General features: G+C 43.4%; 1 protein-coding gene across 1 annotated transcript; it reads left to right on the top strand.

Moving 5' to 3' along the window:
* Positions 1–30,304: 30,304 nt before the first annotated feature.
* LOC126455486 (uncharacterized) lies at positions 30,305–119,955 on the top strand. The gene is made up of 4 exons (XM_050091238.1): positions 30,305–30,434; positions 99,461–99,654; positions 109,051–109,276; positions 119,226–119,955. The coding sequence occupies exons 2-4, from the start codon at positions 99,485–99,487 to the stop codon at positions 119,367–119,369; spliced, it is 540 nt and encodes a 179-aa protein (XP_049947195.1). The 5' UTR covers positions 30,305–30,434; positions 99,461–99,484; the 3' UTR covers positions 119,370–119,955.
* Positions 119,956–144,179: the final 24,224 nt, after the last annotated feature.

The following is a 144,179-nucleotide window of genomic DNA, read 5'->3' as shown; positions in this document are numbered from 1 at the left end:
CGGCAAATGAAGGGGGGGAACGGCAAATGAAGGGGGGGAACGGCAAATGAAGGGGGGGAACGGCAAATGAAGGGGGGGAACGGCAAATGAAGGGGGGGAACGGCAAATGAAGGGGGGGAACGGCAAATGAAGGGGGGGGAACGGCAAATGAAGGGGGGAGAACGGCAAATGAAGGGGGGAGAACGGCAAATGAAGGGGGGGGGGAAACGGCAAATGTGGGGGGGGGAAACGGCAAATGTGGGGGGGAAAACGGCAAATGTGGGGGGGAAAACGGCAAATGTGGGGGGGAAAACGGCAAATGTGGGGGGGAAAACGGCAAAAGTGGGGGGGAAAACGGCAAAAGTGGGGGGGAAAACGGCAAAAGTGGGGGGGAAAACGGCAAAAGTGGGGGGGAAAACAGCAAAAGTGGGGGGGAAAACGGCAAATGTGGGGGGGAAAACGGCAAATGTGGGGGGGAAAACGGCAAATGTGGGGGGGAAAACGGCAAATGTGGGGGGGAAAACGGCAAATGTGGGGGGGAAAACGGCAAATGTGGGGGGGAAAACGGCAAATGTGGGGGGGAAAACGGCAAATGTGGGGGGGAAAACGGCAAATGTGGGGGGGAAAACGGCAAATGTGGGGGGGAAAACGGCAAATGTGGGAGGTAAAAACGGCAAATGTGGGAGGTAAAAACGGCAAATGTATTTACCTTAGTAGTGTTGAAAACACACAATATACATAGCAGTTCATGACATCCAGTCGTACAAATTTCAAAACTCCGCCATCTCTCCCCCCACATCCACCACTGCTGGCGGCTCACCTATAATTGCGCAACGCTACGTGCTGTTCACATCCAGCTGCCCAACACTACAATGGCAAACAACAAAGCAAACTAGCCACAGACTGCACACAGCACAGCCAGTGATTTTCATACAGAGTGCTCTGTAACGTTGCCACTAAATAAACATAAACAGCCTACTTACAATGCAAATATGGGAAAAAGGCAAATCTGGGAAAAAGGCAAATCTGGGAAAAAGGCAATTATGGGAAAAAGGCAATTATGGGAAAAAGGCAACTATGGGAAAAAGGCAACTATGGGAAAAGCGCAAATATGGGAAAAGCGCAAATATGGGAAAAGCGCAAATATGGGAAAAGCGCAAATATGGGAAAAGCGCAAATATGGGAAAAGCGCAAATATGGGAAAAGCGCAAATATGGGAAAAGCGCAAATATGGGAAAAGCGCAAATATGGGAAAAGCGCAAATATGGGAAAAGCGCAAATATGGGAAAAGCGCAAATATGGGGAGAAACGCAAATATGGGGAGAAACGCAAATATGGGGAGAAACGCAAATATGGGGAGAAACGCAAATATGGGGAGAAACGCAAATATGGGGAGAAACGCAAATATGGGGAGAAACGCAAATATGGGGAGAAACGCAATTATGGGACAAAAGCAAATATGGGAGAAACGCAAATATGGGAGAAACGCAAATATGACAGAAGAGAAACTTGTATCACAACTTGACAAGAGGAAAAAATCGGTTGGTAGGATATAGTCTGAACCATCAAGGGTTCGCGAAATACGGGGAAAGCGCACACACGGGGAAAGCGCACACGCGGGGAAAAGGCAAACGCGGGGAAAATGCAAACGTGGGAAATTCGCAAATACGAGAAACGCGCAAATACGGGAAACGCGCAAATATGGGGGAAAAAGCATATATGGGCAAACGCAAATATGACAGAATAGAAACTTGATCACAACTTGACAAGAGGAAAAAATCGGCTGGTAGGACATAGTCTGAACCATCAAGGGTTCGCGAAATATAGCACAAACGCAACAGTGGCAAAAAGAACGCAACAGTGGCAAAAAGAACGGCGGGGGAAAAACGCAACTGCGGGGGAAAAACGCAACTGCGGGGGAAACTCGCAACTGCGGGGGAAACTCGCAACTGCGGGGGAAACTCGCAACTGCGGGGGAAACTCGCAACTGCGGGGGAAACTCGCAACTGCGGGGGAAACCCGCAACTGCGGGGGAAACCCGCAACTGCGGGGGAAACCCGCAACTGCGGGGGAAACCCGCAACTGCGGGGGAAACCCGCAACTGCGGGGGAAACCCGCAACTGCGGGGGAAACCCGCAACTGCGGGGGAAACCCGCAACTGGGGGGAAACCCGCAACTGCGGGGGAAACCCGCAACTGTGGGGAAACCCGCAACTGTGGGAAACTCGCAACTGTGGGAAACTCGCAAATATGGGAAACTCGCAAATATGGGAAAAACGCAAATATGGGAAAAACGCAAATATGGGAAAAACGCAAATTTGGGAGAAGAGAAACTTGTAGCACAACCTGACAAGCTCAAAGAATCGGTTGGTAAGACGTAGTCTGAAGCATCAAGGGTTCATGAAATACGGGGAAGGGCACAAGCGTGGCGGCAACGGCTCAAACGTGGGGGCAACGGCGCAAACGTGGGGGGGCAACGGCGCAAACGTGGGGGGGCAATGGCGCAAACGTGGGGGGGCAACGGCGCAAACGTGGGGGGGCAACGGCGCAAACGTGGGGGGCAACGGCGCAAACGTGAGGGAAGGGCGCAAACGTGAGGGAAGGGCGCAAACGTGTGAAAAGGGCGCAAACGTGTGAAAAGGGCGCAAACGTGTGAAAAGGGCGCAAACGTGTGAAAAGGGCGCAAACGTGTGAAAAGGGCGCAAACGTGTGAAAAGGGCGCAAACGTGTGAAAAGGGCGCAAACGTGTGAAAAGGGCGCAAACGTGTGAAAAGGGCGCAAACGTGTGAAAAGGGCGCAAACGTGGGAAAAGCGCAAACGTGGGAAAAGCGCAAACGTGGGAAAAGCGCAAACGTGGGAAAAGCGCAAACGTGGGAAAAGCGCAAATGTGGGAAAAGCGCAAATGTGGGAAAAGCGCAAATGTGGGAAAAGCGCAAATGTGGGAAAAGCGCAAATGTGGGAAAAGCGCAAATGTGGGAAAAGCGCAAATGTGGGAAAAGCGCAAATGTGGGAAAAGCGCAAATGTGGGAAAAGCGCAAATGTGGGGAAAAGCGCAAATGTGGGAAAAGCGCAAATGTGGGAAAAGCGCAAATGTGGGAAAAGCGCAAATGTGGGAAAAGCGCAAATGTGGGAAAAGCGCAAATGTGGGAAAAACGCAAATGTGGGAAAGTGGCAAATGTTGGAGAAACCCAAATGCCAGTCTACCTGGACGTGGCTTTCTGCCTACCGGCACCAACTAATGTGTCTCCACAATGACACAGTGGAAATCGGCCGTCCAGAAATGTTTTCACCGATATTCTGTAGAAAATAACGCGCTTCCGTTGGTCCACCACTGCCTTGCTTTTACTGCAGTCTTTTAAACTGGCACCCTATACCTTTGAATGCAGGTAAGGCTTACCGTTATTACTTCCCTAGAGCACACAAGCAAGAGCATTAACTACTGCTCACCATTTCATCATGATGTATGAAGTCGAACTGCAATAAAGATCATATTTTCTAAGAACATGAAGTGGCATAACACCAAAGCAGAAGTGAGAGTGCTCTGCAATGGCTGCAAAGGCGCCGTGCCCCATCAGACTGCTGCCATTTTTCGTCTCTCTTTATTCTTTATTGTTATTTCATCTACCAGCGTCCAAGAAGAGCTTGGAAGGGGTTGGGGGGGGGGAGGATGAGCTGCCAGCGGTACAGGCAACCCACTCTTCAGCCAATGGACAGTTAAAATAGTAAAGTAGGTGATAAGAAAAAGATAAAGGAGATATATTCACTGAATTTAAAACTTTTTAAAATGGAAGTTTTTGAGATATACGATGGATGACGGTTTGCAGTGATACTTAAAAACAATAATAATAGAAGGTAAAATACTATAAGCGCACAGTTAAAACATTTAAAACACATTGCTGAAACACTTATGTAAAAAAATCACTTTCCTGTCACTAGAAACCGGAAAGATCTGCCACGGAGTAGGTCAGTTATTGGAGGGGAAAAGGTTGGCTGGTGAAGAGGGTAGGAATGTGCTGATATAAGGATGGAGGACTGTTGCATTGCAGCGATGGTGCAGGAGTGGCAGTTGGGATAGAAGAGGGGTGGAGTAGAGGGGGAACTGGTGACACTAATAGTAGTTGGGAAAAGGAGTGGGGGGGGGGGGGGTGAGGAAAGAAAGGCAGAAGGGAAATATAGTGGGTTAAGAAATGTGGGTAGGAGAAGGAGAAGAAGCTCTGATGATGTGGATTGGATGGGATGGACCTATAGCTGGTAGGATTGGTAAAAGTCCGGACAGAGTTCATGACCTGGAACGGGGAGATGGTTTAATTTTCTCTGGGAGAATATGTGAAAGCTATCTAAGTGGAGGGCTGGTGAAATGTGTTGGTAAAGGCGCGGCATCGTATGGGGACTGGAAAGTAGAGGGGGGGAAACGACAGGATTATTGGTGTCGAGGTTCTGGATGGTGTGGTTTGTTTGGAGGTATTCAGTCTGAGTGAGGAGAGGCGGGAATGTAATGAATTAGTAAAGCATCCTCGCGGGGAAAGGTAAACGGATGTGGAAATCGAGGCAGAGTACATGGCACTCGATGATCTGAAGGGACTTGTAGGACTTAGGATAGTTCATTTTTCGTCTGATAACACAGAACTTTTAGGAGTTTTGTCGTAAGTGCACGGCTGAGCACACAATAGTTTGTATACAACATCTGTATTATAAAGTGAACCATCCAAACAAATCACAGTACCTGCCTAACTTGTTGGTGATGGAAGCTGTAATATCACGAATGTATGACCTTACTCTTCTTTCCTCTTTGCCATAAGGCATGAGGGACATGACACTCCTTAAAGAATGTCACTTTTTTTCACTAAATGAAAGCACTCCTCCAGCTTTCTCAGTGACATTGCGTTCTTTATTCCTAGATTAAATATGGGTGCCGCACAATCTATACAGGATATGTTTATACAGGGTGATTCCTTCCACCGTGCACAAACTGTACCGATTGATCGACGAAAAGATACGGATTAAAAAAGCTCTTATGAATTTATGTCCGGTAATGCAAGGTTTCCAAGATGGAGACCATTTATTCAATCATACTTTGTTACAGAGACTGCAATCTAATAAGCGCTGTACTGTGCAGCTACAGTTACAGTATGTGTTGAAAACTGTTTCTATGTGCCTCAAGGCATGCATGTACGCGCCGTAGCATGTTCTGTCTCACACGTTTACATCGGCCACGTTGCGTCCGAACAGTGTCAAAGACAGCATGCATATTTTGCACGTTGTCAGTGGTCAGTGGCCAGTACTACGAATCTCTCCGCATCTATTTCACTAATAACTTAATTAGTTACGAAGAAAAATATTGTATCGCTTTCCTTACCTCACGAGAGCGCGTACTTTTATAGACTATTGTATTGGTGTTGTTACGATAAAGTTCATGACATTAATTCGTTATACATCAGTCCATCCATGAAAATCAATGCAAGACCACTGAACAACTCAACTTTTTTTTGTGACAAATGTCTTTACACGATGATATTCGGCAGGAAGTAAAGCCGTGCTAAGCAGGTGATGACTAGGAGGCTTATAGCCACTTCGTATTTTCTGAAATGCTTCCCGTCAATATTTTGAATTCAGTAGAGGTAGTGGAGCAGCCGAAGCATATGTAGCCCTATCAATGACTTCCCCAATGTCACCATCAGTTGCTTGATGGGTATCCTTCTGCACGGATGAAAAGGGTTCTGGCGAATATGGCATATGCTGTTCACTGAGAGAAGAACCAGAAGGCATTGATGCTAGCGTAGATGAATACGCCGTCCTTGTTATTTCAATATTCTGCAGCCCATTATTTATTGACATATTTGTGTTTTTCTTTCTTTTTACTTGCTATGCATCATTCGAAGGTACTAAGGGTGAAGATCGCTTCTGATAAGATGTTCTTTTATTCATGACGTAAGGGCGTTATGATTTTTAGTTTTGCAATATTTAAATGCTGCCTGTATCTTACCGTCAACTTGTCTTACGTCAAAGAGGTTCCACACCTTTAATCGAGGACGCATTCCACTAACTAAACTGTCCTGTTTGATTGCACAAGATAGCACAGCGTAACGCCAAATGATGCGTGTCAGCATTATCTGGCATTGTATAGATCTGTAAGCTGTAACCCTAGTTCTAGGCGTTTGCGGATACAAGCAGTTCATTACAGTATGATAGCCCCTGATGCATATGCAGTACATGCTGCTGTATGGTATAGCAGGTTGTGTGGCAACTGGGATGAAAATACTGTTCCTGTCATTCATACAGGGTTTCAGCGGTTTAAAACAATACGTTCTTCAATTCAAAGATATTAAACTGTATTTTTAAATATCTGCCCTGAATGCAGATGATGTAAGTTGTGTTGCTTAGCTTAATGCACATGAAACTTTTTCGAGGCTAGTTTTACTCGTACGTTGCCCACCCTGTGTAGATATGATTGTTTCTTCCTGTTGCACTCGCAGATGGGACGTGGATAGAACAACGGCTCATAGGCCTATGAGCAAGCTGTTCTAAGCTTAAATTTGTGTTCGCAGTATTTACGCGATAGATATGTAGCAGACTGGAAAATTTTCATGGTTTTTGCCATGCAATAAGGTTCTTGAAGTTTTCAGTCTACTTTCTCGCGAGGTGAACGTTATCTTTTGTTCATACCTTCGATATCCCGGGCTTTCAGTCATGCTCGATATGGGTCCTATACACTTGAGAATTATAAAAGCATCGGACGTACAAGTGTTTTGTGAAGTCTGTTTTGTGTTCTTCTTTCAGTTAGCCACAGGCTTCCATTTGCTTTACGTACAACTGTGAGCCTCTCATTTCGCAACGCTTTGTATTGTTTCTCCCACATATGTTTATGACATGACTGAATCTATTTGTGACTTGTTAATTCCATAGTCAGAAGATTTGTAGCACTGACATTCTGTGACGTGCATAGGTCGGCAAGTTACCAGTCCTTGCCCCTGGATGACATTTTACTGAGGTCTAACTGGATGTTACTGCAATTTTTACCGGAGAGAATTTCCACAGAGATAATTGAAACATATGCAAAGAGTCTGAGATCGCAGCTAATACTGTCTGCTCAGGCACTAATGTATGACGAACAGGAACAGTTCTTCACACTCCTCTGGAGCACGCCAGATAATACTTCAGTGTCCGTAGCTGATACTGAATCTAACTTGCTGTGTTCAGCTTGCCAGAAAATTTTTATTCCGGTTGTAAAGTTGAATAGGTATTTTTTTTTAGAAGGTGTCAATTTGATATTTAATCGAAAATATTTCGAAATGCCGAAATAATCTGGTTTTCTTTTTCAGGCGTACATAATGGTAAAAATTAAATACAAAAATAAATAGACGTTGAAGAATTCCATCGTCTCATCGTTGGAAATTCTAAAATAATAGCATAACCGATTATTGACCTAAAGTAGATTGCGACACCTACCTACAAACTGTTTGACCTCAACATAAAAGTATATCAAGTGAATTTCAATTTTTTCTTCTACATAAGACATATGTGATATCGGCACAACATTACTGTTTGTTTACTGCTTTCATTCATACTGTACAATCATTCCGAAATTGTATTTTAGGTCCCTGCAAGAAATCCATATTTGAGATACGGAAACCAGTTTAATACGTTACACCGTATTTTGCTATTACTATTTGCGGACCGTTATGAAATAAGAACGTAATACGATAATAAGTTTCATTGGGAACTAACTCATTTGGCTAATTTCAAAATTGTATCATATATTAACAAAGGAAACTGTTGTGTAATATCAGAATTCGATTAAAAGAATATTTTTAAAAGTAACATTCATCATTAGATGCTGGAGGACAAAAGATTATGTTTTACACACGCAACTGTAACCCAAACGCATCAGCTGAATTAAAACTACTAGAATTTAAATCTTAATATTAAATTCTCCACAACGCCAGAAATACTACAATCTCGCAAAATTTAAGACCAATGGTGGAATCAACACGAAAATTCCTCAAATATGAGACACTTTACACAGAAGTTCTCAGTCGTCTTAAATTTCGTAAAAATTTCAAGTACTTTATTTTGCTACAGTGACAAACTTGTGAAGAATAATGATGGACTCCAGTATGGCTGCAACTGCATTCATCTACTCTGAAACAAATGTTCGATCAGATTTAATAAGGAACATAAAAACTCCTTAGTTAATATTAACATAAATTAAAGAGCACCAGACTTCAGAGAACTTAGTTCTATTAATAAATAAATATTTATACTTCATTTTGTGAGATCACATCTCTTAAACTGGCGGGGAGAGGGATGTCTTTAAATATGTATTTGCTAGACGCCAAGCATCACTTCAGAATGAACTGATGTAATGTCAAGTCATACAGAACTACAACCCTCAATTTTTGTGTGTGTATGTTGGCAACAGTATATTCACATGTCCGATGTCAGTCGTGAACATCTTCTGTGAGTTCTTTACGAAGTAGATTCCGAGCTAAGAAGAGAGTTTTGATTTATCGATATTTACACTGCACATAGCCACAAAAACAAAACAGTGCAAGTGAACTTGAGGACCAGATACCTGGAATCCACTGGAGAAATTAAGTTCGTCACTTGACGTTGATGAAACACACAAGGTGGAATTGTGACATGACTGAAAGAGGGATCAGACTTCTTTTTATCGACCCCCGAGCGTAGGTAGAGTCGCGAGAGTTCGTTGGTTTCGCAGTGTCATTGGCAGTCGCGGCCGGGATAGACGGTCTCCTGGCGAGCGAGACAAATTATACGACGTACTTCTCTGAAGAATAACTGAGAAACGTTTACTGATGTATCTTTAGCTTTCTGTAGCTCTGAATTTGGAGAGTGTGATATAACTTCATAATCGACTGTTGATTAGCGAAGCAAGATCGATCATGGCACCTAACAACAAACTCTTCGACCTAACCAAAATTTATACACGGCCTCTCGCTAGTTCCCTTCAGCTTCCGCAGATAATCTGCACAAAGATGAAAACAGCTTACTGGTTCAAAGTTAGGCAAGTCAAGAGACAGACGAAAACAAATCACCACACGATCACATATAGGTCTTTTCCTACCAGCCACGTGAGAGCACTGTAAGCAGCGCACCTGCCCGCGAAAATTGGAAAACCTGCTAATCACTCCATGCCTTCTTGTGGGAAACGTACTTCCCTGTTCCTCCCTTACGGAAGTGATAATTTTTAGACCAGGGTAGATCACTAACCTCTGAACTCATAAATCACTAATGTTATCGGAACAGCGCAGTAGCTCAAGACAGACAAAAATTTCTACTCACTGCAGGGCTCCAACTCAGTTCTCGATTACTACAGTTACCATCAACCCTGGAAATGTGCAAAGTGCTGTTCCCTAGCAGGAATTCATCCAAGTTGATTTCCAACAAGTACCAGAAAAGACCTATTCTCGAAGACGAAGTCACTCGGCTTTAAAGCATCATTGTAGAATCTGAACACTTTAGAGGGATCGGGGGAAGACCAACTCACTAGCATTAGGCTGGGCAAAGTCCTCAGCAGCCAATAGCGCCTACAAAAGCTCATTCGACAAAATGTTAGTCAGCCTCTTAAAACCCACAACTGGCGATTAAAATTGCTACACAACGAAGATGACGTGCTACAGACGCGAAATTTAACCGACAGGAAGAAGATGCTGTGACATGCAAATGATTAGCTTTTCGCGGCATTCACACAAGGTTAGCACTGGTGGCGACACCTACAACGTGCTGACATGGGGAAAGTTTCCAACCGATTTCTCATACACAAACAGTAGTTGACCGGCGTTGCCTGGTGAAACGTTGTTGTGATGCCTCGTGTAAGGAGGAGAAATGCGTAACATCACGTTTCCGACTTTGATAAAGGTCGGATTGTAGCCTATCGCGATTGCGGTTTATCGTATCGCGACATTGCTGCTCGCGTTGGTCGAGATCCAATGACTGTTAGCAGAACATGGAATCGGTGGGTTCAGGAGGATAATACGGAACGCCGTGCTGGATCCCAATGGCCTTGTATCACTAGCAGTCGAGATGACAGGCATCTTATCCGCATGGCTGTAACGGATCGTGCAGCCACGTCTCTATCCCTGAATCAACAGAAGGGGACGTTTGCAAGAAAACAACCATCTGTGCGAAGTTAGAAGACGTTTGCAGCAGCACGGACTGTCAGCTCGGAGACCATGGCTGCAGTTACCCTTGACGCTGCATCACAGACAGGAGCGCCTACGATGGTGTAGTCAACGACGAACCTGGGTGCACGAATGGCAAAACGTCATTTTTTGGATGAATCCAGATTCTGTTTATAGCATCATGATGGTCACATCCGTGTTTGGCGACATCGCGGTGAACGCACATTGGAAGCGTGTATTCGTCATCGCCATACTGGCGTATCAGTCGGCGTGATGGTATGGGGTGCCGTTGGTTACACGTCTCGGTCACCTCTTGTTTGCAATGACGGCACTTTGAGCAGTGGACATTACATTTCAGATGTGTCACAACCCGTGGCTCTATCCTTTATTCGATCCCTGCGAAACCCTACATTTCAGCAGGATAATGCACGACAGCATGTTGCAGGTCCTGTACAGGGCTTTCTGGATACAGAAAATGCTCGACTGCTGCCCTGGCCAGCACATTCTCCAGATATGTCACCAACTGAAAACGTCTGTTCAATGGTGGCCGAGCAACTGGCTCGTCACAATACGCCGATCACTACTCTTGATGAAATGTGGTATCGTGTTGAAGCTGCATGGGGAGCTGTACTTGTACATGTCATCCAAGCTCTGTTTGACTCAATGCCCAGGTGTATCAAGGCCGTTATTACGGCCAAAGGTGGTTTTCCTCAGTACTGATTTCTCAGGATCTATGCACCCAAATTGCGTGAAAATGTAATCACAAGTCAGTTCTAGTTTAATATATTTGTCCAATGAATACCCGTTTATCATCTGCATTGCTTCTTGGCGTAGCAATTTTAATGGCCAGTAGTGTAGCTCACTAAATGCTTTTGAGAGCTGTAGACGGCATATAATTGGTACCAACCGCTCACGTAACCGCTCACTACTGACGTAAATCGTAACAGTCAAGTGGTTTGTGTGTATCAGTTGGTTGTATGTAATCATCGGCGTACGTAAGATGAGTTGACATCGAGACTTTAAAGAATGTAGGAAAGAGCTCCCGTGTTTGAAGGTAACCATGATCACACCGTGATTGAAGTCGCCTGATGTATTGGTCAGTCAGTGCGAACTGTTCAACGTGTCTAGAAGCAATGGTGCAACCATGTAATATGATGTAAGAGCAAAGTCGTAGGAAGTTCGTAACCGTCAGGGACCCATAGAAGATGTCAGGGAGTATTTCTTACAGCAGATGAAACGCAGCATTCAAAACCTTCACAATTTAGTGGCTCTACGGAATGTAATCCCCTATGACAGGATAACACGCCTGAAGAAACTTGTGGACTCTCTTCTTTGCCGAAATGAAGCCATTATGAAAGCGAGTCACGATTACTCGGTACGAACGTGATGTCTCTTGAGCATTACTTCCTTTTGTCCTGTGCACTTAGTAGGACAACTGCAAGCACAAAAAACGGCGGAAATCGTCTATACTAACAATAAAGCTGTAAAATCATCATGACTGTTTGTCTTTGAACACGTTAATCTCCAATACAACTTGACGGATTTCTGTGGATTTTTCACTGATAACTGCAGCTTAGCTTGGGTCAACGTACAGGCTATATTTCATCAAATCGTATCATGGAAAAACTTATCGTAAAAGTTTTACTAATATTTTCTTGTCTGTCTGTTTGAACACGATAATCTTCAAAACTACAAGACGAATTTTCGCGAGGTTTACGGAGGTAACTATAATATAGCTTTGGGCACCGTATTGCCTATATTTTGTCAGTATCGGGTGCGGAAAAAGAACGTTATTCATACATATTACGAAAATGGGTGTACTACATCGCCTCCGAAACCACTAGAACAGTTCCAACCAAATTTGGTACACATACCACTGTATGGAAAGAATCGCTGCGGGGGAGGGGGGAGGGGGAGAGGGGGTAAGAACCACCTATCTATTAAAAGGGGTGGGAGTGAAAGTTTGTTGGTTGGTTGTTTGAGGTTTAAGGGACCAAACAGCAAGGTCATTAGTCCCTTGTTTCAAATATACTCCATTCTGCTAATGGGACATCTCAGAAAAGTCAGACCAATAAAACGGAAAAAGGGAAAAACGTAAAAGGGCAGTCACGTTGTCATTGGTAAAAAAAAAAAAAAATGAGGGAAGTCGGCAAGAGAACGAACCCAACACTATGCTGAAGCAGCATAGGCAAGACCACCTGTGACTTAAAAGGTACAACTGCTATAAAGCAGAAAGTACGTATGGGAATAGAAAGACTAACCAAGCCTTAAAAAAAGGGGGTAAAAACAGAGTAAAAGGGGAAGGAAAGAGGATTCCGGTCAGGGAGGTGAATCGGGAATCTCTGAACACTGCCTACAGTGGGAGACACCCAAACACTCACCGCCCTGCCCCAACACCAGAGAGAGATTAAAAACCTTAAAACTGAGAATAAAAACCACTCTCCCGGAGGAAATCGAGAACCAGAGAGACCATCCGGGAATCGTCAGCCAACATCAAAGGTAAAGTGTGGGGGAGTCTGTACTTAGCAAGCAGAGCCAAAAGAAGGGGGCATTCAACCAAAATGTGGGCCACTGACTGGAAGGGTCCACAACCACATAGCCAGGGGTGGCTCATCACGCAAAAGAAAACCATGGGTCAGCCTGGTATGGCCAATGCGGAGACGACACAGTGTGGTCGAGTCCTTTCGGGAGAGGCGAAAGGAAGAACGCCATGGGCCTGGTGTCACCTTAATTGCACGAAGTTTATTAGGCAGGGGAGTAGCCTCTCAAGAATTGGCCCATGACTGTGCGAAGTGGGATTTGATGTAAAGCCGTAAATCCGCTGCAGGAGGGGTTACAGAAAACGGGGGGTAAGTAACTGCTCCCCCAGCCAAACGATCAGCGAGCTCATTACCCGGGATACCCACATGGCCAGGGACCCAAAGGAAGTCAATGGAACAAGCAGCACGGTGAATACCAGCGAGATGGTCATGGATGGCAGAGACCAAGGGATGGCGCGAAAAACACCGGTCAATAGCAAGAAGGCCACTCATTGAGTCCGTACATATCAAAACGCGGTTGTGTTGGGATTGTTTAATAAAGGTAAGGGCCTGGGAAATTGCCATCAATTCCGCAGTAAACACCCCACATGTAGGTGGCAGCAGATGACTTTCCGTTCCAACAGAGGACGTGAAGGCATACCCAACATGATCAGCAGATTTAGAGCCATGAGTGTAAAAAACAACAGATCCCGAAACTCCCATAAAATTTGGCGGAAAAAGGAACACCACCGGGGGGATGGAATCTTTCGGACCTCGGCGGAGATCCAACCGAATTCGAGGCCGAGGAACTAACCAAGGAGGGGTGGAGGGGAGGGAGCGAGGAATACAGGACAAAGAAGGAAGCTGAAAATCACGGCAAAGAGACGCAAGGCGCAGCCCAACTGATAAACCCGCCCGAGGGCGGGAGTCGGGTGGGCGACGTCCATGGTCTGGGAACAGGATAGAATAGGAAGGATGAGTGGGAGAGGAACGGATAGCGAGTGCATAAGACACCAGAAGCTGGGACCGCCGAACAGAAAGGGGGGGGGGGGGTATCCCACCTTCAACCAGGAGACTATCAACAGGGCTAGTAGGGAAGGCACCGGTGGCCAAACGGATACCACAATGGTGCACTGGATCCAGCACGTGCAGTGTGGAAGGAGCAGCTGAACCATAAACTTGACAACCCAAGCGAGGCAGAACTAGAGCACGATAAAGACAGAGGAGGAGGGAACGGTCCGCACCCCAAGAGGAGTGGGCAAGGAAGCGAAGGACATTGAGTTTACAGAAACATCCTACGTTCAGGAGTCTGATATGGGGCAGCCAAGTGAGCTTGTTGTCGAAAAGAAGACCCAGGAAACGAAACTGTGGAACCACAGGCAATCGTTGTGCAGCGAGATAGAGCTCTGGATCAGGGTGGATCGTAGTACGGCGACAGAAGCGGACCACCCGCGATTTTAAAGGAGAGAATTGAAACCCGAGTGAGAGGGTCCATGCAGAGGCACGCTGTATAGCCACCTGGAGCTGCCGTTCTGCAGATACCATCGAGGAGGAACTAACCCAAATGCAGAAATCATCCACATACAGGGCAGGGGCGACCAAGGGACCGACAGAGGCCACAAGTCCATCGATAGCAATGAGGAAAAGAAGGACACTCAAGACAGAACCCTGTGGGATGCCCGTCTCCTGGGTCCGTCGAGAAGTAAAAGCAGTACCAACTCGAGCTCGGAATGACCGATGGATCAGGAACTGGCGTATAAAAATCGGGAGTGGGCCCCGAAGACCCCACTGATGAAGGGTTAGTAAGATGTGATGGCGCCAGGCCGTGTCATAGGCCTTGCGAAGGTCAAAAAACACTGCAACCAAGTGGCGGCGCTGGGAAAAAGCCTGCCGAACTGCGGATTCCAAGCGAAGTAAATGATCGATTGGAGATCGTCCCTCTCGAAAGCCACACTGGTAAGGGGACAATAGATCCCGAGATTCGAGGACCCAATTTAGCCGACGGGCTACCATCCATTCAAGTAACTTACAAACAACATTGGTCAAACTAATTGGCCGATAGCTGTCAACAGATAGGGGGTTCTTACCAGGCTTAAGGACAGGAACCACAATGCTATCCCTCCACTGAGAAGGGAAGTCACCCTGGAGCCAGATACAGTTAAACACCCGAAGAAGATGTTGCCGTTGTGGAGCACTGAGATGTTGAAGCAGTTGGTTATGAATGGAATCTGGGCCAGGGGCCGTATCATGAGAAGAAGATAGAGCAGAAAGAAATTCCCATTCAGTAAAAGGTTCGTTGTAAGATTCTGACTCAAGTGGTGAAACATAAGGTGGGAGCTTCAGCCTGCTGTTTTTGATGAAGGAAAGCAGCTGGATAGGAGGCTGACGCTGATGCCACTGCAAAATGGGTGGCAAGATGTTCTGCAAGAACTAATGGGTCCGTACAAATGCCATCTGGGAGGTGAAGGCCTGGGAGGGTGGACTGCCGATGGCAACCTTGGAGAGAGCGAAGTGTAGCCCATACCCGTGACAGACGGACAGTGGAACCAAGGGAAGAAACGAATCGTTCCCAACATATCCGCTTGCTCTGTTTGATTAAATAACGGGCTTTAGCGTGAAGGTGTTTAAAGGTAGTACGGCTGGCTACGGATGGGTGCCTCTTAAAGTGTTGCAAAGCTCGACGGCGATCACGGATGGCAATGTCAATAGCCGTACTCCACCACGGGACTTGCCGGCGACGAAATGGTCCAGATGAGCGCGGGACAGCAAGGCTAGCAGCGCGAACAATCGCATCAGACACGTCACGGAGGACGTCATCAATACAACCCGACAAGGAGGGAGAAAACGCGACCTGTGCAGTGTATAGAGGCCAATCGGCGCGTTGGAAAGACCAACGAGGCAACCTGGCCACCGGGGAACGGGAAGGGAGCGTGATAATCAACGGGAAATGGTCACTATCACAAAGGTCGTCGTGTGGCGACCAGTGTAATGAAGGGAGGAGAGAGGGAGAAGAAAGAGAAAGATCAATGGCAGAAAAGGTACCATGACCGGCACTAAAATGAGTAGGGGAGCCATCAGTAAGAAGGCACAGGTCGTGGTCTGCAATAAATTGGTCTATAAGAAGACCTCGTCTAGATGGAAAGGCCCTGCCCCACAAAGTATGATGAGCATTAAAATCCCCAAGGAGGAGGAAGGGAGGAGGAAGTTGCTGAAGAAGGGCGGTTAAGGTAGCAGGTGTAAGAGTCCTGTCAGGAGGGAGATAAAGATTGCAAACTGTGATTGCAGAGTCGGACCCTAACAGCAACCGCCTCCAATGAAGTTTGAAGAGGAATCCACATGCTAGCAATGTCTGTACGGACCAATGTACAAACGCCACCAGAAGCCCGCAGGGGTCCGACCCGATTTCGACAGAAAACACGGAACCCACGGAGGGTCGGTGAGTGAGCATCAGTAAAATGAGATTCCTGGAGAACCACACACGAAAGAAGGGATTTCAATTCCGGAAGGTGACGATAGTATCCATTACAATTCCATTGGAGAACCACAGAACGATGGTTTGAATGGGGGCTGAACACTTTAAATCCAGTCATACCGCCGGGTCCCCACCCGTCACCGACAAGGAGGGGACGACATTCATGAACGACAGGTCAGAATCCGGTTGTGAAGTCGGGGAAGGGACCTCCGGTGACACCAGAGGCTCTTTGTCCCAAGACTTATGTTTCTTCTTCCGTTCAGGCTGAGATCGAGGAGGGCTGTGTGGCATGAAGGAGCCAGCTGCAGCAAGATCAGGAACAGAAAGAGACCGGGCGACCTGGGGGCCGAAAGACCGCGGCTCTCGCGGTCGTCGCGCGGCAGCAGACCTTTGGCCTGGAAGGTGCCAGGAAGGGGCATCCCGGGAGAGGCGCCCTTGACCGGCAGACGCCGAAGGAGTGGGACACTTCTCCGGCTGGGGAGGCGGAGCAGCGCCCATAAGAGAAGGTGTGGGAGCCACAGGGGAGGGGGGGAGGAGAGAGGTCCGGGATGGGGGTAAGGAAGGGGGAGGAAGGGGTGAAGATGTAACCAAGGCGTAACTAGATGTCATGGACATATTTCTTACGGGCCTCTGTGTAGGTTAAACGATCGAGGGACTTATACTCCTGTATCTTTTTTCCTTCTTACATACGGGCCAATCTGGTGAACTTGGAGAATGCCTACCATGACAATTTACACATACAGGAGGGGGAACACAGGGACTCCCCTCATGGAGTGGACGTCCACAGTCACCACAGAGAGGGGCCTGGGAACAGCGGGAAGACATGTGACCAAACCGCAAGCACTTAAAACACCTCATAGGAGGTGGGATGTACGGCCTCACATCACAGCGATAGACCATAATCTTAACTTTCTCAGGAAGGGTATCCCCTTCAAAGGCCAGGATAAAGGCACCAGTATCAATACGATTGTCTTTAGGACCCTTCTGAGCACGACGCCGAAGTTCCTCATCAGTTTGAAGGATGAGGTCCCTGTGAAAAATCACACCTTGTACCATATTTAGAGACTGGTGGGGGTAATGGACACAGGAATTGTGCCAAGATGGGTACAGGCACGAAGTGCCGCAGATTGTGCAGCTGAAGTAGTTTTTATCAGCAACGAACCCGACCGCATCTTGCTCAAGGAGTCCACTTCGCCAAACTTGTCTTCAATGTGTTCAACAAAGAATAAAGGTTTGACACTGGTGAAAGTATCTCCATCAGTCCTGGTGCAAACTAGATAACGGGGGAAAGGTTTTGCCCCTAGACGACGGGCCTAACCCTCTTCCCAGGGGGTAGCCATGGAAGGGAAGGCCGAAGGGGCAAGAGAAGCAGCACTTGAGGAATCAGTTCCACGCAGAGAGACGGCCGCAGAAGAACGGCCAGAGTTCTGGACCCGTATGCGTTTCATTTGCATAGCATCCGCCCTGATACCACCCACTCCGATCAGGGGCTCTTCTCACGGGCGCCACCCAGCCACAGCAAGGGCCGTCTGGCATGGCGGCCATTGCCGGGAGTTCCGGTGCTCCAGGATGACGAGCAACCACTCCAAGGCATGCATGAGGTGGTCACTGCTCAGGTATCAGAAGTGTGATCCCTGTGTGTTCAGGGGGCTCAACCAAAAGGGTACATAGCGACCCCACCACACGGGCTGGCTACCGTGCTGGCTATGCACCCTCGCATCAGACAACGACGTGAAAGAAAAGGTGGAATGTACTAGGAGGGCGCACGTTGGAGACACTAGGTAAGGTGCTCTTCCCCAAATGGCTCACACTACGGAGGAGAAATTTTGTAATGGAGGTCAAACCCCAGAGGGGGACCAAGGAATGCCAAAAGGAGGAGATGATTACGCAACAAAGCCGGAGTGTAAAACCAACAGAACCAAGAGGATAGTGGGGGCCAACATAAGCAAGGACACCAAGAGAGGGAGAGGAGAGGGCGACGGGAAAGGAGCAAGGAGGGGAAAGGAGGGGAAGGGGAAGGAAATGCAGCCCTGGAGAGGAAGAAGGCTGCAATAGCTCGGGGCCCCGTGCTCGCCACGCACGTATCCACAAAAGAGTTGTGGACCCCCCTGGGGGGGGTGGGAGTGAAAAATTAGTGTAGGCCACGATGCGCGAATGTCGAGGTTCTACTTATCTAGTACTTGAGAACGAGAGCAGGTGGTGACTTGCAACAAACTTTGCACCTAGTTTCAAAGCTTTACGAAACTTTTTCTCGCTGACATTCCACAAAATGATGAAAGGAGACATCTTTATCATTTACTACGTTTCAGCTGTTCATTTTCGCATCAGATATGACATTTTAGTTTGTTACTTCTTTGCTACTAATTGTTTCGTCACACATTTCGCAGAAACTTTTCACATATACCACTGAATGTACCTGCAAAATTATATGATTGCACGACACGTAGCACTGAATGTATGAGATCATGAACACTGACTTGTGTGAAGATACGTCACATCACGCATGACGTATATATTTAATATTACTAACCTGATGAAGAGATTCCGATGAAATTTTGGTAACGAGATCGCTTGAACCCTTAGGAAGAAGTAGTCTACTTTAGAAAGTGTATAGTTCAAGATACTTATTGATTTGAAGAATATTACGGGAATTAGGAGAAAATATTCACTCTTTGATAAAGCGATTTACTCTCTGAGTTTTGAACTTTATCACATTTGTGAAAATGACTTCATTGGACGATACGTGCTACGAGATACGATTCAAAGTAATGAGTGTAATCCTTACCAATCTTCAGTCTGTTTAATCCATACTTCCACAGTACTTGTTGTGTAATGTATACGTTGCATAATGTATAGGTAATATAAGTGCTGTCCAGCATTTCAGAACGAGAGCACTTAGTGACTTGCAACAAACGCATGATTTCAAATCTTTACGAAACTTTTTCAAACAGCCTCCACAAAATAATGAAAGGATAAAAGTTTATTGCTTACTACATTTCTGCTGTTCGTGCAATAAAACTGTCGCATCAGGCATGACGTTTAAATTTATTACTTCGTTGTTGTCAACTATATTCGCAACACATTTAGCAGACAGTATCCACATATGCCGCGAAATGTATCTACAAAAGTATATCAGTGTACGACACAGAGAAAGGGGGAAGACGAGATGAACAGAGAAGCGAAAGAAGATGAGGTGGACAGGGAGAGTGGGGAAGTGGAGATGGAGATAGAAAGAGCAGACGGACAGAAAGAGGGGGAGGAGGAGATGGATAAAGAGAGGAGGTAGTAGCACATGGAGAGAGAGAGAGAGAGAGAGAGAGAGAGAGAGAGAGAGACGGCGGGAGAAGATGGACAGAGAGAAGGGGACGGAAGTGGTGGGCAGAGAGAAGGGGTAGAGGAAGATGAACAGAGAGTGGGCAGAGGCGATAGACAGAGAGAGAGAGGGAAGGAAGAGATGGACAAGTAGAACTGAAATAAACACATAGCTGGGCAATTACGGGCACTCAGCTAGTTCTGAATAAGTTTAGCTCCCTCAACTGCATTGCTGTCTATACAAAATCAGTCTTTCATGCAGTATGCGTATCATAGAACAGACATCTTTTATTCTCCCTTGCCAGAATCTATAGTTCTCTTCCTGAGGTGAGTACCTAATAATTTCGATCATCCTGACTGTTAGAGGCAGTGTACTTGATTGCAATATAGAGCTGATAAATGGGATGTCAAATAACGAAAAGCAAAGGGGACAAGCAAGCAGTATGTGCCCTGAGGGTGATTACAGAAATGTGTCTCAGTGCTGGCAAGAACATATAGAACACATAGAAAATGTTGTGGGGAAGGCTAACCAAAGTCTGCGTTTTATTGGCAGGACACTTAGAAAATGTAACAGACCTACTAAGGAGACTGCCTACACTATGCTTGTCCGTCCGTCCTCTTTTAGAATACTGCTGCGCGGTGTGGGATCCTTACCAGATACGACTGACGAAGTACATCGAAAAAGTTCAAAGAAAGGCAGCACGTTTTGTATTGTCGCGAAATATGGGAGAGAGCGTCACAGAAATGACACAGGATTTGGGCTAGACATCGTTAAAAGAAAGGCGTTTTTCGTTGCGACGGAATCTTCTCACGAAATTACAATCACCAACTTTCTCCTCCGAATGCGAAAATATTTTGTTGACACCGACCTACATAGGGAGGAACGATCACCAAGATAAAATAAGGGAAATCAGAGCTCGTACGGAAAGGTATAGGTGTTCATTTTTTTCATTGGAATAATTGAGAATTGTGAAGGTGGTTCGATGAACCCTCTGCCACGCAATGTGATTTGCAGAGTATTCATGTAGATGTAGATAGCTTTTTTCCATCTGGGAATAGCTTCCGATGTTGAAGATTGACAGCAGCTTCTCAAGAAACTGAAAGAAACAGATGCTTGGTGTACTGATATAGTGGATGTTTGAGAGTTACATGGAGAAGTAAGCGCAGTCGTGAAACGTGAATAATACGCCTAATAGTTCAACATTAGAAGAGGATAGAGGCAGGGCTAGGGGTGCGAAGCATCACTCACAATATGTAACACTTTCATACATAAAGCGTTAGTTGAAAAAAGGGAAAAGTTTATAGCAACAATAGTCAAGATACAATGTCAAGCAACAAATACGTCACCCACAGTTTCTCAGATAATATGAGAGCGGATAATGCGCATACATTTGGAGACAACATTATCATGATGCATTGTAAGGTTAAAATCGAAATTAAGCCACTCGTAAGCAAAGTCAAGTCGCACGTCGCTCATTACACAGGATGTTAGAAAGTGACGCAGCCTTCTGGAAGAATGTTTCGTTTCTCTTGCAGGTACGATCATTGTTTAACTTAGGTAGAGAAGAATACGTATTACAAAAGAAAGTATTAATTGTGGCCTAATACATGAGATGTGTCGGTTGTGCCGAGACTTTTGAGGCTGCCAACACAGGAATGTGTAATAAGGGTGCAGCTGTAAGACAAGTCCCGGAGAGCAGGAGACGCAGCAGCCAAACCAAAACTCCGCTACTCTGGCCACAGGCAGGACAATCGGGACCGACCGACTGCCATGTCATCCTCAGCCAGTGGCGTCATTTGGATGCGGTGTGGACGGGCGTTGCCGGCTTTCTTGACAGTGGAGCCGCTACTTCCCAACCAAGCAGCTCCTCGATCCTCATCACGAGCCCGAGTGCAGCACGTTCCGGTCCTCCGACCACGGAGAGATCCATGGCAGAACCCGAAAGTTCACGACGTAGGTCTACCGCACGGCAGTCGCTGAGCGACAGTGGTGGACAGGAAATGTAGCACATGCAGCGAAAATTTCTGACAACGGAAGAGTTGACAGTCGTGCAGTCTGCATGTTCAGTGTTTCTCATTCAGGCGTAACGCTCGTATCACAACAATTCTCGCAACTATGACATCATTTTGACGGCACACACAATATCGACGGCCGCATGATCGGCTATCAACTTTCGTTAGCATTCGATACGGGCCTCTCATAAAATTTCAAGCGCTCATACCGACGATTTACAAAAACAAGTCATTCTTGGAATGATTTATTATAATTATTGCTATAACAAAATGTCACGTAGTGATTTATCGACGGTTAATGCCTTCACGTAAGAATGTTCTCATAGGAGTGAGTTATTATCGTCAACAATTTACAAATTAAGAATAAAACACACTTGTTTTATGATTTGCGGTATGTCGTTTCATTGTAATGCAGCACTGAAAATTTATAAGAAACATCTCAACTTTTCCATTAAATGTCACTTAATAACGCATCCACGATACAAGCCTTCAAGATAGAATATGACAACCAAGACCGGAGTTAAACATCGCATGAATAACGTCGTCTTTCTGGAATCTAAAGTTTTTTGTTAGCATCCCCTTACATAAAATTTTTTTCATGTTAACGTTGTTAAGAAATTTTGTTACTTTCTTATGAACGAAATACAAGTATGTTCTGCAATACTGGATGTTATTTTCATTCAGTCTGATCTGAGAACGAAGTATGAAATAAATATTTAGCGATTTCCTAGGATGAGGTTAGGCAGGAACCTAAGAGGTCACTTTAAGTTGCAGATAACGAAACGAGCAAGAATAAAATTCATATTCTTCCTTCATAAATGTATTTGGCTTTTTATTTCCGAATATGTGCTGCCTTTCGTGTGTATGGTTAGGCAGCAACGTAAGAGAAAAATTTGGAAGTTTGTGGTAAAGTCTTATGGGATCAAACTGCTGAGGTCATCGATCCCTAAGTCTACACACTACTTAATCTAACTTAAATTAACTTACGCTATGAACAACACACACATCCATGCAAGAGGGAGGACTCGAACCTCCGACGGGGAAAGTCCCACGAACCGTGAGAAGGCGCCTATGGGACTTAACTTCTGAGGTCATCAGTCCCCTACAACTTAGTACTTAAACCTAACTAACCTAAGGACATCACACACATCCATGCCCGAGGCACGATTCGAACCTGCCACCGTAACGGTCGCGTGGTTCCAGACTGTAGCGCCTAGAACCGCTCGGCCACTCCGGCCGGCGAACGTAATAGAACAGTTTAAATTGCTGCGAGTGAAACGAGGAGCATTAATTAACATTCATATTCTTGCCTGTCAAAAATCTTTCGCCGTTTATTTAAGAATCTGCGCCGGTTTCCGAGAGTGTCGTTAGACAAGAACCTAAGAGTACAGCTTTAATTACTGCGACTGAAACGAAGAGAAATTAAATTCACATTTCGCTCTTTATTTCCGAATATATGGCGATTTCCGAGGGGTTACACTGGAACCTACGAATACAGCTTTAAATACTGCGACTAAAACGATCTTAAATAAAATTTGTAATTTTTCTTCTCACAAATATTTGTCTCTTTATTTCCGAATATGTAGCAACTTTCGAGTGTGTGGTTAGGCAGGAACCTAAGTGGACAGCTGAAACTTCTGCAAGTGAATTGAGGAGCAATAATATTCATATTCTTCCTTGTCACAAAGTCGATAATCGATCAAGCGGTCGTCGATATTGCGCGTGACGTCTAAATGACACCATGTTCAAATGTGTGTGAAATCTTACGGAAGTTAACTGCTAAGGTCATCAGTCTCTAAGCATACACACTACTTAACCTAAATTATCCTAAGGACAAACACACACACCTATGCCCGAGGGAGGACTCTAACCTCCGCCGGGACCAGCCGCACAGTCCATGGCTGCAGTAAATGACGTCAGGTTTATGGGAATTGTGAAAGGAGCAGTACCCGTCGTTAACTGACTGCTACGCCTTATGTAGCCAGTCTGGCCTCTCTTGCTGGTGCCGACACGACATTGCACAGGTGTTAAAAGATGCACCCGTAGAGAATTCGTGATATTTAGCTGCTTGCTGAGAACAATGGAAAAAGTGTAGTTTTCTGTTGTGGTTCATGTCTGCTGTAATGCCTGATACGAAAGAACTCGATGATTGCTTTTGTCTGATGAGGCATTGTTCCACGTTGATGATTATGACTGACACATTTGGACTAAAAATGGTTCTGAGCACTATGGGACTTAACATCTGTGGTCATCAGTCCCCTAGAACTTAGAACTACTTAAACCTAACTAACCTAAGGACATCACACACATCCATGCCCGAGGCAGGATTCGAACCTGCGATCGTAGCAGTCGCGCGGTTCCGGACTGAAGCGCCTAGAACCACGGGACCACCGCGGCCGGCACATTTGGACTGCAGAAAACCCACATAAGCTGGACGAAGCCCTTGTGCATCAACAAAAAGTGGGTGTTTGGTGTGGAGTATATCGTAGGCGAATATTCATCACTTTTTTTCATGGCGCAGTGAACTGTGAGTGTTACGTACAAATGGTGCAAGAATTTGTAAACATATCCAAAGATCAGTTAGAGAACACGTGATTTCAGGACAGTGCTATGATTCATATAACCAACGACTCTGTGACTTTCTTGGATCAGTGTTTTCATGAACATGTGACTGCAAAGGACCTATGCCCCCCACCCCCGCCCTTGGTCTCATATTCAAAACGTATCCACACCTTACTTATGAAGTGCAAAAAGTAATTCGACAATGTGGTGCTGGAATTCCTCAACAGTAACTGCAACGACTGAATATTTTTGGTTAAGCTAGAACACGACCTTAATGAATACGCATTGAAAATACAAGTTACTGTGACAAGTCTGTAATGTTGGGAACAGTGTACACACCACCGCACACTGAAAGGCTTATCTCGTAATCGTCCGACTACATTCGCCGTACATACATGCACTTTTTTACTCCGTTAGCACAATGTTAGCTTAAAACGTGGTATTCAAAAGACTCACTAAGCATACTTATGAGTGGCAGAATTAAGGCATCAAGTCAGGAATAATGACGTTCTTAGCTGCTATGCAAACTCTGTTACAAATTCTTGACGATGAAGAGCTTCTGAACTGCGACCCATGTGCATCCCCCAGGGGATGGAGTACCTGGATGGAAGATGCGCGAAAGGTGGAGGCGACAAAATTATGGGCCGGGCAGCACGGAATATATAGATTCTGTCACCGAGCAAGAAGATGATCTTCCTAAAACTCTGTAAAATATCAATAATTCCAGACTGATGTTAATTCCTTTCTGCGCCAGGCCAGATTGACTGAACCGACCACTGCTTAATTTTCACTTACGGAATAGTCAGATATCACGAGGCACAGTAACTCTACATCTACACTCCTGGAAATTGAAATAAGAACACCGTGAATTCATTGTCCCAGGAAGGGGAAACTTTATTGACACATTCCTGGGGTCAGATACATCACATGATCACACTGACAGAACCACAGGCACATAGACACAGGCAACAGAGCATGCACAATGTCGGCACTAGTACAGTGTATATCCACCTTTCGCAGCAATGCAGGCTGCTATTCTCCCATGGAGACGATCGTAGAGATGCTGGATGTAGTCCTGTGGAACGGCTTGCCATGCCATTTCCACCTGGCGCCTCAGTTGGACCAGCGTTCGTGCTGGACGTGCAGACCGCGTGAGACGACGCTTCATCCAGTCCCAAACATGCTCAATGGGGGACAGATCCGGAGATCTTGCTGGCCAGGGTAGTTGACTTACACCTTCTAGAGCACGTTGGGTGGCACGGGATACATGCGGACGTGCATTGTCCTGTTGGAACAGCAAGTTCCCTTGCCGGTCTAGGAATGGTAGAGCGATGGGTTCGATGACGGTTTGGATGTACCGTGCACTATTCAGTGTCCCCTCGACGATCACCAGTGGTGTACGACCAGTGTAGGAGATCGCTCCCCACACCATGATGCCGGGTGTTGGCCCTGTGTGCCTCGGTCGTATGCAGTCCTGATTGTGGCGCTCACCTGCACGGCGCCAAACACGCATACGACCATCATTGGCACCAAGGCAGAAGCGACTCTCATCGCTGAAGACGACACGTCTCCATTCGTCCCTCCATTCACGCCTGTCGCGACACCACTGGAGGCGGGCTGCACGATGTTGGGGCGTGAGCGGAAGACAGCCTAACGGTGTGCGGGACCGTAGCCCAGCTTCATGGAGACGGTTGCGAATGGTCCTCGCCGATACCCAGGAGCAACAGTGTCCCTAATTTGCTGGGAAGTGGCGGTGCGGTCCCCTACGGCACTGCGTAGGATCCTACGGTCTTGGCGTGCATCCGTGCGTCGCTGCGGTCCGGTCCCAGGTCGACGGGCACGTGCACCTTCCGCCGACCACTGGCGACAACATCGATGTACTGTGGAGACCTCACGCCCCACGTGTTGAGCAATTCGGCGGTACGTCCACCCGGCCTCCCGCATGCCCACTATACGCCCTCGCTCAAAGTCCGTCAACTGCACATACGGTTCGCGTCCACGCTGTCACGGCATGCTACCAGTGTTAAAGACTGCGATGGAACTCCGTATGCCACGGCAAACTGGCTGACACTGACGGCGGCGGTGCACAAATGCTGCGCAGCTAGCGCCAATCGACGGCCAACACCGCGGTTCCTGGTGTGTCCGCTGTGCCGTGCGTGTGATCATTGCTTGTACAGCCCTCTCGCAGTGTCCGGAGCAAGTATGGTGGGTCTGACACACCGGTGTCAATGTGTTCTTTTTTCCATTTCCAGGAGTGTATTTTCGGATTAAGTGTGAAGTATTAGTTTCAGTAATTCATCATGTTTCTTTGTGAACTTTTATTTCCAGTAGAGTGAAGTGCAGGTTTTCCTTTTATTTAATGAATGTTACGTGAAGTCGGCAGGTACATTTATACCTTGGTTGCGCTGGTTTACTCTTTGTATTATTATACCCACGTGGTGACGGAACATTTGATCATAGGAATTAGGTCAGAATTCGCAGTCAGATGGAAAATCCAGAGCCCCAATAGGACTTTATGTACTGTATCGGTTGCTGTCATCGGAATTGTTTTGTTAGGCCCCTTATTGACAGTTCGCCCGAACCAATTTGCCGGAATCGACTTTCACTGTAAAGTTAGCGCTCAGAAACTAGAGGTTGTATCTGTTGAAATTAAACCCAGGCCTAAATAGAAGAGCCACCACAGTCTGATTACAACGTGAATTAAACGACATTTAAGGTCGTTCTCAGTTACGTGAATCGAGGCCACTTTCAACAACGTTATTAACTTGGAACGAAGCGGGTCTCCGTCTTTATCTTTCGAACAATTATAGTGCATAGTTAGAAGTAACGAATTCTACTCTAGTATGAAGGGCTTGTCAAGTGATTTCGAGGCGAGGTATAATTGAGGTGTCATGAGGAATCATGACGAAATGAACAATTATTTATCTTCCATTCACGCGCGTATCACAAATACAGCATTCTCTATTCAATGGAGGTATAGCACGGTATGTTCACTGCAGTTCTCACATGAATCTCCCAATAAACAACGTTTATTTTATCACATTTCCTTGTTATACCTCACCCCGAATGTACCACAATGAGTATCATTATTCTTTCTGTCCGCGGAAGCATGATTCGTTGTAGCGATGCAGATGTCTACCCTCACACACACACACACACACACACACACACACACACACACACACACACACACACACACACACTCTTAGAGAGTAGTTGCCTTTCCGTGGCTTTTACTAATTTTTCTAATCTTACTGAGGTCATTTTATTCACATCGTAAATATGATAGTTCCCTTCTGTTGATTAATAGTAAAATTCATGCTATTTAAAGTGCTGTGCCTGGATTCGATTACTGGTCACATGATCAGTTTAAACCCACACGCTGATCACTGGAATGGTGTCAGGTGAAAATAGTTGCTCCAAGCTGTGAGCCACATGAGATGTATTACTTTACGGTAAACATTATAATAAAACTTTTATTATTAGATACACACGGCGGATCACAGTTAATGCCGAAAATACTTCACGTGGAAGCAAAGCTTAACAATAAAAAATGCCCCAATAAACAATACTTTGCAAATTACATAACTGATACAACTGTAAATGTATGGTTACGAGCTGCTGCTAACTTCAGCATCAAATGTTATCCTAATTATTACACCGAGGGAGATGACGCACTGATTAGTACACTGGATTCACATTCGGGAGGACGACGGTTCAAATACTCGCACGGCCATCCCGATTTAGGATTTTCGTGATTTTCCTAAATCCCTTCAGGCAAGTGCCGGAACGGTTCCTTTGAAAGGCCACGGCCGACTTCCTTCCCCATCCTTTCCTAATCCTATGGGTCTGATGATGATGCTTGGTCCCCTCCCCAAATCAACCAACCAACTTATTAGTAAAAACGTAATAGGAATATAAACTTTTTATTAAGTCTCAGTCAAATTGGGCTCAAATTTACCCCCTGGTCCACCTTACCTTGCGCAACATTGGAGAATATGGCACATTTTGCTACTGACTGAAAACGGCAGCGAAAGCGCTAAGATGTAACAAAATGGATCGGCAGATCAAAGCCTGTGCCTTGACCACCAACGCCACCGGACGTTTGTCATGTTGTTATTTCTGTCTGCCATCACCTAAAAGATTGAGTGTCGAGCACTCCTGCTGATATGGTTGAAGTAGCGCAGCAGAGAATTGTACAGCCCTGTCAGTATTCACTGAATGATCCGGGGTGTTTAAAAGAAATAATACTCACTGCAGAGATGAGTGCGGTATTATCTCTAAATATGAGCAGACACGTATGCAACTGTACTGTGAATTGCACCATGTAACCAGCTTAAGAAGTGTTGTATTTCTTGTTAAGGTGCGCCTTGGGGAAATTTGAGTCAATTAGATGGTGACTTATTCGAAAAGTCTACTTTTAAAATTCATTTGTACTAATTCGGACAATATTTCATACTGTGTCAGTGTTGGTTCATAACCACAGTTATGTCGCGAATGGCTAATTTGTGGACCCATGAATACTGGAAAATTTTTGCTACTGACATCATATACTTTCGCACGTGTCACTTTTCGCTTTTGGCGCTCGTCTCAGCTAGGGGTACCGAAACTCTTGTGTCGCTTGTATCTTAACGGACCCTACTTTGGCGCAAATTCAGAGGAAAAATTTACGAAACTCGAACATAGTACGTTGAGCTAACGCCGTTGTTCAATGGGTGGCATTTTTAAATTGTATTCGACAGGTTGGTAAAACTTTGCAACTCCATTGATCGAGACTGTGTGACAAGGCAAATCTATTAGAGTAACTTTTGTTACATCCACGTATCAACGTCAAATGTGCGAAAGATCAGCAAAATCGACGACACACTGGATGTAAGCTCCCCTTGATAGTTATTTTTCCATAATCTTGCTTTACATTTTGAACACCCTGTAACATTTAAAGTGCACAGATTCACAGTAATGCTGTCTACTCAAAGGGATATGTCTACCCAGTCGAGGCTGCTGCGTTTCGTTTCCGGAAGATGAAGGCTATGGTTGTGCTATGTTGTGCATGTAGTACCACCCGTCTGACTTCAGAATACGCTATGGGATTTCGTGAAGATGAGGAATTGTGGTTGTGGTGCGTTTTCAGTGTGTAAGCTTATCCTTGTTGTTTTGCGCGCGCGCGTGTGTGTGTGTGTGTGTGTGTGTGTGTGTGTTATTGGTCCCTAAAGCGTGGCGTAAGGGTTACTTTTGGGCGTTTGTGAGAAGCTTCTGGTGGTTCTCGTCCTAAATTTTGAATAGAAAGTGGAGCGAAGTTTGTGTTGCTTCGTAAAATTTGGTGGATTTATCCTGAAAAAGTGTTTATATGGTGGGATGGCCTAAAAGTCTCTTATATGTGTTGGGGGACAGGTACACCAGCACCTGAGATGACACGGAAAACTTTGTTCTGGAGACGCTGCAGTCTTGTTAGTGGTATGTCTGACGTCATAGTTATCACTTGCAAACCATACAAGATGACCGAAAGTGCGAGCTGGCACCAGAGGAGGAGTTTGCACTGAACTGTTAGTCCGTCACCTTTCAGGAGGGGCTACAACCTACAGAAAAGTGCGAAAAAATGTTAAAATGTGTGTAAAATCTTATGGGACTTAACTGCTAAGGTCATCAGTCCCTAAGCTTACACACTACTTAACCTAAATTATCCTAAGGACAAAAAAACACACCCTCGCCCGAGGGAGGACTCGAACCTCCGCCGGGACCAGCCGCACAGTCCATGCTGCAGCGCCACAGACCGCTCGGCTAATCCCGCGCGGCAGAAAAGTCCGCAGCCTTTGTTTGCTGCACTGGTGAGATGCTTGTTCCACGTTAGGCGTCGATCAATCTCAAGGCCCAGGTATGCTACAGTACTCCACCAAATCAATTTCCTGCTGTCAATGGCGAGTTGACGATCAGGGAGCTTGATTTTGGGGGTAAAATACATCGCCTGGAACATTGTGGGGTTGTTCGTTATCTTCCATCGATTACACCACTGCGTAATCTTGTCCAGATGTTGCTGGAGGTTGCGATGTATTTGGAGGAGGCTGCTACTACTTACGTAAATGGCGGTTTTCGGAAGAGATGCAAGAAAGTGTAATCTTTTGCTCAGCTAATTGAAACGTCCGTCCTTGAAGTCGAAACTTATCAGTACCTGCTGCAGGATGAAGTGCCGTACAGCTGACGAGGGACCAATAGGTATTACGTCACACAACTACGTCGCGAGTCAGCGGGCGCCGCCGCCGCGAAGAGAGTGGATCCGCGCATGCGCAGAAGGCCCCTCCAACTTCGCTACAAGAGGCGGTCGCGCACGTGGGTTGTGCAGTCGCTGGTAACCCGGCACAGACAGGCGCCGCTCGACACGCATTGCATTCCACTGACCGCTGCAGCTCTGAGAAGCGTCGCGTTACTACGCTAGTTCCAGGTTAGACATCGTGACTCACGGTTAATACACATAGTCTTCAGATAATGTACTTTTCTTTTTACAGGAGTTCCATTTTATCTCTCCTAATGGCTTTTTTTTTATTTTTTTTATCTGCAATCTCTCTGCCTGTCTGACGGAACTGTGAGTTATACTGAAGAACAGCTTCATAACTCAGCCAGTTCTCAGTTCCAGAAACTGTCAACAGCATATCGTCCTTTTTAAGCTTTTCTGTATTTCCCTTTACCGATCACGAAAACTGACAACGGCCGGGAGAGCTGTGTGCTGACTTCATGCCCCTCCGTACCCACATCTGGTGACGCCTAAGTTCTGAGGACGACACGGCGGCTGGTCGGTACCGTTGGGCCTCCAAGATCTGTTCGGGAAGGTACGATTTCTCTTACATTAGATATTCCATCTGCAGCCATCCCGTCAGAACCAACATCTCAAAATGGTTATTGAACGGCGAGGTAATTTAATGCGCAAGCCCTCGTGACGGAACTTCAAACTTTAAGCAATACGTTTTTATGGCCAGCCAAGTAACTTTTATCGAATGCGGCACATCAAAGTGACACAGATACATGACACAGCTTTCAGCATAGTCATCAAGCCTGTGTAAAGCAAGACAGAAGCCGCTCCATGGTCGTGGAAGCGTTCGTACGCTGCTGTGTGAACGTCCATGTCGTAAGGAAAATTCTTCCTCCCCCCCCCCCCCCCTCTCTCCGCCCCGTCCCGCAGACAGGTTTTTTTTCCTCCATTGTCTGCGTATTGTAGTCTGTGGACGAAGTCTGTGTCCTTCCTTCCAGCTCAGCACCACCATCGACAGTGTGGCCTTGGTTGAATTTTTGTGGCCGGCCGGTGTGGCACAGCGGTTCTAGGCGCTTCAGTCTGGAGCCGAACGTCCGCTACTGTCGAAGTTTCGAATCCTGCCTCGGGCATGAATGTGTGTGGTGTCCTTAGGTTGTTAGGTTTAAGCAGTTCTAGTCCTAGGGGACTGATGACCTCAGAAGTTTGGTCCCATAGTGCTCAGAGCTATCTGAATTTTTGGCACTATTTCACATCGTCTGGATACTACATCGCATTTGGCCTATGCCGTCAAAATTTCACGGTGAATCTGTGTGAAATTTAAACGTTTTGCTCACAGCAAACATACCGTGTCGCGGACTTCGACTCTGTAGTAAATTTCCAGTTGTCAGTACCGCAGCAGAAATGTGTCTACGGGAAAGGCAGAAAACTTAATGTGTTCTGACAATGTGCCCCCCGTGTTGCGCAATGGTCTTAGCGTGTGACGACGTATGAACTTACATTCTGAAGCCCCTACGTATAGCATATAGTACGCTATCGAGAAAGCTGTGAATCAGGCTAGCATTCGAAGCTACAACTGTCGATAGCCACGAGATAGTTGGCCAGACTGCCATCAACAGCTGCGTAAGTAGTTTTACTGCTTCCGGGATCCTTAAAAATGCTATGATGAGTCGCTTCCTGATCTTATGCACCAACAATAGACTATAAAACGATAATTTTATGAGTGGGATTAACATGGAGAAAAGAAAAGATGGCATGATGCCGACTATTTGGCACCGAGTGCACATGAAACTTCCTTTTCTAAAACTGAATTTTTCAGTTATGTTCTAAAAAAAAATGAGTCACAACTTCAGAAAAACTGTAAGTCATTTAGATGCAAGTGCTGTATTATCATGTGGGACGCCTTCGACCAGCAGCAGCACTTACATTTTTAAAAATTTCTTGGTGCTACCTCCATTGAGTTAATTGCATTTTTCTAACGAATTCGCAATGTTTTTTTCTCTCATAAATTAAATTTATATGCGAGTCTGTTTAAAACCCCTTTGTAGCGTAGATGACTTCTTCATTCTACAAATATTTTTTCCCTCTGAACCGGTTTTCTGGTGTTGGGAAATAGAATAACGTGAACCTGGTATATATATATATATATATATATATATATATATATATATATATATATATATATATGCCCGTATCTTCTTACATCTTTTTCAACTCAACATCGAAGTGGCTCACAATATGCGCAGTAAGAGCCACACTCGTGGTCTGGAAAGATGGTGTTCATCACTTTTCGTGCCAATTAATAGTATCAAATTTGTTAACAGACTTCACCACCACCTACTAAAGGTTGTAACCGCGGTTTTGCGTCAAAAAAGTAAGGTGTATCCGTGTTTCGTGTGCAGTCACGTAACGTCGCTATAGCTTTCTTTGATTATTGTTGTTTTGGTCTTCAGTTCGAAGAGTGATTTGATGCAGCTCTAGACGCCAATCTGTTCTGTGCAACTCTCTTCATGTCAGCATAATTTTCTTTTCTCCTCAATTCGATTCAGTATCTACCCATGAGTTTTTAGATCTATCCATCAGATCTTCAGCATTCTTCACTACCACCACATTTCGAAAAGCTTGTGTTCTCTTCTTGTGTGACCTGCTTAACGACTGTTTTTCACTTCTGTACCACGCTACACTCCAGACAATTGCCTTCAGAAAATACTACCCAAACTTAAAATTTAGAGTCGATGTAAAAAAATTTCCCTTTTTCAAATTTGCTTTTCTTGATACTGTAAAACATAATTGCAAAATGTAAACTTTCACGCCCAGAAATGTCACAATTAATAAAATATTCGGGGCTGTTATGCCGTGGTCGGATGGATTTCAAATTAAAACCCGATGTTTCGCTTCCATCTGCGGAGGAGATTTTCGAGGTGCATCGTAGCTTCTTTGTCCATTTCACACACTGGCTCGCCTGATTTTGCCAGCCTGCATTTTATATCGTCTATAGTTCGGCCACTGTCAGTTACTTCGTAATCTAATTCCCTCAGCATCGCCTGATTAATTTGACTACATTCCATTACCCTCATTTTACTTATGGTGATGTTCATCTTATAACCTCTTTTCAAGACCCTTGCATTCGATTCAAGTTGTCTTCCAAGTCCGTTTTTATTGCCGCTAAAGATTTACAACGTCATCAGTAAATCTTAAAATTTTTGTTTTTTCCCCTGGACTTTAATTTCCATTCCAAATTTCTGCTTTGATTCTTTCACAGCTTTCTTTGTGTACAGACTTAATGACATTAGGGGCAGGCATCGACCCCGTCTCTCTCCCGCCTCAGCCACTGCTGCCCTTTTACATCCTTCGACTCATTGCCACTGCAGTCTGGCTTCTGTAGAAGTTGTAAATAACATTTCTCGAATGTATTTTATCCCTGCTGTCTTCAGAATTTCAAAGAGTGCATTCCATTCAGCATTGTCAAAAACTTTCTCTAACCACAACTGCTATGAAAGTAGTTTTGTCTTTGTTAATCTGTCTTCTAAGGTAGTTCCTAAGTTCAATATTGCCTCGCGTGTTCCTTCATTTTTCTGGAATCCAAACTGAAATTCCGAGATGTAAGGTTTTATCACTTTTTTTCATTCTTCTGTAAATATTCATGTCAGCATTTTGTAACCTCTGACTTATTAACCTGATGGTTCGGTAATGTTCACACGTGTCAGCTTCAGCCTTTCGTTGCAAATGGAATTACTTCGTTCTTCTTGGAGTCTAAAGGTACACTTCTGGCCATTAAAATTGCTACACCAATGAAGAAATGCAGATGATAAACAGGTATTCACTGGACAAATATATTATACTAGAACTGACATGTGATTACATTTTCACGCAATTTGGGTTCATAGATCCTGAGAAATCAGTACCCAGGAAAACAACCTCTGGCCGTAATAAGGGCCTTGATACACCTGGGCATTGAGTCAAACAGAGCTTGGATGGCGTGTACAGGTACAGCTGCCCATGCAGCTTCAACACGATACCACAGTTCATCAAGAGTAGTGACTGGCCTATTGTGACGAGCCAGTTGCTTGGCCACCATTGACCAGACGTTTTCATTTGGTGAGAGATCTGGAGAATGTGCTGACCAGTGCATCAGTCGAACATTTTCCGTATCCAGAAAGGCCCGTACAATACTTACAACATGCGATCGTGCATAATCCTGCTGAAATGTAGGGTTTCGCAGGGAACGAATGAAGGGTAGAGCCACGGGTCGTAACACATCTGAAATGTAACGTCCGCTGTTCAAAGTGCCGTCAATGCGAACAAGAAGTGACCGAGACGTGTAACATCACGCCGGGTCATACGCCAGTATGGTGCTGACGAATACACGCTTCCATTGTGCGTTCACCGCGATGTCGCCAAACACGGATGCGACCTTCATGATGCTGTAAACAGAACCTGGATTCATCCGAGAAAATGACGTTTTGCCATTCGTGCACCCAGGTTCGTCGTTGAGTACACCATCGCAGGCGCTCCTGTCTGTGATGCAGCGTCAAAGGCAACCGCAGCCATGGTCTCCTAGCTGATAGTCCATGCTGCTGCAAACGTCGTCGAACTGTTCGTACAGATTGTTGCTGTCTTGCAAACTTCCCCATCTGTTGACTCAGGGATCGAGACGTGGCTGCACGATCCGTCACAGCCATGCGGATAAGATGCCTGTCATCTCGACTGCTAGTGATACGAGGCCGTTGGGATCCAGCACGGCGTTCCGTATTACCCCCTGAACCCACCGATTCCATATTCTGCTAACAGTCATTGGATCTCGACCAACGAGAGCAGCAATGTCGCGATACGATAAACCGGAACCGCGATAGGCTGCAATCCGACCTTTATCAAAGCCGAAAACGTGATGGTACGCATTTCTCCTCCTTACAGCGTTTCACCAGGCAACGCCGGTCACCTGCTGTTTGTGTATGAGAAATCGGTTGGAAACTTTCCTCATTTCAGCACGTTGTAGGTTTCGCCACCGGCGCCAACCTTGTGTGAATGCTCTGAAAAGCTAATCATTTGCATGTCACAGCATCTTCTTTCTGTCGGTTAAAATTCGCGTCTGTAGCCCGTCATATTCGTGGTGTAGCAATTTTAATGGCCAGTAGTGTATTTAGTACTCATCCGGACGCCCTCAGAGTTTCCATTATTCAGGGTCAATTGTCACTTTTCACATTCGAAAAGTTTTATTGAAATTATTTTGTATAAGGGGCTACCAAAAAAGTTTTCGTCTAAGGGGGTTGCTGCAGTGTATGTGCAACGTAGCGCGACTTCGATGCGGGTACATGAGCACCGACGTGTAGGCAAGGGATCAGTGTGGTATTAGTGTCTTTCCGACGTGCGTGCAGTAAATGCGGAATCGTGGACTACGGTGATACTTCTAGAAAATGCGCCCAAGTAGGACCAACGTGCTTGGTAGCCGAAGGACAAACACCGGTAGATATCCATCAAAGAGTGAAAAATGTGTACGAGGCAGCATGTCTGCCGAAAACTGCAGTTGTGGAATGGTGCGCCAAGGGCTGCTGCTGCTTGGTGATAACGCACGTCCCCATATCGCAAGTCTCGTAACGCAGAAGTTACTCTGGCTCAAGCGGGAGACACTAACATCCGCCCTATAGTGCTGATCTCTCTCCATACAATTATCACGCCTTCGGCTCGTCAAAGAGGCTTTGAAGTGTCGACTGTTCTTGTCGGACGAGGATGTGCAGCAGGCAGTTATGGACTTCTTCACGCAGCAGGACACAACAGCGTTTTACCACATGGGCGTCCTCCACCAGGTGCATCGGTGGGCGGCTTGACTAATGGTCATGGAGATCTTTCCTAATTGGTTTGCCGATTCTGGAGTGTACAGCCTTCGAACGGAAACTTTTTAATCGCTTCTTGTAATTCATTTCGATGTACTGATGACTTAACTCAACTGCAAACTGTCTAACAAGGGGAGTCCACGACGTTTGGAACGCGGATTCATTGCAAACTTCGCACACTCGTAGCCCTCCACGAGGAGAACAAAATGTGTAAGCAGCAGCGCGTACTTCTCAAGCGTTATTGAAAAAATCGCAAGATAATTTCGGTCGTCAAATATATACTTGTGCGTGGCCATTTTTATCATGAGGCGGCGGCAGACGAGTGGTTAGCGATCAAGCTCCGTAATCGCTGGATCGATGAATCGAGTCCCGTTCGTCAGTTTTTTTAATTGCTAACACAGTAATTTTCTTTACTATTTATATTACAATTGATGTAATGGGAAAAATACGTGTAATCGCATGAATTTTTATTAAATTTACAATATTATTTGGCAGTCTACAAATTTTTACTATCGCAAATAATATAATATTCATATCTATCAACTAGTAAACGACCAAACGCATGAAGTGATACTGAAAATGTATGCTTGTTCGTGTCTTCAAAATTGTTCGTACTTAATCAAAAGAGAACGAGAAACTGCTTCCCGTGAAGACGCTATTAAAATACAGTCGATACTACATGACCAATTATCAGCGCCGATATTTAAGGAAATGCTGCGTTATGCATGGTTTGCTTCCAAATTATCGTATGAAAGAGAGGTTTTCGAAAATATTAGCGAGGTTTGTTTTTCCAAAGAAAACCTCAAAAGACCTTGCGTATGCGGAAACATAGCATTTATTCAGCTGGTGCCTTTAATTTTATGTTTTCAATGTTTTTACGAAAAATACCGTCCTGAAACTTGTATTCGTGATGTCGAAAGCGACGATTAATTCTACATCTTTCGGAAGCAGTCTGTGCCGGTCAAAACTTGAAGGTAACAAGTCGTTTAGGGCTCCTTCCAGGTATAAGGGATTTCTCAAATCACGGACAAGCGTACATTTTCAGTATCACTTTATGCGTTTGGTCGTTTACTAGTCGATAGTTATGAATATTATATTATTTGTGATAGTAAAAATTTGTAGACTGCCAAATAAAATTGTAAATTTAATAAAAGTTCATCTGATTACACGTATGTTTCCCATTACATCAATTTTAACATAAATAGTAAATAAAATTAATGTGTTAGAAATTTTAAAAAAACCGACGAACGGGACTCGATTCATCGATCCAGCGATTACGGGGCTTGATCGCTAACCACTCGTCTGCCGCCGCTTCATGGTAAAAATGGCCACGCACAGGTATATATTTGACGACTGAAATTATCTTGCGATTTTCTCACTAACGCTTGAGAAGTACGCGCTACTGCTCACACATTTTGTTCTCCTCATGGAGGACTACGAGTGGGCGAAGTTTGCAGTAAATTCGCGTTCCAAACGCCGTGGCCTCCCCTTGTAAAAGGGTTGCTCAGACTGTCTTCTAAATCGTTTGTATAAATTAAGAACAGCAGGGAGCACGTAACTCTACTTTGCGGTGACCCCAGGTATAGCTTCAGTTTCACTAGAGGACTTGTCTTCAGTTACTATGAATTCTTACTTTTGCGACAGGAAATCGAGTACCCAGTCGCTCAGCTGAGACGATTCTCCACAGGTATACAGTCTGATTAGGACTTTACCTCAACAGCTAATTACATACTATCCAAAACGACAGACCGAGCGGGGTGGCTCAGTGGTTAGTACACTGCGCTCGCATTCGGGAGGACGACGGTTCAAATCCGTCTCCGGCCATCCTGACTTAGGTTTTCCATGATTTCCCTAAATCGTTTCATGCAAATGCCAGGATGGTTCCATTGAAAGGGAACGGCCCATTTCCTTCCTCATTCTTCCCTAATCCGAGCTTGTGCTCCGTCTCTAATGACTTCGTTGTCGACGGGACGTTAAACACTAATCTCCTCCTCCTCCTCCTCTTCCCAAAACGACGAATACGTCTTCACAATACAACTGATGCTTCCTTAACCCATCTGCTTGGAAGTACGTCGCTGATTCACCGTATGTGGGTTGTAACTGCGTCGTTGCTGTCTCACCAATTTGTTCAAGCATTTACTGCCACTTAACTCCTATCTTACATAGAGGCATGGTAGAACGCAGCAGTCAACAACGACTTTCAGTTGCGTGCGCTAATAAGAAAAGTGAATTTATAAGAGGCGTCAACTTCTTCTCTGAGTCGCCGTTAGCCACACACTTTGCAAAGCTCTTGTTTTCTTGATGACTTCATACAGGCTTGAGATTTTACATTTACCAGTGATTCTTAAGTTTGTTCGGCAGAATCAATCCGGGTAACGGCTGTTATCGCTACAGCGTGGCACTATCAGTGCTAAGCATATCGCCGTGTCTGCTTACATCGTCGTCTCATTGTCAACGCCGCCGTGTTTTTGTGTAGCAATGTGCACCACTCATAATCTAAATCAAGGAATGTCATCGATAAGCCCTGAGATAGACGCTCTGTCCAAAGACTGAAGTCTGGGATGAACAGGCTCGGCCGGCCGCTGTGGAAGAGCGGTTCTAGGCGCTTCAGTCCGCAACCGCGCTGCTGCTACGGTCGCAGGTTCGAACCCTGCCTCGGGCATGGATGTGTGTGATGCCCTTAAGTTAGTTAGGTTTAAGCAGTTCTAAATCTAGGGGACTGAAGACCTCAGATGTTAAATCACATAGTGCTTAGAGCCATTTGAACCATTTTTGAACAGGCTCGTCTTGAGTCGTCTATACAGACAATCGGGATGATTCTGTTGCATCGTAAACGAGTGAGCAGTCATCCCATAAGAGTATCTCAGAAGGAAGTCGGAGACTGATAGACTGGTGTCTCAGGATTCAATAACTGATGAATGTTGTGGGATCCGACCGCCGCAAGATCCTAGAGCATACTCCAACCTCGGACAATTGGACACTCATTAAGACAAAAATATCCCTCAAAGAATCATCGCGGTTGCAGGAAAAACCGCTGTTGGGAAACGCTTTGCTTTACGCATACATAGTATCATGCAAACAGTAGATGCTTATGTATCGGTAGATTCTGTCTTCCTCTATTTTCGGAAGGCGAACGACAGTCTACCGATCTGTGAACTGGTAGTAAGCAAGGTACGACCGTACTGCGTACGTACAAAAATATGTGATTCTCTTGACGAATTTTTGAGAAGCAGAGAGTAGTGAGTTGTGCTGGGTGGCCCACATTCAACAGAAACGGGAAAGAGCGGTGTTTCGTAAGGAATCGTAGAGCGACCACTTACGTTTCCAATACGAGGGGTAGTCATAAAGCTTTGTGATCTCGAAAAGAAATTAAATTACGAAACAATTTTTTTGTTTGTTTAGATGGACATATAAGCGTTTCTGCTACGCACAGAAATCCCCGCGCCACAGTATCGGCAGGATCCAACCAAAATGGTGCAAAAAGGGGGAAAGGATATTTGCAACGAACAAACAATCTGACTTAATTTCGTTCATTGTTATGAGTGTTGCTGTCGTGACTATCACTTTGGAAAACAAACTGTTTTCAGTCATAAATCGTGATTTTTATCTCAGTGCCGGCCGAAGTGGCCGAGCGGTTCTAGGCGCTACAGTTTGGAACCGCGCGACCGCTACGGTCACAGATTCGAATCCTGCTCGGGCATGGATGTTTGTGATGTCCTTAGGTTAGTTAGGTTTAAGTAGTTCTAAGTTATAGGGGACTGATGACCTCAGAAGTTAAGTCCCATAGTGCTCAGAGCCATTTGAACCAATTTTATTTCAGTACACGATGCACTTCGAAATGGCTCTGAGCACTATGGGACTTGACTTATTTTTTATTTACACGTCAAGTTCCGTAGGACCAAATTGAGGAGCAAATCTCCAAGGTCATGGAACGTGTCAGTACATGAACTTACAACATAAAAGTAATAACAGATAAAAATAAATGTTCATGAACCTGCAAGGAAATCAGTCCATAAGTTTAAGCAAACGCTATCAGCTATACAATGAGAATCAGCTTAATTTTTCAAGGAACTCCTCGACAGAATAGAAGGAGTGACCCATGAGGAAACTCTTCAGTTTCAATTTGAAAGCGCGTGGATTACTGCTAAGATTTTTGAATTCGAGTGGCACCTTATTGAAAAATGGATGCAGCAGTATACTGCACACCTTTTTGCACAAGAGTTAAGGAAGTCCAATCCAAATGGAGGTTTGATTTCTGCCGAGTATTAACCGAGTGAAAACTGCTTTTTATTGGTAACAAGAAACGACAATAATGAATATACATATTGAGAGGCCAATGTCAAAATACCCAGACTCGTGAACAGAGGTCGACTAGAGGTTCGTGAACTCACACCACTTATTGCCCGAACCACCCGTTTCTGAGCCAAAAATATCCTTCAAGAATGGGAAGAGTTACCCCAAAACATAATACCATACGACATAAGTGAATGAAAATAAGCAAAGTAGACTAATTTACGTGTCGAAGTATCACTCACTTTCGATACCGTTCGAATAGTGAAAATGGCAGTATTAAGTCTTTGAACAAGATCCTGAACGTGAGCTTTCCACGACAGCTTACTATCTGAACACCTAGGGATTTGAACTGTTCAGTTTCACTAATCATATGCCCGTTCTGTGAGATTAAAACGTCAGGTTTTGTTGAATTGTGTGTTAGAAACTGTAAAAACTGAGTCTTACTGTGATTTAACGTTAGTTTATTTTCTACAAGCCATGAACTGAGGTCATGTACTGCACTACTTGAAACCGAGTCAATGTTGCACACAACATCCTTTACTACCAAGCTAGTGTCATCAGCAAACAGAAATATTTTAGAATTACCCATAATACTAGAGGGCATATCATTTATATAAATAAGGAACAGGAGCGGCCCCAACACTGATCCCTGGGGCACCCCCCACTTGACAGTACCCCAATCAGATCCCACATCACAGCCGTTATCAACATTGTGAATAATGACCTTTTGCTGCCTGTTGCTAAAGTAAGAGGTGAACCAATTGTGAGCTACTCCCCTTATTCCGTTATGATCCAACTTCTGGAGCAATACTGTGAGATCAACACAGTCAAATGCCTTTGTTAAATCAAAAAATACGCCAAGCGTTCGAAACTTTTTGTTTAGCCCATCCAGTACCTCACAGAGAAAAGAGAATATAGCATTTTCAGTTGTCAAACGACTTCTAAAGCCGAACTGTACATTTCATAGTAAATCGTGTGATATAAAATGATCAATTAACCTTACATACACAGCCTTTTCGATAACTTTTGCAAACACTGATGGCATAGAAATAGGTCTAAAATTATCTACATTATCCCTTTCTCCCTTTTTATAAAGTGGCTTTACTACTGAGTACTTAAATCGCTCAGGAAACAGACCATTCCTAAAGTAAAAATTACAAATATGGCTAAATACAGGACAAACATGTGCAGCACAGTACTTTAATGTTCTACTAGACACTCCATCATAACCATGAGAGTCCTTAGTCTTCAGTGATTTAATTATTGACTCAATCTCCCACTTGTCTGTATCACAGAGGAGTATTTCAGACGTCAATCTCTGAAAGGCATTTGCTAAGAAATTTATATGATTTCCTGTAGAAACTAAATTTTTATTTAATTCACCAGCAATGCTCAGAAAATGGTTGTTAAATACTGTACATATATCTGATTTATCAGTAACAGAGATGTTATTACTGCGAACTGACTTTATATCATCAACCTTGTGCTGCTGACCAGACTCTTCCTTCACAACTGACCATATGGCTTTAATTTTATCCTGTGAATTAGCTATTCTATTTGCATACCACATACTTTTTGCCTTGCTAATAACATTTTTAAGCACCTTACAATACTGTTTGTAATGGGCTACTGTAGCTTGATTGTGACTACTTCTAACATTTTGATATAATTCCCGCTTTGTTCTACATGATATCCTTATCCCACTAGTCAGCCAACCGGGCTGTCCATTACTGCTAGTACCCCGTTTAGAATGTTCTAATGGAAAGCAACTCTCAAAGAACATGAGAAATGTGTTATGGGAAGCATTGTATTAATCTATATTATCGGCGCTATAAACATCTTGCCACTCTTGTTCCTTGACAAGTTTTGAAAAACTCTCTATTGCTGTTGGATTAACTTTCCTACGTAGTTTGTAATTAAATACGACATTGGTTTGAGTACAAAAACCTTTTAGTGTTAAAATTTGTGCATCATGGTCTGAAAGGCCATTCACCCATTTACTAACAGAATGCCCATCTAGTAATGAAGAATGAAAAAAAAATATTGTCTATGACTGTGCTACTGTTCCCCTGCACCCTAGTTGGAAAAAACACGGTTTGCATCAGATCATTTAGGAGATCTACCAACATCACAATCATGTACAAAATTAATATTGAAGTCACCACATACAACTACTTTCTGGTACTTCCTACAAAGTGAATCAAGAACCCTCTCTAGCTTTAGCAAAAATGCTCTGAAGTCGGAGTTAGGGGACCTATAAACAACAACAATTATGAGTTTAGTTTCACTAAATTCAACGAATGCTGCACAACTTTCAAATATCTGTTCAGCGCAGTGTCGTGATACGTCTATGGACTCAATGAAATACTGTTTTTTTACGTACAGAGCCACTCCCCCACCCCGCAAGGAACTCGTCGAGAAACAGCCAGCTGATCTGTAGCCTGGTAAAGGAAGTCTCTGAATTATCAAATTATTTAAGTGGTGCTCTGATATACCAATAATTTCAGAGTTAACATCTATTAGCAGTTCACTAACTTTATCTCTAATACCTCTTATATTTTGATGAAATATGCTAATTCCTTCTCTACTTGGAACCATTACATCCTCTGGAGGTGAGCCCTTAGTTAAAGGCACTTCCTTTAATCAGGTATACCTATCAGCTGACTTCAGTCTAAAAAAGGTGCAGCTCTAACACCAACTACTACAGCAATTTTTCCATGAGTGATACCACCACCACCACCACCACCACCACCACCACCACCACCACCCAGTACACTGTCACCTATAAGCTTAGCCAGCCTCCCCTTCCCATACCTATTAAGGTGCAGGCCATGCCTAGTGAAACCCCATCTACTGATAGACCCAACTGGCACCACTGAGATGTGATCCATGCCCTCCGCCATCAGTGCCCTCCCCAGCCCCACATTAACGCACCTAACAGCCGCATTAAGGTGAGGCCGATCATGACGCTGAAACAGTTGCACGAAATGCATATTAGTGCCACCAGTTTGAGTAGCTATCTTTACAAGGTCACCACCTACATCATATTACCCGTCCCTATCGAGACTGTTCCCTGCTCCACCCACTATCACTACCTGATCCTCCTCCGTAAAATTCTTACATAACTCCCCTATGCTTTCAGTCACCTGAGCCAACCCTGCACTAGGCTTCATAATGCTGGTGACCTGGTACTCACTCCCAAGCACTTCCTGCAACTGTTGGCCCACACCTCTACCGTAGGAACTACCTAGCAGCAGAACCTTCTTTCTGCTAGACTTTGCAACTAACTTAGGTCTCCTAATTGCTGAGGACTGCTGCAAGTTACCTACATCTACGGCTACACGAGGCTCCTCTCCACTCAACTCTGACAGTTGGTCGTATCTATTGCATGTATGCAAAGTAAAACTATCTGAATACCTCCTCTTCCTAGCTACCTTCTTGCCAACTGCCAGTTCCCATTCCCCACCACCCTTCATCCTCCTCAACCTATCTAGTTCCTCCTTTGCGCATTGTAACTGCACCTGAAGGGCACAGATCTTACACTCCTGTTCCTCTATTAAGTTGTTTCTACTACAGATTCTACATTCCCAGGAGAGGATCTCCCTAAAATGACCACTGGCTTCCCCACTGCATTCCCCCCAATGAAAATACTTTGAACAAATCCCACACCGTAATCCACTACTCAAAAACCTACGACAGAGCCCACACTTTTCACTCATGATTAAATTTTACAGTTACTGAAAAAAAACTATACGTCTACGTTACCAAAGTTCAGTTACACCAGTAGAACTATTTAAGAACTAACAATAATTATCTCGATATTCTCTGCCTACGAAGAAAGCAGCTACTTGTATTAATACTACTACAACACAGCCGATACCAATACCAGAAAAACTTCACAAAATTATTAGTTGAAACCAAAAAATTAAAACGACCACTGTAATACTAAGCGAAGTTAAAACACTAAATGAAAATTTTACTGAAATATTTCACTAGAAAGAATAATAAATGTCAGTTGAAAACTAAAGCACGAAATTTACTAAACGACTTCAACACACTGAAAACTCTATAAAACACAGCGAGCGAACGATTACAAAAGTTTGTTAAGTCTTTATTTCGCCACAATCGGCACGCAACACCACTGAAATCTATTAAATTTAATAACTTTATTACAGAGGGCAAATGAGTTTGTCAGTACTTAGCTTATAACCACTACAGCTGCAGTGCACGCCGGAAAATGTAAACACACTACTGACGCGCGAGGCTTAGACGAACGACAAAAGCAGACTCACAAATAATAGACCACTCGAGTCAATAACACAGGAAGAAAGACTGAGATTAATGAAAATCCACTAATAAGTTACTTTTACGGCAAATATTAAAACAAAAAAACTTTAAAATAAGTAAATGCAGTCTAAAATTTATAAAATATTAACGAGCTATTTCAACAGCAGTGCAGCACACGTGACGTCACACCTAGTCAAGATATCTTAGATCATCAGTCCGCTAGAACGTAGAACTACTTAAACCTAACTAACCTAAGGACATCACGCACATCCATGCACGAGGCAGGATTCGAACCTGCGACCGTAGCGGTCACACGGTTCCAGACTGAAGCGCCTAGAACCGCACGGCCACACCGGCCGGCTGGAAATTATTCCTGCAGCTAACATAGCACCATATAATTTCGGCCATAAGGTAGTCCTAGAGACTTTGATGGGTTCCAGAGTGAAGCGCCTATAACCGCTCCGCCACTCCGGCCGGCCATGCACCTCGACTCGTGATGTTCAGGTGCTTGATCAGTCCACTTAATTTTTTTAATTAAATTTGCTACTGCTCCTATTAAGAATACACAGGTTTATTACGAGGTGGCACATTGTGACAACTGGTTTTAGAAAACTAAGACAAAACGAAAAACTGTTCCAGAAGTGGCTACATATTTTTTAAGCTTCTCTGACACCCTTACCTTCCCGAATGAGGTGGCACGATGCCTGAGGCACAGGATTCGTGATGCAGTGCTCAAGACAGTGGACGATCTATTGGGAGCAGAACGGATCAATTTCCTCAACCTGTATCAAGCTTTTTAAAGGTCTTCCATATCGTCTCAGGACCGCTGCTGATTACTTCCGACATCCTCATCCTGCTGAACCAATTCTGCGTCCGTAATTTCCTCGATGAATTCAGGACATTAAACCTTTACGTTATTTGCTTTCCCTTCCTGTTTATTGGCAGATCAGTAATTTAAAATATGTTTACCACTGAAAAAAGGTAGTATAAATAATTAGTATCAAGTATTTTTCTAACTGTTAATCGTTCCCAGGATCTGTGATTGACAAGTTGGAGGCACCCATTGATCTCCATCACACAGACGCCAGACCGTTCCCTCTACCTCAGACCACATGTCTCTGGCCGGTCTCTGGAGACAGCTGAGAAAGTTATCAGACCAAGTGGGCAGATGTCGCTTGTGCTGACGTCAGCGACGACCTGCAGCTGAGTTCAACCAGTTGTCTCCGCTTACGTATGACTGAGAACCCCACAGTTTCCGTCTTTCGGTTACCGGTCCTGCAAGAGCAAGAGAGACAAGGCCTTACGGGTGCATCTCATTCGGCCATTAGGCTGACACGACTTTCCTCGCGGAACTGCTCCAGACCTGGTCACGACCCGCTTGCCTCCAGCAGGTGGCCCCTCGGTGCCAGTCCGCCATCCTGGATCCTTGCCTCGCCTGGCCTGCAACACGAGACCACCCCTCATTCCACCACCGCCGAAATACACAGCGGCTGTTTCAAACAGGTCGACACCTCCCAACGCAGCCATCGGCGAACGGCAACCAACTGAGCCATCACGATCACCCAGCGGCCGCAACTTTTAGTCTTATCTACTCGTGTGCCCAGCGATTACAAACACAGTAAAAGGTAGGGGAATTAAGATAAAAACCACGCAGTGTTTGCCACAAAACAGAAACACTTGAAAAAGTAAACTACCAGAAATCGATGAACTTTAAGTTCTGGTTGCTGCATGTCTCACTGCTAATAACTAATGCTAATGTCTCGGAATCTACAGCACTACATTTTCGAACTGTGTCACATCACAGATGATAAAATTTTTTGTAACAAATTGTCTGTGCACTGCATCTTACGTTACTGTACCTACTCTGCAAGGTGTTCGATGCTCCTTGAAACGATAAGTAACAGAAATAACGGAAACTGTGTATGGGATGGAAAAATACTAGAAAAAAAGGAACAGCAAGGCGGCTTTCCAGACGTCTCAGAATTTTCTGCCAACCCTGTACACACAAATGGGCTTCCCTGCGCACAGTTTTGTCTCATTCAGAAGGAAGTACAACATTTATTGAGCGAACACTAGACGGAAAAGGGATTTGCACTGGATAACATTTGCTTAATAATTGTACAGAAAGGTGTGTCCTAGTCAATAGGTTTCATTTTCAGTAGACTCCTAGCGCAACTCAAAGAAAATGAAGTAATAAACGTCGATTATTCAAATCTAAGTTGAAGTCTTTTGTTGTAGGAAATTCGTATCCTGTATAGGACCTGTTCTTAGCAGGATGTACCTGTTTTCTGTAATACTTTACGTATTTGTCATGTCTCATAAACTTTTCGTGTTTTATTCATTCTTCAGTTTTTCGGTTCTCTAATCATCATTCTATAAACTATTGTGTTCAATTCTGATGTGTAAGTAAATACACTACTGGCCATTAAAATTACTACACCAAGAAGAAATGCAGACGCTAAACGGGTATTCATTGGACAAATATATTATACTAGAACTGACATGTGATTACATTTTCACGCAATTTGGGTGCATAGATCCTGAGAAATCAGTACCCAGAACAACCATCTCTGGCCGTAATAACGGCCTAGATACGCCCGAGCATTGAGTCAAACAGAGCTTGGATGGCGTGTACAGGTACAGCTGCCCATGCAGCTTCAACATGATACCACAGTTCATTAAGAGTAGTGACTGGCCTATTGTGACGAGCCAGTTGCTCGGCCACCATTGACCAGACGTTTTCAGTTGGTGAAAGATCTGGATAATGTGCTGGCTAGGGCAGCAGTAGAACATTTTCTGTATCCAGAAAGGCCCGTACGGGACCTGCAACATGCGGTCGTGCATTATCCTGCTAAAACGTAGGGTTTCGAAGGGATCGAATGAAGGGTAGAGCCACGGGTCGTAACACATCTGAGATGTAATGTCCACTGTTCAAAGTGCCGTCAATGCGAACAAGAGGTGACCGAGACGTGTAGCCAATGGCACCCTATACCGTCACGCCGGTTGATACGCCAGTATGGCGATGACGAATACACGCTTGCAATGTGCGTTCACCGCGATGTCGCCAAACACGGATGCCATCATCATGATGCTGTAAACAGAACCTGGATTCATCCGAAAAAATGACGTTTTGCCATTCGTGCACCCAGGTTCGTCGTTGAGTACACCAACGCAGACGCTCCTGTCTGTGATGCAGCGTCAAGGGTAACCGCAGCAATGGTCTCCGAGCTGATAGTCCATGCTGCTGCAAACGTCGTCGAACTGTTCGTGCAGATGGTTGTTGTCTTGAAAACGTTCCCATCTGATGACTCAGGTATCGAGACGTGACTGCACGATCCGTTACAGCCATGCAGATAAGATGCCTGTCATCTCGACTGCTAGTGATACGAGGCTGTTGGGATCCAGCACGGCGTTCCATATTACCCTCCTGAACCCACCGATACCATATTTTGCTGACAGTCATTGGATCTCGACCAACGCGAGCAGCAATGTCGCGATACGATAAACCGCATTCGCGATAGGCTACAATCCGACCTTAATCAAAGTCGGAAACGTGGTGGTACGCATTTCTCCTACTTACATGAGGCATCACAACAACGTTTCACCAGGCAACGTCGGTCAACTGCTGTTTGTGTATGAGAAATCGGTTGGAAACTTTCCTCATGTCAGCACGTTGTAGGTTTCGCCACCGGCGCCAGCCTTGTGTGAATGCTCTGAAAATCTAATCCTTTGCATATCCCAGCATCTTCTTCCTGTCGGTTGAATCTCGCGTCTGTAGAACGTCATCTTCGTGGTGTAGCAATTTTAATGGCCAGTAGTGTAAATAAAAAGTAACCTAACCCGAGAAACTCTGAAAGACACAATCACAAAAGCAAAATTTGTGTGTGAGATATTTCGATCTTTCGAAATGAAAACACGTGTTAGGCAAGACGATGGCTTATCTCCAATTTTTTTCGACTGCGTTATGGAGAAAACTGCAATAATTTGAAACGAAAAACTGAAAAATCCAAAATATGACCACCCGTGCTAGAGAGAGAGAGAACAAAGGCTTTGCAATAAATGGTCTAGCATATGCGAACGATTTTGCAATATTTTCTAAAAGCCTGAAAGAAGCAGCAGTGCAGACCAATCTTCTGCAAGAGACAGTCAACACCACAGGGCGCAAGAATCTGTGCAGAGAAAATGTAATTTACAACATATATAAAAAGTGATCCAAAATGTTTAATAACTGGTATTGGACAAATAAAAAAAAGTAAAATGATCAAATATTTGGGTGAGACTATTCAAGAAAACGGTTTACAGAAATCTCCTTTAGGGGAAAGGACAAACAAGAATTTTATCACAAGGTAGAAAGCAGTTCAGAAACGGTTACGAAGAGTATATTGCTATTTTTTGACATATTTCGAGAATGGGTGACTATACACTTGCTAAACACATCTTCAGATTTCTTGTTGATGTTGTTGTTGTTGGGGTCTTCAGTCCTGAGACTGGTTTGATGCAGCTCTCCATGCTACTCTATCCTGTGCAAGCTTCTTCATCTCCCAGTACTTACTGTAACCTACATCCTTCTGAATCTGCTTAGTCTCTTGGTCTCCCTCTACGATTTTTACCCTCCACGCTGCCCTCCAATGCTAAATTTGTGATCCTTTGATGCCTCAGAACATGTCCTACCAACCGGTCCCTTCTTCTTGTCAAGTTGTGCCACAAACTCCTCTTCTCCCCTATTCTATTCAATATCTCCTCATTAGTTATGTGATCTACCCGTCTAATCTTCAGCATTCTTCTGTAGCACCACATTTCGAAAGCTTCTATTCTATTCTTGTCCAAACTATTTATCGTCCATGTTTCACTTCCATACATGGCTACACTCCATACAAATACTTTCAGAAACGACTTCCTGACACTTAAATCTATACTCGATGTTAACAAATTTCTCTTCTTCAGAAACGCTTTCCTTGCCATTGCCAGTCTACATTTTATATCCTCTCTACTTCGACCATCATCAGTTATTTTGCTCCCCAAATAGCAAAACTCCTTTATTACTTTAAGTGCCTCATTTCCTAATCCAATTCCCTCAGCATCACCCGACTTAATACGACTACATTCCATTATCCTCGTTTTGCTTTTGTTGATGTTCATCTTATATCCTCCTTCCAAGACACTGTCCATTCCGTTCAACTGCTCTTCCAAGTCCTTTGCTGTCTCTGACGATATTACAATGTCATCGGCAAACCTCAAAGTTTTTATTTCTTCTCCATGGATTTTAATACCTACTCCGAATTTTTCTTTTGTTTCCTTTACTTCTTGCTCAATATACAGATTGATTAACATCGGGGATAGGCTACAACCCTGTCTCACCCCCTTCCCAACCACTCCTTCCCTTTCATGCCTCTCGACTCTTATAACTGCCATCTGGTTTCTGTGCAAATTGTAAATAGCCTTTCGCTCCCTGTATTTTACCCCTGCCACCTTCAGAATTTGAAAGAGAGTATTTCAGTCAACATTGTCAAAAGCTTTCTGTAAGTCTACAAATGCTTCAAACGGAGATTTGCCTTTCCTTAATCTTTCTTCTAAGATAAGACGTAAGGTCAGTATTGCCTCACGTGTTGCAACATTTCTACGGAATCCAAATTGATCTTCCCCGAGGTCGACTTCTACCTGTTTTTCCATTCGTCTGTAAAGAATTCGCGTTAGTATTTTGCAGCTGTGACTTATTAAACCGATAGTTCGGTAATTTTCACATCTGTCAACACCTGCTTTCTTTGGGATTGGAATTATTACATTCTTCCCGAAGCCTGAGGGTATTTCGCCTGTCTCATACATCTTTCTCACCAGATGGTAGAGTTTAGTCATGACTGGATCTCCCAAGGTCGTCAGTAGTTCTAATGGAATGTTGTCTACTCCCGGGGCCTTGTTTCGACTCAGGTCTTTCAGTGCTCTGTCAAACTCTTCACGCAGTATCGTATCTCCCATTTCATCTTCATCTACATCCCCTGCCATTTCCATAATATTGTCCTCAAGTACATCGCCCTTGTATAGACCCTCTATATACTCCTTCCACCTTTCTGATTTCCCTTCTTTGCTTAGAACTGGATTTCCATCTGAGCTCTTGATATTCGTACAAGTGGTTCTCTTTTCTCCAAAGGTCTCTTTAATTTTCCTGTAGGCAGTATCTATCTTACACCTAGTGAGATAAGCCTTTACATCCTTACATTTGTCCTCTAGCCATCCCTGCTTAGCAGTTTTGCACTTCCTGTCGATCTCATTTTTGAGACGTTTGTATTCTTTTTGCCTGCTTCATTTACTGCATTTTTATATTTTCTCCTTTCATCAATTAAATTCAATATTTCTTCTGTTATCTAAGGATTTCTACTAGCCCTTGTCTTTTTACCTACTTGATCGTCTGCTGCCTTCACTACTGCATCCCTCAAAGCTACCCATTCTTCTTCTACTGTATTTCTTTCCCCCATTCCTGTTAATTGTTCCCTTATGCTCTCCCTAAAACTCTCTACAACGTCTGGTTTAGTCAGGTCCCATCTCCTTAAATTCCCACCTTTTTGCAGTTTCTTCAGTTTTAATGTACAGTTCATAATCAACAGATTGTGGTCAGAGTCCACATCTGCCCCTAGAAATGTCTTACAATTTAAAACCTGGTTCCTAAATCTCTGTCTTAGCATTATATAATCTACCTGATACCTTTTAGTATCTCCAGGGTTCTTTCATTTATACAACCTTCTTTCATGATTCTTGAACCAAATACCTATCTAGCTCAAATTCAGACCCTAACCGAAATCTGGACCATCAAACCAGAATTCGCGCTCTCTGACGTCACAACGCAGTTCCTTGCATGCTAACAGTATAAAAATGCCTGTAACAAAATTTCGTCCCGTGCATATTTTCTGTAGGAAATGTACGTCAAAGAAACACAATTTGGTAGCACTGTACCTCCAAGTCCGATAAATACCTCGATTCAATAGGCTGCAACAGTGAGGGGTTGGTTGGTTGGTTGTTTGGGGAAGGAGACCAGACAGCGTGGTCATCGGTCTCATCGGTTTAGGGAAGGATGTGGAAGGAAGGCGGCCGTGCCCTTTCAGAGGAACCATCCCGGCATTTGCCTGGAGTGATTTAGGGAAATCACGGAAAACCTAAATCAGGATGGCCGGACGCGGGATTGAACCGTCGTCCTCCCGAATGCGAGTCCAGTGTGCTAGCCACTGCGCCACCTCGCTCGGTGAGGGGTAGTTAGTGCAGTGGATAGATCTTTGCGGTAGAATTCACGAGTTCGTGAAATGTATTCCGGGGATAGAAGTAAGTTTTTTTTATTTTCAAACTTGAATCAGCACAATAATGCTGCAGCATACACTGTGCCTTAAGCTTAAGTATCATACGACTACAGCGTTTTTACCGTTGAATGTAACAATTACTGGTCAGACCATGTCAGATATGTTCATGTAAACTAATAATCAGTTAAAAACAAAGTACATATTGTAGGACAAGTAACTACAAAACTTACCAACGTGGCGATGTTAAAATGCTTACTACATTCAGTAAGAGCGTCGAATTGTAATATTTCAATTTCACCATCAGTGACAGCATGTCGTTCACAACACATACACCGTCTTTAGAGCAAACGCTAAGACCATCCTAGCTGCATCTCCAAACATTAAGTGAGCCGCTGGATTATGCTTCTCTGAATACTTCCCAACATTTTAACTGCGTCCTGAGTTACAAGAGCAGCAGGGAAATGTGCTACCAATTCTTCCACATTCATCACCGGAACATGACAAATCTAACAGAATATAATAATTAGGTATCTGTGAAGCAGGTTACTAGACCTACTGGTGACACAATGTGCTAATGAAACTTTATGCACGTGAAAGTGGTAAGCATTATCATTGGTAGTACTCGACAGAAGCAGCAGTGGCATGAAGATGTGCTGAAAGCAGGATTCGAATGTATTTGATGAAGTAGTGCGAAACAATACACTTAGACAACGTGACTACAGGATTCGCATGGTTGCAGCAAAACTACCTAGAAATGTTAATTAAATCAAGACCCTAAGCTGCCGACAGGCGTTGATGTACATCAACGGAGACAGTTGAAAAAGTGTGTCCCGAACGGGACTCGAAACCGGGATCTCCTGCTTACATGGCAGACGCTCTATCCATCTGGGCCATCGAGGTCTTGATTTAATTGATCATTTCATTCTAGATAGCTGCACGGGCATGTCCTAAGGAACAGATACAATCTTCGTAAAACTACCTAGCGTAACAGAACAGGGGTAGACCAAACAGGAGAGGGATAGTCAGTTTCTCCCTTTATTTTTGCTTTGGCGGAAGGGGTATAACTGAACAAAACGGAACCAATGGGCCCGAAAGCAAGGAACACAGTAAAAGTATAAAGAAAAATTACGTTTTCAAAAGCAGAATTTAAAAAAAAAAAAGCTCGTGCTCTCGTTTCTGTATTGATATAAATGATTACATGTGGTTTGCGTAAGCTCTGATGTAACTTTAGTATTACGATTAAGAACCCAGAAGTCATATCACGCCCTCTAAAATTAAAATAAATAAATAAATGACTACGAAAAATAACACCTAGACCAAGAATCGAGCTCTCGAACTCGAGTATTCTAACGCACAACGCTATCCGTTGAACAAAGTAGGCGGCATAGTTGATAGCAGTGTCGGAAAACCGCCTCTCTTTGACGTCCGTTTTATACCGAAAATGTGCATGAGATGAAATTTTGTCAGACATTTTTGTATTGTTAGTAAGCAAGGAATCACGCTGCACCGTCAGAGTTCAAGCTGTATATTTCACATACAGTAAGCGGAAGGATGCATACTAGGATCATATAACAGTGTCACGGACAATTAATTTAACCTTTTTCGTCAATTATAAAGAAAGAAAAGGAAAGAGTAGCCTGTAGAAGAACTGACGGGACACGTTAAGAATTTCTTTGACGTAACCAGCTATGCTTGCCAAAAGGTCTGTTTGTCAGCGAACGTTTGTTATCGATTATTGGCTGAATCCCGTGAAGCGAATGATAAGATAGTGGACAGTCAAATTACTGTGTCAGTATCGCAAACTAACAACGTACCGCCCACAAAGTTACACAGACATGGAAGATACAGTGCAGCTGTAATTCGTACTTCGTTGCAGTAAAAAGTTCGGTTCGTAAAAATCGTTTCCCAGAAGCGAGTAAGGCACAGTTTTACCAAATTTGCTCCCCGCACACTGTGACGAAAGCTAGCTTCAAAATAAAAAAATCAGGAAATTAGGCGCTTATGGAAGACAACTGCGAGTGCTAATATTTCATACAGCAGATTAGTGCTCAGGGAATTATGATAAATCTCCTCGAACGTACTCAGCGCGATTAAATTATTAAATTTATTGTCATCATCGAGATTCTAGTTCATTTCCATTAGTATTGGAATGATCATAATGTCTGCGAAAGACTAATTCCTGTACTATAAGCTCACTGGTATTTTTTATAAACTTGGCGTTTTCCGGAGAAATTTCGCCATACTTTTAATAACTTTTGGAATCAATAGATCTTGCCTGAACGAAATATGTGAACATAAAATGGAGAGCTCGCAATAGTTGTCTCTGTGGAATCACATGTTTTCAGTTTTACTGCTATAGCAGTTGCAATAATGTAATTACCAGTAACCCCCCGCCCACCTCCGAATCCTTAAATAATCAGTCTCTCGTGACTAAAACAGCTTCAAAAGTCTGATTACTTTACAAAAGAGTCAGTGTGTTTAATATGTGACATTAAGGATGAAAAACTTGCATAGTTTTAGATACGTAACCCGAATTATGTTTTTTTTCTTAGTTTGATTACTTACTGGATGTATAATCTGGGTAATTTACGCTGCATTTTAAGAAAAGCTAACTACTCGTGTATCTCAATGCCTATGAAGTCATATCTCCTGAACTATGTGTCATACAATGGTATGTTTTTGCAGGTACATTCAGCTGTGTATTTGGATACTGTCTGCAAAATGTGTTGCGAACTGGATTGTTAGTAAATAAGTAACAAATTAAAATTTCAGGCTTGATTCCGAAGTTTTACTGCATGAAAATGCTCTAAGACATATTTTTTCCTTCATTATTTTGTGGGAGGTAGCAGCGAAACATTTTTGAAGTCATGTGTATAGTTTGTCAGAAGTCGGTAAGGACTTTCATTCTAAAATACTAGATGAATATAGTCATTGAAATTTACGCTTCATTAATTAAGCTAGCTCAAGACATATACACAGTTTCCAACATTAGCACTTGGCATATTCTGTTAAACCTTTAACGTAAGGTTATATAGTCTTTATGAATAGGTTATGACAACATTTAAAATTTTCAAATTTCGCCAGTAACTACATGAAATACTGAAAATCAAATGTTTGTTACCTGTGGTAAGCCCTTCGATAGGCGACCTGCAACAAGGATTGGTGAAGGGGTGACCGTTTCAGCCATATAATACTATAGGTTACAGACCTGTTCAGGGAGACGGGAAATGTTGCATGGAAGAGAAAAGGGGGGGGGGTGTTTATAGATACACAAACTCTTGGCTACAGTAAGTAGGTAAAAGTGGGTGAAGGTTTCAGCAGTTCGACAGAGACGAGGATAGATTAGCGTGGAGATGTGCATTAAGCCAGTCGACGTACTCAAGACCACAGCAGTATACTTCGAGTTAGAGTGAGGTAAATCTGTCAACACTCCAAAGATCGGTTTGAACATCAAAGTGGTGTATTAGGCATGGTCGTGTTGGAGCTTGTTTGCGTACCTTTCCTCCGTCCTTTAAACTAACTTGCCGAGCTAGTTAAACGGGGACCTACAGTTTAAGGTGTTCTGCGAACCATGGTGCAACTAGGCATTTTTCATGTGTACAAACATCGCCAGAGAAGATAGAAATGATGAATTACATATAAAAACTCTAGAACTGACTGGGAATCGACTACGACACTTTTTGATTCACAATGTGGCAGTTATCCACTGTGCCACCTTGCAATACAAGGAAGTTGTCTGCAACAGTCCTCGGATGCCGCAGGACGACCGCAGCACAGTGTATAGAGTGTGAAGATGACGCCGACGGACGAAGTGGCCATTGAGCTTGTTGGCGCGCTGCTGGGAGCAGATGCCGGAGGTCAAGGCCGAGTAACACACGTCTGCGGAGCGCCCCGAGAACCGGAGGCGTGCCGGCAGCGGCGCATTCCTCGGCTTCCCAGCAGGCGTAGTTGGCGACGCGTGGCCCGGGACAGGAAGGGCCGTCTCACCAGGTCCCGCAGCAGAGAACACTTGCTCCTTCTGGAATCCATTGCAGGCGTGCTGTTCCGAAACGAACTACAGAAGTAATCAAATTACTGTCAGTGTTGAGGGCTAAGGCAAAAGACAGGCAGCTCCGACGCTCGCGATAATAGATACAAGATTAATCATTCACCATCATTTCCTTAGGTCTTTGTCCCACTTCAACGCGGGGTCGGCCTTATTACTATGGCGATGTTAGTGTCAGAGGGTGACCAGATGCCCTTCCTGTCGCCATCCCATACCTCCTGGGACAGTATTAGAGTACCCCATCGGCCTGCGTCTAGTGTAAGCCATGAAATACACTCCTGAAAATTGAAATAAGAACATCGTGAATTCATTGTCCCAGGAAGGGGAAACTTTATTGACACATTCCTGGGGTCAGATACATCACATGATCACACTGACAGAACCACAGGCACATAGACACAGGCAACAGAGCATGCACAATGTCGGCACTAGTACAGTGTATATCCACCTTTCGCAGCAATGCAGGCTGCTATTCTCCCATGGAGACGATCGTAGAGATGCTGGATGTAGTCCTGTGGAACGGCTTGCCATGCCATTTCCACCTGGCGCCTCAGTTGGACCAGCGTTCGTGCTGGACGTGCAGACCGCGTGAGACGACGCTTCATCCAGTCCCAAACATGCTCAATGGGGGACAGATCCGGAGATCTTGCTGGCCAGGGTAGTTGACTTACACCTTCTAGAGCACGTTGGGTGGCACGGGATACATACGGACGTGCATTGTCCTGTTGGAACAGCAAGTTCCCTTGCCGGTCTACGAATGGTAGAACGATGGGTTCGATGACGGTTTGGATGTACCGTGCACTATTCAGTGTCCCCTCGACGATCACCAGTGGTGTACGGCCAGTGTAGGAGATCGCTCCCCACACCATGATGCCGGGTGTTGGCCCTGTGTGCCTCGGTCGTATGCAGTCCTGATTGTGGCGCTCACCTGCACGGCGCCAAACACGCATACGACCATCATTGGCACCAAGGCAGAAGCGACTCTCATCGCTGAAGACGACACGTCTCCATTCGTCCCTCCATTCACGCCTGTCGCGACACCACTGGAGGCGGGCTGCACGATGTTGGGGCGTGAGCGGAAGACGGCCTAACGGTGTGCGGGACCGTAGCCCAGCTTCATGGAGACGGTTGCGAATGGTCCTCGCCGATACCCCAGGAGCAACAGTGTCCCTAATTTGCTGGGAAGTGGCGGTGCGGTCCCCTACGGCACTGCGTAGGATCCTACGGTCTTGGCGTGCATCCGTGCGTCGCTGCGGTCCGGTCCCAGGTCGACGGGCACGTGCACCTTCCGCCGACCACTGGCGACAACATCGATGTACTGTGGAGACCTCACGCCCCACGTGTTGAGCAATTCGGGGGTACGTCCACCCGGCCTCCCGCATGCCCACTATACGCCCTCGCTCAAAGTCCGTCAACTGCACATACGGTTCACGTCCACGCTGTCGCGGCATGCTACCAGTGTTAAAGACTGCGATGGAGCTCCGTATGCCACGTCAAACTGGCTGACACTGACGGCGGCGGTGCACAAATGCTGCGCAGCTAGCGCCATTCGACGGCCAACACCGCGGTTCCTGGTGTGTCCGCTGTGCCGTGCGTGTGATCATTGCTTGTACAGCCCTCTCGCAGTGTCCGGAGCAAGTATGGTGGGTCTGACACACCGGTGTCAATGTTCTTTTTTCCATTTCCAGGAGTGTAGTACGAACGTACTCAAATGTCTGCAAGTCGAGTAACTGAGGCGGGACGTGGGGACCAGCCCGGTATTCACCTAGCGGGATGTGGAAAACCGCCTAAAAACCACATCCACGGTGGCCGGCACGATGACTCTTGTCGTCAATCCGCCCGACGGATTCGCGGCGCGCCTACCCGAGTCCAGGAAGCAGGGCATCAGCGCCCTCAGCTAACGTGGCGGGTAAGAGACTCAAGATTAATCATGACGCGTTAATGCGAATTGTTGACGTACTAAAAGTATTCAACAATGTGAAATGGGTCAAGAATTTGGAATTATCTGAAAAATAAGTGTAGGCTATAGGGAAAGTTTAGTAATGTGTAACATGTAACAGAACCAAGAAAGCAACAGTAAGAATGAGAGACCAGGAACAAAGCGTTCGGATAGGAAAAAGATGCAAGTCAGGAATGCAGTCTTTGGCCCGTAGTGTTGAAACTGTACATGGAACAATCAATGACGAAAATAAAAGATAGGATCAGGAATGGTATTAAAATTCATGGAAAAAGAATATCAGTGATAAGATTCGATGATGGCATTGCCATCCTCAGAGAAAGCGAGGAAGATCTGCCAAAGAAAAGAAGGTTAGGCTTTAACGTCCCATGGACATCCGTGTCATTAGAGACGGAGCACAAGATCGCATTGTTTCAAGGCTGGGGGAAGAAATTGGCCATATCCTTAATGAAGGAACCATCGCAGCATTTTCCTGGAGCGATTTAGGGAAACCACGGAATACCTAAATCTGAATGGCTGGATTCCTATTTGAACCGTTACCCTCCCGAAGTGTGCTAACCACTGCCCCACCTCGTTCGGAGGATAACAGTGAATATTAAATGGTAGGAACAGTGTACTGGGAAGAGAATATGTACTGAGAGTAAACCGAAGACACACGAAAGTGATGAGAAACAGCAGGAATGAGATCACGACACAGACTACGTCTAGCCATTCTGCTATCTCGGAAGCAAAATGAAGTACGATGGGCAAAGCTAGGCGATAAAAAGCAGACCAACATAGGCAAATAGGACACTCCTCACCTAAGCATTTCTGAGAGTAGAACATTCATGGAAGTGAGTCATGGACTGCGGGAACAGGAAGAAAAAGAATCTAAGCGTTTGAGATGTGGTGCTGCAGAAGGATGTTGACAATCATGGAAGTGAATTATGGACTGCGGGGAAATCGGAAATAAGAGACTCTAAGCATTTGAGATGTGGTGTTACAGAAGGATGTTGAAAATCAGGTGCACTGAATAGATGAGAATTACGCAGAGTCTTCGCAGAATTGGCGAGGAAAGAAATATGTGGAAAACACTGACTGGGAAGAAGAGAAGGATGATGTAACAAGGGATACGACATCAAGGAGTAACTTTCATGGTACTAGAAGGAGCTCTGGAGGGTAAAAATCGTACGGTAAGACAGCGATTGGGATACATTGGACAAATAATTGGGGACGTAGGGTGCAAGTGTTACTCTGAGATGAAGAGGTTGGCACAGGAGAAGATGTCTTGGCGGGCCGCGTCGACCTATTGAAAGAACTGATAACTGCAGTGTTCAGTGAGGTGACAGCATTCATCGGATACCTCCTTTTGCCCGGCGTAGTACAGCAACTGGTCGTAGCATGGACTCAACAATTTGTTGGATGTCCCCTGTAGAGATGTTAAGCCTCGCTGCCTTTATAGCCGTCCGTAATTGCGAAAATGTTGACTGTGGAGGATTTTGTGCACGAACTGACCTCTAGATTACATCCTATTTAGGGCGATCGGGGTGGCCGAATGATTCGCTCGAACTGTCCAAGATGCACTTCAATCGTGAACAATTGTGGCCCGGTGACATGGGGCATTGTCCTCCATAAAAATTTCATCGTTGTTTCGGGACATGAAGTCGATGAATAGCTGCAAATGGTGTCAGTTGTTTCAGTTGGACCAGAGGACCCAGTTCATTCCATGTACTCACAGCCACCATTATGGAGCCACCACCAGTTTGCACAGTGCCTTGTTGACAACTTGGGTCCATGGTATCGTGGGGTCTGCGCTACACTCTAACCCTACCATCAGCTGTTACCAACTGAAACCGGGACTCATCTGGCCATGAAACGGTTTTGCAGTCGTGTAGAGTCCAACTGATATCGTCAGGAGCCCAGGCGAGACGCTGCAGGCTATGTCGTTCTGTTAGCACAGGCACTCGCGTCGGTCGTCTGCTACCATAGCAGATGAACTACAGATTTCGCCACACTCTCCTAACGGATACGTCCGTCGTACGCCCCACATTGATTTTTGCTATTATTTAACGCAGTGTAGCTTGTCTGTTAGCATCGATAGCTCTACGCACACGCGCCGGCCGCGGTGGTCTCGCGGTTCTAGGCGCTCAGTCCGGAACCGCGCGACTGCTGCGGTCGCAGGTTCGAATCCTGCCTCGGGCATGGCTGTGTGTGGTGTCCTTAGGTTAGTTAGGTTTAAGTAGTTCTAAGTTCTAGGGGACTGATGACCACAGATGTTAAGTCCCATAGTGCTCAGAGCAATTTGGACCATTTGGATCTACGCACACGCCACTGCTCGCGGTCTTTTAAGTGAAAACCATCGGCCACTGCGTTGTCCATGGTTAGAGATAATGCCTCAAATTTGGTATTCTCGGCACACTCTTGACGCTAGGGATCTCGGAATACCGAATTCCCTAACGATTTCGGAAATCGTATGGCCCATGCGTCTAGCTCCAAGTCGCATTCCTCGTTCAATTCCTGTCGTGCGGCCATAATAACATCGCTAACCTTTTAATATAAATCACCTGAATAGAAATGACAGCTCCGCGAATGCACTGCCCTTTTATATCTTGTGTACGCACGTATGCATGGCGCTATCCCATGATTTTCTTCACCTCAGTGTAAGCTTATGTAGGCAACGACGTGTCCAACGAGAGGCAACAGAGGTGCTGTCCACCTTTCCCTTTCCCGCCTGTCGTCGCCGGATATCCGTTTTATTGCAGAATAGCTCCAACTCTAGCCTGGAAATGACACAGTTATGAAGTAGAACGCTTCATTTGCTTTAAAAGATTAAAGATTTGTCTGCCATCTCATTAAATAATAAAAGAGGAGGAAAATTATGGTAACGGTAATAAATTAAAAACCTAACAAGAATCCATTTACAGTATACAATAAAAATAGAAAGTAGTTGATGTGCTCCTTCCGTGCACATAATATGCCTCTGTCTCCTCGCAGCACTTGAAAACGGACAAATTAACACGAAAGACATTGTTCTTCAGCTTCAATTTCCCCCATTTAGCACTGTCTGTTCGTAATGCACAAATAGTGGTATGATCCCCGATTACAACATGATTTTTGAGCAAAGTTTCAAAAAATTAGAATTAGTAGGAGAATGATGGTCATTTTTTGTAGTATTCAACCACTTATCACTTTTCGAGAAAAGCGGCGAACGGTGAATGGGCTACCTATTCTCTTATTTGCCTGTTTAATTTAATATTTTTATTCTGTGTATCTTGAAAGAGAGAGTTAAAATTTTTCCGTCTTCGTTCAATTTCCACGTTTATTACAAGAAATAGTAGGGAAAAAAACAGAAAATCTGTTATTTCAGAAACCTGTTATTTTGAGCGGTTTTAACACTGGGGTTAAACTGGCGTGGAAAGAAACCGATGTAACCGCAAACCGGTTGTTTCAGCCGTCACCGCCATCCGTGGCGACCAGATACCCACAGTAGGTTCAACCTGTTGCTTTCCTCTAGTCTCACAAGGGCTCTGTGGCATTTTGCAACGATTTTTGAGGGTTTTGCAGGGACTGATAGAGATTTCAGAGCTGCTTGACAGTCTGAATGAACGTAAATGTTACGATCCTCGTAAGACGTACGTAGATTCCCCTCCGCGCTTATTCTGATAGCGATTATCTCTACCTGGAATACCATGGCCACATTAGAGAGATTGCGCACTCTAATCAGAGCTGTGTCCCGTATGAATCGGCCGCGAAACCTTTGTCTGTTTTCGACCCGTCAGTCGCCGGTCGGGGTGGCCGAGCGGTTCTAGGCGCTTCAGTCTGGAACCGCGCGACCGCTGCGGTCGCAGGTTCGAATCCTGCTTTGGGCATGGGTGTGTGTGATGTCCTTTGGTAAGTTAGGTTTAAGTACTTTTAAGTTCTAGGGGACTGATGACCTCAGCAGTTAAGTCCCATAGTGCTCAGGGCCATTTGAACCATTTTTCCCGTCAGTCGACCGATGTTCTCTAGAAATGTATAGTATTTTGCAAACTCGGCAGATATTTCTGTTAAATTTACAAATATGAGCATAAACTGTCAATCTCTAGATCCAAAACGTAACTTTAATAGCAGAATACGACTATATGACTGGTTCTAAACTCAATACCTACAGTAATGCTAATGACTGTCCTGCGATGTCTGCTAGGGGCTACTATTCTTTGGAGAATATCTGCGATAGTTGCTACGTATCGCTGCAAAATTAATGAGACTTCTCGGCCTTCTTAATCATTACTGCTGAATACGATGTGTAATGCCGACGGATCGTTGGACTTGTTCTGCAGGATGACATAGCGACACTCACAGACGAACCCTTCACGACGTGCTCAAGTGTTTGTTTGACTGAAGGCCTCCCGCGGTGACATCACTCTCACGAATTAGTCGGGGAAACAAACTGTTGTGCAATAGGAAAACATTCCTCACTTACACTGCTCAAATATTGCCTCCTGCGATGCACGTGGGCACAGCTCGGGGAGTGAACTGCAGCTGCCTGTCGTGCCAACGTCAAAATGAGCAAGTAGCTGACGCAGTTATCTGTCGGTATCCGCCTCTCAGACGTACAGTATTCGGCTATCGCTGTAGTCCAAACTGATTTTACATAACAGAAGATGCTGTGTATTGACATTCCTTACTTCACACTTTCTGTTGCTTGAGGTATTGTAGCCGGAAACGTAAATCCTTCGACATCAGAGCACATAGTCAACAGTGCTGTAGACGCTGGCGAGCCGTTGGGTCACTCTTGTGTCACTGAACCAACCTTACGGTGAGTCCGTCACTACGGGGTGTTCATTCCGTTTTAGTTCTCACCCAGTTGTTGCTAGCCACTTCTTCCACACACACTTACTATAGTAATACTCGAGTACAACGCTATTCAGTTCTCTGTCTAGTAACGAAAGTGACATTTTGTGTTGGCTATTTAACTAGGCACAACTGTGTCGGGCCGTGTGCTCCAGTGGTAAAGTACAGAACGTGGGATCGGTTCCTATTCGGACCACTAGCCTTGGCATCTCAAATATGTTAAGATTCGCCAGCAACAACACGTGCTTCGAATCCATGCTAAAATGTAGGGATCCTGTCACTGCTAAGATTATTGGGGTGGCCAAAGCGACGTCCAGGACTTGCACCTGGCCGTAGAGCCACTCGTAATTATTATTATTATTATTATAGATGCAGCTGCACTGTACTGAACGTAAGTAAAGCTAAAACAAGGGCGTGTGGCGAAGTAGACTACTTAAGGTGATGCTGAGGAAATTAGATTAGGAAGTGAGTCATAGAAAGTAGCAGACAGGTTTTCTATTTATGAAGCAAGTGTTGAACAGAAGTAAAGAGAAGTATGGGTCCCAGATTGGTGGGAGCTTTGATACCTAACTCCTTCGTGGGTGATTAGACTTGCTGAAGATTCTGCCAGTACGTCTCAGTCCTTCATCTACCCTCTCTACGATTAGTTTTGTTCGACTTCAAATCGCTCCGATCGCATGCCCTCAGTGCTTGTTTGGAAATGTAATCATGTAATAAGCGGCCCATGCCCAATGTCAATTAATTTCCAATTGAAGAAGCACTAGAGGAAAAGAGAAATCTGGAAAGGAAATTAAAGTAAAGAAGAAGAAATAATGTGTTTGGTGTTTGCCAACGACATTATACGAGGGCGTGCAGAAAAGTAATGTCTCCGAATTTTTTATGTGAAAACTTTTAAAGCTTTTTTAAATAAAACAAGCATTATTAACGTTTACATCTTTGTTGTTCATGTCTGCATATTTGCAGCCCCGTGCCGCTGGAAGGCTCCGAATTGCTGCGTGTGACATGGCGGTGTTAACTACGCAGGCGCCTGAAAAACAGCGTTCTGTAATCGAGTTTCGGATTCGAAGAGTTCGTCCACATATGGAGCACCCTTCCTTTCAGCGTCAGAATGTCAGACCACAAACCAGTGCTGCGCCATCTGCTAGAACCTGGCGCCTTGGGTTCACTGCCATCGATCATCCTCCATACAGTCCCGACTTGGCCCCATCCCATTTTCATCTGTTTCCAAAACTTAAAAACACCTTAGAGGACTTCGTTTTGATAATGAAGAAGCGGTGTAAGCTGAAATGAGGTTGCAGCTCCGACAACAAAATCAAACATTCTACAGTGAAGTTATCAAGAAACTAATCTCTCGATCGGAGAAATGTATTCGTCGCCAGGGTGACTAAGTTGTGCAATAAATATGTAGGCATGAAGAATAAAGGTGAATACTGTTAACAACGTTTGTTTTATTTTAAAAGCTTTAAAAATTTCCACATGAAAAATTCGGAGGCATAACTTTCAAGCACACCCTCGTGATTCTCTCAGAGACAGCAGTGGACTTGGAACAGCAGTTGAACGGAATGGGCAGTGTCTTGAAATGAGGCTATAAGACGAATATCAACAAAAATAAAAACAGTGTAATGGAATGTAGTCGAATTAAATCAGGAAATGGCAGCCGGTGTGGCAGAGCGGTTCTAGGCGCTTCAGTCTGGAACCGCGCGACCGCTACGGTCGCAGATTCGAATCCTGCCTCGGGCATGGATGTGTGTGATGTCCTTAGGTTAGTTAGGTTTAAGTAGTTGTAAGTTCTAGGGGACTGATGACCTCAACTGTTAAATCCCATAGTGCTCAGAGCCATTTGAATCAGAAAATGACACACTTAAAACTGTCCTGGCGGTAGGTTTTGCTATTTGGGCAGAAAAATAACTGACGGATAGGCAAAACAGAGAAGATATAAAATACAGACTAGCTATAGAAATGATAGTGTTTCTGAATAACAGAAATCTGTTAATAGCGTATCTAAATTTATGCGTTAGGAAGCCTTTTCTGGAGCTATTTGTACCGAGTGTAACCTGATACAGAAAAGAAACGTGGACGATGTATAGTTCATACAAGAAGAAAATAGAGCGTTCTTGAACGATGTGCTTCAGAAGATCGTTGAAAACTAGTTTGGTAGATTAAACAGTGAATGAAGAGCTAGTCAGTCGAATTAGCGAAAAAAAATTTATGGAACAACTTGACTAAAGCAAGAAATTAGTTGGCATGACACTTTCTGAGGCATCAAAGATTCCTGAGTTTGATAGTTGGGATGAAGTATGGGAGCTAAAAATTGTAGAGAAGAGAGAGACCAAGGCTTGAAAACAGTATGCAGCGTCAGATGGATGAAGGTTGCAGTAGCTATTCAGGTATGAGGAGGCTTGAACAAGATAGACTAGGATGGAGAGCCACATCAAATTAGTCTTTGGGCTGCAGTCCGCAACAAAATCAACAACAACAACAATAACAACAACTTCAGAATTTCAAAGAGTGTTTTGCATTTACGGCGAGAGAAGAAGTCCTAGGTCCAGCGGAGGATTAACCACCAGACATTGAGATTTGTTGTTTGGGAAGGATCAACTGAAGCACTGAACCACAGGCTTGGAAACGTTTTCAAATACCTGCCAGCACTTAGGCGCTGCCACCAAGGCCGCCTGACGTTCTGGAGGTAGTGGGAGTGTTCCCACTCCTAGAAGAGCACTGGAGTGTATGTGTCACCTACGTGATATTGACGCAACGTCAGTTTAGCGGCCAAACATTACGTGATGTTAGTAGATAGCCTTCTGCTTAGGCGCAGAAACGCACTATGATGACTTGCTGGTTGTTCACGGCCAGTGTCAACACCCGTCGCCTGCATCCTCTAGTCGGTAAATGTGACACTTAAAAAGCGACAGAAACACTTTCAGGGTCGGTTTTTGGGTCCAGGTCTTTCGTATGAATTTGAAACGCGAATACGAGAAGCCTTCCCAAATTAGATGACACACCAACATTCTTTGAAACGAAACTTGAAAAATGGTCAACATCAGTTAGCCCTCAGGTTGCGTATTTGACCTCATACAGGGTGATGAATTCTTCTCGGGTTATTCGTCAGTGGAATACACCGAGAAAGACTGCAATCACATATTCATACAGGGTGTTACAGATAACATACAAAATAATGCGTGAAAGGAATATAGCTTCCTTGATACCTTGTTTGAAGCTGTCTGTGATTGCGGTTCGGTGACTGAACACGATTCTTTACATATCCAAGCAAAAAGAAATCTACTGGTGCTAAGTTGGTTGAGCGTGTGGGCCAGTCCTGAAAATAATGATGTCCTAGCCATTTTCTGGGAAATCTGTTGTTCAGTTTCTAACAATACCACCACTTGCAAAGTAGGTTAGAAATCAGGTTAATAATGTTGCTCACGCAGCATATGTTTGCTTTATCGGGCAACAGCAACGTTATTGACTGAGGATGGTATCGTCAGAATGGAAACAATGAAGTCACTGTAAAAAAGTCATTAATTTTGGCACTTATCTTGAATGGATTCCCACGTAGATTTCGTCGAAGTTGTTATGGCTCATCTTGTTGATTCTAGGGTGATTCCACTTTGACTGCTAGAAGGTCCATATCTGTATTTTAGTAATATTTGAAGACCTAACAAATGCGTTTTTCAGGAAATTCTTAGTGATCAAACAATCCCAGATCAGAACAATGGTATGGTAGAAATAATTATTGACTTGGTGTTCACGATCCACATTTTTATTAAACTTCTTGTAAATTCACATATAATTCTTCTTAATTGTCACATCATCAAGAAAACAGTTTTGTATCAATCTTCATATATTTAATTTCCACTTTAGCCAAACACAACACCTGACTGTTCTTTTACAAAGCGAAATAACAACTTAACTTCTGCAAAGTGAAACAAAGACTGCCCAGGTTACGGTTACAAGTAAGTCAAAGATTATGACAGTCTCACAGAAATGAATACACACAAGAACCATATCACTGTAATATATCGATACATCGGAGTACCTATACATTAAGAAAACCAAATGTGAATATTGTCACAAAAATATGTCTGTTACTTCGTAGAAAAATAGTATGATATTACTGGTATCAAGAACTGGGGTTGGAGTGCCGTAATGGTCAGGTAAATAAAGAACCATTACAAGTTGTTGTCAACATCATGCGCAGAGTGGGCTGTGTGACAATCGTGCTGCAGCTTCTTACGCTCACTAAATGTATAGATTGACATTTTCAAGGAGAGCACCTAAAATTCAGCTGTTCCCTCTAATGACTGCAGACGAATGCCCGAATTGTTCTACCCGCTAGGTCAGCATGTTTTACCTTTTATTTCATTGTCCTATGCCAGCAACTTCATTTTTTCTACTGACCTTGATTTTTAATAACGGAATTAATTAATAAGAAGGCTACTTAACAGTAATTGTCGTACAGCAACATCCCGTTTCTTTTGGTAGGACAGACATCAGATCGGGGAACATGACACACAAACCAACACGTCGTTGAAAAATAAAAAAAAAAAGAAGAAGATGCTGACTTGGAGACAGGGGTCGCTGTTAACATTTCAGTTGAGCAAGTCAGATGACTCACACACGCCTGTTTGTACCTTATGCTGACGGCGGACATGAATAGTTGACCATGGTGCGAAATGATAAAGCTTCGTTGTTCACTTTATCTCCACGTGGTAACGCAAAGGCTTAATCAGTGATTTTGGCCATGGCGCCTAATGATAATCCAGCGTTGTTCATGTTGTCTCGACGGCGTAATGCAAAGGATTAATCTGTGATTTTTTTCCTGTATCCATGAGCAGCCCAGAGCATTCTGCGTTTTATTTGCTCATCTTTACACTTCACTGTGAGGCTACAGTAACATCTTCATATTCCATGAGAATGTTCATTGGTGTCTTAAGATCTTTAACACAAATACCGAGGCGGAGACAGTATTCATGGAACGCCACTTTCACTGTTCAGAGTCATCCTATTTGAATTAATTTCGGACGGTTGCGGTACAACTCTCTTTCACAAGATTGGGTGTGAAAGGTGATTATTTACTAGGTATTTGAATTTTACAATTTCAAAAATTGGATGAAAGAATTATATGTGGGAAACGTAATGTGACGCACATTCGAGTACTAACAAATATCAGTTTTAAAGAATGATATTCAGTCTTTTCAGTCAGATACAGGTAGCGAATATTGTCTGGTTGCTAAAGAAACCACCATAAGCATTAAGTGCACTCATTGCACGCAGCTTGCGTCCTCAACAGCAGAGAAACAAGTGCACGCAAAGTTTTTGCTATCACCTTGGAAAGGAAAAGGAAGGGAAAATAGGTCAGTGTTCCGTCGACGGCGACATCATTAGAGACGAAGACCCAGCTAGGTATGAGGAAGTAAATAGGTCATGTCCTTCCCAAAAGAACTACGCGCCTGTCTGGCTTAAGCAAATTGGTGAAAACCATGGAAAAATCAAAATCTGGATGAGTGGGCGAGGTCTGAACCCCTCACTCCCGCCCCCCCCCCCCCCTCACCGAATAAGAGTGGGAAACCACTGAAGAGTCTCGCTCGGTCCCCACGCTGAAGAACAATGTTTCTCTCTTTATGGAACGCCATTAAAGAAGAAAGCATTTGACACAGTAGCCCACTGCAGAGTGTTAACGAAGGTACGATTGTGTGGAGTAGGTTCCCAGATATGTGAGTGGCTCGAAGACGTCTTAAGTAACTGACACCAGTATGCTGTCCTCAAAGGCACGTGTTCACCAGAGACGAGCGTCTAGTCAGGAGTGCCCTGAAGAAGTGTGATAGGATCGCTATTACTTCCCACATACAATAAATGATTTGGCGGTCAGGATGAGCAGCAATCTGCTGTTTTTTGCGCTGTGGTTTACGGGCAGGTGTCGAAGTTGAGTGACTGTAGGATGCCACAAAATGACTTAGACAAAATTTGCAGTTGATGTGATCAATGGCAGCTGGCTCCTAATGTAGAAAAATGTAAGTTAATGTAAATGAGTAGAGGAAAAGCCGTAATGTTCGGATACAGCATTAATAGTGTCCTTCTTGATACAGCCACGTCGTTTAAATATATGCGTGTACCGTTGCAAAGCGATATGAAATGGAACGAGCATGTGAAAATTGTGGCAGGTAAGCCGAATGGTCGACTTCGGTTTATTGCGAGGATTTTAGCGAAGTTTGGTTAATCTGTGAAGAACACAGCGTAGAGAACGCCAGTGCCACCTGATCCTGAGTGCTGCTCGAGTATTTGGGATTCGCACTAGATCGGATTAAGGAAGACATCGAAGCAATTCAGAGGCGAGCTGCTAGATTTGTTACCGGTAGGTTCGAACAACGCGCAAGTGTTACGGAATTGCGTCGGAAATTCAAATGGGACAGTAGGTTCGAACAACACGCAAGTGTTATGGAAACACGTCGGGAGTTTAAGTGGGAATCTCTGGAGGGAAGACGTCCTTTACGAAGAATGCTATTAAGAAAATGTAGAGAACCGACATTTTAAGCTGACAGCACAACAATCCTGATGCCGCTAACGTATATTTCGCGTAAGGACCACGAAAGTAAGATCCGAGAAATTAGGTCTCATACGGACGCATACAGGGAGACGTACAGGGTACCCTCCGCCACGCACCGTACAGTGGCTTGCAGAGTATGTATGTAGATGTAGACGTAGAATTGTCTGTAAGTGGTACTGAGCGTCTGTCCAGAATGTGGGTTGGCTGCCGACGCTTAGTTTACCCATTCGTTGACACTAATTTGCTCGTAAATGCAGCCATGCAACATTTCGATCTATCCTCAGACAGATGATGACCTGGTATCTGACAAGATGACACAGTGACATTAAGGCACATGCTGGCTGTCTGGACTCACATGCCGAAGAAACGGAGTTCAAATTTCTGTTCAATTATTATGACGTTGCGTGTCCGAGGTGTTGTGTATCAAAATGCTGGAGTGATGGAATCTGCTTAAGAGCCATAGCAATGTGGTAGTTATATACATCGAACACACACCTGTGACACAACTGAATTATTATTCTGTCGTGGCATGGTTTGTAATTCGTAGCCAATTTCGTTCCCAAATTGACAAACGTGTAGTAAGAAACATAACAATAATGAGAATTATCACTCCGTGTATATAGCAGACGATAGTACAAAATCGAACGTTAACATTATTAATAACTCCTATCAGTGAGTTTGCAAGGGGGCTTAACTATTAAGTTTGAAAATAATTTTTAATTTTTGTAGCTGTATGTCCGATTACGCTGTATCTCGTAAACGGTTGGCCCTGACTAGTATTATTACGCACTCTGACTGCATAGAACAACAACAAAGAATGAAATGAAAATTTTCGTCAACACAATTAATTAATTAAGTCCCCAGCAACTATAAAACCTACGAAACCAAAGCACAAGTATAACTGTTCTGTGTGTGGAAGTATGACTCAACGTACACATCTGGCACGGTTCTTCTTCAATTAGGCAAGAAATTTTAAATATCATTTATACTGAAGTAATAAAAAAATGGAAATACTATAATTGCGCAAGAAAACCAGAATTACACTCTAATACAAGAACACAAGCCAGATGCTTTGTTGACTGAACCTGTAATGCTGCATTATTTAAGACATTGAGATAATAAAACAAAAGGAAAAATTTTTTTTCTTTTACCTTCATATATTGACGAAAATCACTCTAATCATTACAATATATCTCCACACCGACTCGCTACTACCACATCTCAACAAGAACTTTTCAGTATCACATCTCAGCAAGCACCTTTCACTAGCACATCTCAACAAGCACTGACTACTACGAGTTCTCCCCACCCACTGCCAGTGGAGGCGGCTGAATAATACTCTTTGGCGCAATCTCTGGCGCTGTGGCTCAGTGTAGCTACCTTTCAAGTTCTCATATGGAATTGTTTTCAGATTTTTTCTGCTACCACCGTTTCTCAAAATACCTATACTGGGTATAATCTCTCTCCATCAAAATATGGTTCTGTTATATCTGACATGGAAGGATAGAAGACCCAAACATTATACCTTCACAGTTCACGAAATTTCCTCACAGATTAAAAAAAAAGTAGTTTTGTCTCACTTTTCCCTTACCAGGTCATCACTTCTTGCGTGCTTATAAGTAAAATAAAGTATCAGACGATTTTTCATCTGTTAATCAGACTAACTTTCTCAATTCCAATCACGTACTTTCAAAGTAATGAAAAGGGGAAACAATAATAAATGCTTGATTTCGATTACAACTGTGAGTGTAATGCAGACTTATACGACAGTCTATGTCTGGCCCACCAAGCGGGAACTGCACACAACCACATTTTACATTTTAAAATTCTGTCCACCACACATAAGCTTATAAATATTTTTGCTATTCCTAACCAACATTATTCCTCACGTTATTACACAGAAAAGTCTTATTTATTTTCATTTAGTAGCTACTACAAAATATCCAGTATATTTTCCTACAGAGATTAGCCGTACATTCCCTCCAGCCGATCTCAGAACAATAAGTAAAATGCGACTTACATTTCATTGCGACAGTCGCACAAAACAGTCATCAATCACACTTGGATACTGTTTTCTTTAGATAGCTTTCCTCCAATATCAAATACGCCACAAGTATTTTTTTATATTAACATGTTTAGCATCAGTAACTAAATATTGTTGAGCAGACTCTAATCAAGTAATTTGATTCAAGTTATAAGAGTTTAAAGTGAACAAGTTGTATTTCATGAGTACAATAGCACTTACCACAGGTCACAGAACACTGAACAATTACCAGTGGTGACAGGAAGAAAGCACGCAGTGTTATGAAAGTCCGAGTGTCAGTAAGAAGGGCCAAGTGAAAAGTATGTCGATCGCACTAAAACGTTATAAACCTCCACATGGACATTGAAAGGTAATCAGCACAACAAGGTGCACTACGCAACAAACACATTATTTGTAAATTTCATTTTTCTTGAATGAGCGCGGCTGCCTTAAATATTAGATATGGGCGGAATTATTGGTGGCATCTGTTGCCCAACGACGGAATTAACGTCGCTTTGCGATGTAATTTCTCATTGTTCTACATCTCAGTTTTGAAAATGACTATCTCTCCCACTTGTGGTTCCGCGTCACATAAAAGTAATAATAGAAAACAGGTGTAAACACAATATTGTCTCACTTATAATTCTGTAGTTAATGGTACGGAAAGTTACGGAATTAAAAATTGTTAGGATACTCTACCGATATACTTGCCGTGTTATTCATCAGACCAAAATAATTCCTTCTGTAATTTATTGTCAATCTGAAAAAAAAAGTGTCTGAGGTCACACTTCCACTCAAAACCCTTCCGAAAGTAAATGACCGCTAAATCGCTTTGGATGAACGTGGGGATGAGTTCTGTAAAAAAGACTACGGTCAGTTTCCTGGCCCATTCTTGCTCAGTTTAAGGGTAGCCGGACGTGCCTATGCTGCCCATGTTAAAATCATTAAGTTTGAGGAACATTTATGAATAGACTACCAAATAGAAAAATTTGAATTTTTTTTACATATAGAGTGGTTTAGTATTGCAGTTATGACAGAGGGATTTTGGAGTATCTTTTCTAGTTTCCTTCCAATTATTTTTTTTATTAATGAACCAAATTTTTTTTAAAATAATTGCTTTATAATTAAACTGAAATGAAACTACTGAACATATTGCCAAATGGCTGTGTTACAATGTAAGTTTGACCACTAGGAGTGCTAATAAAAATTTCATCTCTCTAGTTTGAGTGGATTTTGAGAAAATGTTCCTTATATTCGAAAAATTCTAATTTACGGGAAATGGCTATCAAAATTTCTCAATACATTCCTGCACTATAGGATGGATTATCAGGCTCTTCTTCTTCATCCTCCAAAAGCTTCTTCTTCTGTCTTCTTTTCTGGCCTGTTGTTCCATCATACTTCATATGCCTTTCTCTTCTTTCTGCTCCTCTTATCCTTCCTCTCTCAATATTTCTTACTGCTCGCACAGTGTTCACCCCAGCTGTAAATCCTAATGCCTTTAGAACTACACACTTCACACTGTTCCCTTGGTTGTAGGTTGCTATTTCATCATAAATGCCAAAGTGCAGTGTTTTTATGCTTGCAAACACCCTTTAAGAATCATTTTCCAAATCAAATTGTTTACGCTCTCATTAGGATTCTGCGTCTTTCCATGTAGACATTTGTGTAACAATTCTGGCTGTGCTAAGTCATGAAAAATTGGTTTTATTGTTCCCTCCTGATTCTTGTACATACTGCAAATTATCCGCTTTACACAAGAAGTATAGGGCTAATACTACCAACAACAGGCGCAACACTGAACTAATTCGAAACGGTAAACAGCAAAGATACGATGTTCCGCGCTCTTATTCATTGTAGTATCGCAACTTGGTATTAGTGTTAATTTTCTTTTCCCTACATTCTTCCTCATCTTATATACACGATTATTAAAACGTGGCATCATAACCAGAACAAAAGTGTACGACAATATTAAATGGAGCAAGATGTTCGAAATTCTGAGGAAAATATGAGTAAGCTGTAAGGAAATACGGGTAATATTTGTCGCAGAAAACAATGTAGCCAACCCTTGCACACTCGCTGTATGCGTAACATAAGGCGCTGTATGCGTAACAGACCGAGAAAATCCCAAGCAGTTCGCCAGGAAGTCACGATAGGGTGTTAGATGCTTTCAGCGGCCGCCCATTTCCTCTGCAGGCGTGTGGGAAAACGGTAATAACTCCACTTCTAGGGCGAGTAGAACAATAATTCAAAGTTTACATTAAAAGGAATGTTCCAATTAATTTTTCGTAGCAAAAAAAAAAATCGTAATTTTTTGGATTTGACCACCTCCGGCTCCCCTTAAGGTAACCTGTGTCGCTATTGACAGCGCCATCGATTAGGCGTGAACGTCAGTCCTGTTTTAGTTTTCCTATTTTTCGGTAGGCACTTGAGGCTATTGCCATAATACACTCCTGGAAATTGAAATAAGAACACCGTGATTCATTGTCCCAGGAAGGGGAAACTTTATTGACACATTCCTGGGGTCAGATACATCACATGATCACACTGACAGAACCACAGGCACATAGACACAGGCAACAGAGCATGCACAATGTCGGCACTAGTACATTGTATATCCACCTTTCGCAGCAATGCAGGCTGCTACTCTCCCATGGAGACGATCGTAGAGATGCTGGATGTAGTCCTGTGGAACGGCTTGCCATGCCATTTCCACCTGGCGCCTCAGTTGGACCAGCGTTCGTGCTGGACGTGCAGACCGCGTGAGACGACGCTTCATCCAGTCCCAAACATGCCCAATGGGGGACAGATCCGGAGATCTTGCTGGCCAGGGCAGTTGACGTACACCTTCTAGAGCACGTTGGGTGGCACGGGATACATGCGGACGTGCATTGTCCTGTTGGAACAACAAGTTCCCTTGCCGGTCTAGGAATGGTAGAACGATGGGTTCGATGACGGTTTGGATGTACCGTGCACTATTCAGTGTCCCCTCGACGATCACCAGTGGTGTACGGCCAGTGTAGGAGATCGCTCCCCACACCATGATGCCGGGTGTTGGCCCTGTGTGCCTCGGTCGTATACAGCCCTGATTGTGGCGCTCACCTGCACGGCGCCAAACACGCATACGACCATCATTGGCACCAAGGCAGAAGCGACTCTCATCGCTGAAGACGACACGTCTCCATTCGTCCCTCCATTCACGCCTGTCGCGACACCACTGGAGGCGGGCTGCACGATGTTGGGGCGTGAGCGGAAGACGGCCTAACGGTGTGCGGGACCGTAGCCCAGCTTCATGGAGACGGTTGCGAATGGTCCTCGCCGATACCCCAGGAGCAACAGTGTCCCTAATTTGCTGGGAAGTGGCGGTGTGGTCCCCTACGGCACTGTGTAGGATCCTACGGTCTTGGCGTGCATCCGTGCGTCGCTGCGGTCCGGTCCCAGGTCGACGGGCACGTGCACCTTCCGCCGACCACTGGCGACAACATCGATGTACTGTGGAGACCTCACGCCCCACGTGTTGAGCAATTCGGCGGTACGTCCACCCGGCCTCCCGCATGCCCACTATACGCCCTCGCTCAAAGTCCGTCAACTGCACATACGGTTCACGTCCACGCTATCGCGGCATGCTACCAGTGTTAAAGACTGCGATGGAGCTCCGTATGCCACGGCAAACTGGCTGACACTGACGGCGGCGGTGCACAAATGCTGCGCAGCTAGCGCCATTCGACGGCTAACACCGCGGTTCCTGGTGTGTCCGCTGTGCCGTGCGTGTGATCATTGCTTGTACAGCCCTCTCGCAGTGTCCGGAGCAAGTATGGTGGGTCTGACACACCGGTGTCAATGTGTTCTTTTTTCCATTTCCAGGAGTGCAGTTACTTTAATTGTAGGAACCGCTGAATCCTTCGTGCTTCCTTGTCAGTTTTTCCCTGATTAGTACTTCGAAGTTGACGAAACACTGCATGTTTCTTACCATTCGTCACACATGGCTATTTAGTGAACTCGGTAAAAGAGGTGGGCGGGGAAGTGGCATTATTTGCGGAACGACTAGCGCTCTAAACAGTAATTTTCTACATTTCCAAGCAGTGGACGTGAATAAATGTTTCAGAAAACCAGCTCTTTACAAATGCTTTTTGTGAGCCAGAGTAATGATACTCGTTTCCAGCAATCAGTCACTTACTATCTCGTCCTAGAAAGCAAATAGTTTCTTAGAATAATACAGACGAGTTCACTTCTCTTATTGAAGGTGCACTTCTCAAAAAACGAAGTCGAACCGTTTTCAGTTGCCGAGTTTCCAGAGGCGATAAAATATGATTTGTTGTGTCAGGGGAAATACGCAGGGAAGTGAGTAATTTTTGAATCGTTTGTAGTTAAGTTCAAAATGGTTCAAATGGCTCTGAGCACTATGGGACTTAACATCTGAGGTCATCAGTCCCCTAGACTTAGAACCATTTAAACCTAACTAACCTATGGACATCACAGACATTCTTGACTGAGTCAGGATTCGAACCTGCGACGTAGCGGTCGCACGGTTCCGGACTGAAGCGCCTAGAACCGCTCGGCCACAGCGGCCGGCTGTAGTTAAGTCTTCATTAGCACAAATACTAGTAATGTGATTAAATATTCGTGGAAAGTATCCCCTAAGTACTGGAGACAGAGCGGATTAATTCTTCATACAATTGTAAATGAAATCTAACCTACGTTAACTGAGTCTTCCGTCGCTTCTTGGTAGAACAACATAATAGTAAATGAAAGGCACTGTATTGCTTATTTTCTACATGATTAATTTATTCAGTACCGCTTTTCGGCTTGCAGGGACGTCACCAGATTTTAACTGACTATTGTAGTCATAAAAGTTATAATTATAGTACACAACATTCGAAAAAGATGTTACTTAGCTCGACTGAGTCACAAACGCACAGTAAATGTCGTCTTTGACGGTGTGGTGGTAATGCAATTTAAGAGACAAATAGTGCCCCCTTTAGATTCATTTATTGTTAAATATTTTACCGTTTAAATTGCATTACCACTGCACTGTCAACGATGACATTTACTATGCATTTGTGCCTCAGTCTAGATGAGTAATATATTTTCCGACGTTATTTACAAACAGTGTAACTTCTTTGACGACGATAGTCAGTTAAAGTTTGATGGTGGCCTTGTAAGCCGAAAGCCGGTTAACTGAATAAGTTAATCTTGTGGAACATCTGCAATTTATGGTAACTAACTTCATTATCTCCCTACAGGCAAAGCAATTTTCTTTCAGGTATGTGAGTAAAAATATTATTAACTATCTATCGCTGTCATTTGGAAGAGTAATAAAATGGATAAATTGTAAACCAAGCAAATATAGTACTGTTGTTGCGTAATTCCTTGAGCGAAAGTTACAAACTATTGGACTACTAGTTTCTACTCTAATTTAGTAATATTACACGATATACCATTGGGATTCCGTTATTCTTTGTTATTGATAACAACCGCTATCCATAATGTTCAGCCAGAATGAAACCCCATACGTTCACATGCCACCGACATGATTTAGCCTGCCGGCCGGGGTGGCCGTGCGGTTCTAGGCGCTACTGTCTGGCCCCGCAGGACCGCTACGGTCGCAGGTTCGAATCCTGCCTCGGGCATGGATGTGTGTGATGTCCTTAGGTTAGTTAGGTTTAAGTAGTTCTAAGTTCTAGGGGACTGATGACCTCAGAAGTTAAGTCTCATAGTGCTCAGAGCCATTTGAACCATTTTTGATTTAGCCTGAATCTCATCTTGTTCGTGTAGAGATCTTCCTCAGTACCATGAACCTACTGGGAACTAACAACCTAATCGATGTACATCCTAAATCCTCCAAACAAGCGCTCGTTGTTGAGCCTACAGAAGGAGACACAAACAAAGGAAATCCATGGTTTAACGTTTTGTCGACGACTGAGCACAAGCTCGAATTTGTTTATATAAAGGAACCATCTGTAATCGTTAGAAAGTAGTCACCTTCGCAATCTCCTAAAATGGTTTTAGAGAAACCGCGGGAACCTACACTTGATTTCTCCGGGAGAGGGGATTAGAACTGTCCATTTCTTCGATCACTTCTTTTCCTCGTTCGCTGAGATTACCAGTCTTCAGTGATTGAGTCTAGCCTAGTATGGAATTTATTTCTCGAGGTTTCCAGTCAAAACTGTGAATATTACTTTAGATTTAGCATATGTGTCTCCCTCCCATTCGTGCAGGACAGCGGGTTGAAGAAGAATGACCTACGTTTAGTGACTGATTTTCTCGGGTTGCTCGTTACCTAAGTAACGTGATGACACCGCAATCTATTGTTTCGTGTTGCGATCTTACCATAAACTCTGCAGTGCGTGGAGCACCCATCTGCAGCATTGTCACCGGGTAGCCGAACTTACAGACCCGTCCGTAGAACCTACTCTTCATTCTCAAGGGCTGTGTTAAAATGTTCAAATGCGTGTGAATTCCTAAGGGACCAAACTGCTGAGGTCATCGGTCCCTAGGCTTACACACTACTTAAACTAACTTACTCCAAGAACAACAGACACGCCCATGCCCGAGGGAGGACTCGAACCTCAGGCGAGAGGGGTAGCGCAATCCGTGACATGGCGCCTCAAACCGCGCGGCCACTCCACGCGGCCAACGGCTGTGGAGTCACCCTGTGGAATCCGACAGAGGTAGGCTACTGGTTCATTGCTTCACTTACGAGAACAGTCTTGATTACGCACACCTCTGGGTCTCATTCACTCCTATAACAATTTCCTATTGATAGCCAGCAGCACCGCATAGCCAGTACAGCATAGGTATGCAATTTACTCGTCTTTGAATATATTTTGGTAAAAGTGTCTTTGGGATCTTTCTAGTATGACCTTTAGTATGGAATTCAGTACTACTTGCAACAAACTACTTTCTTTACCTCAGGTCGAAAATAATGCTGTAGTTCAGTGTGAGCTGGATCGTGAGTTGCAGTTTATCCTTAGTTCACATTGAGGAAAACGTCAACAGGATGGCCAGTTGGTTTGCATCCCGTAGACCATTAGCCGACTAAATCGGATTTCGGGACAGAATATAACTGTATTATTTCTGATACGGCAGACAAGTCCATAAGGCCACTGATGCTTTTATGTACAGAGAAGCTCAACAGCTAGAAAAGTGTAGCGAAATACCGGAAGACATGCAGAGCGTCGACGTTAGTGCAAGAATTGTCAGTTTATCCTCAACGTACAGAAATGTAGTGTATTGCGAATACATAGACTGAAAGATTCATTACTGTATCATTACACCACTGCAGAACAATAATTGGAATCAGCCATCCATTAAACGTTTAGGAGCGTGCGTACAGAGCGATTTCAAGTGGAAGAATCACATAAAACTAATAGTTAACGCCTATGTCAGACGGAGATTCACTGAAAGAATGCTCAGCAAGCGTAATCCATCGACGAAGCAGGTAGCTAACAAAACCCTCGTTAGATCAATTGTTGAATATTGCTCATCAGTCCGAAACCCATACCAGACAGAATTGATAGAGGAAATAGAAACTGTCCAAAAGAGAGCAGCACGTTTCGTTAGAGGCTCATTCAGTAAGCTCGATAACATCACAGAGACGCTCATCCACCTCCTGTGGCAGACGCTTCAAGGAAGACATTCTGTTTCACGATTTGCATTTATTTAAAAATTCCGAAGCGTACGTCCGTAGAAGAGTAAACCTCTAAATTGCCTCTTCCTATGTATAGCTCACGAAAAGACATGAAATAAAATTTGAGAGATTCGAGCTAACGCGAAGAGTCATCAACAATTGTTCTTCCAGCACATTAATCGGCAATGGAACAAACAATATTTCAACTGCTCGAAGAAATGGTTCAAATGGCTCTGAGCACTATGTGACTTAACTTCTGAGGTCACCAGTCGCCTAGAACTTAGAACTAATTAAACCTAATTAACCTAAGGACATCACATACATCCATGCCCGAGGCAGGATTCGAACCTGCGACCGTAGTGGTCGCCCGGTTCCAGACTGTAGCGCCTAGAACCGCACGGCCACTCCGGCCGGCCAACTACTCGACTTCATGTTAGTTACAATACTGACATCCGCATTGTGAAAGTGAAAATTATGGATGACGGGAAAGTGCGTCCATGTAGACAGCTGCACTCTTTGTTCCAGCTATGTAGTGGTCATTATCAGAGTGCAGAAATCTCTCTGCCCTTTGTAACAGGCTGGGGCAGCAACTGCCCCCATTTTCATTCTCTTTTCAGCGTTACCTCTTTTCCTCAAATTTAGTTGTGGTAGCTGAAACCGACTCGTTGCGAAGTGAAACTTGCCAATTCGTACCACTACTCTGAACGCAATGCTTTGGTCAGCAACGCTGAAAGACAACTCTTGAAATCATGGAAGAAGCTGAATCCACATATACTTTCATGAGACGAAAAATAAAAGCTTGTTATTAATTTTACCACTGCGACGTTAATGAAATAAATGAATACTAATATTCCAGCGGCAAGTTACAAAAGTGGCAAAGTTAATCGAGTAAAAGTAAATTAAGGCAATTACTTCTATTGATTGAAACTGTATTGCTCACAGTTCTATGTAATCGGAGAGTTCATTTACTTTTGATATCTTCACAGCAGTGATTTCGGCAAATTGATGACAGGCAGCTCCCTACCTGCTCTGATATCATTCGCTGGTAAATTTTTCAGCAGAAGGTCGGCAGCGGGGCAAAGTCAGTACTTTGCAATAACTTAGCGAGATAATAAATCACTGGTTCACATTTATTTTATGAATGACATATTCCCGGCAAACGCTGTAGCTTATGTAAATGGAGTTTTGAACCATCGCTGCTGGTAGTAAAAAGTTATTCCAGTAAGTCTTTAAAGCTGCACGGATATTTTTACAAGATGGTAGCGATCCTTCCTTATGCGACGCGGCAAATAACATCTATCTTCACTTTCGAAACATCTAATCCTCGCGAAATAAGCGTTACGAGCAGAATCAGGCCATAATTCTGGAGTAAGTCCGTAAAATGGCAGCGGACGAAGAGCCCCTGATGTTCGGATGTTGTACACTGGTAGACACACAAGTGACGTCATTATGACGTGTATACGCTGTATCGAAGACGACAAAGGCTGCGTGTCGACTTTTGTGGTGGTTCAAGACGCTGAACTGCGGTAGCTGTTTTTGCTAACGTATTAAAGGAGCAGCTCATTGTATCATCATTTGGTATATTCACTCAAATATTGGAAGTTATTGATGTCTTTATTTTCATTGAAAATGTGAACGTGGCAACTTCTAGTAAAAAAGAGCTCACAATACGTTTTGTCAATGGTAAGTTTGGAAGTCACGGTGGCTCAGCCAGCGGAACAAAGCTAGCCAGTGACAGAAGTCCCGTCTTGGGAACTGCTTGGCATCCAACATTTTTTTGAATGCGAAAATTGCCGCCAAGTAGCAGCGCGCATCGTGATAAGGAGCCCACGTTAAAGTCGACGCAAATAGCGAATGACCTTCACAAATGATTCAGTTGTCAAAATTAAAGGCTGAAATGTCTACCGCAAAGCTTATCCTCCATCATCTTGGGGTTGAAGCTCTTTTTTTCCCGTGTTTGCTTTAACAATACATATGATTTTGGATACGGTCCGCCTAAAACAAAACACAATTTTGTTTTTTAACCCAAACATGTTTTCCTGCAGTTGTAGCATCTACAGTCACTGTAGAAACATAACACATCAGGAAAACCGCGCCATGTGGTAAAAAGCTGTAAAATAAAAGCCCACTGAAGATGCTGCAACTGCAGTGAAACATGTTTGGGTGAAGAAACAAAATTGGGTTTTGCTAAAGGCGTACCCTATCCAAAATCATACATATCCTCCATGTTGTCAACCAGTTACAGTATCATTGAAGAACTGCTTCAGTGTGTCTGAAGTTGTCCAAGTACGGATAGTTTATTAGGAAGGATTATTGAATCTGACCTCCAAAGACACTTGCGAGATTTCCAATCTCACCTGGGAGAGAGACTGGTGTCAGTCTAACCTACTTGCCGTGAGACGTCAGGGGAGTCATTAGTCACATCTAATTCTAAATTTAACTTATCATTTCGTTTTTGTTACTTGATAGGTAAAGCATTTTTACTGATAATAGGTTACTAAAGAGCTTTTTTCTCAAATACCGGTTTCAGGTAACTGTATACAGCTGACAATATTTGCAAATGATTCTTTGTATCAGTAAAATGCAAAGTTTTCTTTACATTACTCATTTGACACTCAACACATTTTAAAATTTGCTTGAGTGCTTTCATTGCAGTTATCAAATGATGACGAATACTGGATTGAACAATTCTGTCTTGAAGTAAAATGGGATAAAGATATTAAAGTACCTGGAAAAATAATCTCATGGCATGCTAAGTCCTCCTAAATCTATTTCGTGTGACAAGGCAGACTACTCTCGTTAAACACATTGTCATTAGTCATGCCCTAAACTTTTAGGATTGTGATGAGTAATGTTAACAAAACTTCGCTGTGATATAATATGTGAAACTAGTCGACAATATAGAGGATATGCTTTGGCGTTAGACATTTCTGTCTTTAATTTTAAGTGATTCATTTCTGAAGGTAATTCCCTACTTGCAATCAGTTTAACGTGGAGTCCTTACCACGCTGCTACTTGGCGGCAATTTTCGCTTTAAAAAATAAGTAAATGAAAATAGGCCGTTAATAGTTTCGAACACGGTACTTCTTTTACGATTAACCTTGATGCAACTGACTGAGCCACTGTGACGTACATACGTTGAGTCCCAAATTTACCATTTACAAAGCGTATTTGGAGCTCTTTTTTTCCAAGAGTGTGCAGAGTTACATTTTTAAAGGAAATAAAGACATCAATAACTTCCAAAATTGCAGCGAATATACCAATTTGGTATACAATGAGCTGGTCCTTTAATTCGTCTGCAAAAATGGCTATCGCAGTTTAGATTCTCGAACGATTACAGAAGTCGATAACCGGCTTCTGTCGTCTTCGATACAGCGTGTACACGTCATAATGACGTCACGCGTGACTTAAACAGCGTGCAATAAGACTCACTTCCGATGTTTCTTCGCCAGACCGCGCCGAACAACTCCTGCTGTCTGCTCCTGCCGACCGACATCTCGCCAACACACAGTGGCAACCCATCGTGTGTGGCGACCTGTTACTTGCTTCAGTCTCACGAAGAACACACGCTCGGGTCCCTTCCATCACTCGCAGCGCCCACCGAGAAACGTGCTCATTGGTCGTCTTTCATCCTTTTTATTTATGTTAGATCCTTTCGTGGTTCAGACTGGTACAAAAAAATAGTAGTTAATTTCTTCGTCGAAACTAAAACATCACAGTCTGATTTATTAGTAAATATAACGTTATAAGAGCTTATATCATAACACACAAGATTCCTATTTGAACTTGTCTCTCAGGTTTTCCGCCAATGACAGGCTTCGTGATTGGTCTTAATGACGATCACCCCACTTTGTATTTGATTCCTGCGTAAACGATTGTAAGGCGTCCATATTTGTATCTTTCAACAGCAACAGCACAGTGCCACATTGATAACATTGGAGAAAAAATATTATGCCAAAATATGACAGAACCATTATAAATGGACAATGGTACACAAAGTTCTCTCCTGCTCACATCATAAGGTGGCTTGAGGAATATAGATACACATGCAGAAGGAGACAAAGGAAATATAACCACGAAACCAAATCACACAAGTGTGTGACGTCTACATGGTACTTTTAACTTTGCGCATATTTGTATCCTTCGAAAGTGTTGTGCCGTATGTGATAAATTATTCATTGGATTGCAACTTAAGCGACGATAGGTAGAGAGTGCTTTGTTAAATCAGAGAAGGACGCTGACAGCATTTTTTCTATAGTTTTCCAGTGCAATATTTTCCCCTCATGCCGGACGCTGTGACCGAGCAGTTGTAGGTGCTTCAGTCCGGAACCGCGCTGCTGCTACGGTCGCAGTTTCGAAGCCTGCCTCGGGTATGGATGTGTGCAATGTCCTTAAGTTAGTTAGGTTTAAGTAGTTCTAAGTCTAGGGGACTGATGACGTCAGATGTTAAGTCCCATAGTGCTTAGAACCATTTGAACCATTTCCCCTCATTTTCACATAACAATCTAGTCTCCAATGGAATAGAACTTCAAATCTCAGGGAGCTGAGTTTATTTCTGCGCATGCCACCAGCTTATCCTTCATACGGTACACTTACAGAACTCTTGTCGAAGAACTTAGGTACTGTTATTAGCATGCGGGATTTCTCAGTCTCACTTCAAACCAAGAACTCGAAATCTTGTTTTACATCTTTATTGTGGTTCTCATATTTGTGATCTCATCGTTGCTGTACATATTCGAACTTTTTAAGACTTTAGGAAGTCACATAAGTCCTTTCTCTTGCATCAGTATTACAAAAAATTATGATTTGATACTAAGTCGTTAAAGTATTAAAGGGATGCTTTCCTTCAAAGAGCAAGGCCGATTTCCTCTCCCATCCATCTGCAAAGCGTGCTTGTGCTCTGTCTCGAATGACCTAATCTTCCATTTTTGTTTTACAAAATGAAGTTTTCCTTTACATCCGCTCTCAAAAGTGTTTAAATTACTGCCGAAAACAAAGAACTGATAGAAGCATAATGTTGGATGCCCTTGTTAGGCCAAGGTCATTTGCAACATAGCGAGATAGGTTGTACGAACGAGAATGGACTAGGGGTCAACGACGTCGTAGTTGGCGGAATAATCCCGGTATTTTCTTAATATCGTCCAGGAAAAATCAAAAGAAACATAACCTGAACTGTTGGATGAGGTTTCTACCCTTCTCCCAGTGTCTCAAATCTGACCATCTTTCTCTGTAATCTCTCCTGGGAAGTACAATAGTAATTAGAAACATACAGACACATCCAAGTATTTCGCTGTCGTTTTTCCCTCCACACACTGTCATTTGCTGCGCTCCAAATGGAATGTTTCACTCGGGGACGACACGCGTCTGTCTTTTTGGAAATAGGAAGACGGTTTCTTGGCAGAGCTTCTAAGCTATCACTGTCCCATCTTCCAAAGTTTTGTTCTTCTTAATAGGTACACGTGTTTTTGGGCGTGGTTAGACCATAGGAGGCGTTTCAAGTTTGTTACAGAGAAGCTAAACGTAGACGATAAAACGAAGAAAACGGATATATTCCACTGGAACTACGTCTCTCTGGACTTTTAAGCGATATCCTACAGAAGGTAAAATAATGAACAAGAATTTACGAAGAGAATTAAAAATGTCCAGTGCAACAGATAGTCTGGGTGCAGAAGGCAGACCATATACCCGTACTTCGGCGAACAGAATCCCTGAAAAGGAGTGGAGATATTGTGGTATGGATAGTAGACACTCTGGATGAACAACAGAATAGGTAACTAATTCCAGTCCTTTAATGAAGATGATGAGCTGGTGGTAGAGTCTACAAGGTCCATAGTTATACAGCCCACGTAATAATTATTTGAAAGGCATGGAAGGCGTTTCAACAATGATTGTGCATTGATCAGCAACGCCTTTTATGATATTGAAGTTGGTTTGTTGTCTGTAGCGAACATCCACATATCTAATGATACTTTCTTGTCGTGTGACTGTGGGCAGCATTAGATACTCGATGTAGTCTTTCTGTTCCTGTACTTACATTCAGCAATGGGGTTCGGAATTACAGCTGAGACTGTCGTGTGCTTATCTGCCTCCCGTGTGTGGCCGTTCATCTCTGCAACCGGCAAAGAATGTGAGACTCTGTGCACAGGAAAATGAATCAGAGGGATTGCGCCACTTTTAACATGGCTGCATGATCGCAGCGTTCCGCTGGGAGAAAGCGCCCACTGCACATCATAATGTGCTGGTCACAGCCACATCCTGCTGTGAAGCGACCGGTTTAGAGCAAGTCCTTCTGCTGTGCGACGGCATGTGGCCGGGAAGCCCCGCTTTTGTTTGAGTAACATAGACTACTACACTGACCTCTGTACGTTGACTGCTGAACTTGGAAACATGTCTGAGCATACGATCATAGACTATGGAATGCACAGCACTTTCATAAAGTCAGGCAGACAGAACGTAGTTTCACTTATTCGTGGGAAGCATATATGACTCTGATGGCAGTCTTGTGTACGGACCGTCGACTCCAGTTCGCTTTGAACTAGTGACATTTAGTGGGCCGGAGTGTTTCCGCTTGCAACACACCAGTGTCAGCTCTAATGCCATTGTCGGCCCCCATTGCAAGGCTGCTACGCTGTGCATAGCATTGTGCCTGCCGGGCTCAAGTACTGAACTGTTCCGAGGGCAAAAATTTCGTCCTGTCCAAGAAAAACCTTAATTCTATCCTAATCAACACAGATTTTTGCTTTGCTTAGAGATATTATAGAAAACTATATGATACATCTATATCCATACTCTGCAAACGATTGTGATGGTAGAGGATACTTCCAGTAGTATCAGTTATTGGGGCTCTTTCCCGATCCATTCATCCATGGAGTGCGTGAAGACACGTTACTGTTATGACCCTGGTCACGCTGCAATTAGTTTAGTCTTGTCTTCGCTATCCTTAAGCGATACGTAGAGAATTGTAATACAGCGTGATTATGATTAAAGTTCCAGTTTCAAAACACTGCAGAAGAAGAGCCACTGCACAGAACGACGACAGGTGTGAACGTAATGTTATCGAAGAAGGGATAACCGTGATGGAAAAAAATAGCTAAAAAGTTGCCAATAGTTGGCGGTGTAAGTGGCAAAATATGCAATACACGAGGATCATTCAATAAGTAATGCCCCACATTTCTTTTACAAATCGATTGATGTACTTAGACAAACGTCATTGTTGGTGCTTCACATTTGATGTCACTTCTGTGCGCCGGAGAAATTTCGAACCGTTCTGGCATATGGCAGAGCCATAATACAGCGCCAAAATGGCGCCTACGTACGACTCACGTTACAAGCAGCGTGCTGTTATTGAATTCTTGTGTGCAGAAAAAGAAACCGTGGTGAACATCCATTAACGTTTGTCTGCAGCGTCTGGCGATGCTGCAGTTGATAGGAGACGGGTAAAGAAAGTTACAGCCTCAGGAAATGCAGAAACAGAGCTCCACGATCAGCCACGCTCCGGACGTCCTGTCACAGCCACTGCTCCAGACACGCTAAATCGTGCGGATGCCATTATTTGTGCCGACCGGCGCATCAGAATTCGACAATTGGCTATACAGTTGCCGGTCATCATTGGAAGTGCGTCTGCTGTGATCGAGACTCTCGGATATATAAAGATGTGTTTACGATGGGTTCCACGATGCTCACTGCGGACCGTAAGATTCAAAGAAAGGCCATTTCATATGAATTGTTGGAGCGTTTTGAGAACGACGGAGAGGCCTTTCTGTCACGAATCGTTACGGGGGACGAACGCTGGGTACACCACTTTGCGCCGGAAACAAAAAGGCAGTCCACTAGCTTGCAGCATCCTCATTCTCCACAAAAGAAGAAATTCAAGACAGCCCCTCTGCTGAAAAAGTCATGGTGACTGCCTTCTCAGATTGTGAAGGCGTCATTCTCGTGGATGTGATGCCAAGAGCTTCAACCATCAATTCAGAGGCATACGTGAAGCCTCTGAATGAACTCAAGAACCGTTTCCGACATGTTCGATCGGACACGAATCGAGCAGAAATCTTGCTCGAACACGATAATGCACGCCCACACACAAGTCTGAGAAACCAGGAACACATGGCCAAATTGGGTTGAACATCATTGCCTCATCCATCCTACAGTCCAGACCTGGCACCCTCAGACTTCCATTTCCTTGGGCCGCTAACAGATTCTCTACGGGGAACACACTTTGAAGATGACGAGAGTGTCAGTTATGCAGTGAAAACATGGCCACGCCTACAGGACAAGAGCTCTTACCAGCAGGAATACATGCTCTTCCTCAACGTTGGCGTACGGCCATAGAACGTGATGGAGACCACGTAGAAAAATAGGACATGGACAAGACATGTTGATGTATATTGTCACCAAATTCTGACCCTTAACAATAAATATGTTCTGAGAAAAAGATGTGGGGCACTGCTTACTGAACGACCCTCGTAAAAGACGCGGGTTACACGGCTGTTCCTAAGTCTGCGTCTGAGACGCTCGACATGACTCATTGCAGGATCGCGCGCTGCTAGTAAAGCTCTTTTACAAGAACGATGACTGTGCACCAGAAGCTTTGCAGACGTTCCAGGCACTGAATGACATGAAAACTGATAATGATCCGATGTCTGCCAAGAGTCGATAGAAAATGATTCCAAAATTCCAAACGACAAATTCTTTTCAAGGGCAATGTGGCAGAGGGAGGAAAGGAAATGGACCGAGTCTGTTGAAGATGTAATTACAGCATTGCAGGAGAGAGGTCGAGGGATGTTGCCCAAACATGCAGTGCACGGGGAATTGCTCAAACTTTGGACATGCTTGTGAGCAGGGTGCATAAAATTCTACGAAACTTTCTGCATTGCTCTCCGTTCAAAACTACCGATGTTCAGGAGTTGCTTCATGCTGATCTGCCCGTAAGCAAACGTTTGTTCTAGAATTTTTTGCTTGCATGGAGGTGGACAATCACAGTCAAATGAAACGGCTGTTGCAGAGGCATTTTGGAAATTCTGGAATCATCAATCGTCATTTCCCTGCAGCCTGGCGGTCCAGATCGACCCATCTCAGTCCACGTGATTTCCGGCTGTGGCGTTATCTGAAAGATGCTGTGTTCAGTGCTGCGATAACGAACGTAGATAATTTGAACGTGCGTATTGCGCAACGCATTCTGAGCGTGATCCCCGAAACAGTCAGATCTGTTGTGGAACATGCTGTTTCTGGATGTCAACTTGTGGCAGAAAACAATGGACAACATCTTGAACATGTCTAGAGCTCGTCTCGCAATAGTTAAAAACCAAATCCATAGTTCCTTTCTATGCGGTTTTTGGTCTCAGGACAGTTAAAAATCGATTTCATTGTTGCCTTTTATGTGGTGTTCGAATCCTGCCTCGGTCATAGATGTGTGTGATGTCCTTAGGTTAGTTAGATTTAAGTAGTTCTAAGTCTATGGGACTGATGACCTCAGGTGTTAAGTACCATAGTGCTTAGAGCCATTTGCATCATTTGAACCTAGTATCCTGCCAGATAACCGACGGCTACCAGCTGCTCTCCCTACGACTGAGGCCACGTGGCCATTCCATTATGTATCCCGACAAACTGCTATAACCAGGCATTTGCATTAGTAGAGCGATTCCAAGTGTGGGTCACTGATACTGTAATCATAGGATGCTACATTTTTTCGTTTCGTGAAGTGCACAGTGATACATTTCCGAAAATTTAAAGCAAGTTGCCATTATTGGCACCACTATGAAATCTGATCAAGATCTGACTGAATAGTTCTGCCGCTTTTCGACACAGTACTTCATTGTACATAACTGTATGGTCTACGCAAAAGTCTTAGTTTACTATTAATAATGTCTGCAAGGTCATGAAATACAAGATGAACAACAAGGGTCCCAGCACACTTCCACGGGGAATGTTTGAAGTTAATTCTACAATATTTGACGACTCTACATCCAGGATAATATGTTCGTCCTCCCTACCAAGAAATCCACAATCTAATCACTAATTTGGATTGGTACCTCATACTCTCGTGTTATTGATAATAAGCGTATGTGTAGTCTTGGGTCAAACGCTTTTCGGAAGTCAAGAAATATTGCCTCTACCGCATTGTCTTGTTCCATGGGTTTCAGGATGTCATGTGAGAAAAGCACGATTGAATTTCACGATTATTTAGTGATTTTTTTTAAAAGCACAGAATTAAAATTCATGCTTGTTAACAGTTGAACATTGAATTAACCAGCAGAAAAATGCTTCTATCGGAGCACAAAAAAAGACGAATGCGGTCTTCTTTAAAAGACTCTGCCTCATTCTGCTGTGCTCAGCACCTTCATAATTTTTTCTAAAAACTTCGGCACGCGGCCGTAACACACTCAAACCCGCTGGTACATCGCTGTGGGTCGCTTGTACCCATCCACTCCCACCTGCCCATTTCGATTCTCACTCACGCACTCAAAGTCATTATCTCTTTAGGTCTCTCTAGCTGTCACTGTCTCCTGCCTCACCGTCACAGTCTCTTTCGTTCTGTCCTACTACTACTGTCTCTTCGCACTGTCAGTGTCTCCCTCTTGTTCTCTCTTACTGCTACTATCTTGTTCATTCCTTCCCACTGTTGCTGTCTCTTGACACTGTCAGTATCTCCAACTTCCCCGTAGTTACTGTCATAGCCTCTGTCTCTCACTATACTGTCTCTCACCCACATCCATTTTCCCCCTCTGTTTATTCCTTTCGCAGTGGCACTTTCTCCACCACTCTTTTCCTAGGATTGTTCTGTCACTATCAATAATGTTCCACTGCCACGTCCCCCTCTTTCTGTCACACTGCCGTTCTCCCTCTCACTCTTTCTGTACCACAACCGCTGTCTGCTATCTTCAATATTTATTACTTTTCCGTCTCTTTCCCACTCACTTTATCCCCTTCTCTCTCAGCACAAAAGACGCAAATATGATCGCATGCTAAAATTTTTGGAAAAATTTTAAAGGTGCTGAGGAAGCTAGAATGAGCTGGTACCCCAGTTTTCCGTCACAGTCTTTTAAACGGGAGCATATTCGCCTTTTTTCTGTTGTGGTAGGAGGATGTTTCCGCTGGTTGCCTTCTTTGCCTGCTATAGTAGGCCATGTCACCAAATACGAAAAGATGTTAATAGGTCAATAATTTTACACCACAGACCTCATTTCAAGTTCATGTGCATCAGTACAACAACATGGGGTCCCCATAATCCTTCTGATGATAAAGATATCAAGATAAGATACACTACTGGCCATTAAAATTGCTACACCAAGACGAAATGCAGATGATAAACGGGTATTCATTGGACAAATGTATTATACTAGAAACTGACATGTGATTACATTTTCACGCAATTTGGGTGCATAGATCCTGAGAAATCACTACCCATAACAACCACCTCTGGCCGTAATAACTGCCTTGATACACCTGGGCATTGAGTCAAACAGAGCTTGGATGGCGTGTACAGGTATAACTGCCGATGCAGCTTCAACACAATACCACAGTTCATCAAGAGTAGTGACTGGCGTATTGTGACGAGACAGTTGCTCGGCCACCGTTGACCAGACGTTTTCAATTGGTGAGAGATCTGGACAATGTGCTGGCCAGGGCAGCAGTCGAACATTTTCTGTATCCAGAAAGGCCCGTACAGGACATGCAACATGCGGTCGTGCATTATCCTGCTAAAACGTAGGGTTTCGAAGGGATCGAATGAAGGGTAGAGCCACGGGTAGTAACACATCTGAGATATAATGTCCACTGTTCAAAGTGCCGCCAATGCGAACAAGAGGTGACCGAGACGTGTAGCCAATGGCACCCTATACCGTCACGCCGGTTGATACGCCAGTTTGGCGATGATGAATACACGCTTGCAATGTGCGTTCACCGCGATGTCGCCAAACACGGATGCGACCATCATGATTCTGTAAACAGAACCTGGATTCATCCGAAAAAATGACGTTTTGCCATTCGTGCAACCAGGTTCGTCGATGCGTACACCATCGCAGGCGCTCCTGTCTGTGATGCAGCGTCAACGGTAACCGCAGCCGTGGTCTACGAGCTGAATGTCCATGCTGCTGCAAACGTCGTCGAACTGTTCGTGCAGATGGTTGTTGTCTTGCAAACGTCCCCATCTGTTGACTTATGGATCGAGACGTGGCTGCACGATCTGTTACAGCCATGCGGATAAGATGCCTGTCATCTCGACAGCTAGTGATACGACGCCTTTGGGATCCAGCACGGCGTTCCATATTACCCTCCTGAACCCACCGATTCCATGTTCTGCTAACAGTCATTGGATTTCGACCAACGCGAGCAGCAATGTTGCGATACGATAAACCACAATCGCGATAGGCTACAGTCCGACCTTTATCAAAGTCGGAAACGTGATGGTACGCATTTCTCCTCCTTACACGAGGCACCACAACATCGTTTCACCAGGCAACGCCGGTCAACTGCTGTTTTTGTATGAGAAATCGGTTGGAAACTTTCCTCATGTCAGCACGTTGCTGGTGTCGCCACCGGCGCCAACCTTGTGTGAATGCTCTGAAAAGCTAATCATTTGCATATCACAGCATATTCTTCCTGTCGGTTAAATTTCGCGTCTGTAACACGTCATCTTCGTGGTGTAGCAATTTTAATGGCCAATAGTGTATCTATAACATATTCATGGTTGTTGGAGATAGGGATCATAGGAATGTACAGTAAAAATTTCAGCCGTCTGCTGCACACTGCCGTCTCGCGGCTCGGCCCTGGACCGAAAAACCATGTCTTTGGGGTATTTCTGGATAAGGCATAAAGATTTTTGAAAGCTGGAGGATGGCACTTCTAGGTAAATGCCTAGAGAATATACCGTTAAAATTTGAGCGATTTTCTGCTGTTAGTTACTTAGATATTCGCTGCCGAAGTAGAAAAAAGGGTGAAAATCGCTTTTTTAAAAGAGTTTTCTCAGGAACCGTCCATGAACTAAACGGTATCTTCATAAGTCCCCTGATATATAAATGGTCCTTAGTCCAAGGGCTATACTAAACACCAGACCCTACATTTCTATCGCCGACATAACCCGAGGTATGAACCACGGAAAAATCCTGTTTGTATGCACGGCTTATCGAAACATAACAACTCCATTTTACGTCGACTGACATAGTGAATGTAATGCAGTACCCTACTTCTAAAAGCTTCGTTGGCAAGTGGGTATTTTGATAACCAACGCAGAAAAAGCTATTTCCGTGCGCAAAAAAGTTTCCGGCATACGATATCATTTGTTTGAAGCTGTTTCCGAGATGGCTAATGTGTTCGTTTCAAAAATACTAACATAACTCTAACTGACAGTTAAAACTAAGAACAGATTTTTGACATTCTTAGAGACAGTGATGAATAAAAAATTATGATCTCTGCTCACCGCGAGGCTGAAAGCCGCCTGGTGGCGTTGCGGGCACGTGACGCGGTAAGGGAAGTACATAAGCAGAGCAGAGAAGATCGAGTAAGCATTCTAGTGACGCTACGGGCAGCACAAGGCGAATTCCACTGACGCAGCGCCGATTGCCATGCCCCTGTGACTGGGAATGGCAACTTGGAAACAGCAAAGCTGGGCGGGCTTTCGCCTGCTACTGTCGTGAAGATCTTTGTAAAGTGATTATAGAACGGTAAAACCAAGAATAGAGGAGCCGTTTATTGTGATCTGAGGCATGCCTGCTCAGGATAGCCGGCGATCTGTGGCAGATCTGATGGCACGGTACAATGTTGTTGCAGGTACAAGCGTTTCGGAGCACACCATTTAACGGACACTGTTGAACATGATGCTCCGTACGCGGTGATCACTACTTTTTATCATGTTGACCCAACAACATCGTCAATCACGACTGCAGTGGTCACGGGACTATCGAGACTGGACCGTGAATCAATGGGAATGTGTCACCTGGTCGGATAAACCAGGTTTCTTATTACGCCAGGTCGATGGTCATGTCCGGACATGCAGTCATCGAGACGAATGCCTGCTCGAATTACGCACCGCAGAACGGACGCAGATTGATGGCGGCATTGTCATGCTGCAGTAGACATTCACCTGTCATTGCATGAGGCCTTTGGCAGTAATCGAAGGTACTGTGAAATCTATGGACTGCATGAATATTATTGCGGGCCATCTGCATCCCTCCATGGTTGATGTCTTGCGCGATGGCGATGGCATCTGCCAACGAAATAACTCTCCATGTCATAAGGCCAGAAAATTACCACAGAGGTTTGAGGCGTACCATAGTCAACCCGATGGAACACCCCTGGCGCACTGTTGGGCTCCAGATACGCACCCACAAACCACCGGGGATCTATGTGACCCGCGCGGAAACGTCTCCGAAAATCTATCAAGGACATGTCGAATACATCACACACAGAACTGCTGCAATATTACATTCCAAAGGTTGACTAGCACACTATTAAGCACGTGGTCATAGTGTTCTTACTCATCATTGTATAACAGACGTGGGATCTAAGAGTCTTAACGTGATTTTTGTAGCAGGTAGAGACTAAAGCAATTTTGTATGGGCGTGGTAAGCGGATCGCTTTGTCAGATGCCTGCAGACAACACTTTACGCTAGTTTAGACCTCAGAACTCAGTTACGAACTTTATTCAGACTGTACGGTCTGAATTCCCGTGGGCGATGAGCTCATTAGAGACGGAACAGTCACTCGGGTTGGGGAAAGATGGGGAGAGACATCGGCGGTGGCCTGTACAGAGACAACAATCCGGTATTTGCATCAAGCGATTTGTGGGGAAACCACGGAAAGATAAAACCTAGGTGGTCGTTAGGAGATTTGAACCGCTGTCCTCCGGAAACAAAGACCCGTACCTTAACCAGGCCTTACCTCGCCTCGCCAGGCCTTACCGGGCCTCCCAGCCTTTCTTGAACCATTACCCAGGAGTGCAATCTGATATTTTCTAGTACCAACACCCTGCAACCACCCTCCTCCCCATCGCCAACTTTAGCGCCTTCACAATGAAAAAGAAAACTCTTTTGACAGTTCTATTCTTAAAATTATGGAAGGTGAATGATATTTAGTTTTTGTGAGTGTTTTAGCAAGCTACGAACTAGCGAGTCAGTGAGACAATTGGTACTGCTTATGTCGAACAACCTTTTTTTGTATTTGAGTTGTTCTCAGTCAGCGTACGACTTAAATAAAGACCCAAATTCATTCACTTCCTTCTTTTTTATTTTCATTGCTATCATAGTCAAAAATCTACTTTCGCATGTATAAATCTTGAATGGACAGTTCTTTTCCACGTGTTTCGTTCTGGAAGTTTGTGTGTGTGTGTGTGTGTGTGTGTGTGTGTGTGTGTGTGTGTGTGTATGTAAGCGTGTCTGTGAGTGTTGTTTTGGAATGAATGTTGAATCGATTCCCGGTGTATCGCGAGAGCTACCTACAATAACTTCTCAGGTAAGAAAGCTCACTATCCAAGTGAGCGTGGGCATTTGGTCCAAAACATTTTTTTCCCTGCACACTCCTCTCCCTAGTGGTAACTGCTTCACCCACACTGTGCACCCCAGTTTAAAGTTAACTAATTTAAAGTGTGTGCCCTGTACTTACTGTTTGTAAATCACTTTGCTGGGCTCCTTACTTCTCCACTGTCAGAAATTGGTGGACTTCAGACTGTCAATGCTTTGTGTCTGACCAATATAATAATATTAATAATAATAATAATAATACTATATAAAGTGCTACAGTAAACTTATGTAGTTACTGTTGTTTCGTACTGACAATTAGTTCATTTATCTGTTTCGATGTGAATAATGACACGATTTCTGGTCTACTGCAGAAACTATTACAATTTGGAGAACAAACTTTAATCAAACATTTGGTATTTGTTGCTTGTATGTCTAACGTTTCCCGTCATAGATGTATGGTAAAAAGCACAAAGTATGTTTTAGTGAGTGGTCTACGTGAGTAGCCTGTAACCTCCTCCGCCTAGTGTCACACATTAATGCTAATAATTGGGAAACAGTAATTATTGATAACTAATATAACCAATATTATCACTTAAAAATGATTTTATTTCGTGATAGACACAAACAAACCCTTTTTATTTTTACCCCTCAGAAAATTTCATTTTACTCCTGAGGGAGTAATTACCCCCTGGTCTACAATATTGGATTGTGTAGTTCTTACTACAAGAAATATCTCGAACAAATTTTCATTTGGTTATCAATCAGATATTTATCCAAATACACGATTTTTTTACTTGCAGTGCAAAAAGAAATAAAACTGTAAGTAGTTCCTTTATAACATCCGTATACAGCGTGTGTGACTTAATTTAATCTTCACTTCTGAGAGTCTGGTTTGCGCCCGAATTCTTAAAACTGTGGTTTTCAGGGCGCATTTTTACAAGCTGTATTAATTTTTCTTTGGTTACAAAAATTACATTGCATCTACCTATCTTTAGGGTAAGCTGACAGTAAAAATTTTCCAAAGTCGTAACCTTCCTTTCCTCGTTTGTAGACAGCATGAGACAACTAAGAACGTTATTCGTTACATCACCTAGAAATGCCGTTAACAATAAAGGTCCTACGACGTATCGTTGAGGTACACCAGACGGTCTTTACGCTGTTGGCGTTGTCCGCGATTAATAATGACGCACAGCCTACTGCCTGATGCGAAGTCTTCAAATCAGTCGCATTGACTGTTATGTCCTAATGCAACATAACAAACTCTAAGACAAATAAAAAGACGCATCACGAACGAATTATCCGAATGGAACGGTAGTCGGTAGGTATGATGTACATATATAGACAAATAAATAATTACAGTTTCAGAAAATATGGATGATTTATTCAAGAAATAGAGCTTCACAAATTGAGCAAGTCAATAACGCGTTGGTCCACCTCTGGCCATATAGTAAGCAGTTATTCGGCTTGGCGTTTTCCATATAGTGTCTAAGGAGTTTATTTTCTCCTAACCTCTTCTCAGCACCTCCCTCTAGTTTCTTTCCGACTGCTTCCAGGCTTCTTTCTTCATTATTTATTGATGTCCACGTCTCTGCCACGTAGAAAGCTACGCTTAGCAAAGAGTAATAGCCACTCTTTTCCTCCGATTTTTGTTCATTTGCTCGCATAGGAGTATCATCCTTGTAGAACACCTCCTTGGCTACCGCCATTCTCGAGCTTATGCCTGTGTCATATTCTAACACCTCCGCTATAATACTTACCTAGTATTTAATTTTGCAGCCGACTGTAGTTTTTGTCCGTCTATTGTTACTTTGGCTTTCTCTCCTTTTCCTCACAGTACTTTGCTTTCGCCTTTTTCTTATTTATTTTCATTCCAAGTTCTTCTCGTTCGTTTCCGATTTAGGTCTTGCACCATTTCATGAAGCAACTTCTTCGATTCCGCTAACACTACCATGTCGTCAGCAAGCCTTATACTTCTGCCTACCACACTCTCTACTCCTTTCCATCGACGCTCGTACTTCCACAGCCGAACTCGTTAACGCACGCCAGTGCGATGCTCTTGATTTGGAGGTAAATCGATTCGAATCCTGGCGCTGGGTGAAATTTTCGCTGCTAGTATGTGGCCTGCTAGGTGAGAAGAGGCGGTGGCATAAAGTTTCTGATCAGCAGTCTTCGCACCACTGTCCTGGATTCTCTTTGCAGTGTCTTACGAAGTGAAAGACATGTGACACTGTTGATAGTGATTTGTGCTTCAGATGGATACGTTAAGATCGGCGGCCCCCTTGCTAATGAGAGGAGTAGGTTATGTGCCGGCACCGGGTTTCACCCGCTCCCTTTTGCCATCCCATAAAACGCAAACATAACACTGCGCTATAGGCGCATGCATTACACTCACTGAGCGAGGTGGCGCAGCGGTTAGCACGCTGGACTTGCATTCAGGAAGACGACGGTTCAAACCCGCGTCCGGCAATCCTGATTCAGGTTTTCCGTGATATCTCTAAATCGCTTCAGGCAAATGTCGGAATGGTTCCTTTGAAAGGGCACGGCCGATTTCCTTCCCTGATCAGAGAGGACCGATAACATCGTTGTTTGGTCTCCTCCCCCAAATCAGCTAATCAACCTTTACACTCACCAGCGCTCTACAAATACATATATGACACAACTCTCACATGTTCGCAAGGAAAGCTGGGCATTGAGCACGGAGGAAGAACGCCTTTTTCGACACGTGGTTGAACCCAGCCTGTTAACATCCTAGTCAATAATTCCATTCGACTTTTGAATTGTACATCTATGCACTCTCCTATGATGTATTCCTGGTCCTCGTGAGGAAAGAATTTCCCCCACTAGTGTTTGGTCAGTAAGAGGAGGCGAGGGGTTAGCGAAAATCTTCTGATCATCAGAGACTTTGCGCTAGTACCATGGATTAAATTCCAAACCTCTTTATAGTGTCTCGTAAAATATGGAGATGTAACATTCGTGATGGTAATTGTAGTGTTGGCAGAAGAGCCAACACTGTGTTGCTAGAGGAGGCCGAAATGCACGCGTTTAATTACACGCTGACTGGCGTGAGGCCGGCCGAAGTGGCCGTGCGGTTAAAGGCGCTGCAGTCTGGAACCGCAAGACCGCTACGGTCGCAGGTTCGAATCCTGCCTCGGGCATGGATGTTTGTGATGTCCTTCGGTTAGTTAGGTTTAACTAGTTCTAAGTTCTAGGGGACTGATGACCACAGCAGTTAAGTCCCATAGTGCTCAGAGCCATTTGAACCATTTGAACTGGCGTGAGGTCTGGAACACTTAAGGGAATTAATAGTAGCAAATAAAGTACGTAGTTGATATAATACTTAACTGTAATCCACAATTGTAGAACATCTCTCGTTAGGGTACATGCTTCACAATATTAATGATCAAATGCTATGGCGCCTTGCTAGGTCGTAGCAAATGACGTAGCTGAAGGCTATGCTAACTATCGTCTCGGCAAATGAGAGCGTATTTGTCAGTGATCCATCTCTGGCTAAGTCGGCTCTACAACTGGGACGAGTGCCAGGACGTCTCTCTAGACCTGCCGTGTGGTGGCGCTCGGTCTGCAATCACTGACAGTGGCGACACGCGGGTCCGACGTATACTAACGGACCGCGGCCGATTTAAAGGCTACCACCTAGCAAGTGTGGTGTCTGGCGGTGACACCACAGTAATCTGTCCCAAGGGGATGTCAATTCCGCCGGTCCCCTTGGTACTATTGGAGAGAAGTATGCTATGAGTCAGCACCAGGTTCATATTCCCCTTTCTGTCATCACGACACAATACAAAAATGACACCACTCTATGCATATGCACCCATCACCGTCACCTACAATCAATGTACACACTATCGTACACCACTTGGAAAGAAAACCCTTCCCGATTAGGTGGTGGGATAGCCCGTCAGGGTCTCCCGCCCAAAATCGCCATATACGTTCTTCTTCTTTTTTTCTTAACCCTCTGTATTTGTCTCGTAATACAAGGGGATCAGCCCTCATGGCTGTATCTCCGATTGCTGAGATCTTGTGCTTGGCGAGGATGGAGACCCAATACTTTGAGGACTGCATGGAGAGCATCCAGCCAACGTTGCATCATCTCCCAATAGGTCTTTTACCATCGACTTTCAACGAAAACCCGCTTTTGCTGTTCTCGCCTCCCGAGCACGGGGTCCCGGGTTCGATTCCCGGCGGGGTCAGGGATTTTCTCTGCCTCGTGATGACTGGGTGTTGTGTGCTGTCCTTAGGTTAGTTAGGTTTAAGTAGTTCTAAGTTCTAGGGGACTGATGACCATAGATGTTGAGTCCCATAGTGCTCAGAGCCATTTGAACCATTTTTTGAACCCGCTTTTGCTATTGCTTGTTGATTTGGTCGAAGTCTGTGACACCGAAGACAACTTTCCCTCATCTTCTCAGTGCTAAGTACCACTCTGCACCACGTGCGGATTCTATCATTGGTTCCATGATCATGAAGTGTCAGGTCAGATCAAGCGAGGCATTATGGTTACTGTGAAGCATTATGGTTAATATCACCGCAAGTCGTAGCTTCTTTTGCTGCAGGCCAACATTCTGCACCACACAGGCATCAGGACGGATTGCAGAGGGTGTATTTTGGATTTCAGTTGGTCCGATGTCATCGTATCATAAAGCACGCCATTCACTGTCCTACGTTTAAACCGTGCATTTCTAACGCAGTTTGTGACGTCGTGAACGAATGAGCCGTCGGCAGCGAATTTTGAACCAAAGCACTTGAGGATATTTGTCTTTGGCAAATCTGTACCGTCTATCTTGGTAATGGCCGTGTTAGCTGCACCTGTTGACAGTTATTCAGGCGTCTTTCTACTGAGGCCTAGTTCGAACTGCTCAAGGCTTTTCGTCCATATTTGGACGTGTCCTTGAGGGTAGTTACCGTCTTCGTCAACCAGAAGAACATGATCAGCAGTGTCCCAGCTACAAATTTCTGAATATCTTTGGTGATCGTGTCCATTACTATGATGAAGGGCTGGGGAGAAAGAACCATGCTACTCTTTGTTTGATTTTAAGACGTGTGTGTCCATTGCAGGAGCAGACATCGTACGATAGGAGGATGGGAGCGCTGCTGAGTTTCCTGTGGGGCGGCGGCAAGGCGACGCCCGCGCTGCCGGAGGTCCCCGACCCCGTGACAGGGCTGACGCCGCGGGAGAAGGACTTCGTGGTCACCACTTGGGGCTCTGTAAAGAAGGACATCTCCAATAATGGCGTCCAGCTCTTCCTCAGGTCAGCCCACCCTGCATACGCTATGACTGTTCAAGGTATTCACAGCTCAGGAAATATTGGTATCACTCATTTTAACCCTTTTACGACCGGTGGTACATAAGCGCTGGAAGCACCGTAGATGGTGTAGAACTGGTACCAAGCAGTAGTGTGACCCTCCACTGCTGGCGTAAGCCGAAGCAGTCAAATGGTGTGTAATGTAAGGTGGCTTGGTTTTTAAAACTGAAAGGTAAGCTTTCCATGCGTCGCAATGATATCTAGGTGCCCTCGAATATAATGACTGGGGAAATTTGTATTGATTGAGACTCAAATCACATTTACTTTGATTTTTTCCGATAAACTTATCGACAAAACGATTGGAAAACAGTGGAAACATTAACAGAATAAGGCCTTGGCATATCTGACATAGAGCTTGCAGGGAAAGATGATGATAATCGCTCAGTCGAATTAATTGTAGTTCTGAAGTTCTCAGTGTTTGTTGTGACATTAATTGAAAAAATATGATAGTAACAGTACATAAGGAAATATCGGGTGATCAAAAAGTCAGTATAAAATTGAAAACTTAATAAACCATGGAATAATGTAGATAGAGAGGAAAAAATTGACACACATGCTTGCAATGACATGGGGTTTTATTAGAACCAAAAAACAAAAACAAAGTTCACAAAATGTCCGACAGATGGCGGTGGACAGCAAAACGTCAGTGACTGCTACCGTGACGGGTGAGAAGTACGCTGATATGTTAGAGAATCGCATCATCCCTAGCTTGGCTGATAAACACCTGTTGGAACGTACGATGTTTATGCAGGATGGCGCTCCACCCCATATTGCTAGACGCGTGAAAGATCTCTTGCGGGCGTCGTTTGGTGATGATCGTGTGCTCAGCCGCCACTTTCGTCATGCTTGGCCTCCCAGGTCCCCACACCTCAGTCCGTGCGATTATTGGCTTTGGGGTTACCTGAAGTCGCAAGTGTATCGTGATCGACCGACATCTCTAGTGATGCTAAAAGACAACATCCGACGCCAGTGCCTTACCATAGCTCCGGACATGCTTTAAAGTGCTGTTCACAACATTATTTATCGACTACAGCTATTGTTGAGGAATGATGGTGGACATATTGAGCATTTCCTGTAAAGAACATCATCTTTACTTTGTCTTACTTTGTTATGCTAATTATTGCTATTCTGATCAGATGAAGCGCAATCTGTCGGACATTTTTTGAACTTTTTATTTTTTTGGTTCTAATAAAACCCCATGTCATTCCAAGCATGTGTGTCAATTTGTACCTCTTTATCTACATTATTCCGTGATTTATTCAGTTTTCAAATTTATACTGACTTTTTGATCACTCGGTACATTGCACCAGTGCTTGAGATGAAAGGAGACTTCATTGGCGTTAAAATACAAGTATTCAGAGTGAAGCCTGAAATAAATGAATTAGTGTGAAATGACTTCAATACCCCTACACATCATGTCGTGGTTGTGTCTCGATCTCTCCACAGTATCGCAGGCGTAGACCGAAGTGGCTTGGGAATCAATCACTGGAGTAACAGACGACCCTTCCCAGCTTTTAAGTGCAGGTCAGCTCGAAATTTCTCTAAGCCAGCTCAGGTGGCATGGCAGACCGGCAGAGTTGACGTTGGCTCTCAGGATGGAAGTCTAGGGGCGGAGGCTCCTGAAGATCGAGAGCGAGAGATGTTTCCTGATCGAAGATTTACTACTAGGAAACATCACATTGCCGTGTTTTGTCCCTCTTACTAAATTCAGATTGTTTGGGCTCTGGGTCTTCTGAGCACTGACTAATACATATTCTCCTTAGAAAATAATAGCCCCATCCTCCAGCAGGTTAACCAACAGTATTTGTCTTACCATCTTCCACTGACAAAGTTCGCTTCACTCTCTCTCTCTGTCTCTCTCTGTGATCAATGAGGCGGTCTTCGTTGAAACCGTCCTATTACTCTTTCTGAACTGTAGTTTATTTACGTTTGCCAATGCTGGCGAATTCTTTACATACGAATGGAAAAACTGGTAGAAGCCGACGTCGGGGAAGATCAGTTTGGATTCCGTAGAAATATTGAAACACGAGAGGCAATACTGACCCTACGACTTGTCCTAGAAGATAGATTAAGGAAAGGCAAACCTAAGTTCCTAGCATTTGTAGACTTAGAGAAAGCTTTTGACAATGTTGACTGGAACACTCTCTTTCAAATTCCAAAGGTGGTAGGGCTAAAATACAGGGAGCGAAAGGCTATTTACAATTTGTACAGAAACCAGATGACACTTATAAGAGTCGAGGGACAAGAAAGGGAAGAACGGAAGCAGTGATTGGGAAGGGAGTGAGACAGGACTGTAGCCTCTCCCCGATGTTATTCAATCTGTATATTGAGCAAGCAGTAAAGAAAACAAAAGAAAAATTCTGAGTACGTATTATAATCCGTAGAGAAGAAATAAAAACTTTGGGGTTTGCCGATGACATTGTAATTCTGTCAGAGACAGCAAAGGACTTGGAAGAGCAGTTGAACGGAATGGACAGTGTCTTGAAAGGAGGATATAAGATGAACATCAACAAAAGCAAAACAAGGATAATGGAATGTAGTCAAATTAAGTCGGATGATGCTGAGGGAATTAGATTAGGAAATGAGATACTTAAAGTAGTAAAGGAGTTTTGCTATTTGGGGAGTAAAATAACTGATGATCGTCGAAGTAGAGAGGACATAAAATGTAGACTGGCAATGGCAAGGAAAGCGTTTCTGAAGAAGAAAAGTTTGTTAACATCGAGTATAGATTTAAGTGTCAGGAAGTCGTTTCTGAAAGTATATGTATGGAGTGTAGCCATGTATGGAAGTGAAACATGGCCGATAAATAGTTTGGACAAGAAGAGAATAGAAGGTTTCGAAATGTGGTGCTACAGAAGAATGCTGAAGATTAGATGGGTAGATCATATAACTAATGAGGAGGTACTGAACAGGTTTGGGTAGAACAGGAGTTTGTGGCACAACTTGACTAGAAGAAGGGATCGGTTGCTAGGATATGTTCTGAGGCATCAAGGGATCACCGATTTAGTATTGAGGGCAGCGTGTAGGGTAAAAATCGTAGAGGGAGACCAAGAGATGAATACACTAAGCAGATTCAGAAGGATGTACGTTGCAGTAGGTACTGGGAGATGAAGAAGCTTGCACAGGATAGAGCAACATGGAGAGCTGCATCAAACCAATCTCAGGACTGAGACCACAACAACAGTTCTTACATTGTGTCAACATTTGTATTTTGGAGACTCAGTACGTTCCCACAACTGCGGGACCCCAATATGTCTTTGAGATGTTTATCTCTGATGTCCAGTGCTTTCTAAGAAACAGTTAACCGTCTACATTTGGGCACATCAGTGTCCTCTGCTAAAAAATGAAACTTCTCACTCCACTCCAAGCTTGTAAAACGCTTTTCCCAGGAGTTTTCACGACTGAAGTTCCTATCTTCGTTCATTCATAGCGAAGGTGGACGTCGCGGTGTGGCACAACAAAAGCGCGACTGATGGCCGATGGGCAATGGACCCTCTCTTCTCCCTCCGCAAGCCTTCTGTGAGTTGGCTCCAGGGATGGTGGCTGACTCTATTGTCCCTGGCAATCTGAGTGCTTCTTCCACTGCTCAGAATGCTTTCAATGTTGTTTCACTTCTACAAACCATGCAAATTCGAATCAAGAGTAAAAGAAGAGTAGGGCTGGATTAGTCAATTACCAACAATCATTAGTACCGCTGTTTATCGCATTCCTCGACCTCAATTCAGTATTTCTATCACATGGTTCTTTCATTATGAATTTGCATACGTAATTGACCGTTTCCAGAAAAAGAGTTGCGTAAAGGTATGTGCCAGTCGATCATAGAAAATGAGGGATGACGTAGAGACGTGATATAATGGCAGGAAAGAGCTCTAGTGTTTGGAAGTGCCCATCTATACACCATGATCGAAGTTGCCCGATTTGTTGGTGTCTCAACGCAGACCGTCCAATGTGTGCCGTAAGAACAGTGGTCGAAGAAAGACCCTAAGCGAGAGGGACCAGGGATGAGTGTCACACTTGTCTTGTACAGCTGCTTTCAACCAGACAGGAATTGTTGCTGTCAGTAAATTTTCACCAGTTTCCGAGCGATCATTGCGAAGTGAACTGCACGCAGTTGACATATGGAGTAGGGAACTTGGCAAAAGGCTATTTCCTATGAAGGCGCGCGCATAAAACTGGACAGCAGCTGACTGCAGGTCATACTGTGGTCCGACAAGTCGCGATTTTCCCTCCTTTCAAATTCTTGGCAGTGAGTGCACTGAGAACCCAATGAAGATTTAACATACAGTGCGTGGAGGGTGTAGTTCTAGCGAGAGGTGGATCTGTGATGTTGCGACGGTATTTTCGGATCACGACTTAGGCCGGCTCATTCAGGTTATCCTGAACGTGAACCAGTATGTATCATTTTTGGTGACCACGTGTTACTCTCTTCTTCTTCTCTGCTGGGTCTGCAGCTTGCATAAGGTCATAATATGACATCTTCTTTATACTTTTGACACAATTAGCTGCTAATTATTTATTTCTTGTTGATTACATAAGCTTATAACAAGCTTTTTTCAGCATATGTGCCACCGCCAAGTGTTCCTGTTGACATCACATTTATATATCGTTTTATTCTACATCTGCGTGATTTTATGTGGTCCTATACTATGCAGGACGTAATTTTTGTATTTGCTATGTTGTTAATATAGATTAAGAATTTATCTTCAATACAAAAGTCACGTTATTTTTTTATAATTGTAAAATGATAAATCCTTCCAATGCTGCTTCATATTTACAAATAAATCACACCCTAGGTAGTCAGGGATATTTCTTGCCAGAGATATTGTGCAATGTGTAGATGTGCGATCTTAATGTTGTCTTTTGTGTTTTGTTTATCGTGTTTTCATATCTCTTCTTTTCTCTTATGTCAATAGAATTTGAGAAACGTGTCTGCGATGGTATCTGCTATGCAATTTCCCATTGGTACCCCACCTTTCTGTGTGTATACTTTCTTACAAAATTCAAAATAATTTTGTGTTGGCGCGAGCTGTAGTAATTTTATGAGTTCTTAAGTGTCAACAGGGGCTGCCTTTCTATAACAGAGGACGTTGTCTTTTATAATTTCTGTTGTCTCAACTACTGGTATGTCTGTATACAAATTTGTTGTATCGAAATTATTATTATCATGATTAATATACTGTAGATATTCTCGCCTTCCAATATGAGATCAGCTGAGTTCATAGGGCTGCACCCATACGTTCCTGTATCGACGGACCCCACTCTGTGTTCGTGTTCTCTAGTTTTGACTTGGGCGTGTATGACCCCAGCTGTTTTTTGCGCCCTAAAGCAAAACAAAACAAAACAAACCCTCAGGTATCCTACCAAATCTCCACTGGCCCGCTAAATTACTCGATCTCAATACCTAAAATACAGCTTGAGACCATCTGTAACACCAAGTGAACCGTAGCAGTGAACATCCCCACAATTTGGGCGATTTACATGGCCTAATCACCAATAAGTGACGTCTCCTGGATGTGGCATACCTGAATATACTTGCGAAAGCTCTTCCTCGCTGACTGAGGACATTATCAACGCCAGTGGTGGGTACACTCAGTTTTAGCGCGGTATCTCCAGGCAATGTCCCACTAATACATCTGCGCTCAGTGTCCACAGTTATAGGGACGTCCCTGTTTTCTGGGATGCTACTATCTGTTCTGGAGTTTAGGAACTACTTGGAACCAACAGGACATTGTATCCGCCTAAAGAACAGATTTTCACTTTATTGTTGTAGTTATGTATCAATTGCACTGTGTACATGCACTTTTCGCTGTTTTCTTTGGTTTCTGCCAGAGATATGGTCAGTTTTAAGATATGTACATGATTTCGTTTCTTGTAACTTTGTTCGGTTCGAAGATGTGACCAGCAGTACGTCTCCTTAAAACACGTCACGATGTAAACATGACGTTCTTAAAAACGTTACACAAAACTAGCCCTGACTTTCCTGTACTACTGCACAGTACAGATATGCGGCGTACATAACTCGTCCACTTGCTGGAGCTGCCATTTCATTCAATTTTGAGTAATTCTGAGCAAGGCTATTCCCTTTCCCTCCCGTGTGAATCTTGTTGATTTCAAGGCACAGTCTTGAGGTAAAGAAAGAGCTCCTGGTCTCAACAGCCGATGTGTCTTCAAAGTTAACAGAGCTTGGCGATTTCCGTTTTAACCACAGCACGTACAAACACTTCTTACTGCAAAAGACGAGCAGATTTAACTAAAGAATTGATTGCACACATTATTTGAGACAACAGCAGCTTGTTGGGTTGGGGTTGATTTCGGGGGAAGAGACCAAACTGCGACGTCATCGGTCTCGTCAGATTAGGGAAGGATGAGGAAGAAAGTCGGCCGTGCCCTTTCAAAGGAACCATCCCGGCATTTGCCTGAAGTGATTTAGGGAAATCACGGAGAACCTAAATCAGGATGACCGGACGCGGGATTGAACCGTCGTCCTCCCGAATGCGAGTCCAGTGTGCTATCCACTGCGCCACCTCGCTCGGTTCCAGCAGCTTGTTAAATCAGATGTAGCTCCGAAAATCTTCTCCCGCCGTTGGCAGCATTTATTTGACATCAGATCCTAGTGCGAGAGCTGGATTTGCAGGAAAATGTGGGATTTTGACTGCTGACATGTGGGAGGCATTGCAGTATGTACCTATCTATTTGCGAGTACTGGTTGATTGACAGGAAACTGATTGACAGCTTTAGTAAAATTGTCATCATTCATTTTTCTCTGGTTCATGAAAATGTTAGTGGTTTCGTTTGTTGATGTAAGGGACGAACCATTTGTCTCTGGCTAGAAAAAGGGCGTATCAATTTTCGATTTATTGATTCTCTTATGGTGATTTTTACCAGGTTCGAAGATGATTCCTTAGGTTAGTGGCATATCAAGGGTGTTTCAAAATTACTTTTACAGACTTTTGAAAGAGGTTCCTCACATAAAACAAGAAAAAAGTGTAGTAAATACGGGTACGAAATGCATACACTAAGAGCAATGACCAGTTATTCATGTTCGATGTTGTAAAACAGATCTGTTCTAGTGCATGCTCTTTGATTTCCGTATTTTGGGATGTGGCAGTGTGGATCAAAATAAGAAAAAATTCAGTAAACATGGACTCTAAAAGGCAATCTTATGAGCTATGAGCACTTCCTCAATAGTGTAAGGTGTCAGGCAAATCCAACACCTTCCATGAAAACCCTGACATAATAAACAAATCCAGTAGTATGTCACATAGCTCCGAATAAATCGTGACGTTAAATTAACCAAAGTAATACGAGTAACGAGTGAGCAAATGGAATACCACAGACTAACTCAAGAATGCCTAAATGCATATCATACCTCCCCACCGGGAGACAGACGCAGTCCCGAGGGGAGGAACGAGAACAGAAGCCGAGAGCAGAACCGTGTTAAGCTGAAGGCCCTACGATAAGGGACGGACATCCACATCGCCAGCTTACCGCTAGGACCACCCCCCAGCCCATGTTAAAAGCCAGAGCCCTCCAGAAGAACAGTATAGATCTTACGATAACACAAAAAGGGCTACCCCAGCTGCAAGTTTTAGCGTGAGACTTTTTTGCGTCTCTGTTACGTCAGGACCACCCCCCAGACCATGTTAAAAGATAGAGCCCTCCAGAAGAACAGTATAGATCTTACGATAACACAAAAAGGGCTACCCCAGCTGCAAGTTTTAGCGTGAGACTTTTTTGCGTCTCTGTTACGTCAGGACCACCCCCCAGACCATGTTAAAAGATAGAGCCCTCCAGAAGAACAGTATAGATCTTACTATAACACTAAAAGGACCACACCAGCTGCAAGTTTTAGCGTGAGACTTTTTCGCGCCTCTGTTACGTTGCAAACTTTAAAAACATTGCCCCACCACGAAAAGTATAACGTTTCTCATTGGATAGACAGAATTTTTGTAGGCGGAGCTTAAGGTTAACATTGAGACCCTGATTGGTCATATGAAAACACAGCCAGATAGTTTTTTTTAAACTAACTTCGGTAAATTCGGTAAATTGTAGTAAGGAGAAGTTAGGAGGGAGTTGCTTCCGAGACGGCGAGGTGAGCGGAGCTGTGCTGTCCGCCGCCCCCTGACGAACACCGACAAGGTAATGAACGCACGCGATGCCGCATAACAGCGCATAAAGTTTCACTCAGAACTGCAGAAGTCTCATCTGTTACATCCCTTTTTTGCGTAATACTAGTGTCGATCGTCAATTAAAGCTCATGGTGTTCACATTTGCCACTTGAAGTAAAAATCTGAAACGTGATGATTTTTCTGTTATATGGTTATTGAGAAGCCACATCAGCCACTGTAATTTACGACAAGTTAGATAAGTAATTAAAGATAATTGAGGGTAACTGTAGACCATTTTGATAGTTTTCTCTCTTGTGAAACTTAATTCAAACCTAGATTATAGATGTGATATGGCATAGGTCATCCTTCGATCCATTGTAGAACTTGGAAACCAACTCAGGGAATATTCGTTCACATTTTTGTTGAATGCAGTTGGTTTTTATCATCCTGTATTAAAACATTTCCTTTTATCGATAGTGCAATTTATAAACAATGTTTTGTGAGTAGAATAAAATTTCCAATGGTAAACTTAACTGCTTTTTCGAAGTTATTTTACCAGCTAACTAAAAATAGGAAAGCCTTGAACCCCTTCCACTAAATTTAGTTAGTATTAAGATTCTTTTACAGGGAGTGCAGTGTATCTGATGCAGAAATCATTAAGTATTAGGTTATATCATCGCTAGTCTCACTGAACTCTTCTGAACTCTACATGTCATGTGTGGTCTGGCGTCTCCTTACCAGAAACAGGTCCCAGGTTCAAACTAGTCAATTCCCTAAAAAACACGCTCAGAGCGTCGTTGCGCGAAAGTGGTAGGGAGACACGATATAGAACAAACAGACACCACGCGGAATGTTAGAATAGAAGAGATGTGTTTCACAATAGCGAAGGTGAAGAGATGCACATAGCTCTTCAGGTAGAGCCTGTGTCTATTAGAACACATGTTTACTACACACTTTTTCTTGTTTTGGTCTAAGGAACTTGTTCCCAAAGCTTGTGAAAGTATTTGTGAAGCCCCCTGTATATATCTCTTAATAAATTATTTCTATGGGTGATAATAATTTGTAAAATAATTAATATTTTTCCTGAGAGAATTCGTCTGACTACAATAATTTTCAGGATTTAGCTATATTTTACGGAAGTCAGTGCAAATGTAAACACTGGAAACCTATGGGAGGATGTAGGGCAGCTGTTCTTTTGTACGGCCCCCTGACGGGATCCCTGCTTCTTTCACAGGTTTTTCGACAAGCTCCCCTCTGCGCAAAAGAGGTTCTCCAGCTTCGCGGACACGCCACGCGGCGAGCTAGCCACGTCCAAGAGGCTGAAGGCGCACGCCAACAGCGTCATGTACTCCATAGACTCCATCGTCTGCAACCTGGACGACCCTGAAGTGCTGGAAGAGATGTTACTGAAGATCGGGAACAATCACGGCCGGCGCAAGGTTCCAGAAGACGAATTCAAGGTTAGCATACTACTCTCAAAATGCAGCTTGTATTGCTGGGTTAATGATGGCGATTATAGACAGTTCTCTGTTCGTGTTATACCACCGTAAATACCGGATGCGTAGGGGAGGATACTTCTGGCACTATTGTCATTATTACTCTCTAAGCCTCCGTATGAGCTCACGGTCATTTAGCGAGAGGTAAGTGGAAAGGAAAATGGTTCTGGAAAGGAAAATGGTTCAAATGCCTCGAAGCACTATGGGACTTAACATTTGAGGTCATCAGTCCCCTAGGCTTAGAACTACTTAAACCTAACTAAAATGGTTCAAATGGCCCTGAGCACTATGGGACTCAACTGCTGAGGTCATTAGTCCGCTAGAACTTAGAACTAGTTAAACCTAACTAACCTAAGGACATCACAAACATCCATGCCCGAGGCAGGATTCGAACCTGCGACCGTAGCGGTCTTGCGGTTCCAGACTGCAGCGCCTTTAACCGCACGGCCACTTCGGCCGGCTAAACCTAACTAACCTAAGGACATCACACACACCCATGCTCGAGGCAGGATTCGAGCCTGCGATGTAGCAGCAGCGTAGCTTCGGACTGAAGCGCCTAGAACCGCTCGGCCACAATGGTCGGCTATATGGAAAGAAGTAATGTATTTCATGACTGTTCTCATATGCCTTCGTAATTTCAACAGTAAACGTGAGCACAGTAGCTATCGCGTAGCATCTGCCACTGGTGTTCCTTTAACATCTCCGTAATGCTCTAGCGTTTACTAAACGAATTCGTGAGCAAATGTGCCGCACTCCTTTGGATCTTCTCTATCGTCTCTCTAAATCTTACCTGGTAAGGATCCCACACCGCTGCGCAAAGTTCAAAAACTGGTCGAACGAGTGTCTGGTAAACAACCAGTAACCCCAACCCGACCCCTCCCAACATCCTCTCCCTCCGCTATCACCGATTCTTTAAATAATCGGAATCACACGCAAAAAACAGGCTTCAAACGTGTGATTACAAATTAGTTAATGCAAACGAGTTAGTGTTGTTGTTGTTGTTGTGGTCTTCAGTCCTGAGACTGGTTTGATGCAGCCCTCCATGCTACTCTATCCTGTGCAAGCTTCCTCATCTCCCAGTACCTACTTCAACCTACATCCTTCTGAATCTGCTGGGTGTATTCATCTCTTGGTCTCCCTCTACAATTTTTACCCTCTACGCTGCCCTCCAATACTAAATTGGTGATCCCTTAATGCCTCAGAACATGTCGTAGAAACCGATCCCTTCTTCTAGTCAAGTTGTGCCACAAACTTCACTTCTCCCCATTCCTATTCAACACCTCCTCATTAGTTATGTGATCTACCCATCTAACCTTCAGCATTCTTCTGTAGCACCAGATTTCGAAAGCTTCTGTTCTCTTCTTGTCTAAACTATTTATCGTCCATGTGTCACTTCCATACATGGCTACACTCCATACAAATACTTTCAGAGACGACTTCCTGACACTTGAATCTATACTCGATGTTAACAAATTTCTCTTCTTCAGAAACACTTTCCTTCCCATTGCCAATCTACATTTTATATCCTCTCTACTTCGACCATCATCAGTTATTTTGCTCCCCAAATAGCAAAACTCCTTTACTACTTTAAGTGTCTCATTTCCTGATCTAATACCCTCAGCATCACCCGACTTAATTTGACTACATTCCATTATCCTCGTTTTGCTTTTGTTGATGTTCATCTTATACCCTCCTTTCGAGACAATATCCATTCCTTTCAACTGCTCTTCCAAGTCCTTTGCTGTCTCTGACAGAATTACAATGCCATCGGCGAACCTTAAAGTTATTATTTCTTCTCCATGGATTTTAATACCTACTCCGAATTTTTCTTTTGATCCTTCACTGCTTGCTCAATATACAGATTGAATAACATCGGGGATAGGCTACAACCCTGTCTCGCTCCCTTCCCAACCACTGCTTCCCTTTTATGCCCCTCTGCTCTTATAACTGCCATTTGGTTTCTATACGAATTGTAAATAGACTTTCTCTCCCTGAATTTTACCCCTGCCACCTTCAGAATTTGAAAGAGAGTATTCCAGTCAACATTGTCAAAAGCTTTCTCTAAGTCTACAAATGCTAGAAACGTACGTTTGCCTTTCCTTAATCTAGCTTCTAAGGTAATTCGTAAGGTCAGTATTGTCTCACGTGTTCCAATATTTCTACGGAATCCAAACTGATCTTCCCCTAGGTCGGCTTCTACTAGTTTTTCCGTTCGTCTGTAAAGAATTCGCGTTAGTATTTTGCAGCCGTGACTTATTAAACTGATAGTTCGGTAATTTTCACATCTGTCAACATCTGCTTTCTTTGGGATTGCAATTATTATATTCTTCTTGAAGTCTGAGGGTATTTCGCCTGTCTCATACACCTTGCTCACCAGATGGTAGAGTTTTGTCAGGACTGGCTCTCCCAAGGCCGTCAGTAATTCTAATGGAATGTTGTCTACTCCCGGGGCCTTGTTTCGACTCAGGTCTTTCAGTGCTCTTTCAAACTCTTCACGCAGTATCATATCTCCCATTTCATCTTCATCTACATCCTCTTCCATTTCCATAATATTGTCCTCAAGTACAGCGCTCTTGTATAGACCCTCTATATACTCCTTCCACATTTCTGATTTCCCTTCTTTGCTTAGAACTGGGTTTCCATCTGAGCTCTTGATATTGATACAAGTGGTTCTCTTTTCTCCAAAGGTCTCTTTAATTTTCCTGTAGGCAGTATTTATTTTACCCTTAGTGAGATAAGCCTCTACATCCTTACATTTATCCTCTAGCCATCCCTGCTTAGCCATTTTGCACTTCCTGTCGATCTCATTTTTGAGACGTTTGTATTCCTTTTTGTCTGCTTCATTTACTGCATTTTTATACTTTCTCCTTTCATCAATTAAATTCAATATTTCTTCTGTTATCCGAGGATGTCTACTAGCCCTCGTCTTTTTACCTGCTTGATCCCCTGCTGCCTTCACTACTTCATCCCTCAAAGCCACCCATTCTTCTTCTACTGTATTTCCTTCCCCCATTCCTGCCATTTGTTCCCTTACGCTCTCCCTGAAACTCTGTACAATCTCTGGTTTAGTCAGTTTATCTAGGTCCCATCTCCTTAAATTCCCACCTTTTTGCAGTTTCTTCAGTTTTAATCCTCAACGAGTCAGTATGTTAAATATTTGGCAGATAAAACCTTGATGGCTGAAGGCGCCAAACACTAGTTATATAGGTTTTATTAGTTGCGGATTATTCTCCCATAGAGTAATGAAAAAGTAAGTATCAAAAGGGATAAACCGAAACAGTGATAACCCTCCTTTATATATTCATGCAAAACTATTTCTAGCGAACAGGCATAGTGTCAAACCGCTTGTTTTAGGCTTGACCACATTATGCCTAACAGTACAGTGATAACTGGAAAGTTGACTGGTTGATTTGGGGGAGGTGACCAAACAGCGCGGTCATCGATACCATCGGATTAGGGAAAGATGCTGAAGGAGGTCGGCCGTGCCCTTTTCAAAGAAACCTTCCCGATATTTGCCTGAAGCGATTTAGGGAAATCATGGAAAACCTAAATCAGGATGGGCGGATGAGGGTTTGAATCGTCGTCCTCCCGAATGCGAGTCCAGTGTGCTAACCACTGCCCCACCTCGCTCGGTAATTACAAAGCCATCAAACCGTGCAAGATAGTACAGTGCTTAGCACTCGCATTCGGGAAGACGACGGTTCAGATCACCGTAGGGCCATCCATATATTGGTTTACCCTCTTTACGCAAAATCGCTTCATGATAATGCGAGGATGATTCTTTTGAAAGGGCAGGACCGGTATCGTACCTCGTCTCTCCTCCTTCCTTAACCCGCGCTTCTTCTCTTTCTATAATGACCACATTATCGAAGGGACGTTAAACACTAATCACCCTCAGTTTTTTTTTTCAAACCCATTCAACTGCAAGTCAACAATATAACTGCGGACAGATTTTAAGATATCAGTTTGGTAATTTGCATGATGGGCATATTTCAAAATACAAATGCATCCAGTTGTACTTTTAATATACTTATAATAATATAATAATACTTTTAACTAACAAAAGCCGTAAGCGAGAAAAAGCTTATAAAAGATTTGAAATTACTTTTAATGTCACTAAGTGCTCTCATTATCAAACACTGGATCATTATAGTCTGGGTAATTTGCTCTCCGTTTTATGCAGAAGCTAGTTTTTCACGCATCTCAGTGTTTATGACATCATATCCTCTGAACTATGCAACGTACAGTGATGTAATTTCGCAGGTATATTCGGTGGTGTATGTGGATACTGCCAGCAAAATGTGCTGCGAATAGTGTTAGTAGCAAAGAAGTAATAAATTAAACAGTAATGCCTCGTGCCGAAATTCTATTATACGAACTTCGAAAATGCGGTAAGCTATAAACTTTTTTTCCCTTCACCATTTTGTGTTAGGTGTCAGCGAGAAAAAGTTTTGAAAATATGTGAAATTATTTGCGAAGTTGTTAGGAGTCACTAAGTGCTACCATCTCAAATATTGCGTGAATACAGTCTGCGTAATTTGTGTGGCGTGAGTTACGCTACCTCAAGACATAAAAACAGTTTCTAGGTTCATATTTGACTTATTGCGCTAAACCTTTAACTTAATATTATTCCTCTTAATGAGTAAAATAACAACATCATAAATTTTTAAATACAGTCAGTAATTATATGAAATACTGAAAATCAAAGGCCGGCCGATGTGGCCGAGCGGTTCTAGGCGCTACAGTCTGGAACCGCGTGACCACTACGGTCGCAGGTTCGAATCCTGCCTCGGGCATGGATGTGTGTGATGTCCTTAGGTTAGTTAGGTTTAAGTAGTTTCTAAGTTCTAGGGGAGTGATGACCTCAGAAGGTAAGTCTCATAGTGCTCAGAGCCATTTGAACCATTTTTGAAAATCAAAACGTTGATGCCCATGGATAATGAATGTTAAGTAGGAAACTTATTACTGGCTTTGAGTGACGGTTTTGTCCGTTTAGTAACATAGATTTGTTTCGTGGGTGAGTAGCATTTTCCTGGGAGTGTTCCAAGGAATTTGCTTCTACTTTAAGTAACTTGTTTGATGCTGTTCTCTAGGTTTTCCTACCCTGTAAAATTCTTTTGCTCCCTTCTTAGCAACCACACCCAACATCCTCTGCAGCTTGTTTCGTGTGTTCTAGCCTTGCCTGTCCCTGTTACTGAGTTAACTATTCCTGCACGTCGTGGCGGATGTTTATAATTAAATGTTCGCTATTTAACACATTATAACACGGAAACTAATTACCTTACGAGTACCAGACTTGGTAGCATTAATGTCAAGAACATGAGGAAGAGAAATAATGCAGAATCAACTGTTGGAACACTTTTAATATGCTGCTACGGTACATCATACCATTACATACCGGTGCCATTACTGCTACAAAAGGGGCTCCATTGGCGCCCATCAGTGTCCAGAAGAGTCTGTAAGTGCAGGACTGCATTCTGCACAGCAGCACGAAGCGTGTCCGTAGGTGTGTTGGCTACCTCTCTTGAGATGCTGCGCTGCTGATCAGTGCATGTGCGAATGTTCCCCTGGTAAACCCAGTCCTTCAGGTAGTGCCACAACCAGAAATAACGGGGAGTGAGATCAGGTGATTGTGCTGGCCAAGCATTTGGAAACCATCGGCTGATAATTCGATCGTGTCCAAATGTGTTTCGGAGAAGCATCTTGCAGGAAAACTGTTGAGTTCAGTGCGTCTCTCTCCTGCAGGGCGGGAATGACATGCTAGCGAAGCACATCGCAGTAACACTGGCCAGTCACACTGCACCTCTTTGGTCCTTCAGGGCCAACTTGTTCAAAAAGGAATGGGCCAATGATGAACGTAGCCGTGAAGCCAAGCCAAGAGAAGGGGGGAAATGATAATGGCACCAGAGATGCTCTCCATACACACCATAAGATGGCTTATGGTATGTAGAATTAGTGATACATGTTAAGGTTCTGACCGCTACACACTGTAGTACATGCTATGGAAAGCATGACAGAAAAAATTTGCAGCGGAACTGTCCAAAACTTATCAGATAAAATCGGAAGTAAAAGGAAAATTAGCACTGATCATCTCGTCGACGACGAGGTGTTTGGAGATGGAGTACAACATCAGGTTGGGAAAGGAACTCGACCGAGCCCTTCCAAGTGAACCATCACGGCATTCGCCTCGAGCAATTTAGGAAAGTACAGAGAAGTTAGATCTGGAGAACCGAAATGAGGATTAGAATCGCCACCCCGTGGAGTGAGAGTCAGGCAACAGGTGATGTAAAGTTTCTACAGACACCTCGCTCGGTCTCAGAACAAATCGAATGCTTTGTGAAAAGCACTGTAAAATATGGTTGTGAATATTGGGAAATAGCATAAAATAATACATCAGAACTAAAAGTAGTACAAGCAGCTCGATCCAAACTTGATTGTGAATTTTTACAGTGAGATCGTAGAAGCAACGAAACAAAATAGAATATTATGCCGACTCAGCATGATATGAGATCGCCAACCTGCCCCGGATGGTACATTAAGTACCGACTGGCCACAGTGCCGTCCTCTAAGGGTGGCGTCATTCATATGCTACATGAAGGGCGTGAGCTCAGTATACCGCTCTCCCGGCTGCTGTGGCGTTTGCCAGACGCTGGAACCACTACTTCTCACCTCAACTGGCGTCACGAGGATGAGTGCACCTCCATCCAGCCCTCACACCAAGGAGAAGTCCCTGGCAGTACCGGGACCTGAACCCGACTCCTCCGCATAGCAGCCAGACACGCTGACCACTTAACTACGGGAGCAGAGAAACTCAGTATGTACTGAAAGGAAACTGAACAAAGTGTACTGTCTCGGCAAAAGAAAGAAATGCTTAGGTACAAGCATAATGCGAATAATTCTTAAAAGTTAACAGCCAGCCGATTTAATCTTTGAGGTCAACGCTAAAACAATTCAGACTTGTACGAAAGAATATTCACACTTTATGCAGGATGTTCAACTTAAAAGAGGTCCCATCACGTAGGTTATTCTGCAGGGTGTTTGGAAATTTCTGTTACAAATCTAGCACTTATTGTGGGAATGAGTACATAATATTAGAAACCCATGTTCGGAAACGTACCGTTTCCGTTTCTACAGTGCGCTGTTAACATACGGCAAGACACTGTTAGAACCTTGTCCAATAGCCAGTGCTCAACAGTGACTGGCACAACTTAGGTGCGCAGGCACAAACAACCCTCCCGCTCCATTTGCAGACGTACCAACAATATAGACATGTATTCACCCATCTCAGAACAATATATGCATTTCAACAACAATAATCATTTAACATAAACTACTGAAAGATGGGGCCCAATACTGTGTAGATACAAGTGCGCAACGGAAAATATGTGACTGTAATGAATGAAGACAATGATGAGATCTTTTTTAACCTAGCGTAATGTTAGCGTTTGTGTGGATGGATGCAGAGAAAACCGAGAGGAATAATTCAAGTGCTAGCGAATAGCCTACTCCTCTCGAATGGCCCCAAAGGCCCTGCGATCTTAACGTAGCAGCAATACGACTGGTTATGGAGGTATCTTCCACAGATGGAGTTATCGCAACATTTGACTCGCAGACACTGCCTTGCTCCAGCTTGACAGTATGCGCCGGAAGTGGGCTTCTATTTGGGCAAAACTACTCAGTAACGTTCACAAAAAAAATTTACCATCTTCTTTGTTGATGCTTCTTTGCTGCGCTTCACAACAATGCTTACATCACCTGCAAATAGGACTCAAAAATAATGCAAATGAAATAATAATAATTAAAAGTAATGGGCCAATGATCGAATCCTTTTCGATTCCCATTGTATTTTCTCGCCAGGAAAATGATGTGGCGTCCCTCTTTATCCTTTGACGACTCACACCTGCTGAAATTTTATCGTTTAAGGATTTTATTATGTTGGTCGGTTGGTCGATTTGAGGAAAGGGACCTAACAGCTAGGTCATCGGTCCCATTCGATTAGGGAAGGATGGGGAAGGAAGTCAGCCGTGCTCTTTCAAAGGAACCATCCCGCCATTTGCCCGAAATGATTTACGGAAATCACGGAAAAAATGGTTCAGATGGCTCTAAGCACTATGGGACTTAACATCTGAGGTCACCAGTTACCTAGACTTACAACTACTTAAACCCAACTAACCTAAGAATATCACACACATCCATGCTCGAAGCAGGATTCGAACCTGCGACCGTAGCAACTGCGCGATTCCGGACTGAAGCGCCTAGAACCGCTAGGCCCCAGCGGCCGGCAAATCTGGGAAGACCTAAATCAGAATGACCGGACGCGGGTTTCACCCGTCGTCCTACAGAATGCTAGTCCAGTGTGCTAACCACTGCACCAACTCGCTCGGTTTTTATTATGTACTCACTAAATGCATAAATAGTTGATTCAGTAGAGTGGCCCTTTTGAGATCCAAAATTACTACTCATGTGTTTGACAAAAAAATTGAATAGAAATATTAGCTTTTCCCTACAAAACCACGTGCGCGCACAATAAACCACACAACTGCCTACAAAAATCGAAATAAGAAAACTGCTCAAAACTCCATACACACGCACTGGAAACGCTTTTGCGGATTCTTTGAGGTTTTCATACTAAGAAAATGACTTTGTGTGTCAGTAAGTATCACCAAATTACAGTCCGCAGCTCGTGGTCGTGCGGTAGCGTTCTCGCTTCCCGCGCCCGGGTTCGGTTCCCGGCGGGGTCAGGGATTTTCTCTACCTCGTGATGACTGGGTGTTGTGTGATGTCCTTAGGTTAGTTAGGTTTAAGTAGTTCTAACTTCTAGGGGACTGATGACCATAGATGTTAAGTGCCATAGTGCTCAGAGCCATTTGAACCAAATTACATCAAAAACAAGTGACACAGTCAGAGAGCACTTTCACCCCCGGTGGTGCCCGACTTGCCCGCTATATCCATGAGTTCTGCCACCCAACACTCTAAAATATTTCACCACTCAGGTCAGGCCCACGAGCACAGTGCGCCCATTCGAATTGGTCACCCCTTTCTTCCACTAACAGTACTCCTATAGAAAGTGCTCCCTCCTGTCAGGAGTACTCGAAATATTGGCATTACTGCTGGCAGAATTTTTGAGGTCAGCAGAAAGTCAAGGGAAAATCTCTCACACTTAATCGAGCCTGAAAGATTACAACGTTCATAATAAGTTGAGAGTATCCCCTATAACTCATTCAACGTTGATTTAGGAAAACCAACCAATCCTTTCTAGTCTGGCAGATAGAACCACACTACAATGGGTCGCTGAAATTCCATCGGACGCTCGTCGCCTGTTGTCGCTAGCGGCTAAAGTGACATTTCCGCGGCACAGCCACATATGGGTCACACTTAAAAGTCAATAAAATCCCTGCACCAAATAAAATCTAAATCGGATGACTGCTTCCACAAACCCTTGTCTCAAGAGGCTCTGAAATGATAAGTTACATGATTATCTGAGAGACTGACGCAGATATTTCTTTTAATTTATCTTTCATGTCACAAATAGTCGCGATTTTCAAACTACAGTCCAAGATGTACCACATAAAGTATAGCATTTCCCTTCATCCTATCCTTTAAGAAGATATCGTAATCACTTCTGAGATAAAACAGTGTAATGAGCCCGTCTGTACAGTAATACTGAGTTGCTTAGCTGTAACTTCGAGCTATGTGTTTTTATAGCGGTAAAATGCTGACTCCGCTTCCTACAGGCTCCAAATATTCTACATGTCTACGTAAACATTTTAGTGTGCAACAAACAAACACACTAAATCCACAGTTTTAATTTCTAAGTGCAACACAACAGGGTAATTCCCCAGCATCGCCGTTGCAGACTCCATTGCTACGACTTTGATGGCCACTTGCACTGACACTGTTGTGTTATTCACAGGTTCTGAAGGATGTGTTGATGCAGCTGCTGAGGGATGCTTTGGACATTCACAAGAGCCCCGTAGGGGAGCAGGCCTGGAGCAAGGCCATTGACGTCATGTACAAGGGCATCTTCAAAGGCATGGCAGAGACCAGAGACAAGTGATAGCTGCGCCCTGGAAGGTGTTAGTCCTAATCTTCTGCAGCAGTTGTCTACCCACTGGTATCACTGCCAGACCGATGGCAGCTCTACTGCACATGGTGCACATTCTGTACAAATTGAAAGCTTTAATCTTGTGTCTGGTGTTAGATTGTAGTCAGAAAACAGTGGCTACACTCAGCTACATCATCAAGGGTGATAAAGTAGGATATTCAGCATGATTCATTTAGAGTACTGAAAACTCTGTCCTAAGAATTGTCAGTGTCCACACTGAAATCAACAGGTATTATTTTTTTTTAAGAAAATGTACAATATCAAATATAGTACCATGATAAACAAGTAACTGGAAGGATGATAGCTTATAAGAAACGAACTGATTCAGTTCATTCATTCTGTATCTGTGGGGAAGCCTGGAGAAAAGACGTAGGTAAACAGATAAAAATGTGGTAAATATAAGTCTACCATTATAAAAATACTTTTGGATAAAGGAGACCCTAGTGACACAACGACATGTATTCACACACGCACTGAAATTGTTTTATTTTTATGATGTAATCACGAATGATGAAATAAAAATCTTTTGAAACAATAACATTTAGTATTTTGTTTTAACAAATGTCCGTATCTCATATCAGACTGTTCATGAACTGTCTGCTATAGATTACGCACCTATGTAAAGTAATCGCTTCTTTCTGTGTCTTATAGCTTGCTAACAAAATACATTTATCTTTAAGTTTGCTATAATGTCTTTTGATATTAATAAGATTTTCCGAAATGCGGACTTTTTCATGTCTTATTTGAACAAAAATGGAAAACTAACCAGCCAACTTTATATATTACTGTCTACCTTCTTTCTGTGTATCTAGCTGTCTTTCTTTTCTTTCTTTCTTTCTTTTGCTACTGCCTTTATCCTGCATTGTGCGCAGGTTCGGCAAGGTTAAGTACGGAAGTGGCATGGTTAATTTTAAGGGGTCGCCGGATGCTCTTCCTGCCGCCTCCCCATACCCCCCGGGACGGAAGTAGTGTACCCCAGCTGTCTGCGTCTAGTGTAAATCGTGAAATAGTGTGAATGTGTTTCAAATGTCTGTGAGTCGTGTAACTGAGGCGGGACGTGGGGACCAGTCCAGTATTCACTTAGTAGGATGTGGAAAACCGCCTAAAACCACATCCAGGCTGGCCGGCACACTGGCTGTCGTCGTTAATTGGCCAGGCGGATTCGATCCAGGGCCGGCGCGCCTACCCGAGTCCAGGAAGCAGCGCGTTAGCGCCCTTGGCTACCCTGGCGGGTTGTATCTAGCTGTCTATTCTTTACATGTATAAATTGAAGTCCCCTGCTCACTTTTGTCTGTGTGTTTGGGCTAATCTCAGAAACTACTGTAGTGATTTCGATGCGGTTTTCACTTATAGGTTGACTTCTTTATCAGGAAGGTTTGTTTGTATAATTTATAAATATTTTGTAAAAATTAGTTAGTTTAAACTGAATTATACTCCCGTTGCAGTGAAAACGATCCCATTGTCATCTAGCAGTGAATGTCAGAAAGTAGGAGCATAGCTCCGTGCAGCACCATGCAACCACCACCAAACTGACAAGTCAGAGTGAGCAAACGCTCCTCTTACATTGATGTACCAACAACGGGAGGAATGTGTTCGGCGTGATGCAGCCCTTTTACGTCCTCATAAACACTGGTCCATTCATGAACTTTTTAAAGAAGTAAGCAGACATGGGCGAGATCTTCTCGACACCTTACAAATAGAGAATGGGATGGGAGTCAGAAATTTCTTGCAGATGATTACAGAAAACTTCGAAAGATTGCAACAGATGGTGGGGGGGGGGGGGATGCATAAAAAAAGAAAACGACAGTTACAGACTGTCAATTTCTGCTTTCCTCAGAGTAATGATCCCAATTTGCACTTATAATTCACTGCACACGCTTCGAACAACAGGCAGTGAGGTACTTAACTTCCAAGCATTTTATGCAATCATTTGAGAATGACTGAATAGTGAAAAAATATTCGAATCCGGAATCTATGACTTTTACTTTTCTCTACGAAAAGTAAAAAATTTTCCAAGGGATGCGACTTTGGTAGGTTTACATTCAAAACGTTCTTTTCAGCAGAGCAGCACGTGATTCAACTTTCAGTTTTTTGCTTCCGTTCATTTAAACCTAGATACGGACAAGCTTCTTTGCGTTGTAATGTGGAAACATATGCCATGACAAGCCCCTGACAAATAATTGCAGCATTGAGACTCAACAACGAACATTACATACTGAGGTTTACAGGAGAAGTACTATCACGTGCTACACATCTAGATTAAGTGCATTATTCTTGAAAGATTAAAACATACTACATACTGTACTGATGTCCCGGTATGTACAACTGATTATGTCACAAGATCCGATGATGACAGCATAGACCTGTCTTAATTGGTCATTCTAGTAAACATAGTAATAAAAAGAATTGCTAGCGATGTTGGCTATCTTCAGTCTTCAAGAATAATGTGACGTTCAGATTGCCCCCAAACTGAAGCAACGTCAAGCATATACAGATTAGGTGCGCCTTCTCTTTTTTTATTTTGTTTTATTTGTGGCCTTTAAACACAATCTTCTCCCACCAGCATACGGTACATGACATGCTGCAAATTAATACACGTGTCCAGTATTACACACACACACATGCACACCACCACCACCACCACCGCCACCACCACCACCAGTACCACCACCTCCACCACCACTGCCACCATCACCACCACCACCATACACATGATCCACATGGAATACGTTGGTTATAAACATATTCATTAAATCATATAACGAATAACCTGGCTGAACTAAAATCAATTAAAGACCCTAACAAACGACCCTGTCTGTATAGGGATTCTGATACGGTTTCCACTAACACATAAGCTGACTGAAGGGGAAAATTTGTTTATGTAATCTATTATTCAATCTGTATATTGAGCAAGCAGTGAAGGAAACAAAAGAAAAATTCGGAGTCGGTGTTAAAATCCATGGAGAAGAAATAAAAACTTTGAGGTTTGACGATGACATTGTAATACTGTCAGAGACAACAAAGGACTTGGAAGAGCAGTTGAACGGAATGGACAATGTCTTGAAAGGAGGATATAAGATGAACATCAACAAAAGCAAAACGAGGATAACGGAATGTAGTCGAATTAAGTCGGGTGATGCTGAGGGTATTAGATCAGGAAATGAGACACTTAAAGTAGTAAAGGAGTTTTGCTATTTGGGGAGCAAAATAACTGATGATGCTCAAAGTACAGAGGATATAAAATGTAGACTGGCAATGGCAACGAAAGCGTTTCTGGAGAAGAGAAATTTGTTAACATCGAGTATAAATTTAAGTGTCAGGAAATGGTTTCTGAAAGTATTTGTATGGAGTGTAGCCACGTATGGAAGGGAAACTTGGACGATAAATAGTTTGGACAAGAAGAGAATAGAAGCTTTTGAAATGTGGTGCTACAGAAGAATGCTGAAGATTAGATGGGTAGACCACGTAACTAATGAGGAGGTATTGAACAGAATTGGGGGGAAGAAGAGTTTGTAGCACAACTTGACTAGAAGAAGGGATCGGTTGGTAGGACATGTTCTGAGGCATCAAGGGATCACCAATTTAGTATTGGAGAGCAGCGTGGAGGGTAAAAATTGTAGGGGAAGACCAAGAGATGAATACACCAAGCAGATTCAGAAGGATGTAGGTTGCAGTAGGTACTGGGAGTTGAAGAAGCTTGCACAGGATAGAGTAGCATGGAGAGCTGCATCAAACCAGTCTCAGTGTGGAAGATCACAACAACAACAATGTATTTCCACTATGCCAGACAAGTCATCCAGCCATTGATACCTGGTGCAACCTGTGCAATGTTGGGGTGGGTCGCTAATTCAGTTACAAATTGTTTTATATTTCTGTCTCACTCTCTCCCTCATCTTCACACAGACATGTTCTCTCTCTCTCTCTCTCTCTTTTTCGCACACACAGAGATACACAAACGCAATCATATTCATGATTCCTTGATACTCAGCATATATGCTGTCAACTGATCCCATCTTTTGGTCAAGCTGAGCCATGCAGATCCTTTTTGACTTTGGTCTTACATAGTATGAAGATGCAATAATGTAATTTTCTGTCCACATGTTTTTATGCCTTGTATAGTTGACCATTAGGAATACAGCGTGGTACAACTGTTCCAATTTGTTTCCTGTTCGCGTTTGTTGAGACTATAGCACATTTTCTTCCTTATTGCCAGTCCATTATGTGTAATAATTTGCTTATAAAGTGACTGTCAGTTCTTGTTGTTAGTTTATTGGTTCCACGTTCTGTATAGTACACCTTACAAAAATATAAAACATGTCTCTTGCTTGCATCTGTAATAATGTTTTTCCAGAATTTGTATGGGCAGTGACACCTACAAGTTTATTCCTAAAATCACTTTTATTACCTGTTCATATGTTTAATGCCTCAGGAAGGTGATGAAATGTTTTACTGAGTAAAGATAAGTGAATTTAAACATTTAAGAATATCTACAAGAAATTATATGATGTATACTACAAGTTATTATATATAGATGCATAAAAATATTACAGACCTTAGTGCTTATTCACTGACTTTTTGACATTTGCTATTCATGTAGACTATGAGGCAGAAATGTATGTACCATCTTTATTTTAACTACATGCTAATCCATTTTATGATTTTTACCAGATTATTTTCTTTTATTTCTCATTCTTTGTCTTCGTATATCTTCCGGTAACTTGTTTAAGAGTTTGATCACTAACAAAAATAAATGTTGCTTGTTTAGCAAGATGAAAGGTCGGTTATACTTAAGAAGAACAAGAGTGTACATGATATTAAACTAGGTGAAGATCAGAGCTTTCCTGTTTTCATTTTAAGAGAAGTATTGATACCTAAAATTCCTAAATAGCTGCCTTGTTAGTCTGTTTCACTATTCTGTATTGTTTCCTTATCTTGTAACTTGGTATTTTTCTTCTTTTGTGATTCATGGTCTTTTTGCATTCTAAATGTACCACAGTTTTTTGTTTAGTCCAAAAATCTGCTTTTGTAAGTGATGTATGAAGATGCAATAATGTAATTTTCTGTCCACAAAATTTTTATCCCTTGTATAATTGACCATTAGGAACACAGCATGGTATAACTGTTCCAATTTACTTCCTGTTCACGTTTGTTTGAGACTACAGCTCATTTTCTTCCTTGCTACCGGTCCTTTATGTGTAATAATTTGCTTATAAAGTGACTGTCAGTTCTCATGTTAGTTTATTGGTTCCATGTTCTGTATAGTACATCTTACAAAAATGTAAAACATGTCTCTTGCTCACAACTGTAGTAATGTTTTCCGAGTATTTGTATGGACAGTGACACCTATGAGTTTATTTCTGAAATCTTGCTAAAAGTGTTCGAAGCATGAACTTTCTGCCTCATAGTCATGTCGAGGTAGATTGTGAGCGACAGTGTCTCAAGGAGACTTGCAGCCTTCATTCAAATCTAACTGAAATACTTAACTGTGTTTTCTGAGCCATAATATAACTTTAAACTGATATGGGATAGGGTTTGATTCTCTTTACTGTGAAATTCCACACTTCTATTTAATGACCAGGAATATTTTAGTCAGGAACATGTTCACACACATTGCACCTTGCGTGACTTATTTAGCAGAGATTTATTTAACAATGATTCTGGCAGAAGCTGCGTCATTTCTTTCAGACCAATGTGCAACAAAGGGTTCCATTGCAGCTAGTGACAGAGCAGAGCTGAGATTCGTTATCCAGGTTGCGCAGGTAAGGATTATCATCAGGGCTGTGAAAAACCTTGTTCAGCGGGTTTAAGGAACAGTGAACATTTACACGTCTCTACATACATTCATATTAGTATCAGTAAGCGCACATGGTGGTTCTGTTCGTCAGTCTATATCAAAGTTCTTGAATGTTGAAAAGTTATCAATCACGGATGCTAGTACAAACTTGGTATTGTATTATTGGCTTTACAAAACTTCTTTACCATTCTACATTCAGAGCGCTGCATAGGCGTGTGTTCATATTGAGTCAGCTGTACATTCTACGTCCATGTCACAGTATGCAGGCTACACAGCTTAAAGATTACACAGTAGTCACATCTACAACTTTCATTCTAAATTTCGAAAACATTACACAATTAGAAATGTAAAGCATAAACGATACACATATGTCGCGATATACAGTCTACACAGCAATTGCAGTGAGATTTATTATTACTCTTGAAGAATCAGGTTTGCCAAGATCGCTCGCAATTCTTTTTATTACTGGGCCGGTTTTGGCAGATCTACGCTGTCGTCATCGGATCTGAAAGACTCAAAAAAAAATCGAAGTAAATGTGGCTCAGATGTATACTATTTCATGTACCACTGCGTTCACTGATTCAACATTGGAACGCACCTTGTAATATTATTAGATGCACATCACATAGTGTAATAAAAAATGATAGGGAACATCAGTATATTACAAATAAAATAACACATTATTAAAATGTACAATATGTTGTTCTGATGATCCAGAGTACACGTATCACCTGACACCACAATGGCGACTTAGGTAGCATAATATTTTCACAGATAAGTAAGTATATAGTTGTTTACACAGTCGTGTCCGATATTCGATAAATTTCGATACATGTCTCACACTGCATTTGTCTTCTCTTCAGTCTCATTAAAGTTATTAAGACAATTTACGTGTCAGTTAAAACCACAGATTTAAAATAACACTATACGTTGAAGATATACAATGTACATTTTTAAAGTAAAATTTGCAATGAAATATACTTTCTTATCCATTACACGTAAATCTATAATATACAGTCATTATTTAAAAAATAAGTTACAATTAACCCAGTTCACATTATTCTTCAACACAGAGCCATATCAAAAGTCCTGACATAAAAGGATCATCAAGGTAACAATATGCAAGACAAATATAGTACATAGCCATGGGCCATAAGAAATCACTCCCTGAAATACTATCAAGTTCGAGTAATTGTTTTATACACGCCATATTAAATGAACTACACTAAGTCGTAAGCGCAAGTGATGCAGTGCTCTTGGTCTAACTACAGCGCGTTTATTACAGAATTATTGGTTAACGTAGCAATATAACTGCATAGCGGATTTTTGAAAAATACTGTGAAACTCGTGGTATAGTTCCCGAGCTTTTCATGCGAACATACTGTAAGGGGTCCATAGGCCCTTACTATAACTTTGCACTCGGCACAGGTCGATAGGGCGAACAATCGATTGAGACGTGTTGCGAGAGCGAGTGTCGGGATGCGCCAGTGGTTGGTGGGAATGGGGTGTGTGGAGGCCATTATTGGAGTACAGGATTTTTAACCGAGAAGGGTGTCACCATCGCCGCGGTTAGACCCCAAAACAATAAATTAATACCGGGAAAGTGATGAAGTATCTTTATAAAAGTGATCAGTGACGTTACTAGTGCCGATATTTAGTTTCGCGTCTACCGCGCCGGCCTAACCTTCGATTGCAATGTTGGATGCAGTGATGGATTAGCGTGTGACGACAATGGTAAATGAAGAAAGCCTGTGCTGAGATTACCCGTAATTAGATATGTGTGACGAAGGCAGTGGCTGTCTCCTTTCTGTGTTTTGAGAAGAATATAAGGTCGTAATTAGTAAAACTGTGTTGGTGTTCCTTATTACCATACATTCGGTATTATAGCATTGAACAGAACGAACTGGAAAGTAACAACTTCCGTAGCAGTCAATTCCGATTACCAGCCCCATTAGGTTCACGGTCATGTTAATAATAAATATTGGGCTGGTATTCGATCAGATCAGGTCGGGATAAAAAACGGAGATGTTACAATACACACCCCTTTATGACAAAATCTGACGTGAATTGTGTAATTAAAAGCTTATGTATGCTTGATTGCTCATGGTTTATACTTTCTAGTTTTAGTTTAAGCAGACTTTTTTGGTGCCAAATGCCGATATTTGTCACATAATAACTTCTTAAGACATAAATCAAATTTCTATATGTAATTGATGCGGTGATCGATGTTTATTACAGTACCTTAGATTTTATTCAAGTAAATACAACAATAAATACATCAGGATAGGCATAAATGTGACCGCAAAGAGTTAAAGATTACATTAAAAAGGAGTAGTACTAACGGCAATATTTCACGCATCATAACAACTTGATCTGTGAATGAAAAATCTTTATGTAACAGATGCGATGTAGGATTTTTATGCTTACTGTAGAACTTGAGATTGAGTAAATGCATCATAGCAGACAGATGAGTTACAGTATGTAATTCTTTTTTTACTCGATTATATTCTTAATCTTCCTTGCATGATGTGTTGTTCTTTAGTGGATACAGGAGCGAGGAACAGATGCTGTTCATGAACAAAGAATTCAGATTTATTATACATCTAATATCAAATAGTAAAAATAATACATAACTTTGTTGCAGTAGTTGCAGCGTCAGTCGCTAACAGTAGCTTTGAATGTTGAAACATACACATATACCGCAGATATACAAATCAGTCAGTCTTCAGTACAATAAGTAAGTAGTAAATCACGAGCCCTGGACACCACGACAGTCTGTAAATGTTCAACTGGCAAACACAAAATAAAGGGCTCAGTGCATGAATGTTCGAACCTCATTACTCTCCTGCTGCAGCTCCAGAGAGGGGACACTTGCATCTCGTCGGCAGCGGCGTAATCGTTCGTGGCAGCGCAACTTGCCGCCGTGACGACTGCAGGAAACACGCCGGCGCAACTGGCGGCACACTTACACGAAGGCGCGACCGACCGGATAGCGGCCGAAACCGCAATAATACGTAGAACGAAATTCATATCATGTATAAAGATGATGTGGTGCTACGTGAGAGCGTGTCTATCAAGAGCAACTCGACTTAAAATTTTTCGTAAGAGGATGCGTATGCTCTCATGAAAAGGTTGGGAATTATGCTACGATTTCCACAATATTTTTCAATAATCCCCTACGCAGTTACATTGCCACGTTAACCAATAATTCTTCAATAAAAGAGCTGTACTTATATCACGAGCACCGCATCACTTGCGCTTATGATATAGTTTATTTCATTTTATACGGCGCGAAGAATACAATTACGTGAACCTGACAGTATTCCAGGGAGTGATTTTGTATTGTCTGTGGCTATGGCCTACATTTGTCTTGCATATAATCTCCTTGATGAGCTTTCTCTGTCAGGACCTTTGATATGAATAATGTGAATGATGTTTATTATAAACTTTTTTTTAAAAAAAGAGATCTTATTATAAGTTTCCATGTAATGGAATATTGTGTTTCATCGTAAATTGTACTTTAATAAGTACATTGAATACTTTCAAAACATAGTGTTATATTAAAACTGCCATTTAAAATGTTACAAAAATTGTCTTAAAAATAATTTGAATGAAATTGGAGAGAATACGTAATAGCAGTGTGGCATATGTATTGAAATTTATCTAATATCGGGCACGGCTTTGTAAACAACTGTGTACTTACTTATCTGTGAACATATTATACTAGCTAAGTCGCCATTGTGGTGTCAAGTGATTAGTGTATGCTGGGACATCAGCACAACGTGTTACATGTTTTAATTGCGTGTTATTTTATTTGTGACATGCTGGCGTTATCTGCCATTTTTATCACAATTTGACGCAACATCACTATGTGACTTTCAGTGTTGTAACAAGCATGTGCATTTAATAATGTTACAAGGTACGTTCTAACGTCGTTGAATCAGTGTGCATAGTGGTTACAGGAAATCGTATTATGTTTGAGCCAGTTTCACTTGGGATGCTTCTTTTTTTAACTATCAGATCCGATGATGAAATCGTAAATCTCTCGAAACATCTCATAGTAGCAGTCGTAAAAGGAATCTTCCAGAACAATATCACTTACAGATCGTCCACAACGATTGACATAATGCCAAACATATACTCGTACAATAGATGGTCTAGACCTAGAAGGTTACAAGGTGGCTTGCGGAGTGTAGATGTAGATGAAGATGTCCTTTATCAGAATTAAGCAATTCTCGTGTGGAATGGTTGCAGGAACGAGACGCTCGAGATACCACATTTCAAAAGTTGCTCAGAACTGAACATTCCTTGCTGCACGAAGTTAATGCAGTGCTGTACAGTACTCAGGCTACTTTCTTTGCAGGCATCACTTTCTGCCTCAGAGAATACAGTACCGCACAGAGTTTGTTTAAAGACTGGGACCACTGGAGTTTGAACAGAATTTCTATCACATAATTTGGCATGCACTAACTAATAACATACGTGTGGGCATAATGCGGCTGCAAAGCCGGGAAAAAATCGTGTTAACCTTGTTCATTATAGATGAACAGACTGGTATCAGTCATAAACGTCAACACATTTGGAAAGGTTTTAGATATAAAGATAATATATATCATAAAAATTGGTGTACTGAAATTGGAAGACATATTGAGATTAATTGGAAGAACTCTCAGAAAGTGTAGTTCGTTCGTGAACAACGCATTACGCAAAATTCTCGAGCGGATGAATCGTGAACATAGCTTAACAAGTCAATTTAATGAAAGAGGTAAAGAACATTCTTCAGCACCAACAAGGTACTGAACTCTCGTACTTTTTTAATGATAGCATCACAGTTGACGACATGAATGGTCATCCGAAGGGGAAAAGAGCAGCTCATATTGTCCCTGACTGACCATGCTTGAAAGCTGTAAGTTAATAATAAACAATGCCACTCGTGGCACTCAAATAGAAATATTTATCAAATAAGACTTTAAAGTGCAATGTCACCTGACTTATGCCATTTCTACTATATGATTGTTGGAATGAAGAAATTATACTGAGATTCAGAGACCAGTTATTAAATATAAATGACTAATTGCTAACAGCTCCATGCTAAGCAATTTTAATGAGTCCCAACTACGCATTATTAGTAATAAAAAAGTAACCCCAGAATGCTGACTCAGTTCAGTGATTTAAACTCTGTCTGAATAGACCTCGGATGGCCCAACGGTACCGACTGACCGCCGTCTCATCCTCAGCCGACAGGCATCACTGATTGCGAATATTGAGGGTTACGTGGTCACCACACTGCTCTCCCGGCCGTCGTAAGTTTTCGTGACCGAAGCCACTACTTCTCAGTCAAGTAGCTCTTCAATTTACCTCACATGCGCTGAGTGCACCCCACTTGCCAACAGCGCACGGCGTCCCGCACGGTCACCCATCCAAGTGCTAGCCAAGCCCGAGAGCTCTTAACTTCGATACTCTGATTGGAACCGGCATTATCATGTGCAATGCCGTTGGCTTAGTGTTTCAACTGACAACAAAATTTAACAAGACTGACCTTAAATTCTTGAAAGTATTTTTTTTTTTTTCATTTTAAGTGAAAGGACAGCAGCCATTTGGTTTGGCACTGTTACATCACTGTTGCAAAGTGTAGAAAGTGGCTACATCCGTCCAGCATGTCGAACGAAAGTACGTTTTTCATTCGTTCTCCAGCGTATTGCGTTATATCGGCATACAGCCATGATAATGTTGAGATTTCGATAGTAGCCGTCAACTTTATCCAGCCGCAGCGCGGAGAATTTTCTGAAACGCGTGAAGCATTTGGAGCCTCAGTAACCGTCCATTTCAGTCCTCCTACGAAGAAAGAGAGTTTAATTCAAATTAAAATCACGTTTCTGATCGCAGTTTCGTGTTGCTTAGGTAATAATGAGTACACTTATAGTAGTTACGGTCCTATGAATCAATTTACGCATTAAAATTGAAGCGGGAACGTGTGGGTATCGCCGTTTACATGCCATTCGTGCAGTGAGCCGAATTTTCTGTCACACCCAAGCACTTTCTTCAGATTGTAGGCTGTGGTGACGGTGTAGTAACGATAACTAATAAGTAGACTTGCCGAAAACGTACTTATTCTGCCAAATGAGTAAATGAACAAATGACAAAAATGAAATCAGATCGCAATGTCCATTAACCGGCGATCGCGATAATTGTCTTTGGATAAGAGTTCCACGTAGATTAAAACTGAAGAAACCGCAAAAAGGTGGGAATTTAAGGAGATTGGACCTGCATAAACTGACAGAACTAAAAGTTGTAGAAAATTTCAGAGAGAGCATTAGGGAACGATTGGCAAGAGTGGGGAAAATAAATACAGTAGAAGAAGAATGGGTAGCTTTGAGTAATGAAATAGTGAAGGAAGCATAGGATCAACTAGGTAAAAAGATGAGGGCCAGTAGAAATCCGTGGGTAACAGAAGATATATTGAATTTAATTGAAGAAAGGAGAAAATATAAGAATGCAATAAATGAGGCAGGCAAAAAGGAATACAAACGTCTCAAAAATGAGATCGACAGGAAGTACAAAATGGCTAAGCAGTGATGGCTAGAGAACAAATGTAACGATATAGAAGCATAAATCACTAGGATACGATAGATGCTGCCTACAGGAATATTAAAGAGAGCTTTGGAGAAAAGAGAACCACTTGAATGAATATCAAGAGCTCAGATGGAAACCCAGTTCTAAGCAAAGAAGGGAAGTCAGAAAGGTGGAAGGAGTATATAGAGGTTCTATACAAGGGCGATGTACCTGAGGACAATATTACGGAAATGGAAGATGATGCAGAAGAAGATGAAATGGGATATATGACACTGTGTGAAGAGTTTGACAGAGCACTGAAAGACCTAAGTCGAAACAAGGCCCCGGGAGTAGACAACATTCCATTAGAACGACTGATAGCCTTGGGAGAGCCAGCCCTGAGAAAACTCTATCATCTGGTGAGCAAGATGTATGAGACAAGAGAAATACCCCCAGACTTCAAGAAGAATATAATAATTCCAATCCCAAAGAAAGCAGGTGTTGACAGATGTGAAAATTACCGAACTATCAGTTTAATATGTCACGGCTGCAAAATACTAACGCGAATTCTTTCCAGACGAATGGAAAAACTGGTAGAAGCCGACCTCGGGGTAGATCAGTTTGGATTCCGTAGAAATGTTGGGACACGTGAGGCAATACTTACCCTACGACTTACCTTAGGAGATAGATTAAGGAAAGGCAAACCTATGTTTCTAGCGTTTGTAGACTTAGAGAAAGCTTTTGACAATGTTGACTGGAATACTCTCTTTCAAATTCTGAAGGTGGCAGGGGTAAAATTCAGGGAGAGAAAGTCTATTTACAATTCGTATAGAAACCAAATGGCAGTTATAAGAGTCGAGGGACATGAAAGGGAAGCAGTGGTTGGGAAGGGAGTGAGACAGGGTTGTAGCCTATCCGCGATGTTATTCAATCTGTATAATGAGCAAACAGTAAAGGGAACAAAAGAAAAATTCGGAGTAGGAATTAAAATCCATGGAGACGAAATAAAAACTTTGAGGTTTGTCGATGACGTTGTAATTCTGTTCAGAAAGGGTTCAAATGGCTCTCAGCACTGTGGGACTTAACATCTGAGGTCATCAGTCTCCTATAACTTAGAACTAATTAAACCTAACTAACATAAGGACATCACGCACATCTATGCCCCAGGCACGATTCGAACCTGAGACCGTAGCGGCCGCGCTGTTCCAGACTAAAGCGCCTAGAAGCGCTCGCCCACATCCGCCGGCTGTAATTCTGTCAGAGACAGCAAAGGACCTGGAAGAGCAATTGAATGGAATGGACAGTGTCTTGAGAGGAGGATATAAGATGAACATCAACAAAAGCAAAACGAGGATAATGGAATGTAGTCGAATTAAATCGGGTGATGCTGAAGGAATTAGATTAGGAAATGAGACACTTAAAGTAGTAAATGAGTTTTGTTATTTTGGGAGCAAAATAACTGATGATGGTCGAAGTAGAGGGGGTATAAAATGTAGACTGGCAATGGCAAGGAAAGCGTTTCTGAAGAAGAGAAATTTGATAACATTGAACTGTGAGGAAGTCGTGTCTGAAAGAATTTGTATGGAGTGTTGCCATGTATGGAACTGAAACGCGAACATTACATAGTTTGGACAAGAAGAGAAGAGAAACTTTCGAAATGTGGTGCTACAGAAGAATGCTGAAGATTAGATGGGTAGATCACATAACTAATGAGGAGGTATTGAACAGAACTGGGGAGAAGAGAAATTTGTGGCACAACTGGACTAGAAGAAGGGATCAGTTGGTAGGGCATGTTCTGAGGCATCAAGGGATCACTAATTTAGTATTGGAGGGCAGCGTAGAGGATAAAAGTCGGAGAGGGAGACCAAGAGCCGAATACACTATACAGATTCAGAAGGATGTAGGTTGCAGTAGGTACTGGGAGATGAAGAAGCTTGCACAGGGTAGAGTAGCACGGAGAGCAGCATCAAACAAGTCTCTGGACTGAAGACCACAACAAAAACAACAGTTCCACTCGGCCACCTATCCCGGATGATGTACATTCCTCGGTGACGAGCGCGTCGTCCTATCGCGCGAGAGGGGGATAACAGTGGACGCGTGTCCACGACGAATCGTGATCGGAAAGCGCAGTGTGTTTTGCGGACGCGGCCGGCCGGTGTGGCCGTGCGGTTAAAGGCGCTATAGTCTGGAACCGCGTGACCGCTCCGGTCGCAGGTTCGAATCCTGCCTCGGGCATGGATGTCTGTGATGTCCTTAGGTTGGTTAGGTTTAATTAGTTCTAAGTTCTAGGCGACTGATGACCTCAGCAGTTAAGTCGCATAGTGCTGAGAGCCATTTTTTTTTTTTTTTTTTTTGTGGACGCAACTAAGCGAAAGCGGAAATAACCAGGAAGCGCGCCGGCCGTGGTGGTCTAGCGGTTCTAGACGCGCAGTCCGGAACCGCGCGACTGATACGGTCGCAGGTTCGAATCCTGCCTCGGGCATGGATGTGTGGGATGTCCTTAGGTTAGTTAGGTTTAAGTAGTTCTAAGTTCTAGAGGACTGATGACCACAGTAGTTAATTCCCATAGTGCTCAGAGCCATTTGAACCATTTGAACAGGAAGCGCCAAACAAACTTCCGTACGCGTCTCTGGAGAGCTGCGTTAACCTCGACCAATGTGGTCCGCGGATTGAAGTTATAGACTCTCGAAATACGCGTCTGGCCTGTACAGCGGCTCAGTTCGCACTGCCGTTGCTTTTTTGCTGACCCGCGACCTTGCGCGCCACACGTTGCCACACTTTTGCCTATCTGTGTGTACGCACGCCAGCGGATATCTGACGCAGGTAACTTGGGCCGGCCACGAGCGGCTCAGATCCGCTCACGCATTTTTGCGGCTCAGCTGCGACAAAATCAATTTTCCCCAGCAAACTCATTCGCCGACGGGTCGTATGAGTAGAGAGGACTATCGAATTGTGGGGGTAGAGCAGTTTTCATATTCAGCAATCAAATAATTTAGATAATCCACAAGATGGCGGATATCTGTAGCAGTCTGGATCCATTAATTTGAAACTTTAGCCACGCCAACGAGTCAGGGTACAAGTGCCAGCCGCGTTCGAAGACCTGGAGCCTCCACAGGGTCAGCAAACCCAGGAGCAAGAGCTGACCCTCCAGCCGAAAGGAGCAGGAACCACTTGCATTGCCACTCCCAGTCAAGTTGACGTCTCACTGCCGTGCTGCACACGAGGTTGCGGAACTGTGGGGAGGCGCTCTTCCCGCTCCATTTCGTTGCAGTTCTTGGTCGGGTTGTCTTTGTTGTTAGCAATGGTGCGGAAGTTGCCGCCGTTTTATTGCACGTGTGTTGGCTTCCATCACTTTGGAAGTAATCATGTATACATTCAATTAACTTCAGTCAAGATGTTTCGCTGTGGAACACTCTTGGAAACTGTGCCATAATTAAGATGCAAATATACTATTTACACTGCAAGCGAACGGCATTAAGGTGCTAAGCATTACCGTGTTGCTCCTGTCTATGTATTCGTATTATGTAACTCATTATGGCTAACTAGTTGCTTTCGTGATTATCAACTGCTGAAATTCATTTCATTTTTTATGATTATGACTCTCATCCGAGGCAACGGCCTTGCCGCAGTGGATACAACGCTTCCCGTCAGATCACCGAAGTTAAGCGCTGTCGGGAGTGGCCGGCACTTGGATGGGTGACCATTCGGGCCGCCATGCGCTGCTGCCAGTTTTCGGGGTGCACTCAGCCTCGTGATGCCAATTGAGGAGCTACTCGACCGAATAGTAGCGGCTCCGGTCAAAGAAAACCATCACAACGACCGGGAGAGTGGTGTGCTGACCACACGCCCCTTCTGTACACATCCTCCTCTGAGGATGACACGGCGGTCGAATGGTCCCGATTGGCCACTTGTGGCCTGAAGACGCAGTGCTACTCTCATCGGAGGAGTTGTCTTCCTTTCTCTTTTAATTTCCATTGTTTTTCATTTGTGTTTATTACAGCAAGACGGCATCTTTCCATATAGGCCGTAACTGAAGGTTCGCTAATTTCCATTCTTTGTTATAACACTATCTCGCATTTACGTGTTTTTCACATGATTAATATCTTTGATAGTTTACTGTCTGTTACTGGTCTGTAGTTTCCTCCCTTTCCCCTTCAATAATTCAGTGATTTATCCAAGCAATAAAATCTCCTGCTGTTGATGTTCAAGACTGATGCCTCCACGGCGCAGCGAACAGAAGATTGGCTGGTGAGATTGTTTTTACCTTCTGATAGAGAAATAGCGACAGGCAGTATACCTCATTACCATCCCGTAAACCTAGAGCTCCAAGTCAAATCTAACGCCAGGATGTGCACAATGACGTGTTGAAAATGTCGACTGTGACACCATGTTCTTAGTATTATTACGAAACAAAATTAAATAGTAAGAATTGATTAAGGAGAATTTACTCCTTCACGGAAAGAAAGATTTGAAATCGCAACTATGATTCTCGGTAAGAGATTAATAAGATAAACATTTGTCGCAATGAAAACGAAACGGGTAATGCAAAAGACATTCTACAGCTGTAATGGATACCAAGACACAAATAACGAAAAAAAAACGTATGTATCGTAAAATAACTACATCCAGTATCGTAAAATATTCATCGTCTATTTACCTCAAGAGGAAGTCAACGAAAATATGTCAATGAAGAAAGCTACAAAAAGAAATTAATTTCAAAACACGCAGCAAGCGGAAATTCACATCAGCATTTACCGTCACGTCTCGTCAAAGTAGGCGTCTAGAATTGCAGATTTCTTCTGACCCGGCAGCACAAGACCTGTTACTTGGACATGTGGATGCTGCATCGCTTCGGTTCAGAGAGACACGCTCAACTTCTCTGACAACTTCGCACTGAGTCCGCTCGTTGCTACGCAACTGCTATGCGCAGCAGTTGTTATTTAACAATATCAGCTAGCGCATTCAAGTAATATCTACAGTTGCCTAGCAATGGCCGTTGTGTAGGCATCACCACTGAAGTTTAAGGTGCTAATCATCTTGCATTGCAGAAATGTCGGAATGTTCATCGTTCGCCAGCACACTACTCTAGCCGGTCACTGCAGCGTGTAGTTTTGCCTCAACAAGTAGCACTAAGTTGTTGCTCATACCCAGGATTTAATGGCACTAAGTTGGTTTCAAGAGGATTGGTGATACAGTGACGAAGTGGTAGTGGTTGCTGTGACATCACTTCCTGGTGAGTATTCTGAATTTAATTTTCTTATAAAAGCATTTTCGTTGTTTTAGAGAGATACTAATTTTTTAATCTGTGCAGTGTATGATAAAAAAATACCTCCAGTTCTATTTGGGTGGGAAACCTAATACCTGGGCAGATTACTTGTCTTTTTTATTTGCGCTTAGTAGATTCCTAACACGTTTCTATTAGGTCGCTTTCTTGTCTGTTTGTTTGGTATAAATTTTGTAGTTGGTTTTAAAGTAACTTCCGTATGAGCTAGAGACTTGAAACTTTTAACATGGCTCCGAACTGGATGACAATGCAATATTAATTCGCATTCTTCTCTGGTGGGTGGCAGAGGATTTTTTGTTCACTTTGCTTACAACTATCACTTCCCGACAAGCTAAAGATTTGAAACTTTCAACATAGCTCTGGACTGGCTGACTCTGAATGTGATGTAAAATATTCATCGTTAGATCCATTTCTTTCCAAATAATTGGTTCTCCGGTGCACTGATTACTATAACTTTAGGTGAATCACACTGAAAACACTTCAAACTATTGAAGCAATATTACTGGAACAGTGAGACGACAATGTAAAAACATACAACGACAAGAAACTAATGAATTTAAGTAAAGTTATCAGATAACGAAAAAATAAAAAATTAAAACACTGACCATACTCTCGAACGTTCAGAGCGAATTGAAACAACTCAAAACCATAGCAATCAAGTGGTGTAACTTACAAACACATCACTTCAACTGTCAACACATAAACGTCTTTGCTTCCAGCAAAAAATGCTTGGTGCTAACTATGCACTTTTTCTGCTACTTACGACTTACATCAGTTGAGTGGTTTTCAAACTATTTGGGTCCATGGCTCTCTTGAACTGAACACAAACATCCGCGGCTCCTTTCGCAAATGACATCCAGCCGGAAGGGAGAAAAATAAATTTAAATTTCGAAAAAATTAATAAAGCTAGTTATTTATTTATTAATGTTTTCATAACACGCTCTAATCAGCTGTCAGTGTTATTACATCTTATTCTCGCAACGAAATCAGTGGGAAGCGTGAGCTTGCTTCTTCATATTCTGATCTTCAAATCTCAGCACAAAATTGGGAACTGCGACTCTAATCTCTCTGTCCATATTCATTCGTGATCGGTATTTCATGTTGATGTGAAACACCTGCTTCACATAAGTAGAATGTTACAAAAGGTTTCAAAACTCGCAGAGTGATGACGACGAAATGAACTTCGATTTCAAAGTGCAGTCTGAAGAAAGGTCAATCAATTTCTCTTGTTCTTCAGAGGTAACTGTTGATGGAAGTTCTGTATTGAGCGGCTCTTTGATCCAGCTGTGTTGATTAATTTCTTCTGGAAAGTACCGCAAACAGTGGTCATTGAGTTCGCTTAAACGATCCACAAACACAGACTTCAAATGTCTTCTAAAAGTGTTTCAAGAGCAGGGAGAACGTAACGTCTGTCTTTATTAGCCAACTTTTTTTACCAAAATAGTAGTTTCTGAAAGCTGAAATTATGTCTTAACAGTTGCAGGATGATTTCTCGTTACTTGAATTACAGTGAACTGAGTTTTCGGGACGTTACAAAAATATACCAACATCAAAACAAAGTCACTGTCTACGAACTTCTCGGAACGCAAATATTTACACCGAATAAGGCAAAAGAAATGTTTGTTTCTGAGATCATAAACACTTTTTGGAAACTAAGGCGTGTTTGCTGTCTCCTTAACTGATATGCAAGTTAGGGCGCAGAATCACACCCAAGTAGGTTTATATTGAATCTGCACAAGGTGTGTAACACGATCATATAATGGCCCGGATATAAATCCTAGTGTGATGGCTAGCCTCTCATACAAATCATTCATCAAATTAATTCATCAAAGTTCCCCTCCAAAAATGATGATGGGAAAGAATTCTGGTGAGTGTGACTGCTTAACAGAGAAATGCTGTCCTAAAAACTTACAATTACATTTATTTTTTGTAATGGAGCACAAAATTTATCACGAATTTGTACAAGGAACAATCAGAAACCTATTACAAACGACATTGCATGGAATATAATGTACTTGTCTACTACGAGAAGTAGGAGCAAAGAGAACAGGTGAAATGTATAAATATCGATTAACAAGTGGGTAATCGGATGCAGTACCACGATATCGCCTAAGGAGGCAAAGTGGTTCTATGGATACCACAGCTGGGGAGGCGCAAATCGAATTTTGACAATGTACGAAAAGAAGATTCCTACTTACCGTAAAGATGCCACGTTAATTTGCAGACAGGCACGATTAAAAGACGTTTACACATAAGAATTCTGGCCGGAGGTGCCGGAGTTGGCAGTTATGTGTGAGTGAGGTGTGCTTGCTTATGTGAATGAATGGAGTGTATTTCTCTTCTTCTGACGAAGGCTGTGACTGAAAGATTACGTGTAATTGTACTTCAATTATGCCTGTCTACAACTTAACGTATCATCTTTACGGTAAGCAGTAATCTGTCTTTTCCTACATAGTTGATATTCCTACCTGGAGTTTCCACTGTTTCAAATCGAATTTTGGGCGGCTGAAAAATCAACTGAAACCCTACAGGCCGGAGCTACGTACATTACCGGCAGTACGACACAAGGCGGCGTGCTGATGGCGGCTGATACTCGTGGTCGGCTGATACTCGTGGTCGGCTGTGCTGAATGAAGCTGGAGCTCCACCTTGCACACCAATCGAAGTGCAAACGCACAAGTGAACCTGCGAACGAAATTACTCCGCAGCAAAGGAGGCAAAGTACGCGACCAGTTCCTGCAGCGTCCAGGAAGCAACTCCTCAAATTCTCTTCCACCCTGGACCCTGAGACAGGTGTTCCGCTGTGCCAGGACTCGGCCAGTCGTCCCTAATAAACAAAGCTCTCGTCATTTATGGCCTTGCAATAAATTCGTCTACACTCCCACTATCGTACTCCGTCAACTTAGGTGGCAATACCATTCCTTCCCACCAAATTCTGACGATGACTGCTAACGTGTATTGGTGTAACAGTCCAGCGGCTTATCATAGCCTTCGCTAGGACTTTGCGTGGGAAGCTTTATGGCGACAGGTGCCAACAGAATATGATAACTGGCATGCTACGTGTGGCACCATTCGGCCGGCTGTCACGTGGTCCTCAACGACCATTTCCTCGAAACCTTCCAGACAATAGCACAGCTGTGGCTCTGAGCTGTCGCTTCCCTGCCCAAAGAAGAGGCTTTCGTGAGAAAACTGCCTCCAGTCATTGTAAAAACAGCGTGCTTTCATCCCTGTGGCCCCAGAGACCCGACATCAAAAGCCGCAAACAAGGGGCCGATACACTGTTCTCAATTTCCAATGACTGGATGTCGCCCCACCTTCTGCTATTGTGAGTTTTTGGCCTCCTCACAGCCCAGAAGTCCCCACGTGTCTCCTACATGAAATGAACATAATTACGATATGCATGCGTCCTACTCCCGATAATGTACATGCCGATACATAGCATCCTATTACCTAAAAAAATGGTTCAAATGGCTCTGAGCACTATGGGACTTAACATCTATGGTCATCAGTCCCCTAGAACTTAGAACTACTTAAACCTAACTAACCTAAGGACATCACACAACACCCAGTCATCACGAGGCAGAGAAAATCCTTGACCACGCCGGGAATCGAACCCAAGAACCCGGGCGCGGGAAGCGCCTATTACCTACATTGCATAACAGCGTAATGCGGTAGAGAAATGAGATTAATTTCAATGTATGGAAATAGAGCGAGGGAAAAACGGCTGTCTGTACGCCTCTGCATGAGCCCTAATTTCTCGTATCTCTTCTTCGTGGTCCTTATGCGCGATGTATGTTGGCGGGAGCAGAATCGTTCGGCAGTCGGCTTCAAATGGCGGTTCTCTAAATTTTCTCAATAGTGTTTCTCGAAAAGAACGCCGCCTTCCCTCCAGGGATTCCCAATTGAGTTCCCGAAGCATCTCCGTAACACTAAAGTTTTATTGGAACCTACCGAAACAAATCTAGCAGCCCTCCTCTGAATTGCTTCGATGTCTTCCTTCAATCCAACCTGTAATGGATCCCAAACACTCGAGCAGTACTCAAGAATAGGTCCCACTAGCGTCCTATGTGCGTTCTCCTTTACAGGTGAACCATTCTTTCCTAAAATTCTCCCAGTAACCCGAAGTCGACCATTTGTCTTTCCTACCACAGTTTACAAATGCTCGTTCCACCTCATATTTTATGCAAACGACGTGACTATGTCAAGCAGGACACTAGTAATACTGTATCCGAGCATTACAGGGCTGTTCTTCCTACTCATCCGCATCAACTTAAATTTTTCCACGCTTAGGGCTAGCTGCCATTCTAAGTCGTCTTGTATTTTCCTACGGTCACTCAACTTCGACACCTCACCGTACACTACGGCATCATCAGCAAACAACAGCACACTGCTGCCCACCCTGTCCGCCGAATCATTAAATCATTTATGTATATAGACAACAACAGCAGTCCTATCACACTTCCCTGGGGCACTCCTGATGATATCCTTGTCTCTGGTGAACACTCACCTTTGAGGACAACATACTGGGTTCTATTCTTTAAGAAGTCTTCGAGACACTCACATATCTGTGAACGTATTCCATATGCTCGTATCTACATTAACAGCCTGCAATAGGGCACCGTGTCAAATCTAGAAGTACGGAATCTGCCTGTTGCCTTTCATCCACATTTCTCAGTACATCAAGTGGGAAAAGGGCAAGCTGAGTTTCGTACGAGCGATGCTTTCTAATACCGTGCTGACTCCTGGGCATAAGCTGCTTAGCCTCAAGGAAGTTTATTATACGCGGACCTTGTGCCTAGTAGGTAGCAAGACACATGCTGAACCGACGTGACTGAAAAGCTAATCATTTCTGCAGAACATATTAATGTACTTGTCCTGTGAATATGAACGTCCTACCTCTAGACGTTCAAGGTGTTCTGTTTTTTCTGAACATGAGTGTATTATGAATCTGATTTTGTGGATACAACACGCAAAGAGCGTTCCCCCACTTATTGGTGAGTGGAAATACGCAGAAGACCCTATTTTTTTCTTCACTGCTAAACCACATGCACCAGTAATCACGCATACTGCAAGTGTTGCTGGGTTATGGTTGTGATCAGTCTGTAGTACCAAAATCTTAAAAAGTTTCTACTTTCCGTTTTTCATTATCTGAGTATATAACTTTTGTAGTCGGTGGAATTCTATGAGAGGTACTGAACTATATACACTGAGTATTCTCAAAATTTGATATGAAACCATTTCCTTTGAACCTTCTCTCGATGTTTTCATATATTCCATTAGCTGCCTTTCAGTAAGAGCACTGGTGCCAAATTTTGATTCCTAAACTTGTATCATTTGTAGAAGCGACAAAATTTGCACTTTCCAACAATTGACGTGGGAGATTACGAGGGTTGGAACTTAAAACAGTGGCAACTATTTATTCACAACCGATACAAAAGAGTTTCATGTTTGCACCTGTTGCTGACCTTCAAACTAGGCACCAGCGTTGTGTATAACCCGTTGGCAGCGATATGGAAGGCGTAGTATACCGTTAGCAGAGCCTACTCTGTTGATGGTGCGAATGGTGCCGTCTAAAGTTATAGTGATTCTCGTGTACGACTGTGATGGTGTTATCCTAACGCATTGCGTTCCTCCACGGCAGACCGTCAATGCACAGTATTACTGTTCGTTTTTGGAGCATCACCTGCGAACAGCTTTGTGAAAGAAGCGGCGACACTTTCAGCGCAACCCACCCATCATTTTGCACGACAATGCGCGGGCGCATACAGCGCAAGCTGTGGCTGCTCTGTTCGGTCGATGGGTCTGGGAAGTACTGTACCATCCACCATACTCCCCGGACTTAAATTCTTCTGACTTTGATTTGATTCCGAAGATGAGGAACCACTTCGTGGCATTCGCTTCAGAACTGTTCCAGAGATTCGACAGGCAGTAGACCGCTCCATTGCCACCATCAACAGAACAGGCTCTGCTAACGGTATACTAAGCATTCCACATAGCTGTCAACGGGTTCTACACAACACTGGTGACTACTTTGAAGGACAGTAACAGGCGCAAACATGTAACTCTTCTCTATCGGTTGTGAATAAATAGTTGCCACTATTTAAGTTCCAACCCTCGTATTTATGTGTATCATAGATAGCAGAGGACCCATTATAAATGACTGTTTTCACTACCATAGTCTGAGAGGTTAAACGTAAAATCAAATTGAAAATGGTCTTGTAAATAACCAAATTGTACTAAATATCAAATTACTTTTTGATGTAATGTATGTATGAAAACCCTAATATTAACATTAGGTGTGATAGGCCCCTGTTGGGTCGTGTAAAGCTTTATGTTTTAGTTTTCTGGGATTCCATGTAATTCTCATTTTTTCATCGGGAATTCTTTTTATTTCTTCAGCCCACTTTGTTCATGCTTTTGTCGCAATATCGTCCTACGGCAGCATTTCCCAGCTGTCAGTTTTCTATCTCTACGAAATTCTGTCCAAGAATTCCATGAAATTTTTATGGGCTCTTTGTAGTTGTATTTCAATTCGTTGAATTCAGAGTATAATTTTCAGCTGAAAAATTCCCACGCATGTTTTTTTATTAATTGATTGATTGATTGGATTTATTTTAATTCTGAAGTTCACCAGTTTTGTACTGATGGATAGACCTTTCGCCATATCAAATGGATTTGATGGAGCTGTTGTGCTTCCAATCACGAGTAGGCAGTGCCTCTATATTAGTAAATTACATTGTTGCAATGTTTTCTCAAGTCGGCAATAAAACATGACTAGTCAGGAACGAATTTCGTTGATGAAGATTCAAAACAACATTTGTCAAGCAAGGACAGGTCATTAACCAGAGAAAGTGGAAAGGAGCGGAAGATTACTTGTAGGCGAAAAGACTAGTGAATTATACTCCTTGAAAAGGACATCCATCAAACTGGGATATACTCCCTTCGTAATTCAGCTGCCATTTAATAAGCCAGATTCACCCTAACCTTATGCTTCCTAGTGCAGTTTGACCGGCCGCTGTGGCCGAGCGCTTCTAGGTACTTCAGTCCGGAACCACGCAGCTGCTACGGTCGCAGGTTCGAATCCTGCCTCGGGCATGTAAGTGTGTGATGTCCTCAGGTTGGTTAGGTTTACG

Source organism: Schistocerca serialis, chromosome 2 (genome assembly GCF_023864345.2).
Source record: "Schistocerca serialis cubense isolate TAMUIC-IGC-003099 chromosome 2, iqSchSeri2.2, whole genome shotgun sequence".
Taxonomy (NCBI): Eukaryota; Metazoa; Arthropoda; class Insecta; order Orthoptera; family Acrididae; genus Schistocerca; species Schistocerca serialis.
This window is presented reverse-complemented; position numbering and strand designations above follow the sequence as displayed.

Bases quoted from the DNA above. Each gene is read 5' to 3' on its own strand.
- LOC126455486 (XM_050091238.1), top strand. From the start codon at position 99,485: ATGGGAGCGCTGCTGAGTTTCCTGTGGGGCGGCGGCAAGGCGACGCCC. The intron at 99,655-109,050 runs GTCAGCCCACCC...CTTCTTTCACAG, and splicing joins GGCGTCCAGCTCTTCCTCAG to GTTTTTCGACAAGCTCCCCT. The intron at 109,277-119,225 runs GTTAGCATACTA...TGTTATTCACAG, and splicing joins TTCCAGAAGACGAATTCAAG to GTTCTGAAGGATGTGTTGAT.